The sequence below is a fragment of the Cyprinodon tularosa genome, unplaced genomic scaffold (assembly GCF_016077235.1).
Source record: "Cyprinodon tularosa strain WSP-4 unplaced genomic scaffold, ASM1607723v1 ctg253, whole genome shotgun sequence".
Taxonomy (NCBI): domain Eukaryota; kingdom Metazoa; phylum Chordata; class Actinopteri; order Cyprinodontiformes; family Cyprinodontidae; genus Cyprinodon; species Cyprinodon tularosa.
This window is the reverse complement of record NW_024038941.1, coordinates 743827-884894: the sequence shown is the minus strand read 5'-3', so window position 1 is coordinate 884894 and position 141068 is coordinate 743827. Positions and strand designations below refer to the sequence as shown.

Here is a 141068-nt window from a genome sequence, read left to right as displayed (position 1 = left end):
TAAGTATTGCAATTTTGTTTTACTTTACAGTTTAACCGGCATGGCCGTGTAATGCACCTGGCAATAAATAATAATAACAACAAGAACAAAGACTAATTTATGTTCTTCGTAACAAACATTTTTAAATTTTAAAACAACCTGCACAGTGTGCCCAAAAGAAGCAGAAACCACACAGACACACAGTAATTGTTAGTGGATGAAGGATGAAGCATTAAATATACAGCAGTTCACAAAATTTGTAAAATATGTCTCATTTGTTTCCACTCACTTATACGTTTAGAAAAAAAAAATAAAAAATTAAAATAAAAAACAGTTTATGATGATTTTATAGGCTAACTCTGAAGTTGAGACAAACCTGTCATAGTTTTGCGGACTCTCTTTGAACATAATGTTTAGTCTCTATTTTTCCCTTGGTTGGAAGCTAAAAAAAATGAAAATAAAAAAAAACAGGTGTCACCAGCTCGGGTTATAGCAGCTTTGTGCATTATTAGCACAATAATAACTGCAGGTGTAGTTATTCACAGCTCAGCTCAACCGGTAATCAAAATATTAACACCTTTATGAATGTATTCATTTCAGCTCTGCAGAACTCTCTGCCATCTCCCTTTCTTACAATCCGTTTTTTGCCTAATTGAGTCTGAATGTGGAGAGGACATGTATGTGCATGCTTATTGTGCATTTGGAGTCCTTTGATGTGCCGTCCTTTGTAATTTATGCCAAATCAAACAAGAAAGTAAAGAGGTTGCACAATGTCTCATTACAGCCCAGAAAACGGCTGCGTCATTGTTAGGCTAATAGAACAAAATGTTAATCCAGTTGAGGCTTAAATATCTGGGAGATTAATTAGGGATAAAACGATTTCCTCAGCGGGACAGACTACTGTGTAAACAATGAATTTTTGTGTCTCAGACCCCCAGATAAACAAAATGCTTACTTATCCCTGGCTGTTGAGATGCTCATTATTTGCGGTTAGTCACCATCTGAATAAATACATTTTACATGCAGCACACAGCCATGCTAAAGCAAACCCTGTCACACCTAAACAAAAGAGGCTGTAATCCAATAAGCCCAATGAAAGATTCAAAAACATTTTCTTTTATGTGCCTTTTTAAATAGGTTCTAATTAAAATTTCACGTTGCTGGGATTCTGGCTATGAATCCGTTATGACCAATGCCTTTGTGCAAGTTGCCTTCTTAATCCCTGGCTGCAAATACAAGCTCATTTGCAACTGGAATAAACTGAAACTAAATATAGCAGCTTTTAAAAACCGATATGACATTTTTCAGAGAGATGGGAGACTGTGCACTTTGATATTGGATCAAAACTGTTTTATTTGAAATGAAACCATTGTGCCATAGCTCGATATAAATAAAAGATGACTTTCTGAGCAGTTGTGGGAGCATTTACACAATATTTAAAACTTGGTAGAAATGAAAATAATAGTACGTAATAAATTTAGGGCTCACCAAGATTTGTCAGTTCGAGGAAATGGATAGAAAACGTGCCAACAATCAATGTCACATACTTTGTGAATATGGTCATTTCAATCATTAAATATGCAAATTTATGATTGCTTATTTAAAAAAAACTACTACTATCACCTTACATTTTGATGAGCTAGGAATATGTATGGGGGACCATCTCTACCATATTTAAAAATACAGAAATAAATGCTCAAATAAATAAGCATACAATTCAAGTTGCATACAAATCTCCATTTCTTTTTTTTCTTTTTCTTTTTTTATTCGCCTTTGTAATAATTACCTTATATATATATATATATAAAGCACATATATACACACACATATATACACATAGAGCCTTAAATGGCCAAGCTCCATCTCATATCAGAGATATGATTTTTTTCTTATGTTCCTTCTTTGCTCTCAATCTGCAGGTTTTCTAGTGGTTCCTTGAATTTCTAAAAGTAGAATGGGATTCAGATCTTAGATCTTTTATCAGGCTCCTATCCTGTGGAACCAGTTTTAATCCATGAGGCAGACACCCTGTCTACTTTTCAGGGTAGGCTTAAAACTTTCCTTTTTGATAAAGCTTATAGTTAGAGTGGCTCAGGTTATCCTGATGGACTGCTTCCTCCAGATTCTGAAAAACTACATTGTTGACATCTGTGTTCATGTGTGCAGCAAACTGAAACATATGTTCCGTCAGAGCGTCCAAACGAAAAATAAAGTCAATACTTATAACGTTAGCATGGTTTTCAAAAACAGTTGCTAAATGCCTCACCTCACTGACAACTTCAACGTGGGGATCCATCTTGGTTGTAACTGTGGCCGGTGGTGTTTAGACTTGACCGATGCAGTAAAATGCTAACCAACCAATGGGCAGAAGTTGACCCTCTAAGAAACAGCTCTTCCTCATTTGCATAATGAGGCAGAAATACATACAGAAATGCAAAAAACGACATGTAGAAATAAATGGCATAAAAGAATAGGACAAAAAAAAATACAAAGTATAAATAAGGCAAAAATATAACATGCACTTAAGGTAATGATTACATAGGTGAATAAATAAAGAACTTTTAAGAGATGTATACATTTATGTCTTGCTGTATAATTTAATTTCTACCAACATTTTTTGAATTTTTGGGGCAATTATTGTATGCTTAATTATTTATTGAGCATTTATTTATTTCTGTGTTTAATTTTAAATATAGTAGAGCTGGTCCTCCATAGAAAAAATGTCTACTTACACCTTGCTATTATGTGTCACAGAACCTCAGATTCTGCCCACATTGAGCTCATTGATTAAGAAATTTTAGTCTCGACCGAATATGTACTTTAGGTAATTCAACATTAAGCAGGTCAATTACACTTTTTTTTTTTTTTAACATTCTCCCTTCAGTTTGTTTCACTTGTATTTAGTCCAGAGTATAAACAAATTACCCTGGGTTAACAGACTCGTTCATTTGGCCTAACTCCCAAAGTTACAGACAAAAGCCATTCTAGTCAAGTGGAGAGCAAGTCTATTTTTGACAGATAACAGAGCAAATCATATAAACTGCTAAAGCTATATGCATCAGACAGGAAATCAGACATGAGTAAAACCAATATGTGCGGGACTGTCCAAAATAAACTGATCCAATACAGTGTACACACCCAGTTTAGTCTGCAGAATCCCAGTACTGTCAATGGACGACAGATTGGACACAAAGCACAATCAGTGTGAACTTAGAGTAAGAATGACTGTTTATTATAATCTAAAAAAATAGCAATCTCCATTTTTTAGACAATGTATTCATAAGAATGATGATCCCCCCCCCGGTGCTTTAAGCCAATCTTTGATTTAATAATAATAATAATAAATCCAATTTGTACCGCACTTTTCATTAAGAAAAAATCTCAAAGTGCTACACAGTGCAAATAAAATCAAAGATAAAAATCAACCATAAAAATCATGTGGTCATTAACAAAAATCTCAAAGTGCTACACAGTGCAAATAAAATCAAAGATAAAAATCAACATAAAAATCATGTGGAGGCAGAATAGGCTTGCTTAAATAAAAAAGTCTTCAAGCCTCTTTTAAAATCATTCAGTGGTTGTGGATAGGGGTGGGTATTGGCAAAGAAGTCACGATTCGATTCGAATCACGATTCACATGCCACGATGCGATTCTATCACGATGCATCACGATACTTGAAATATTGCGATGCATTGGGATATTTTCACTGAACACTGTAAGAAAAAGATACAGCCCTTACCAGTGGCTGACTGGCTGTGTATGATCTGGATAGTGTCTTCAATTGATACATAACTGAAAGCAACTGAATTCATACATAGCTGTATTTATTGAAATTACTTTTGGAGGTGTTGTCATGAAAACAAATACTGGACAGAAATATTACTATTACTGGCGTGGACACACTAACAAAAAGATCTTAGGATTCATCAAACTTAAAATAACAAAATGCGGATAATCAGTGCCATTTACATGGCCTCAGTGGTCTTTTAAACCAATTAAATGAAAACATTCAAATGTAAGACATTTCCCCTTTTGGAAATTACGTGCGTCATATCAATTTCGTTTTTACCTTCTTTGTTTTTAAAGCCAAAATGCATCCAAGCATCTGACTTGAAATGTGATGGAGCTGGGGGGGCGAATTTTCTCAGTCTCCTCCATATTTTGTTTACGAATGACTCTTCTCAGTATCCCAAGGCCGGACATGCTTGCAACACAAAGCAGCAGGCGTCAACACATCCGCAGCGACATCTGCTGGACTGGAAGTGGTATTCCACTTGGTTTGATTGATATGCGCCAACCATTAATGTATTTTATTTGTTCATTTTTTTTTTTGTTTATAATCGATTCTTGCCTTCAAGAATCGATTCAGTAGATCACAAAAATTAGAATCACGATGCATCGATTTGACGATTATTTTGCACACCCTTAGTTGTGGAGCTCTCAGATGATCTGGGAGAGAGTTCCAGAGACGGGGGGCAGCGACAGCGAAGGCCTGATCTCCCATGGAGCTTAATCTGGAGCGAGGAAGGTGAAGGAAGTTGCAGTCTTGTGATCGAAGAGATCTGGTGGATGAATGTGGAGTGAGAAGGTCCTTCAGATAATCCGGTGAGGATCCGTTTAAACACTGATGGGTGATGAGCGCGATTTTGTATTGAATTCTGCAGGTGATGGGAAGCCAGTGAAGGTCATGCAGAATAGGTGTAATATGGGCAAATTTGCGGGCCCTCAAGAGAATCCTGGCTGCGCTGTTTTGAATGTATTGGAGCTTCTGAAGATGTTTTTTATGGATTCCAACAAACAGAGAGTTGCAGTAGTCTAACCTGGAGGAGACAAATGCATGAACGAGAGTCTCAGCATCAGAAAAAGAAAGAAACGGACGAATTTTGGAGATATTACGAAGATGAAGGAAACAGATTTTAGACAGATGCTTAATGTGATTTTCAAAAGTAAGTTGAGAATCCATTCTAAGTCCAAGATTTGTAACTATGGTGGAAAAGGGGATGTCTTGTCCAGAAAAGAAAACAGTCGTCATAGTTGAAGATTGAACCTGGTGAGGTGTTCTGATCAGCATGGCCTCAGTTTTGGAGCAGTTTAACTGAGGGAAATTCTGAGTCATCCACTTCCTTATCTCCTCCAGGCAGGTAGTGAAAGAATTAAGTGAAGATGGTGATGATGCTCCAGTTCTAATATAAAGTTGTATATCGTCGGCGTAGCAGTGAAAGGAGATGTTATATCGATTTATGATTTGACCCAAAGGCAGCATGTAAAGGGAACACAGCAGGGGCCCTAATACTTTAAAGCTGCTGCTACTTTTAAATCAATTAATTTCACACTCTGCTTAGTAGGGTTGTCAAAAGTATCGATACTCAAAAAAGTATCGATACTGAAACGTTGTATCCGGATACAATACTCATTTTCAAAAGTATCGAGTACCAGTCGCACCTAAACAGTCATTCATCTAAAGTGCAGAATAGAGGAAAATGCACTTTCTGAACACTGTGTGATCGAATAATTCTGTGCACTTTTCAGTTTCAGACTTTTTTTGTAACAGTTGCAGCTGCTGAGAATTATTTTTGTTTCTTAACCGGTTTGGCTAGTGTCACTGTTATGTGTGCAAAGCATAGCCAAGGAAGGAACACTTAATTTTAATTTTGTAAGTTTTTTATCAAGCTTGCTAAATACTGTGCACAGAAAACAACCTCAAAATGTTGTTCTTATTGTTTATTGTATTTATTCATTTATTGTATTTTAATTATTAATCAAAATATTTCTGTTGAAATTTTATCCTTGTGGTATCGAAAATGATATCGAGTATCGAATATTTTCCTTAGTATCGGTATCGAGTTGAAAAGTTTAGTATCGTGACAACCCTACTGCTTAGTCTGCTGAAGAATAGCTGGTGTCTAGTCTTCATTTTGAATCAACAGCTTTGAATGCTTGTACCATACATGTCATTCTAAAACAGCCAGAAAGATTTACAGAGACAGTCTAACGAAAGCTTCGGCAGAAGCAAGGCCAGGTTGAGTTCCTCAGACACCTGCTGTCCAACACAACCAGAGCATGACAAATACATTGTTTCCTCAATAGATTCACAAAACCAATTCAATCTTTGCTGTCACTTTGGGGTAAAAAAAAGAACGATCTTACCAGAAACTCAGAGCCTTTCGGATCAAGTTCATTCAAGTGCATCTAGTTGTAAAAGTTGTCTTTCACCTTGCAGCTCTGGTGCATTCCATCTCAAACATAACCCGACACGCTCAGCAGCATGTTTACATCCCTGGAACTAACCATTTGGTGGTAGATTAAAATAAACAAGATTAAATCTTTAATAGACAGGAAAATAATTCATTGATTACATTTTAATCTTTACAAAAAAAAAATGAAAAAAATATTTGTTTCTCTGATCAATAAGAGCTGTGGATTAATTATTCTTTTTTCTCAGAACCAACCTGAACACTGAAGGACTGCTGCAGGGTGTGCACTGAGGAGGATTAGTTTGGAGTGACTTGAAAGAAACAGGAAATCTGTGGGAACTCAGGATGTCATTTTTGCAGGCCCTGGGAAAATACTCTCTCCGACAGCCAGGCAGACGACCTCTGAGCCAGCTCCAATGTCAGAGGATGAAGAGAGCACATCCAGAGAAACATTACTACACGGAAAAACAGGCCGATTTCAAACATGTATAAACAAAGGTGTTGATGAAATGGGTTCCATGACTGAATTCTAAAAACAATCTTCCCCCTCTGTTCAGTGATGGGTTTTCCCTTTTCATAAAGGTAGCTTCCCTGTCACCTCTTTCCAATTTAAAGGCCAGAACACACCAGTTGCGTACAACTTTTTAATCTCCGACCCAGTTTTTATCAATGTCAGACTGTGTGAGAAAGCCTCTGACTAGGCAGGGTGGGCAGATCTGCGTCGATTCCTCCCCCCCCCCCACTTCTGTCTCTGTGCTATACAGTTTTAAACAATTCCCCACATTTGCCTTGGACATAATATGAAACTTTTTTTTTTTTTTTTAAGCACCACTGCATTCTATAAAGCAAAGCCCCACTTAACGTGTCTGTGCAGCATCTCAAACCAGAACAGATAGAGAATGTTTCAATATCTATGCTAAAAATATACTGAGATTTACATCTACACAAAAGAAAAAAACAGCAAAAATGCTGTGGGATGGTTTATATCCTGACTGAGGCAGTGAGTGGGATTCTCAGAGATGGTTACAAAAAAAGTTAAACAATCCACTGGACTTTGTTTCCAAGTTTGAAGACATTTTGAAAAAAAAAAATTTGTAAAATTTGAATTGTGATTTTTCAAAAACCGTAAAAGATATCATAAAACTGACTTAAACCAAAATAGCTGAACATTTCAAGAACATTTTAAAAGTTGAATGGTGTTTCTAGCTGAAAGTATGCTGTAGTTAAAAGTTCAAACAGGCTGAATTTTAAGCAGAATTTTGCTGAATTCTGAGCATTCTACATGCATCTCAAGGAGGACCAAAAAACGCAGAAAATGCTGAATATTGCGAAAACTACAAAAAAAATCTCTTTACCAAAAGACATAGCAGAATTCTCCTGAATAAGCTGAACGTGTTGATACCAAAATTGTTGAAATCGGTTGCAAACTGCAGAACTAGTTAAAGGCAAAAAAAAAACAAAAACAAAAAAAAACTGTATGACCTAGGTTTAAATAAATAGTATCCTTTAATAATCAATATTAGGTTTAAATGTGAAACAGGGGTCAAATAAAACATTCTGAAAGAAATGGGGAAATTATTTTGGATTGAATTTTGTGTCAATGTATGTCTACTGTTTGTAATATTGTTGCTCTTTTCTTTTCAACAAATGGTAAGCCAGCAGTTTAAACGTATTTTCTGGTCTGTGGTCATAAACTTGCAAATTTTTCTGCTTTCATAGCCGAACCTAGCGCTGGTCTTAATGTCTGTTCTATCAACTGTAAACCCATTGTGAGTGTTACACCAGGTCCACTGCTAGATAAATAAGTATATAGGGAGAGAAACAGAATAAAACATTTCATATGCAGTTATAACCCTTGCTTCAGCAACACTAACCCTTAATAAACAAGTGAACATGAAAAATAAATGCAGAAGCAACAAAAATGTGAGACATGATCCCTATTCTGCCCGTTACATGTGTCCTAATTCAAAAAGGACTAGCTTGAAGGGCAGCATTAAGTCTGTTAATCTAAAATAATATGTAAAGGTTCTGTCAGGACTCCTGTTTTTGTGTTGTGTTTCTGTGTTTGTCTCCCTTCCTCCACCAGGAGGCGCCTGGTTCTGGTCCGCCTCCTCACACACCTGCTGATGGTTTCCTCCTTAAACGGAGTGTTCTTAAGCTGCTGACTGCAAATACTTTGACGCCAGAGTGTTTGCCAGTTTTGGGTACTCTAGCCAAGCAGAGTTTTTGCTGAGTCAAGCTGAGCTTTTTGTCAACCTGAGTTTAACTTTGTTTTTTGTCTTTGCCTCTCGGAAGGAAGTGATCCTGCAAACTGGATTCCTCAGACCTTCTCTCCCTAGAAGGATCAACTGAGCTGGGGTTCAAACAGGAGGTTTGGATCCACTTTCCCCAAGAGATCGTTTGAGCTTCTCACTGAGAAAGGGATTATTCTCCACTACGACCCGTTCAAGTGCCGCAGGAAATCTGAGTGGCAGTCAGCTTCTCCGTTCACCAACAATCAACCGCATTCTGGGTAAACCCTGTTCCGCCCTCCACCGAATCAGACAAACACTGGAACAACGGCACACAGACAGGAGACAAGGATTCAAAAACTTCTCTGGAAACGTGAGTCGGCAACCAAATCCTCTTCAAGTTCATGAGTCAAATTCTCCACTGAGCCTGAACTGACCGCTGTGTGTTCCCCTCACTTTACAGTTCCGGTTGAGCAGTGTTCTGAGCAACACTTCTCCCCCTGTTTAACTACTTCAATAAAACTCGTTAAACCTTTTCCCTGGTCTCTCTGTTCGGTTTTCGGCATTTTGGGTCAGACCTTTGTAACATCATGACAGGTTTCACTCTGAATATGATTGGTTTTGGTAAGCAGACTAATGAATTCTCAGGAAAGCAAAACTCGCTATGATCATACGGGCCAGTTTCCTCTGTAAAGTCAGACAAAACAAATAAAACATGTAAAAAAGATAAAATGCATTCTCAAATTAGAGGATGAGTCCTAGTTCTGCATTAAACACATTGTTGCATTTCCCTCATTGTACAGTTTTCCTGTTAGATCCCACATAAAAACTGCCCTCTTAGTTAATAGGGGTGTCCTGATTTTTCCCCAACCATAAAGACAGCCAGGTAAATTAAATGCCCTACCAAAGCCATTATAAAAATATTTTTTAAAAAGGAATCCATAAGTTTGTAATCGCTTGTGCCGTCTACAGTACATCAATGACAGATTAAACCCCACAACACTAGAATTTTTTTTTTTTTATGAAACTGCAGCGTCAAGTCTTTTCTATAATACAGAACATTTTTGAAAAATTTGAACAATTAATTTATCAGAAGCATGTTTTGATATTTATTATCACTTGCGAGCAACTACTGTAGAAAACCTCTTCCAATGATGAAGACCAATTTGACAATTTCAGGAAAGCATTGCTCAAATTTTACAAGTGTATTAAAAAACAAGAAAAAAAAAGTGATGAGTAACAACGTCATCATTTTTAACCGCGTCGATTTCAGCTCCCCCAATTAGCCTCTTCCCATCACCTTGATGTGATTAGCTTGCCATTTTCTACCTGCTCTGTTGCAAAGTGCGCTTCTCATAAATCTTCAACCAGCTGTGCTGTGAAAACATGTGCTTTGTCATCCACTAAGTGACGAGAAGGATGCAAAGCTAAAGTACAACCAGCCATAAATGAGCAGACATTTACTAATGCAGTATGAGCCTTTAGCAGTGGAACACTTTGCAGGCACACATGCCTTAAGGTGGTCAAAATATTAAAAAACTGAGTAGGAATGTCTTACATTTTTGTCAGCCTATTAATACATTTTCCTTTTATAATACACTAGTATAATCCAGTTAAGATTGTCTATAGCTGAATTATCTGCTTGGATACTTCGTCTATCTCAGAGCTGTGTTGAGGTTTGGTGAGCAATGATTCATGTCTGTTTCCTGGTCAGCATCTCTGATATTTGAAACTACTTAATGCCATGGATCGCAGTTAGAAGGCGTGACTGGAATATATGGTATTGACTTACTTCTAGTGAATAAAGAGGAGTAAACACTAAAAGGTCTAAAATAAAGACTGGAAAAAAACCTATTGACTTATCTTACAGCATCACTATATAAAATGCAATTAAATTGTGTAAATCACTAACAAGATGAGCGTTTCTGGAGTTTCCCTAGACTATAAGCATAAACATGACCACCAATATTGGTAGATGTACAGAAAATGTCATTTTTACTGTTCATATGTGCAAAATCCATTTTTGCTGTTAAATCTTTAGTTCTTATAACTGTGACCATAAGAAAAAGGACAACAGGGCAACATTTAGATTTTATAAGTTTGATAAGTAAATTTTTCTTTTTTAGTGTTGACAATGCTATTCTTTAAACTTGCTGACTTCATATATTATCCTTTGTGAGGGGGAAAATACATTTCATATACGACATCTCTGTTATAAAGGACATGAGATTTAGCTTTGCTTGTGAGACTCAATATTGTGTAATTCAAGAGGATGATGGCAACAAAAAAGCTAGATCACGTAATAGAAGTGTCAGGCCTTTGAGTGACTGATTTGGCAGTTGGCAGGCAGCACAATTTCTAAAACCCAAGAACACTTCAGCAAAATCATTGAAGTTGTTTTGGCCCTTGGCTCTGTTCCAGAGGGAGGCAAGGACAGGCAAAGAGCAGCCATCAGTTAAAGTGCAAAGAGGTCGCACTGCAAAAAATCTAAATCTAGATAAGTAATTTTTTCAGTGCATTTGTTTTTGAATTGAGGTGGTAAAAGAGACATTTTGCCAATGGAACAAGATGATTTACACTTAAAATATGAAAACACAATTGCATTTTCTTTTTTCAACCGCATATTATCTAATTATCTTATTTTAAGAGTGAAATTACTCATTCCATTGGCAAACTAGCTCATTTACCTACTCAAATTAAGGGTGAATACACTTAATTTAAGAAATTGTTAGTTATTTCTAGATAGTTTTTGCAGTGCAGTCCTCGTGGTAAAGTGCAAAAAGGTGATCTCAAAGTAAAAAAAAGGTATTTTTCCATCTGTTTGAGGTAAATCCGATTGTTTTTTCTTAAAGTGACCTTTTCACAGTAAGATCGTTGATTTTTGTTTAGCAAATATATTTGCTCTCTTAACTTACTGTTTTGGGGTTTGGTGGAGAGTATATCGAACAGGTTTAAGGGAGAATATTGACTAGAATGTCGAATGACACATTCTGATCAGTCTAGCTTTTCAAAGGGGCCGAATGTCTGTCTCATTAGCGGGAGCCAGATTCGTTAAAAAGTCCAAATGGTTATTTTAAAGTAAAACATTAGGATTAAAAAATACGTTTATCAACGTGAAAAAATTGGTCTAGGTGCCCAAACCAAAACTATTGTGAAATTTCGTTTGAGATTCTCAAACTGTTCCAAAATGCATCAAGTTAGTCCCCTTTTTACCGAATCTGGAAGTAAAATACATTTTCCACATTTTTAAAAAACACAGGATGGTGTTTTTTTTTGGATAGTGTTCCCATTAAAAAAAAAAAAAAAGACCAAAGACTACCGTTAAAATCAGCATAATGGATATGTCTGTGCATGGATATTTTTGATAACGGATAATTAGAAATATTGATCAAAGTAAGAAGAATGACTACTCTCCATTGCGTAAGCATGAAGAGTGTGAGCGGATCAATTTAATCATATAGTGAAGCATCAGGTCTAATTGTTTGATGAAGAAATTTCATTCAGCAGCAGATAACCGGGACTGCTTTTTTTAATCACCTCTTAGAAATTTAAAACATTAAAAACAAAATGAAAACAACAATAGATATACAAATTCTAGAGTACACATCCACACGTTTTTTTGTAATTTACATTCAAGCAATTAAATGGTCAAAAGAAAATAAAAATAAAAGACCTCCATCAAAAGGCAGACAAGCTTCTGAAAAATATAAAACCTTTGAGCTGGTTCAGTGAAGTTCAGCACACAAAGCCAGCATTTTCTAGTAGCCAACAGAGAAATAAGGGGGAAAAAATGTATGAGTGCAAACAGGCCAAGTAAAACGGTGTCCACTTCAGAAGCTGCCAGTATTGCTGGGAAAAAAAGATGAAAACCCATATGCCAGAAGTTAAGCACCCCTGTGCTTGGACAATAAGATCCATCCACAAATTCACTGCATCTAATTTTCTTTCCTTAGACACATACCCAGAAATACACACAGGCCCAGGCAGCGTCTATGAGCAGATACTGGCTGACAGGTTTGAATTCATGCAGGAAAATATGAGAGTCAACAATTGGCTCTTGTCAACAGTGATGAATCTCCTGAACCTAATATAATATCCATATGTATGCTACTGGGAAAATATGAATTGCTGAGATAAAATATTTGCTCATTTAGAATAATCTGCAGTTTAAATAATGTAAGTACTGCAATGATCCTCTGGAAAACAAAACAGAAAAACGATACACAGCGTTAATAAAAGCTGCAGACAGAGCCTATCCAGGCACTGGTGTTACATATGCAATCAAAAAATAGGATGTTTCTCAGATCTGTTTAATGTTTGCTTTAATTCAGATATAAAAAAAATAAATAAACATGTTAAAAAAGGCACAGTAAAAGTGTATACAAATAGGATTTGTAACAGGATAACAGGGAAGAATGAGGTGGTTCACCTTGTTAGCACCCTCTGAATACAGCAGTAGATCAAATTGCTCCCTTTTGGAGAGAGGCTTCATTAGCAATTACTCCCGAAGATCTGACCTAGGATCAGTTAGAGCCTGACTTTAACTTCCAAATGGTAAAAACTGACCTCAGCTGTGAAAAAAGGCGAGCTTTCTAGTAAGATCTTCACTGTAACTCGTGCAAAGCACCACTGTGCCTTTGTAGATGTTTGACGAGTCATCCTGAAAATATGAGAAAGTACTGCAGGACATTCATATTTAATAGCAAACGGCCTTTTGTGTAATGGCAAATATTTAGAGGCAACCAGTGTAACGTTCTGGCCACTAGGGGCGCTAGACCTGTAACTGCCTGTATTTTGCTTCTGCTAAAAATCCAAAATAATAAAGATATAGGACTGTATGCTGGGAGCAAAGTGTTAACTTACCAGCCTGATAATAAAGTTGAGTATCGGTTTTACATCCGGCTTCTTCCAGCCTACATCAACGAACAAACTCCTTTCAAAGATCGACTCTTTCATTACACACTATCGTTTTTAGCTTCTCTTTTTAGCCTCCTCAGAAGGTTTAAACTTTTTCTTGCCTCAGCCATAACACGTAGTCGAGCAGTCGGAAAAATAGAGCAGAAGCCTTAGCTCACTGACTATGGCTGTGTCCAAACGTAACCCTAACCATTATATAGGTCTATATATAGATGTTACGCCATTTTAAATGAGTTTCCAAACATCTAGTGTATAAAAAAACGAAGTGGGCTCGAAATTTCACACAATGCACATTGAAAAGTAGTCATCCATGGTCACTAGACGAGCAGATCTATCCCGGAATGTTTTGCGAGAGCTCTCCTTGCAATGCATTACGAAATTTGTTGTGACAGTGGCAACAAATAAAGGTGGCACCGCACCGAAGCCAATTTAGAATATTTATGTTAAGTTGATGGCAGCATGAGCAGAGACCGTGGGGGTGTGTATTGCGCATGCTTGCTGAGATCTCATCTTAGTGAGTTAAGACCACGTGTTTTCTAAACAAGCTGTTTAGTCGTCATGCCTAAATTGGCATTTCTCTACGTCTAATTCGTGGGTGAATTTTGTTGTGTTAAAAGCTCTAAATATCATTTCTGTTAAGCTTTGGTTTCACCAAAATATATTTAAGTTTAGGAAGTATTTTAAGTGCTTTTTACATTATTTTTATTGGTTAAATGTAGTGTTTGTTAATGTTAAGTGTACCTTTTCCTGGGTTATTAAGGGGAAATTTAAAAAGGTTGGTGATTAGAGATGAACGCCGTATCTGATATTTTACTGATGTAAAGGGTGATTGAGAGTATTGGGTCTAGAAAGATTTTATGCTCTTTGGTAAGGTGATAATTGCATTTCATGTCATGATTTAATAAGGCTTGAAAGATGATTTAAAAACCTATGCTGTACTTTCTTAAATTACAAAAAATCCTAGATTCATAGTTGAAAAGGATTTTACATTTTTGTTTTACATAGGTTAAAGATGATTACATGTACTACAAAGTGTTTTAAGTTAGACAAAAAAACTTGCATGTAAAACACTACGGTGGTAATGTGAGGGATGAAGAGAAAACAATTGCTATAGCTCTAAGAATTGATAAAGTTTATTTGGCTGAATGCAATAATAATATTGTGTGCAGGCTAGGTTTTTGGCTGGATCAAACTGGATCAGATTCCATGGATTCCCTCTGAAAGGAGATGGCGAACCTGTGCAGAACTGAACCTCTGTTGAACTCCATTCTTCTCACTGACGTGACCTTCCCAGTGGTAACAACATATACCGATAAACGAAGAAAAGGAAAAAACTGAAATTGCAACATACTTTCACTTGACTGATGACTAAAAAGGACAACTAAAATATATTGAGCTCAAAGGGAGAGGGGGTTTTGATTATTTTAATATATATATATATATATATATATATATATATATATATATATATATATATATATATATATATATATACATACATACACACTGGTTGTTATCCATATTGTTGTTGTACATGTTAAATTATATATTTTTTTATTCTTATCTTTTGCAAAATAACTGCATTTGCTCATTTCCTGCTTCCAGGGGCATCATTTTACACTCATTTTAACTTAAAGGCCTTCTGCAGTCATACTGCCATCCTACGCTCAAACTGAGGCATAAAGTCTGACTTAAAAAAGTAAACTTACAAGTAAACAAGGGTTTGAGAGATGAAGTCTCACAGATTGGAGTTCTTCGTCTGTCAACTAGTAGCACCCACATAAATTATTCTCTCAAGCTTAGAGAACAACCTTGTCAACCTTTGTCTTGTATTCAGAGTAAACCTGTAAAGCAATGTCCATGGAAAGAGAAAACCGTTTCTACTCCAACATTGCAGACAAAAAGGTCAATAGAAGTCAAATTTATTACACATATTGCCGTTACCACACCTTAATACAATCCAGAACAAGAATTTTCCGTCAAACAAAAAGCACCCAATGCATGCAAAAGAGTAAAGAATGAACACTTTCATTTCCTAATGAGGACAAACTTAACTGTCAACCAATAAAATCACCTCTTTGGAGGGTTGATAAAAAAAAAAAAAAATGTAATCAAAAACTGAATCCCATGCAGTACAACAACCCTTCACTGCAAAGCCGGTTGGGCTGTAAAGAAAAAAGCTATATAATATCTAATCCTCAGGACCAACATTTAGCTGAATTTTTGCCATCCTAAAAGTTAATGAGCAAACCCTCATCCTCTGAGACCAGAGGTGCCTGAGCTCATTTCTATCAGAACTGAATTCTTTTGTGATAATTAAACGCTTATGTCAAAAATATGCAAGTGCAATTAGTATTTTATGCCTTAAGTTGATTTTAAGGCCCCACTGGAATAAATTAAGAGTCACTGCACTGGTTTCATCAGGAAATAAAAATGACTAATGCTGTTGAAACAGATAATAGCAATAAGTAACACTAAAGACTTAAAGGTTACATAATAAAAAGGTTACTTACATAATAAGGTAACCTTTTTATTATGTATACTTTGCTTATAAAGAATTTAGATCGATCTAAAATGTATGATTATAAACAGTAATACTGATTCCTCACCCTGTGGTCTAAACACACTTAAAAAAAAAATCTAATCTGAGGCAGTGAGATGTACAAGACAGTTATTCTGCTTCACCAGTATGTAACTTTAATGCATTTCCTCCCCACATCTTAGTCTTAGCAAAGTCCTCTTTCAGTGAGATAAATGTTATTTTACCCTCAAAGAGACAACAGGACTTGAACAACATAAATTGTGGTCTGAAACACCGTTAGCCCAGACAAATTCATTTTCTCCTCAAATACGTATACTCAAGCATGCCCACACAATGCATCTTTTGATGCCATGCAGCAAACCTAAAATGGTATGAAGCATTTAAAAAAAGTTGATATAAGATGTGCCTTTAAAGAAAAAATAAAATAAACTTGATTATAAGAATATGTATTATAACCCAATAGTCATTGATTTCAAACAGCACATTGTATCTGCATTTATAAAGGCTTATGAACAGCTCTCAATGGTGCAGCAGAAAGATCTCCACACTGAATGTTGCAACCAGGACTGTACCGCTGTAGCTCCAGCTGCAGAAATGGAAAAACTCGCCATTGTTGCAAATAAATATCCCTGTTCATCATTCATTAGCCTCTCCATTTTTGCTCTGAGTTTCTGTTCCCTCTAGTTAAGTTAGAGTAGCTTGGTAGTTTGATTTATTCTCAAAATGTTCTTGTTTGGCAGGAGCCTGATGCAGAGACAGCTGCCACATCAAGCTAAACTTCCCTCATGTTGAACCACACCCACACTGCACAGTGGCTAATGCGAGTTCCACATTAATTTGAATGGTTTCCTTACAGCAGCCGCACAGCCTCCAATTTGAGCTCAGCATTACATCTGCTTACTTAAATTTCTGCTAGACTTATTTGCATGAAGGAGTCAAAATCCAGACCTTTGCAATGACAAGATGCATTTGTGAAAAAAGGGTTGTAAATGTGTTCACCCTTCCTGTACTCCAAACCTTCCACCCATAAACTAACCCATAACCAGCTGCAGCAGTGACTGCTGTTGCTTCATATCTGTGGTAAATAAACATGAGGGTTTCTCTGCATACTTCATCCTCGCTTTTAACAAATTCAGGTTAAATGTTACACTAAAGCAACACAAGACCAAAGGCTGCTACTGTACATCTTGAGGTTAATATCACGCCCCACAAACCTTTGACACATTTTCCCTCCTCCTCACAACCTCCGATTCATGTCAGCTGGTTTTCAAGTTATTTTCCTTCAGACATGGAAGTTAATATACTTATCGTATTCTACCAGTTAAAGACAGTTTTTAAATGATTGACAGCATTTAACAAGGTGCTGTAGCGCAAAGAACAACAAGAGAAACCAGTGGTGTCTAATAACCAATTTAAAGCTCCAAAACATTTTAATTGCTTTGTGTGTTTGCTGTCCTACCTTTCTGTAAACAGTCATGTTGGGGTAGTCATCATCTGGGTCTATGGTACTCATGGACCTCATTGACAGAAGTGGTCGAGCCGTTTTGATGACCTGGTTTGGTTCCTCTGAGCCTTCATCAGGCTCAGTGGTCTCCACAGAGCTTGGCAGCTGCTGCTCCTCTTCCTCCTCCTGCTGCTGTTCCTGCTGAGGTGCCTCAGCCATCACCAGTGTCTTTGTAGCCTTTAAGTTATCCTCTCTTCTTTATCAGTAACAGACTTCTTTCTTTATGTCCTCCTGTGGTATTTCCTCAGTGTCTGAAGGATGCTGCAGGGAGAGACACATTCATTGAATCTTATTGAATCTTAATTGTTTTTCTTTGGCTTCTGTCAGGAGGCACAGGATGAATGAGATGGACGAATCATAAATTCTACCAGTTCTCTGTTAAACCTTCTATTCAATCAATCAGATAGCTTGGTGCTCAAGATTTTTTTCTTCATCTTTAAGCCCATTCATTCCAAAACCATTATCAGCATATAGGATGCTACATCATCCCTCTGATATTGCCTAGACAAGAACATCAAACAAGCTTGACAAGTTTTACTTAGATAAGTTTTGAAAAAAGGGTCAGACATTTACTTTATTCTTACAATTTCTAGGATCATTTTAAATCTGCCAGGACAAATCTAGATGAGCTAAACCTAAACATTTGTCATTTTTTAAGCCTTACAAAATGCTTTAACTTCTCAGTAATTCATATTAATTTGACCCTGACTTTTTGTGTAAAGGCTTCACTAAATATTAATAAAGTCAGAAAATAGAGAAAATCTTTACTGCAGACTGCTCAGACTAGAAGTTATTGGTATTGTAAAGAGCTGGCTTCACAGTTTGAAATTTATGTAAAAAGGAGGAGCTTATTAAAGAAAACTATGGTTGCCTGCAAAAGTTTTCTAATTCAACTGTCACACCCAATCATCTTTTTTTGTTTGCAAATAATATTGTGTATTTTTAATCAAAGAAAGACCTCATGCCTGGACATACAGTATCACATGCACATAAGTAAACAAGGAACTAATGGAGACAAGTCAGTAACAACTAGCAAAAGTGCAAAAAGAAAAAAAGAAGTGTCCAATATTAAAAAAGCAAAAAATAAAAGCTAAATTGCCAAGAGGGATTAAATGAGAGTGGCACTCAGAATACAATATGAACGTTGGAGTTCAGTGAAGTGGGAGCAAAAGCCGTGGAAATTTTCATTTTGCTGACAACTTGATGGACTCACTCAGGCAGTGCCCACTCAGGCAAGGGTGTGTGCCAGCAGATGGCACACACCCTTGTAAACGTCTGCTGATAGGGCCCAGTGCAAAAAGTTCTGTTGGACTCAAAAAGGGGCGACAATATTAAGACAAAAAACTTGGCATATAATGTTTTGATGATAATTTTATGCTTTGGTCTTTTTCATGTTTTTTTTTTTTTTTTAAATCAGACTTCTCAACTACACAGCATCAAATTAAAATTAACAGGCTTTAATACCTATTAGATAAATATTCTGTGATTAGTGCCTTTGTTTTTTTATCCTGATTTTATTCATTGTTCAAAAATGTATAATGGGACCAAAGTTGTGGTTTTAACAGAATGTTAAAGTTTACCTATCTGGAGGTGAAATCAACGGATACAGCAGTCTCCTAAAATATTCCTCCTACTTTATGCATTGCATCACTACCATCACCAGATGCAAAGCAGGCATTCACCATGAGAATACCACCAGTCTTAATACAGGGATCTGTTTTCTAAGGATTCAACTGCATGCAGTTGATAGGATGTGCACGAGTAAACAAGAAACTGATGGAGACAAGAAAGTCAGTAACAACTAGCAATAGTGACACATACCATTTAAAGCTCATACTAAGCCTTGCTTGTAGAGATATTAAGTTTTGGTGACATTACTCATGCTATGACCCCCACTAATAGTGTAAGTTTTAAATCAAAGGAATGATTAATTCAGAACCCACATCAAATGGAGCATTTTAAATGTCCTTTTTAAACAGAAGTAAACAAGAGTGTGTGCCCAATTTCATGCAGAGCAACTTTGACCTCAGCGCTACACGACTTGTCACTGGCCTTGAACCGGACGGACATGCAGTAATTACAAGCTTCAAAGCCTGCCGGCCAAAGCAAAAATGAAATGCAACTTTGCTGAACCCTACAAGTTTTGAAGCACCAGTGTGTCGTTTTCAGGATTTTTATTGAAAAGAAACGAGAAGTTGAAACTTAAACTGACCTGCCATTTTATAAGAAACTAAAAAACGTTTAATGTTTGCCTCCAAACTATTCACATTATATACTTTAAAACCATTTGATGGACCAACTCCCAAGTCCACCTGTACCCTGACCTGTGTGCCTATAGGTAAGACCGGTAACCAGTTTATGCCTGCAACATCATATGATGCCCGGATGCCAAATTATTAATTTCACACTTCACTAAAAGATGTTAAGACATCAGAAGGCTTCTTAATTGTAAAGGGAATACAGAATTCTGATTGTCAATAATGTTTTGCAGACTCGCAGCTTAAGAAACACAAAGGAGCTGTAATAAGAGAATAAAGGCCCCACAAGAGAATGGTGTGCATGCAAGAAGGTTATTGTGAAAAGCAGGTTTTCAGTTTTCAGGTAAAATAAGTTTAGTTAAGACTTAACCAAAAGGGAAGGGAGAAAAACAGCTGGAGTTTGCATGCAACTTCAACACACATTTAAGTTCATGTCAGCTGATCAATGCTCTCTGCTAGCTGTTGGTTCCTCTGAAATTCTCAGAGACGATAAAAAGAAATCAATGTTTGGAAATAACTACAGAGAACCTTACATTGACTTCCAGTCATAATTTAACCCCTTTTATAGTCTAAACCTACCCATTACCAAAACAATGCTAGGCTAAACTAAACTTCATTAACACTATAGTACCTAACACCCTGCACCAGAAGAGACCTTTCCTTCATCAGTACCAGTAGACTGGTCCTCACAAATTAGCATGCTACAGGAAAATTGGCCTTAAACCGTCTCCACAAGGTAACAAATACACAGGCACATACACAGCAGGCAGCAAAGCTTCAGAGGGCTGCTTCCTATGAAAGGAAAAATATTGCCATTTGTTTGCAATTGCAAATTAGATGGGGGCTGAAATCATCTCTGAATTGATGGCCTCCAACCTGCTGTCATTATTCCAAACGTACCATTAGTTTGATAGATGTCAGAAAGCTGCAGCTCACCATGACACTCAAATACCTGCTCTGGATCCTGTTGATCAGGCTTAAATTTTGTTTGATCCATCCTGCTCCCAGGATTAGATGTTGGCTTGTTAAACGGTGATCAGGATCAGCAGACTGACTTCGATCCCTCAGTATGCATGCCAAGTAAATGTTCTAACTAAAAAACTCACGTACACCTTTATCAGTCGAATTTAAAGAGCCTTTTCTTTATCAGATTTGATTTAATCCACTTTCACCTTCTTTTTCTTGTTCTAGCCCAGAATCCTTTTTCCAGCTGCAGGGCATGTGAAATACTATTTTGTAAGTAGAGAAGGGTGCAAAGGGAAAAACTCTCTAGCCCTTAAAGGTGGTCGTAGAATGCAAAACTGAGTTTACATTGTCATAGATTAATGATACTGTAGTTCAGTGGGTGAAATGGGTGTACAACGAAGTTCAGACATTTCGAGACCTCCTTTTTTTGCAAATCTCACAATTCCAAACTTCCACCATAAAACAGGCGAATCCAAACGAAGCTCAAAGTTGACGTAAACTCGGGGATGATGCCTTATTTGGTTCTGGCCTGTACTTTTGTCACGTCCTGAAATTTACATACAGACCAGCCCACTGGTTCAATGGCCCAAGAAAATGAATAGAGGTAGATTTGGACACTAGTTTAGCTGTTCAGCCTACTGTTGGGTTAACTTCTACAAGAATTACAAAGCAGGCAGTTTCTCTATTGAAAATGAGCCAGAACCGGCGTATTTTGGTGGCGCAGTAGTTAGAACACACGGCCCATGCATGGGCGCATGCATCACCGCCTCTTTCAATCCCCTTTCCTGTCAGCCTACTGTCCATATAAACAAGCCACTAGTGCCGTAAAAAAAATAAAATAAAAATAAAAAATTAAAAAATAAAAAGAGCCAGAACAACAGGTGTAAATGCAGTGTTCCAGTCTGCACGGAAAAAGGGGACACTTTTTACCGTCTTCCCAAATATCCATAAACTCGACAGGCATGGATTATTTTGGTCTATCAGAAGATCCCTGCAAAGCTTGATGCTCAGCTGTTTATTTCTAAGCATTTTACCGAAGACAGCTTTCAAAATGTTGGACAGTTCAAAGCAGGAATTGCTAAACTGCTTTTACTGAAACGAGGGGCTATTCAGCCCGTAATGTCATCATAACCGCAAGCTGCAAGTATAATTTTGTCGCTAAGCTGTTGATAGCGGGGGGTGTATGAAGTGTTGACTGCTGGGCCGCTGACTGGACCTCAGCAGAGAGCCATGAGCCGCCCATCCTCAGCCGAGGGGGGGTGGTGGCCAGTGTCCAGGTTACCGTCAACAGGTCGGGTTCCGTCGCACTGTCCCTCGCTGGCTTCCTGCCCCCATCCGCCAGGGTTCTGGCACCAGCCTTGGAGCTGACAGCTCGGTTCAAGTGCCAGAGCTGCACAGTAATCGACCAACATCCCGGACGATTTTGAAATTCCCCTCAGACATTTTTTTTTTTTTTTTTTTTTGGTATGAAAAGAAGGACCTGTCCTGGGAAAAGAGGATATCTGGTCACCCTACCATATCAACAATTTTAATGTTTCAGTGAGTGAGTGCTTGTTGCTGTGATGCGTCAACAAGCTACGCTTCTTGTAAACCAATCAGCGCACAGCTCATCTAAATATTCATGATCATACCATAAAAAGGAAGAAATCCTGTCATTTCATTCTAGGGCTTTTAACCAGGCTTGCATTAGGGCTCATAGAACAGCATGTATGCCATTTTCAGCCCAACCAATGTTACACACAGAGACTTTAAGGACCAGCACCAAATACCCTATATCATTCTATGACCGCTTAAAAGGTTCTAGAATAGAAAATTCCTTTATCCCCAACAATTGGGGAAATCATGGCGTTAGAGCAGTAAAGGTTATAGTAGATGTGATCACACAATGTGGGCCTCAGAAAAAGTGTATAAAAAAGGACATAAGAAAATAAAACAAGGTAGTGTAATGTACAGTGTAGAATGGCTAATATCTGGAGTCCAATTCAGTTAAATTAAACAAAAAAAAAAAAATGAAGCAATGAAAATAAGCACTTCTTAAAAAGTAAAATTAGCTCTCCCTCCCAACCTTAGTGGATCCATGTTTAATTATTCCACACTTGGCACGACTCCCAGACAGAAGATGATAAAATAACTCAGTATGTAATTTTTACTGTTATGAGTAAATTTCACTTTTAAAGACTAAACATACCCAGTTGTTTTTGTCCTTGTTGCATACCAGTTATTTAGATTGTATGTTTAAACCTTGATATTAACTTTAAAAACCTGACAATGTTGATTTCTACATCCACAAGTGCTTTTAATCACTGTCCTTTCCTTGTTGCAGTAGTGTTGATTTTTTATAACAAAGGAGGATTTGAAGTCATATTTCAAGAATCCATATGCTAGACGGTGCTTAAAATACATAAAAGTACTTGATTTTATTGAGCTCATACAGCACCAAACCTATCATTTTAAAGCTACCTAAACCTAAAAAAAAAGAAAGTGTCACTTTAAATTTAGTGACATTTAAGACTGAAACAAAATATAGCTTGTACAACCTAAAATCCAGATTTCCATCTCCTTTTTCTAAGTCTCAGTTCAACTCTTTGACAAATTCCTCATCTTCTCAAAGAGCGCATGACATTTCCCCAGAACTTCATATCCACATCTGAAAAGAATAGATTTTGAAAATAAACTTTAAACTGCCAAAATTAGCAGTTTTGAGAAATGTTGGTTAAATCTTATATAAACTAGAAAAAGCTGTTTCGGAGAAACAGCAAGTGGGAATGCTTTTGCTGAATGAATAAAGCTGAAATTAACTGCAGAACATATGAAAATGTGATAGGAAGTCATCAGAAACTTCAAACTGCAGAAAACAATTGAATCATCTGAAGATTTTTGTAGGGTAGAATTATTTGGCACTAAAATGGCAGAAAGAAACTCATCTTAAAAGCTGCACAGCCAAACCATACATAATATCAAAAATGTCATTAATATGTGCACTAGAAGGGTCTTAATATAATGTCTATCAAGTTTCTAGAAAAATTTCTAAAGAAATTTTGAAGTGGGGCCACCTACTGCCCAGAAACATGTCAGGCATGTTATGAATTAGCAGCAAACAGAAAAGCTTAATTCCTGTCCAGAAAAAGAGCAAAATTAAGCCAAGGTTCACAGCATAGGCTGAACAATATAAAATTAGCTGAATCAGAAAAGAAATTACAAAGAAAAAATTTAATCTTATCTGGTTGAAGAAAATATGAGTAGCTCAAGGATGGGAAGTAAAATGTTGAGGAAGATGGTATTGAATAAGTATCAAAATTTTGAAATTGTGGAAATGTCAAGACTTGGCACAACAATTTGAAATGATTTAAAATGTGTTGGTTGATCAGCATAAAGAAAACAGTGTCATCCTTAGAGGATTGAAAATATACAAACCTATGTGCAAGACTGACCATGAGAAGCAGAGGAAGGACAGAGAGAGAAGCTTATAGAAAGAGAGTTAATACCACTTAAGGAGCTGAATTTATAAAAAAAAAAACTAACCTGCATGTTACGAGCCGCTGCAGTGATGAAAGCACCGTTGGCAGGCTTAGGCTGCATGTTATGAGGTTAGCAGATGCTGTATCTCAGTGTAAATCTTAGAACCTGGTTAAGAAATATGCTCTGAGGTCTGTGGTCAACAGGCCTTGGTAGTGTAATTTGAAGAAATTGGTTGAATTTGGGTCATAGCTACAAGCCACACGGCACAATGAATGAGTGTGTGTAAGGAAGAGGCTTTTATTTTGTAGAGTCCCTTTAGTCTTATTTTGAAAGTCTATCATGGATGTGTGTCAAGGGAAGGGTCATGCCCAGCAGTTATATAGAATCCATTTCTAAATATGAAATCACTGGTTTTCCATGTCATTGGGTGAATAGATGCGGTATTAGAGCGTAAATGGGAGACTTTTATTGTGAAATTCACTCCGGGGTATGTTTTGAAAAGGTCCCTAGAGTCTAATAGAAACAAACTGGTAGAGTTTGGGTCATAATGCTGATCCATTTGCATCAATTAATACGCGTGTATAATATAGAGGCTTTTATTTTGTAGGGTCACTGGAGTCTTATTTTGAAAGTCTAGCAGTAGTGTGTTGAGAAAAGGGTCAGACCCAGCAGTGATACTTGATGACTTTCCAATCATTAAATCATTCTTTCCCCTGTTATTAGGGCAGTAGATGAAGTGGCAATGGGAGGCTTTTATTTTGAAATTTGCTGTGGGGTGTGTTTTGAAAAACCCCTAGAGTCTCATTTTTAAAAAAGTGGTTGAGTTTGGGTCATAATGTTGAGCCATATGCTGGGAAAAAAATATGAGTTTAATGTAGGAGCTTTTATTTTGAAGGGTCCCCGGAGTCTTATTTTGAAAGTCTATCAGGGTTGCGTGTGAAGGGAAGGGTCATGGCCAGTAGTCATATTGTATCCACTTCCTAATGTTAAATCAGTGTTGTCTCCCTCCATTAGATTAAAATGTGCTGTTTAAAGTGGTGGAGGTAAAATCCTTTGAAGCACGGTTACCTTGACGACGTTAACGAGCCTGTCAGTGACAGAGAGACATGCGCATCACTTTCGTTCCTTAGTTCTCAGGCTTTTTTGAATGGGATTATCAGCTCCGAACAAACGAGTGCTGAAGACAAACCGTAAATGGTATCTAAAAAATTCTTTCAGTCTAAGCGACAGCTATCCTTTGTCTCCGATTGGGGTAACTTTCATGGATGTAGCTCATTCACAACCTTAATGGGAAGGAGGAATAAAAAGGTTTGAGAAATCCTGCTGGTCTCATTGAATAACATGCAGCACAACGGTAGAGCAGAACTCTCAAAAGCAAAACTTTCCCTCCGAACAAACGAGCGGTGAGCCAAAACCGTATTAGGTATTCAAAAAATTCTTTCACCGTGAGCGTCAGCCATCTTTGGACTACAACTGGTGTAACTTTCATATTTCTACAATATTTCGTCTAGGCGTGGTGACGATGTAAAAAAGTGTATAATTGTCAAAATCTTGATTTTGGGGTTCGGACAGATTTGTTACCCCCGAACAAACCTTTTTCCTAGCTAAACGATAAAAGATATCGACACACTTCCTTCAATGTGAGTGCTAGGAAGGTCTGAGGAACAACTTCCACAAGGCTCGTGTTGCTACGTCGAACGGTTCCCGAATGGGAGCGATACGAAAAAGTCTGTTTTTTTGAATTTTCATTTCGGATTTTCAGAGATCTCTCATTGGATTTCTATTGGGGAAGTGTGGACTTCTTCGTGGTCTGGGTTAAACTGTCGGAAAACCGTAAATGCCACACAGATGAGGGTTACATTTCCTGAATCCTGACAAAAATCCCTACGTTTTGATGTAAAATTTATCTAGATAGAGTAAAAAATGAGCGAGTGAGTTGAAGCTGTTCGGCATGAGTGAAATGTTTGAAAACGCTAGAGTGGCACACTCTAGCAGCTGAACATTCCGTCCATAGACTTCCATTATAAATTTGAAAATCTGTAAAAAATGTTTAAAAGTTTGAAGCTTCACTGAAGCAAAACTGTAAAAGTTAGCTGAAAGCCGAGTTAAACAGTAATAGCAGAAAGATACGGAAACATTTTAAAAGTTGAATGGTGTTTCTAGCTGAAAGTATGCTGAAGTAGTTAAAGGGCAAAGTAGCTGAAGATTTAGTGGAATTTTTGAAGTTTTACATGTATTTCAATGGGACAAAAAAAGTCTTAAAAAGCTAAATATTTAAAAAAGTATAATAGCTGAAGTTACCAAAAGATACAGCAGGATGGACCAGAAGAAGCTGAACGTTTTGATACCAAATTTGTTGAAATCGGATGAAGTATGGAGAACGAGTTAGAGACGGAAAAACGTACGGAAAGTATAATAATAACTAGAAAAAGCTGTTTCGCAGAAACAGCAAAGTGGGAATGCTTTTTTTGCTGAATGAAATAATACAAATCAGCGAAAGAAACTGCAAGAAGGAAAAGAAGCACAAATTAGCTGAGGAACATATGAAAATGTGAAAGGAAGTCATCAGAAACTTCAAACTGCAGAAAACAATTGAATCATCTGAAGATTTTGTAGGGTAGAATCATCTGGCAGTAAAATGGCAGAAACAGACTCATCTTAAAAGCTGCACAGCCAAACCATACATGATATCAAAAAATGTGTTCAATGTGGACACTAGAAGGGTCTAAATGTAATGTCTCCCAAGTTTCTAGAAAAAGTTCTCAAGAAATTTTGAAGGGGGGCCACCTACTTTCCAGAAACATGTCAGGCGTGTTATGAATTAGCAGCAAACAGAAAAGCTTAATTCCTGTCCAGAAAGAGCAAAATGAAGCCAAAGTTCACAACGTAGGCTGAAAAGTATTAAATTAGCTGTATCAGAAAAGATATTACAATGAAAAACTTTAATCTTATCTGCTTGAAGAAAAAAGTAGTAGCTGAAGGATGGGAAATAAAATGTTGAGGAAGATGGTATTGAATACGTATCAAAATTTTGAAATCATATGTGGAAATGTCAAGACTTGGCAAAACAATTTAAAATGATTCAAAATGTGTCGGTTGATCAGCATAAAGAAAACACTGTCATCATTTGAGGATTGAAAATCTACAAACCTATGTGCAAGACTGACCATTAGAAGCAGAGGAAGGACAGAGAGAGAAGCTTATAGAAAGAGAGCTAATACCACTTAAGGAGTTGAATTTATCAAAAAAACTAACCTGCATGTTACGAGCCGCTGTGGTGATGAAAGCACCGTTGGCAGGCTTAGGCTGCATGTTACAAGGTTAGCAGATGCTTTGTTACAGTGTAAATCTTAGAGCCTTATTAAGAAATGTGCACTGAGGTGTGTGGTCAACAGGCCTTGGTAGTGTAATTTGAAGAAATTGGTTGACTTTGGGTCATAGCTACGAGCCAAACGGCACAATGAATGAGTGTGCGTAAGGAAGAGGCTTTTATTTTGTAGGGTCCCTTTAGACTTATTTCAAAAGTCTATCATGAATGTGTGTCAAGGGAAGGGTCATGCCCAGCAGTGATATAGAATCCATTTCTAAATGTGAAATCTCTGGTTTTCCATGTTATTGGGTGAATAGATGCTGTATTAGAGCATAAATGGGAGACTTTTATTGGAAAAATTTTCTCTGGGGTATGTTTTGAAAAGGTCCCTAGAGTCTAATAGAATCAAGCTGGTAGAGTTTGGGTTATAATGCTGAGCCATTTGCATCAATTAATACACAAGTATAACATAGAGGCTTTTATTGTGTAGGGTCACTGGAGTCTTATTTTGAAAGTCTAGCAGGGTTGTGTGTTGAGAAAAGGGTCAGACCCAGCAATGATACTTGATGACTTTTCAATCCTTAAATCACTCTTTTCCCCTGTTATTAGGGCAGTAGATGAAGTGGCAATGGGAGGCTTTTATTTTGAAATTTGCTGTGGGGTGTGTTTTGAAACCCCCTAGAGTCAATTTTTAAAAAGTGGTTGAGTTTGGGTCATAATGTTTAGCCATATGCTGGGGAAAAAATATGAGTTTAATGTAGGGGCTTTTATTTTGTAGGGTCCCCGGAGTCTTATTTTGAAAGTCTATCAGGGTTGCGTGTGAAGGGAAGGGTCATGGCCAGTAGTCATATTGTATCCACTTCCAAATGTTAAATCAGTGTTGTCTCCCTCCATTAGATTAAAATGTGCTGTTTAAAGTGGTGGAGGTAAAATCCCTTTGAAGCTCGGTTACCTTGACAACGCTTAACGAGCCTGTCAGTGACAGAGAGACATGCGCTTCACTTTCGTTCCTTTCCTCTCAGGCTTTTTTGAATGGGAATATCAGCTCCGAACAAACGAGTGCTGAAGACAAACCGTAAATGGTATCTAAAAAATTCTTTCAGTCTAAGCGACAGCTATCCTTTGTCTCCAATTGGGGTAACTTTCATGGCTGTAGCTCATTCACAGCCTTAATGGGAAGGAGAAATATAAAGGTTTGTAAATCCTGCTGGTCTCATTAAATAACATGGAGTTCCATGGTAGAGCTGAGCTCTCAAAAGCAAAACTTCCCCTCCGAACAAACGAGCGGTGAGCCAAAACCGTAAAATATATTCTAAAATTTATTTCACCGTGGACGTCAGCCATCCTTCTTCTTCGACTGTGCCAACTTTCATGTTTCTACTAAAAACTATTTGGCCACGGTGACGATGTAAAAATGTGTTTTTTCTGAGTTTGATGATTTTTCTCAGAATCTACGTTTTCCTATGCCCGAACAAGTCAGCTAAACAGCTAAACCATAAATGATATTGAAGAAATTCCTTCAATGTGAGTGCTAGAAGGGTCTGAAGATGTTCTATACCAAGTTTCATGTTTGTACATCAAACAGTTTAGAAATGGGAGCGATACGAAAATATGTATCGTTTTGGATTTTGTCTGTGATTTTTGGAAAGTCTCTCATTGGATTTCTATTGGGGAAGTGTGCACTTCTTCGTGGTCTGGGCCAAACTGTCGGAAAACCGTAAATGCCACACAAATGAGGGTTACATTTCCTGAATCCTGACAAAAATGCCTACGTTTTGATGTATAATTTATTTCAATTGAGTGAAAAATGAGAGAGTGAGAACAATTTGTTCTAAAAAACCAGAACAGCTCAAAAGCTAGAGCACGCACTCTAGCAGTTGAAGAATTCCGTCCATAGACTTCCATTATAAATCTGAAAATCTTAAAATTTTCTTTTAAAGTTTGAAGCTTCACTGAAGCAAAACTGTATAAGTTAGCAAAAAAGCTGAGTTAAACAGTAATAGCAGAAAGATACGGAAACATTTTAAAAGTTGAATGGTGTTTCTAACTGAAAGTATGCTGTAGTAGTTAAAGGTTGAAGATGATAAAGTTTTAGCTGAATTTTGCTGAAATCTAAGAATTCTACATGCATTTCAATGGGACAAAAAAAACGCAGAAAAAGCAGAATATCGCGAAAACTACAAAAAATATCTTTACCAAAAGACATAGCACAATTCTCCTGAACAAGCTGAACGTTTTGATACCAAAATTGTTGAAATCGGTTGAAAACTGCGGGACTAGTTAGAGTCCGAAAAATTTAAAGTGAACAACAATAAGTGGGAATGCATAAGCATTCCCACTTGATAAAGCACATGTAGGCAGGCAGGTAAACAGACTACTGCTACCATGGCTGACAATACAGCCTTTGTTTTCATTATTTAATTCAGTCATAAAACATAAGAAAAACAAAGTTAGGTGTGTTAAAAGGCAGCCTTTAATCTATTTTTTTTATTTTTAAGCATACAAAGGACTATAGCTACATGCAATATTCATAGAAAAACATGCTTAGTGAAAAAGATGTTGACATCTGCATTAAAAACAAGCTAGATCATGAAAAAGCAAACAAAATAGGCCATTTGTCAAACTTATTCCATTTAATCACAATGAAATGTGAAATACTGTCAAATTTTCCATATTATGTTTTTCTTGAATGATTTGATTGAAAATCATGTCACAGGTGCTTTAATGCTAAATACGTTCTATGAAAATCATTTGAAAACCAACAACATTAAAGCTACTGTAGTTTAAAAAAAAACAATGTTGGTCTAAACACAAAACAAAGCTCGACACTAATTGGACATAATGAACTTAACACTGCACGCCTCTCTAAAACAAATAGCATACATTGATGTGACTTGCAGCTCCAGTTTTCTGGCTCAAGAGAACAAAGCAGTGTCAAACACAGAAAACTGCTACATTAATTTATCATGCACGTCTCAGATTATTAACCCGATGACATCGGATCCCCATCCGCAGCTGAACGTTTCTTCGCCCTCCCATTTTCGTCTCAACACATGCCGTGATGACAGTGAGAGGAAACCCAGGGAGATTTCCAGCTGTTTATAAAGTCTTTATCCTTATCCCTCAAGCCCCTTTGCAGTGCAGCACACTCACAGCTGGTGGTTTCTGCAGCACCTATATTCACCACCTCCCAGGCACGATTAAAGCTTAGCAATTCTAACACCATGTTGTTGCAAATCAAGGTAACCATTCATTAGAAAGGTGTTTGCCCCCTTCCTGATTTATTTATTGCATTCTTGTTACACTTTAGTATTTCACAACAAAGAAATCTAAATAACAGTCAGAGGACACACAATTGACAAAATGCCATTTTAGAAGAATGCTTTTTTTTTTATTAAAAAGGTGGACAAAAACTTAAATATAGCTTAGCTCTGCTTTATCCCACCTGGGTTCACTTTCTCTAGCCACATTCAGGCCTGTAGAACCTGCCTGATAAATGGAAGTACGCAAAAAGCTGGACATCACACTGAGATCCATAAAAAAAACATAGAAAATTTTATAAAAATTAAAGTAGCTGATATCCATCAGCCAGGAAACGTTTCTAAAGCTTTGGGAGTCCAGAGAACATGGAAGAGCAGTCATCTACAAATGCTGAAGACTTTGAAGAGTCTTGATCCTTCTCATTAGAAGGCAGCTGGCAAAGTTATCCCAAGAACACAGATCATCCAAGAGGTCACAGAGAAATGCAGGCCTCACATGCCTCATTGAAGATCAGTGTTTACACCTCCACTGTGACAAGACCACCGTTGGATCATAAAGAAATGTTGGAAACATATATTTTTGCACAAGACTGTTGGAAAAATAGCAATTTTTTGTTAAAATAAGTGCTTTTCTTCTTGAAATGACGAGGTAAGTGACACTTTGCCACTGGAACAACACAATTTAGATTTTTTTTTAAATAAAAAAGACAACTGCGTTGGCTTATTTCAATTGCATATTATCTAAATATCTTATTTTAAGCGTAAAAAATCTCATTCCATTGGTAAATCATCTTTTTTACCTATTCAAATTAAGCCTAAATACACTTCATTAGGGAAATGTTTAATTATTTCTAGGTCGTCTTTGCAGTGTTACCTTGTGAATGGCTGAAGAGGATCAAAATAAAGACTTGAGTGGCCTAGTCAAAGTCCTGATCTTAATCCAGAGCCATCTAATGACCTTAAACATAAAAAGGGTGTTTTTCCTTAATAACTGTCTTATGTTTATCAAATATGAGTGTATCCCCCCCCCCCCCTGAAGCTCTGGAAGGGACTCAAGGAAACTTATGGCAGTTCTTTCTGCTAAAAGGGAGGCCCAACCAGTTATTGGGTTTAAGGAAGGAGCAGAATAACTAAAGGCATAGTATTCAATTTTCCCATGTAGATTAAGAATTTCTTGTCTTCTTCAATAAAAACTGCATTTTGTTTTGATAAGAGTCGTCTTTGACTTGTTTGATGTTCTAAAACATTCAGGTGTGACAAATATGCAAAAATTGCAAAATAAGAATATATTTACCAACAAGAATCAGCATCCATCTTTATTTATAAGACTACATATTTTGCAAATATGAAAAAAATTACAAAATAATGTTAACTATTCAACTTTCAACATTGTTTGTTTGGGATATCAGAACAGTTGCATTTCAGCAACATACAGTATGAACGTGTAGGATCCAATAGGTCCAAATTCATTCAATGATACATGTTGAGCCACAAATAAAATTAGGAATTATTGCTTCAAAGATTTGTGAGCAAACAAAACTGCTAAATGTCAAAAACTGTAAGACCTGTTAGGAATAATTAAAAAATACTTAATTGATCCCAAAGAGAAATTAAATCTCTTAATCTCTTGTAAAAGCATGTTGGCAGTCTATAATGATCCATCACATCTACAAGTTTCTTAAACATAAACTGTTCAACTCCAGTTTTTAGAATTATATTTAATATTCCTAAATTATAAAGTAGTCATTTTTAACGATCCAGGAAAGCATCCTGATAAAACAGTGAGCCAGTCATCAGGTCATTAACTAGTAAGATTGCAAACAAAATGCCATGAAGTTTGTCATTAAAGTGGCCAAACACAAGAATCCTGCCAAACACAGCTCATAATAATTTTGCATCATTAAAAGAACAAACCAAGGACAGCAGAAGTAGAATTATACAACATTTTGTTAGAAAACAGACTCAATCTGAATGAATTCCCTTGTTACTCATCTTATTTCATTCTTAGGGCCAAAGTAATTCTCAAAGAGTTTTGCTTAAATTACAAGTGTTTGATCTTTTCAAATAAGCTAAATTTAATTACAAAAAAATATATGTTCAGTAAATCTGCATTCGGAGTCAAACGGTTTACTACATTCTAGGGCTGAAGCAATTAATCGAATTAATCCATTACTGAAATAATTGTTAATTTAGTAATCAATCATTAACTGTAAAATAGACATACATAAGCATTTTGCAGAGGTAGTGGTGGCCTAGTGGTTAGAGCATTGTGCTTGGGTCCTGGAGGTTTTGAGTTTAACTCCCTCAGACTGCCACTCTGGGTCCCTGAGCAAGACCCTTAACCCCACTCTGACAATGACAGCCCACCGCTCCCCAAGGGGATGAATTTAAAAACAGGGGTAAATTTCTCCAATGTGAGATCAATAAAGGCCAGTTAGTAACCAGGTCACAATATTTAAACACCGAACACTAGAACACCATTTTGCTCTGTTGCAGAACTCTGCTCTGCTGGTTGACTTTTGTTACCCCAGGTTTAGGCCATTTTAAAACTTCCTATGGGCAACGGTGCCAGCTGAAGGAGCTTTCCCTACAATCAGAGGGTTGTTGGTTCAAGCCCTGGGTCTGGTATCAGTTCTCTTGGGCAAGACACTTCAACTGCATCGTCTACTGATGTGGGTCAGGGGGTACGGCAGCCTCACTTCTCTCAGTCAGCCAAAGGGCAGCGGTTGCTACAATGTACCATCATGATTGTGAGTGCGAAAAAGTGCGATAGAAGTACAAGCCACTTACCATTTAAATAGCTGAAATTTGCTGTTATAATGCAACCAATCTAAGAATGAACAGATTCCTAATCAGTTCTGAGTTACATTCAGTATTTAAGGAAAGAAATACTGCATGTAACACACAAAGATCTTGCAATAATGTGTCAACATTGTGGGGATGAAATGTTTTCCAGTGGTGCATGGTGAGTTTATGGCAAAACTGAAGCATATAAAGACAATCTAAACTAAAGGCTTAGACAAAAACAGCATAGTTAGAGAAGCAGAATATGGATACCAGTTGAGGAGTTTTGCATTGATATTAAAAGTGGAATTTGTTTTCTTAATTTTTAATTTTTGTGTTTTGGAATTTTTTGTTGGGGGGGGAGGGGGACAACATTTTGTCTAAATTAGTGCTTTTAACGGATTGTTCTAGCAAATGCTATATTTTAGTTTGCATATTTCACATAATGATATGCAATAAGTAAGCTGACAATTTAAAAAACATTCAATTCAGAGAAACTGATTTCCATTCTTGAGGATGGAAATTGGAAAATTTGCTTGGCTGCACTAAATGAAAATAGTAACTAATTAGTAACTACCTCGTTATTAACTCCTAATCACATTGCCGCTATATTAGTGTTAGGTAATATGCTCAGCTTTATTGCTTGATCATTTCAAATATGAGAAACAAAAAATCTAATTTGGATTAGAAGAACTGTAAAATGAAAATAATTGCTCTGGTTTTCAATTTTAAACAAATCTTAAGTGTGTTGTTTTATTTCTAATCCCTCAGTCAAAACATGGTAGAATCACATTTTGTTCCCATTAATGCAACATCCTGGAGGTTGCCTCTGATTGGAATATTTTTGTTGAAATCAATTTTTTTTATGTGGCCATTCATACTACTGATTAAACGGAACTGCCAGCTCAGGACACAAAAGAGAACCTCAAGTGCAGAAGGGAAACATTGACGTCACCCATAATAATGGATGTAGAGGGTTCAATAAAGCTTCACTGGAAACAAGATAAACTACTGTTGATGCTGGAGTAATGGGAGCCAACAGTATCATGACCACATCATAAGTTGAAGGATGCCATAAGATTAAAAAAAAAAAAAAACAGTGCATAATTATTAAGATAACAGCCTCTAACGGAGCAGAGAGTGGTGATGCGGCAGCAGAGAGGTCTATAGATGTTTAGTGGGAGCCAGAGACGTGATGTTAAAGTGGGATAAAATGTATAATGACGGTTCAGATTGCAGACGCTTTGAAAACCACTGGATATACGTCTCATTTTGTTTCACATATGAAAGCGCAATAAAAAAGGCAAGTTAGATAAATTTAGCGAATATAGCTTAGGCTGTCCATTACACAAACGGGAACATATGAAAGTTTTAACGTCGATGTGTCACACAGAGCAAACAGGAGTCAATGTATTTTTGCAGATTTCCGTGAGCTGGTCTCTATGCTAAAAGACCAGGATGGGAAGCAGACTTTCTCTTACTCCCTACTTACTGCCAGGCCAGCACTATTCAGAGAGTGCTTAACAGCTACCGCTGACGTACTCCTGCTTCGGCTAAAGAGTCGGTATGGATTTGATGTTTTTCAGATTAAGCCAGAGTTTTATTAAGTAAGAAAGAGACTGGACAAAAATGGCACCCACTGGGATACAAAGGAAACATGAAGACCTGTCTATAATATTTCTAGTTTTACAAATAAAAAATAAAATCTTGTGTGGACTGAGGGAAAAAAAAAAAAGTTGTTTTATACAATTTACAGGAGTAAAACCAAAGTCCTGTATATTTATAGCCTGTATAGCACTCCCAGGATAGAAGTAAACCACATTTCCTTGCTTTGTACTTCGGACAGTGTAATGACAAAGTGGAATTCTAATATTATAAGATGGAAATCTACTGTTATTATTCAATAATTAATAATACATTTAATCTAAAATGTAGATGCATGATTGAAAATCCCGTCCCCGAACTTCTGCTTTTTTGTATTCTATTTTGTCAAAAATCAACTTCAGATTTTTTAAATGAAAGAGGCAAATTATATGCATCAACAACCTGCCATACTGTTACTTTTTTCCAGATCAATGAATAGTTCTTAACTTAATTTACATCATTAGAAGAAAAAGACAAGACAAAAAAAAAAAAAAAAAAAAAAAAAAAAACGTATCCTTGAGAGAGGCAGTTAGAGGGAAGAATGAATGGAAAGAATAAAACAACTGAGCAAATGAAGAAGGATGAAGCAGTGGAGGGATCGTAAGGTGAGGAGGGCCAAAGAACAGCCTAATGAAGAGAAATGGAGGGGGCAGACCTGAGGACATTTAATATATTCAAATCTACCTTCATAAGATCAAATTAAATAAAAAATACAAAAAGACACAAAGAGAAGAAAGGAGAAATGCTATTAAAGAACTCTGACAACTCAATTAAATGGCACCCCAGTCACCAAACAGGACACTTAGAAATGCTTTGCTGCTGCAATAAAATGAATACTTTCATAATATTATTAACAACACACACACACACATATATCCTTCTATCCTTGTGGGGACTTTCCATTGACTTCCAATCATTTCTAACCCATTTCTGCAGCCAAACCATGACCCTTACCCTAAATCTAACCATTATGGGTTCATAATCCCACCAATCCCTAAACCAGCCTCAACTCAATTCACACCTTAGTCCTAAACACCAAAGCCTGAAACAGTATTTGTACCCATGGGGACCAGACCCCTAGAGCACTCAGTCCCCACATGGGGACATTTCATTGACTTACATTCATTGTATACAACTTAACCCAGACCCATACCCCAAACCTAACCATTACCAACATACAGCCTACCTAACCTAAACTGAATACACCTTAGTCCTAAACTTAAGCTCAACTCAAAGAATAGAACTTTACCATATGGGGACCAATTGAATGTCCCCATATGTAGATGCAATTCCCCACAATAGGATCATTTACAAAACACTGCCTTCACATTGCAGGTTAAAATAAAAAAAACAAGTCAGTGCTTTCAGGGATGTATGATGGTTATATTTGAACAAAAATTCCTGTATGACAATAAATCTAATTTTTGTCCAGAAAAATTAACCTCAGATCAAACTATTTAAAACAACCAACTATTACTAAATGTAATGCATTTAAATACCATGTGCCATTAAAAATAAACATATTTTTATGTTAGATGTTCTCTTCTAACAGGACGATCCCCTCCCTGAAGGCACCGCAGCCAGAAGCCTCATCCATCCGCTCAGACAAACATATCCACACAAAAAAACTCTTCACATTTGTAGAGAAATTGATCAGAACATCTCAGAATCATCCACGGTGACTGAACTGAGCAGTTGAAGTTAAATAAAGCCACGATGATCAACATCACAGCGCAGAAATCCTCCAACATCCCGCTGTTTCCTACCGAGCGCATCTCTGTCAACATCGCACCACTTGGTTTTTTTTTTGTTTGTTTTTTTCTCCTGCCAATCTTCCTCACTCAAGCGCACATCAGTCTTTATTCCCCCCCTCCCTCTGAGCCCCTCCACCCCTGGTTCTCACCTCTCAGAGCCCGCTGATGTCCACCCTTTGCTGGGAGCTCTGGAGACATGGAGCGCATCAGCAGCGCCTGGAGAGAGAGGGAGAGGTAGAGGGAGGGAGAAGAAACAAGCTTTACACTCCCACCGACAGAAAACTGCTTTCATTTAACTGGGTTTTAGCACAACCTGCCTGAAAAAAAAGTTCAGTGTTAAAAAAAAAAAGTCAAAAAGAAAAAAAAAAAATACAAAGACCTTTTGGTAATCATGTTTGGGGCAATTTACTTAACGTGTCTGGAAAAAAAAAAAAAAAGTAATTCCTTCTTCCAAATGATATTACAAGGTCACAATATTTCATTATATACATATATACACACATACACACCACAGAGAGAAATATCAGCTGTGCTGCTGCCATCAACACCTTTGTTTATAGATGTTGGAGATCGCCCTGTTATTCAGTGCACTCCTGTTTCTCTGACCATGACTGGCTGGATGTGCTCTCTTCATCCCCTGACATGGGAGCTGGCTCGGAGCTCGTCTGCCTGGCTGTGTGTTTCCTGGATGGGGCCGCCTTTTACAGCTGCTTTCTGTATGTCTGCTTCTGTCTCCTTGAACCCCAGTCGGCCTCAGCAGATGGCCGCTCACACTGAACCTGGTTCTGCTGGAGGTTTCTTCCTGTTAAAAGGGAAGTTTCCTCTCCACTGTCGCTACAAGCATGCTTAGTGTGAGGGATTGCCTTCGAGTCAATGAGTCGAGTCAATCAAGTGGTTTTCCTTAGATAGAAAACTTTGAAACAATTTGACTGGATGATCTGGTTGAACTGTAAAGTGCCTTGAGATGACATGTGTTGTGAATTGGCGCTATATAAATAAACAGAATTGTGTATGTATATATGTGTGTTTATATATATATATATATATATATATATCTATTCAGTTTTAAAGGGATTTGAACCTTTAACAAGGTTTTATGATTTTTTTCTAATGATATAATATATTTATATTGTCCTTTTGGTTTCCATAAGCAAGTATTGTTTTGTCTGTTTTGTAATTGAAGGTATAAAGTAAGAGAATAACAAGTTATTTCAAAGCAAAGCTTTGTCTTTTTCACCAAGAAGCGGTGAGATATCCACATCCTTACAAAGACATTGCCAAGTTGATAAAAATTTTATCAAATAATCTAGAAATACCATGACTGACCTGAAAAAGAAATTTAAACACGGTGTCACAGAAAGTGCTGGAAGGACCCAAGCTGATGGCAGCAGATGAAAAGCAGCTCATCCTCCTGAAAACTCCCATTAAGAATAAGAAAAAGAAAGCTGCAAGGAAAATCTCAAAGGAATCCTAAATATTAAAAATGACAAATTGAGGAAATTATACAACAGAATCAAATGGCAGAGAGGCTGAGAAAATGCCCCCCACACAAATGAACAACAGCTGTGTTATAATTAGTAAATGGAGACCAGCTGTGGCAGTGCAGTATCAGAGAGGATGGTGTAGAGCAGGGTTTCAACCTAAAAAATACAAATAAATCAAAGGGTTTCAGAAAAAACATCAGAACATTAGAGTTGACCAACTAAATGAAGAGTAAAAAATAATTTAAAAAATAAATAAAATAAAAAATTTCAAAAATAGTATAGAAAACTAAGGATAGATTGGTGTTATAATTATGACTTCATCATTTTTTTCACCAGATTATAATTCAGTAATAGAATAAAAACAAAAAGGATAGAGAAAAATTATTTAAGGACAGCCTTTAGGGATTCTATAATAACACTAGATTGACACACACAAAAAAAAACTGTTCAAATGAGCAAAGAGTTCATGCATTTACTGAAGGTAAAATGGGTTTAGACATTTATTTGGAAACAAAACCAATGTGTGCAAAACAGAAACAAACAAAGCTTTTTCTAGATCCATTTTTACACTTTACAGGAAACTGCTGGAGGAGGACGGAGACAGTTAAAATGCAGGACATGAAATCTTTAGAGAGAATAGAAATATGTTTAAATCTAAACAGGGAAAAAGTATACAACAAATAAAATTTGGGTGCAAAAAAGAAAAAAAAGCCAACTGTAAAAACAGTAACCATGAAACATTGCTTTTTATTTTCTTAATAAATAAGCTGGTTTCATTTTTTTTTTACATTCTTCACAATATTATCAGTGTTTTATTTTCTATCCTGCATTGATGCTGGATCTGAAAAACATAAAATAGTCTTTGTGTAAAAAAGGAAATTGATTGTTTATTAACTTTATCTTTTTAGTCCTGCAGATCCAAAGCTGAAACACCAATCATGAAAAAATCCTAATCAAGTATTGCGATAACAGAAAATGCTGTACCCACTTTGATGTAGCATGCTTTAAGCCAATGTCCCTACATGTGTCGCAGCTGAAAAGTTTCCCAGCTGGACAGTAAAATAGTCATTTGTTCCTAAATGCTGGTGTGTGATTTGTTTCATTGAGATGAACCCTCTTGGTATGGCTGAATTTATTTCCTGTCAAGCAGCAGGCTTCGTCAGGGTCGCAGATGGTGCAGAGAGTTTTTATTATTGAAGCTTGATGTTGTCTGTTTCAACTCCAATGATTCAGGTACAACACATGCCTGATCAGACAGATAATATTTGCAGCTTGAAGTAAAAATACCCCTCACTCATAAATATCTAAATTTTACAAGAAACATAAAGTAAATTTAACATTTAGAACTCAGTTAAAAGGGAAATGGCAAATCTTCTAAGATGTGGAAATAGGCACTTATTATACATTTAATTTACTTTTTTTTTTCCACAATCCCATTTTGAGCTGTTGCCAAACAATGGATTTACTGTGACATGTAGCAAAAAGAGATTTAATAATGTTTCATCCCTTTTCATCATCAACAGGGTTTACCATTTTAACTATTGCATGCTTCCCTACCATATAATTTCACCACTACAAAAAAAGAGTGAAATGTATTTTCCTTTCTCTATACTACAGAGCTGTCAGTAGTGTAAAGAAGATATTTACAAAACATGGACACATTTTAAATTTGTGTCAATTGTGATAATAAAAACTAAACACATGATTTGTTTCAGTTTGCAGAGGATCAAACTAAAAGGTGTCTGTTTTTATAAAAGTCAACAGATCTTAGCTAAATATTCGGAAGGAACATGTCTTAAAATCAATGTATTAAATATTTGTTTCTTGTTTTTACTAGATTTCAACGCTGAGTTCAGTGCTGTTAAGCATAACATCCTAAATGGGCAGAACAGTACTAGTTCTAGTTCTGATATAATCCAAAAATTGGTAAAAATCTTCTTTGATCGTCCACAACTAATGGATATCATTTGGTCATCTTAAATTGGAGCATAAAACATGCAGAGTACAGTGATAGACCGCACCCTAAATGCACCAGGGAGCGTTATCACAGATCCTTCCTCACAGCAGCTGTAAGAATGTTCCCAACAACATCAATAAGTTGTTAGATTGATGCTCATTTTGCACAGTGTCTGTCTTAGTCAGTTAAAAAACATGCTGCACATTTTAACATCTCTGATGTTGCTGCTACATATCATTACTGTAAAATTGTCCACAGCTGTTTATTGATTATTTTCTCTACAGATACAGAGCATTTATATTGTAAAAACACTGTATAGTTCAGTACTTGTTCTGTTATTTTATACACTCTCTAAGGTCCACATTGTGTGACTATAAACTTTCACTGCTTTAACACCACAATTTCCCCATAGTGGGGCAATAAAGGGATTTTCTATTCTATTTATTCTTCAAGACGCCAGAATCGGGCCACTTGTGTTCAACATATACAGTATTTTTCTCTAAATGTGTCACATCTCAGTGTTTTCCCATTAAAATTTGTTTTTTTTTTTACAAAAATGTAAGATCCATATACGATCCTTCCAGCTCAAATTATGAAGAATCAAACCTGCAATAACTATGCCGATGACATATATTTTTATATTTCTGTGTCACTACTTTACAATAACCCTCTATGGTTGCAAAATGGGTCCGAAATAATCACTCAATATATTGGTCAAAATACCAACTGACCTACTTCAACAAAGACAGAAGCTATATATATTTTAGATCTATAAATACAGGATCAGAAAATCTGCTAGATGTAATGGGGTTAAAGACGAGCGAGTAAACCAAAGAACAAGACGTCATCAAAGGATCAGACTAAGCTACTAATAAATCAGCCTATAATAGAATCAAATCTTAACCTGACTAAAGGGTTTCCTTTTATAACACCACCTCAATAAACGGTTGCATACTTTTATTTTCAGTGACTAAACTATATTGTGACATTGTGTATAAATTACTGCTCGGAGTCCATGTTTAAAAAACAAAAAAAATGTAAAAGTTGATGGCCTATGCGGAATTGAACGACGTTGAGCCTGAATATATTTCAGTCACTGGTCACATGTGAACATCTGAGACCTACTAACTCAGCGTTTGAGAACTAAAGGTAGGGCAGGGTTTAGTTTCTAGAGTCCATTAAATACTGTGGAGAAAAAAAGCAAAAACTGATTAAATATTTCCTCTCTGTTATTTGATAATTTCTCTTTTTTTATTTTAGAATTTGATTTTTTTTATGTTTGTTTCCTGTTTTTTTTGCACCCATTTGTTTTTCAGTGTATAAATAGTGCTATGCAAACAAACCTTCCTTTCCTTAAAGGCTTGCAGCAGTTACCCTATTGTGATGTAATCATTTTTTCATCACAGAAACATGCATTTGTGATACAGTGAAGGCTGGAAAAGAATCTGCTGTTCTTTTCAAACCCTATTGTCTCAGTTTTCATAAACAGTTAGTAAGAAAGTATTATTTTAGATCTGCAGAAGGCAGATATTTGAATAGTTGAATAAGAGCAAAAATCAACAATTCAAATCAAAACCTTAATAAGTTCTGCACTGGCAGAGGGATGTCATTAAAAGGCAATATTGAAATATATTACAATGCATTTGAAACAGCAAGGCCTGATTGCACAACAATGCAAACTCTGACATTCTCAGGAACACCATCAGAGGGACAAAAGATCATTTAAGCTAATTTTCACACCATGAAGAAGGCTTTCTGTACAAGTAATGATCAGAGGGAGTGAAAGGTCAGTATTTTCAGCGGTTACAGAGTTCAGTATTGGGAACGAACGTTTGTTTCATTAAAAATTATGGTAAATGCTTCAAACATCAAAGACCATTACACCTCTTTCATTTATGGCTTTACAGATATTGGAGGGTGGTTACCTTCACTTGAGCAGCTATACTGAAAGTTTTAATTTAGTGTACTGAGGCGTAAAAACAAATGTTTTATAAAGAAGCTAAACATTAGATTTGTTTAAACAGAGTAGCTTTGCTTTACTAAGGAAGTTTGCTTTGCAGAAATTAAAACTGCTAACCCTTATACCAGCATGAATATATTTTCGATTTCTCTCAGCTTCTGCACTTAGGTGGTTTGCCATTTCTAATGCATAAATGAATACTACCAGCCTGTAAGCTTTAGCATGGTTGTTAAATGCAACAACGTCTCAAACATTCATTTTATTTTATTTTTCCATTCATCCCTCTGTTGGGTGCAATCTTCCCTAATTTCTCATCCTGAAAATGTGCAATGCTTACAGCTCAGCTTTTCTGCCGTTTTGAACCCTTAGCTGTGGTCGAGTGCTGAGGCACATCAAAGCAAATGATGCAATGATGGGCCGAGGGAAGAAACTGAGAGTTCATACAGCCTTGGGGGGGAGGACGGTTACTGTGTGAAACCCAGTCCCACAATGAGGATGTCAACAGACAGCCCATTTACTGTGATTCAGGCATGTTATTTTCTCAACCGGTGGTGCAGACTAAAAATATTTGCTGCCCTGATTCAATAAACCATTACTAGGACAGGGAGTGGGGGGTTCAGGGAGCTGAGGGCTTCAAGCAGCCAGCTGTTTCTTCTTTTTTGGGGGGGGATTTTTAATGTTCATGCTGATCTGTTCTGTGCAAGTGAAGGAAAAAAGGCTCAAAAATCAATACATGCACTTACCCGAATACTGTCGTCAAAAACAAAATTGATACTAATGGGACAATCTGCTGTGTTGGACGCATTCACACACAGACGCACACTGCATCCACTCCATGGATGGAAGCTATAAGATTCTCTCTGGACTGAATTATTGAACAGTAAACAGGAAGAGAAGTTCCCACTGGATTTATGAGAGTATAATTGTGTGTGTTTGCGAGTGATAAGTGGTGGTAACGTTAAAAATCTGCTAGAAGTATGTCCCATATCAGTTCATCTTCTATACCCAACATATTAACACGAGCAAATATCTAACAGCATTTTGGGGGCTGCTTGTGCAGAATATCATGCATCGACCATCCCTTTTTTGCAAGGTTTTCATACAGACTTTTTTCGTGTTTTGTCTGGTAGTAGACAAATAACGCAAGCTTTATAAGAATCTTTTGCAAAAATTAAGGAAAGAAATGTTGCATGCATTTAGACAAAAGGTCCACGGTAACTACATAGAAGTGCTATAGAAGTACAAGCTACTTACCATTTAAATAGCTGAAAATTTGCTGAAATTTTCTGGTGTTAAATTACCAGAACCATCATATGCATAAGAGGAAAACCACTTCTAAAAGAAAGCCATGGCAAGACCCTTTTAAATGCTCTTTAACCAAATAAGATCAAGAACACACCTGAACACATCCTGAGGATGAAACATGGTAGAGGCAGCATCATGTTGTGGGCATTCTTTTCGTAGCAGGAATAGATGGACTAATTGGGGGTAGATATTGTGATGCTTTGAGAGAATTACAGGATGACATAGGAAGTTACATACCAACAGTATATTACAGGTACACTTTGCTTTACTCCAGAAAATGGTTAATCTTTCAGCTTTCAAAGTGGATAAAATATTTTTCATTAATTTATTATAGATTTTCCCAATTATTGCTTTCTAATAAGAGATTGGTGTGACTGAAGGGATCCCAGGGCACAGCTTTGCTTGTAGAGACACCTGTCTGTACTGCAGGGTTAGTTCTGCAGGAGCAGCAGCCTGGAGTGACTGCATGCCCATTATTCCACATCAGAGCGCTGTCCTGATATTAGCCGACCGAATACTAAATAAAAAGTTGGCCAATCATTCTACCCTCTGCAAGCTGCTCTTCTTCCTTGCACAAATTCTTCTTTTTTCAAAAGAATAATTATACTTGTTTGTTTAAATAAGTAAGGAATTTTTTGTTAGAGATATAGGGAGCTTTTGGAAAATTAAAAGAAACATGACAACAAGCACAATTTGATTGTGCTAATCCTTCCACAGAAGGAGAACAGTAATGATCCAGCGATGGATGACCTTTTCCAAACTCATCATTAGTAGATCCCTTCTAACTGTGAACAGAACTATTTTAATCTGACCTGATACATAAAAAGTGCATAGATGGTTTAATATCTTCTTTAAATTTAGTTCCTATGCTCCAATTATCTGGAACAAACTTCCAGAAAACTGTAAAAGTGCGGAAAACCTGAGTTCCTTTAAATCATGACTAAAAACACATTTGTTTAGGATTGCCTTCGACTGTTCTAGTTAAACAGTTAAACTAAAACATCATTAGTTCAACTTTTTTTTTTCTTTAGTCCAACTGTTTTTAATGTTCTTTCTTGTTTCTGCATTTTTTATTTCCTGCTTGCTTTGATTCTGTTTTATTTTCCTATATTTTAATCATGTAAAGCACTTTGCATTGTCTTTGTACTGAATTGTGCTATACAAATAAATTTGCCTTGCCTTGCCTTAAAGAGCAGAGGTTTCTGAGTCAATCAAACATTTTTTCATATTTAACCCATCTAAAAAAAACTATAATGTGGGAAATATATAGTATCTATTGTTTTACCATCTTCCTTTGGACGTTCTGGATGTTTAGTGTACATGGAAATGAGGAAAAAATTGCATTCCACCCTAAAGCAGATGTTATAGGTGGTTTAGCGTGTTTTCAGTTTATTCTTTTTATCATAGAGGCAGTCATCAGCCTTGTAAATAGATTGGTAGGAAATCAAAGATGTGTCTGAGAGCATTATGCTGCAAGCCAAGACAGAATGGTGGCTGATGCGAGATGTGTAAACCCGCAAAGGAGCTGCTCACGTCTCGGATGACGCTGAAGCAAGGCTCTGCCATGGAAGAACGAAACATCTCGACTTTCTCTGGTCTCTGCTCTTGAGTGCTTGTTGAGACCCAAAGAGTTGCAGAGACATGAAGGCGTTTTATATGGGCTGCTGGAGTGTGTGGGATAAAAGCACTAAGGATCCATACGCAATACACGGGAAAGAAGAAAAGAGTCTGGAGGTATAGGTGCATTGTTCTGCTAAACAGGAAGGGTTCAGTTCTTTTTAGACAGAAAGCAGGAAGGAGCTGATATTAGTATTTTTTTTTTTTATTAAAGGTCGAAACAAAAAAAATTATGTGTAAATAGTGTATTACGGGATTTTTTTTTATTAACACAGTTTTTACATTTCTACAGTATGTTGCTACTACTTAGATGTACGAAAGAGGATTAGGCCACTGAAAAAAAAAGTTAGCTGATTTTTATGATTTTATTTCAGTTTAATATGGAAAAAAAGTCAGAATTCTGACTTTTTTTCTCAGAATTTTGACTTTAAACTCAGAATTCTGCCTTTTTTCTCAGAATTCTGGCTTTTTTCTCAGAATTCTGACTTCTTTCTCAGAAATCTCACTTTTTTCTCAGAATTCTGACTTTAATCTCAAAATTCTCACTTTTTTTCTCAGAATTCTGACTTTAATCTCAAAATTCTCACTTTTTTTCTCAGAATTCTGACCTAATTCTGACAATAAAAAAAGTCACAATTCCTAAAATAAAGTCAGAATTCTGAGAAAAAAGTCAGAATTCTGACTTTTTTCTCAGAATTCTGACTTTTCCCCCATACTACACTGAAATAAACTTTAAAAATCAGTTAACTTTTTTTTCCCAGTGGCCCTAATCCTCTTCTATGCATCATATTCCTGCTTCAAAGCAACATTTCAGAAAACTTTTGCTCTAAATTTTGTCCCCGCCACTCTACAATCATATCACAGGCTGCAATTTGCTTCCTGCAACCAAGCAAGGATGCTTTCAAACAGAAAGATGATTCAATTTTTGATTATAGCTGATATTTGCAACTATTGTCAAAAAAAAAAAAAAAAAAGCCCAACAGAATTTATACATGATCCAGCACAATTTAAATGAATCCTAATGCTTCCAGGACAATCTGGTCAGCTCATTATAATTAGATCTAGATACACATAAAGTCCAATTTGGTTCTATTTACTGTGTAGCAGCGCATTTATCTCTGCTGGTTAGTTAATCCTAATTTGTCTATCTTGTAGCAAATTGTTCAACATTTAATCAATAAATGTTTCAGGTTAAACGGATAAGCAACCTAATGAATAATGTAAACTATAAGAAGCTAAAAAAAAGGCTGGCTTTATATTAACTCTAACAGGCCTTTAAAAATTAAGTAGAATTATTCTGATTGCATCTGTTTGGGATAATTAAGCCTAAAACACTTTATAAACATGGTCCAGGTGATTTAAAATTCACTTTTTTCCACCTGTGAGGTGGATAAATCATTGCAACCTCCTTATTAAACACCTTCTCTGTATAAAGACCCAGCAGGAACTCAATCTCTGATGACAGAAACAACTTTGAGCATCACTGAAGATGGGCTGAGTGACGATCTCACACCCACCTGTTGGCTTTACTTTCACAACTGCAGCTCTTGTTTGCAAATCATCACTACAGTCACAAATTTGTCAGTAAAAGCTTTGGTTCAGAAGGTTGACGCAATTCATTGATGGCATACTGTGTTTGCAGGTGCAACTAGTTGCAATCAAGGCGGCCTGCCAAAACTATATCATCACTGCAATCATAAGAATTAAGGAAGCCTGGGAATGCAGAATGAAATCAGGCTTAATCGTGGTCTTTCTTTTTGCTTAGCCTTAATTTTCTGGTAAATAGAAGCAGTTCTGGACCTCTGTTTTTGCTTCCCCCGAGGAAAAAAGCAAACATGTTATTTTAGTATGATTGGATGTATATTTATTCCAGGCCAACAATCTCATCAAATATGATTTTCTTACAGAGAAGTGTGCAATCACACCCAAACTCCGGTCTGTACACCTGATTGTGCTTCTGTTTTGCTTGTGAGGTATGAGGCTCACAGATCTTCAAAGGGTAACAAAACTGGACTTAAATCATAAATATTTCTTCAACTTAGAAAAAAAGTATTTAATGTTACATTTGGAATTTCTATTAAATCTTTTGTCCGTTCTATGGTGCAGGTTTTATTTTCTTGGATCAGACTAAGTAGTCTAACCTGCAACATACAGTATTCACGCCTCTTGAACATTTTCACATTTTAAAACAATACTAGCAAAAAATTAAATGAAAATTATAATAGATGTATATCAAGTAAGCAGTTCTGTATTTCTATTTAAGTTGAAAATTGAGAATTTTACAAATTGCAGAAAACTGATTTAAACAAATTTATTTTTTTTAATATGCAAGTATAGTTTCCTTTCCTCCATTCAAGCAGGAGCTGCATACTGAGAGCAGGAAATTCAGGTGGAGCGATTGTTTCTTGCCGTGGGAGCAGCTAAAATCCAATCAGATGAATCAGTGAGAAGAACAGTGGGAGCCTGAGGCCTCCACAGGTCAGATCCAACTTCTTTCAGCCGCTCCTCCATGCAAGGTACATTCAGACAAGACCAGCACAGGAGAGAACCGATAAATCCACTCTTCCTTTCTGGCTGAATGAGCCGTTATCACCACATCAGGCACAAACAACAGGACGTCAAACTAATATGGCATTTATTTATTTCAGAAACTTTTAATACTTTGATCACTGCAAATGTCTTGGTCATACTTTTACATCTTACAAAGACAATGAATCTGGGATGTAAACAGTATATATATATTTTTTCAATCGTGTAAAACTTCTGGTCCCCTCTTCATGCTGTGGGAGCTGATCAGCATACAGCTAAGTTTGCTCTTGGAAGAGGAGCGAGCTGACAAAGCAGCGCCGCCTGCATCTCTGAGCATTAAGTATCCTCCCTCTCCTGCTGCAGTCACTGAACTCTCAAGCTGTGCGTGACAAGCATCCCGACGAAACATGCAACATCCCGTCTGTTCTTCCCTTTTGCCACCTGATCAGTGGTGCATTCAGGGTGAAAAAAAAAATAAGGGATTTTGCTGCACGGCAACATCTAGACAAAATTGCACTGGAAAGAAAAACAACCCTTCTTATATCCGAAACATGTGAACACTGTGCAAAGGATCTCCACAACAGATCTCACCAAATGGACCGAAAAAAAAAAACTAAACATAAAGAAAGCAAATGAGTAAAATAATTCAACATTCTCTCTCACACACAAAAAACCTTTACAGGTTTACATCATGTCATTCTTCATTAGAAAAACCAGGTACAGCAATGAAACGAATGATGCCACTGATTATTAAACATGGAGGTTTGAATAAAGATTAATCTTTGTAGATCAAGAATTTCCCATGGGCTTATTTCAATATCATATAAAACTGTTCAAATCAGAAGAAATGCTAATTATCTACTGGTATGATTATAGCTGTTAAAGATGGACAAGATTCTTAAAACAGAACCGATAGTGATGCTGCGAGTCCTCTCTCTATTGGTGTGTTGGTTATTAGAAAACATCTCTTATCTTTAAGCTCGCTCTGTTCTACATTCATGTTTCTCTAAATCTACGGTAAACACTGCAGGGTGGTCAACTCTATAACCATACATCTCTACTAAGAAAGTTCAGGCATTTTGAGATCGAATCTGGGTTGAAGAAATACAGCGACGGTACACACACTTGTGAAAATACCAGCTTTTAGTGGCACATTTAGGAACTACCCCATTAACATGTCATCCGTCTGTGTTCCTTAGCTGCAAAACACATTTTTAAGACGGAAACATATTTTCTTTAAATATGTGCACACTTTAAATATTCTTTTGATTCAGTTTCAGCTTTTAGTCTCGAGCACTATGCCTTAATTTAAAGTTATAAATGAGAATAAACACTGCTTTTATAATAGAAGTTTCCTTAAACTGGCTCATTTTTTTCATTGTTAAAGCCTTTATTTGTTTAAAGGTTAGAGAGGATCAAACTGTACCTGGTCATCTGTCAGATGGAAAAAAAAAATAGATTAAAAAGACACCTTTCCAATGAGTACAGGTCATGTACTATCAAATCACCCAGAATAGAAAGTATTGGGCGAAGCATCACTTTTCTTCACAGGGAAAATAAACCTTTGGTCAGTGTGTATTTATTCATAACTAGTCCTACTTTTCAGTTTTGACCCAAAACAGTCAAGATTCTGCTTTAAAGCTGAATAGTGAGATTTTTCGCAATCTGGTGGATTTAGGGATCAATTGTAATGCAGATAAGTCAAGATGAAGCTAATCCTGCTGAAAAAAATGACACATTTTGACTGAATATCAGCATCATGAATGTAAGGATATGCACTCTAATGGAACCATGGATGTGCCAGCCTTTTTCATTTACAGATTTGTTTGCTTTTAAATTTAAATCATATGGTTTTAGGTTTATCATGGTTTCCTAATGTTATGACACAAATCTACCGTTTTAACAAAGTAGGGTAAAATCAGGGTTCCATGATGACTCTCTTCATTTACCTTCTTTATGTTTATAGGCAGACTGTCCGCTAATATTTACTTCTAGGTTTGTGTGCCTGAATTTCTCCACCAATAAAAGGAATGTAAAGGCACACATATTCAAAAATGTGTGTGAAAACACCGTGTCTCACTTTACTGACCTGCCTCCTTGCCTCAGACACATTTAATGCCTCACGACAGCGAACTAAAATCCGTGTGAAGGGGGTTTTAACAAAAAGAAAACGGGGTGTTACAGTATCCAGATGAAGATCAAGAGGCTTTCCCTTTTATCTGCTCCCCTGATGCTGTTTCAAAGGCACGTCCCTGTTCTGCCTGCGAGTAATTGACCTAAAACAAGTGTACTGTAGGCACGGCTGGGTAGACTTATGGACATTCTCACTATGGCAACACGTTTCACATCCTTAGAAGATATACTCTTTACCATGTGCAAATGTACTTTCTGACAATATTTTGTCCCCTTGAACCTGAGGAAAACTGTAGACGTAATGCACAAATACAGACACATCTACACTAATTCTGCTCCTTTTTGTTTAAATAAAAATCTACCTCTGATTGTCTCTTACAGCTAGCTGCTTATTATTCTCATTCTATTTCTAAGAGTTTTTTTTTTTTTGACTCAAATCAAGAAGCATTGGGGGGAAAAATGAATTAAAGAAAAAAAATACAGGTGGTATGCAGCACATTTACAAATCATGACGTTTTCACTGGTCACCACTAGATGGCACTGTAAGCAACACAACAGCAGGCTTGGGCACCACGAATACAACAAAATGCAGAATAAAAAGCATATAGTCAGGCTTTAGGTAAAATTAGGAAAAGAAAGCCATTTAAATAATATAACTATTGAACATTAGTCTTTAAGAACTAAACACTAATATCAGTTGTACTGTACGAATAGAACAACTCATTTATTGGAATTATAATACAAGGAAATAAATTAACGTGGGATTAAAAAGACTCCCTTCATTCCAGCCAAAAAGTGTCCGTTATCTTAAAATCAGCCGGCTCTCCTCGTTCAGGCAGTGAGATGATGAGTCCTTGTTTTCCTTTTTCGTAGAGGAAGGTGATGAAGGCTCTTGTGCAGCTTTTCGTTCTTGCAAACATACAATATCCATATTAGGTGGGGGTTTTTCTCGACTCGAGGTTCTTTTCAGACAAACCCAGGAGTCCGGGCTTCTTCCTATTGCTTTTAAGACACGTAGAACTGAGATGGACCGATTAGCACTGGATCAGTCTTGGTTTTATGGCACTGCTTGCCAATGGCTTTTAATACACTCCTGTTTCAGGTGTTAGTGTGTATAAAAAAAGATCTGAATGAAGGGGGGGTAAAACGGAAGATAAACATGACTGAAGCTGGATGTCCAGACATTTTAGATGCAAAGAACAATAAACAGATTCAACCTTTAACATGCAGTTGAAACATCTCTTGAACTATGTTGTGGATTTAGATCTATGTGTATTTGTCTGCTGCTGCAGCAGATCTGTGACGCACGTCTGTGTGGCGTTTAAGTTGTCCTCTTTTAAGAAGGGGTGCCTGAGCGACTCCCTGCTGAGGCTTCTTTGATTTGGCACAAACAAGGTTTGCTTTTTCAGAGCAGGTGAAAGATGTTTTAAAAGAAGTGGGAGCAGGAAAATGAACAAATCGATGTGTAAAAGGCCAAACGTTGGTCTGAAAGGAGGAGAGCGCCACAAAGGAGACGGTTCTTCATTTCGATCCAGTGGAATAAGTGCGAAAGTCAACATCTTGAGAATGAGGAGGAGGAGATCTGTTTGGCCATTGAATGAAATAGGGGAAGGCAAACAAGTAGAAACGAGTTCCACAATTTCATCCTCCAAACATAACAGGAAAGTTCAAAGAAGTTGAGGGGATATCAGACCAATGGAAGAATGCAGAAGGGGTTTAGAGGTTCCCCATCTGCCTCTTCTAAACTGTGTACAGATGAGCTGTGAGTGCAGCAGCTCAGTTCATGTCAATGGTGTTGAAGACCCACTCTGTGAACTTCTTGAGCTTGGCAGCAGATGTCTGGGACTCCTCCTGAAGTCTCTGGTTGTCCTCCCAGAGCCTCTTGATCTGAGACTGAAGTCGCATTTTTTCTTCCCGCTCCTGCACAAAAAGAGAAAAGTCAGAGAATGAATCCAGTTCTCAGGGTAGAACTGCATGTAATTAAATAAAACAGAGTTCAAATTAGCTTGTTGTTAAACGAGCAAGCGGGTGGATGGAGGTCCCGGTACAATGCTATGCAGAAGTATTCATGCCTGTGGACTTCAGTCAAACTAGAACCACAGACCTTAATGTGAAGGAATATTGCCTAATAGATCAACAGGTATCATATTTCCGAAGTGGAAAGAGGAGGACACATGAATTTACTACAGTTTTTACACATCAAAAGCTGAACAATTGGTGCTTTTGTATTCTGATAGATTCAATACTTTGTAGAACTATTTGTACCCTCAGTTACAGCAGAAGCCTTTCAGGGTATGTCTGTACCAGCCTGACACGTCTACACAACTGACTCGTCTTTGGAAAGTAGGTCAGCCTCAGTCAAGTTGAATGGAGAATGTTTGAACATCTGAATGTCTTGATACACATTCTTAACTGAATTTAGCCCTGGACCTGGTCTAGGCCATTGCAAAAAATAAAGGCAAATTGATCTGAACAGTAATTTTTAAATGTGTGGTCGTCATGGGGTAAATCTCCATCTCTGTCTCGGCTTTTAAAACCTTTAACAGACTTTCTTTAAAAACTGCCCCAGGGGTTGACGTTTAGGATTTTTACCACTTGCCCTTTGGGCAAGTTGCTTTCACATTTCATTTGCCCAGCAACAATTTGTACTTGCCCAGTATAACATGCTTTTCAATCCTTCCTGCAGATTATTTTCAAACTAAACTTTGCTTTAAACTGTTGTGTGCTTGGAAAGCTTAAAAAAACTTGAGAGGTTAAAAACTTACACTACTACTAGTCACCAATTTAACATGTTTAGCTCTATAACATTTAAATGCACCACTCCAATGTCTAAGAGAAAAAAATTGAATGAACATTTTTTAATGTATGACCACTGTACAGAAGACTGCCATATGATAGAAATATTTACACTGTGCGCATATAATTATTATTTTCCTAATCCCTGACTGATCATTTTTAATCTAGCGTGTATTATAGTATAGATTAAATTCATCATCCAGCTGCTGCTCTGCAGAATTCTTTCCCCAAGAGTTGAATCCTGGCTTTGGCTCTATCACCATCTTTCCACCAGTTCTCCTCCGCTTCTGTGACGCCAATTCCCGGACAAAGATCACGCCATCTAGCGGAAAATCACGCGAGAATGTGTACAAAACAACAAAAATGGCGCCGGCAACTCTTGTGGGTATCCAGCAAATGTCAGTGATTTTAAAGTAATTTTGAGTGATAAATAATTGTTTTTTGTGATCATTGCACCTGCCCGGCAGGCAAATGCAATGAAATATGTACTCTCCCGACAATAAAAACTACTTGTCCCGGGAGATCGGGCAATGGTAAACATCGAGCCTTGTACTCTGTATTTCATCAACCCAGCCTGGCTTCTCTCTGCTTGATGAAGAAATTCATTGTCAGGTCATGAGGCTGCCACTACTACGTTTCACTATGGTTTAAGACAAAGTTCAGGGACAATTTTCCGCAAACTATTTAGTGTTTAGTTCAAAATATTTCAGTTAATCGATGACTTTAGAAAATAATCTCCCTTCGAATTGGTATAAAATAACTGCCTACTTTCTAAAGACCGGTAGGGTTTTTTGTGTTTATATAAAAATATCATCACAGAGAGTCACTGCTACACTGAAAAGCTTTGAGGACAGATTTTAATCAGTTTACATTGACAACACAAAAACCAACATGAGTAAATTTCATAGCTGATAGATTTTATAAATGAGAATGAAGTCTGTGACTCTTACACTGCCCATTATCAATGTACTAAAAATGAACATTTTATTGTTTATCAGATGTGTTGCGGTTAAAGTATAAACAAGTAATCACACAAGTAAAACTTGTTTATGTATGTAAAACATTTCCAAACTAACATTTCTAAAAAAAAATGTATTCCAGCAGATTTTTATTATATTCAGGAGAAATTATTGTAAAACACGTATTTCCAGTTAAAAGGTTCAGGTTCAGATAATCCTATACTGACTTTAGATTATCATAGATTGTGAGGTAATACCCTTCACTAGAAACAAATAACTAAATGAGGGGTTCAGTGTTTTGTGCGGTATCCGATACTGAAACAGTTTCAGAAAACCTTTTATATGACAATTCAAAGAATAAGATATAAAAATAAATCAAACTTAAAATTTGTGTCTTTTAAAGCTATTTTGATGCTCATCTTTTAGGTAACAGAAAAGAACAGACAACAAGTTCTAAGCACAAAATTGTTCTCCTATACCTGTATCTAAATTTATGTTTCTAGACCTGAAAATAAATCAAAATAAATAAAAATCCTCAAACGATTAAATAATACACCGTTGATAATCATTTTAGAAAAAGCAACAAATTAGGTTTAAATCAACCAGGTTTCTTAAAGAAGGTAAACCTATTAGAGCAGTAAGGCCCTTTAAAATAAAATAAAAAATATTTCCGGTGATGTAAAGCTTTATATGTTTATAGAAGCAGCATCAATAACTGTTTGGGTTGTTTTCTTAGCTGCCGAGCTAAACAATCATTTCAACCATGAACATAAAAAAGAATCTTAAATTACTATGAATACTGGAATGGTTTCTTCCATTACTGCAGACTGAGCTGAATACTGAATCACTAATATTACGATACTGCGTAAAAGCAATTTGGTTTTCTATTTTCCCTGAAATGGATCCAATCTTGTGTTTCTGATTCCAATCAATCAAGTTTAAACCCAAAATAAAAGTAAAACATGAAGAATTATTTCTGTGAAAATAAGTTACTGTTTGTGTCTTACCTTCTTCAGGTCCTCCTGGAGCATCTTCACCATGGCCTCCAGCTTGGTCACCTTCCTTTCCAGGCCTATGTGACCCTCACTATAGAAATACAAATAAATCCCAGTTAAAAAAAACAGATGAGACTTTCATGAAGCTCAGTTCATAATTTCACAGAAAACAGTCAGACAACCGATGTGGTGAAAACAGACTAAAAAAGGCTGCATGACTCGACCTGGATGAGGGTCGTGACAGTGGCGCAGGCTGCAGCTCGATGTGCTGAGGTATGGATGCTGCACTGCTTCGGTGGTTTGAATCCCCAAACACATAACTTCTCTGGACTGGAAGGAGAAAGGAAAAGTATGAGTTTTTTTTTTTAAAAGTAGATCAACAGAAGTCTGTGTGTTGATTTGCTTGAAGTGGTAGAACAAGTATTTGTATTTTACTGTAATGTGTGTTTCTCTCATTCTCGAAGGTACTGGCCACATCCACCAGGTGAGTCCACTCAAGAGGACTGTCTCTACCTGAAGATGGGAGGGGCATCAGTTCCTGAGGGAGGGGTCCCCGATGACGCTCCACCAAATCCACCAATGATGTGTCAGATGCTGAAAGATCCCCTGTTAATTCAAATTGTAAAGAGGAGTAAATTTAAAAACGGAATTTCACATCTTTAGACATTTTGCTTTTTTAATCAAAGGAGGGCAGAAATTACTGCTCTTATAATTTTGACTTTTTTTTTTTTGACATTTAAAACTTAAGTGAAAGAATTAAAATGAAACACACAAAGATAAATGCAATAAAAAGTCTTCCTTACCATGGAGTTTGACTCCTAGCTTATAGGAAGGCCGTCTGAGGGGCACTCCCCGAGTGGTGGGAGAGCGAGGAAGGGTGGAGCAGCTGAACAGGACATCCGTACTGAGGTTGGGCTCAGTGATGGAGTCGCTGAGGGAGGGCAGCCGCTGACCACGATAGATGCTCTCGTCTGACAGTGTGCGGTGCAGCGAGCGGCGGCGGCTGAGCGGCTGGCTGGGAGGGGACTTCTGGCCGTGCTGGGTCAGATTGAAGGGTAAAGGGTGAGGCTGGTGATGAGTTCATTAAAATCCTATTTTTGTTGCCTATCTGCTTGTGTTTGAAGATACCTTTTCCTTGTGTTTTCGTGGAGGGGGTGGAGTGTCGTGAGCAGGGTGTCTCTTCAGATCTTCCTCCACAGTAGATTTCGCGTGAGCCTGGGGGGAGTGCATGTCTCTAAGAGTCGGCCTTGCGGTTGGGCTTGGGGCCCCTTCTCCACTTTCCCCTGGAGATTTCCTAAAAGCAGAAACCCAAAGTAATTAAGAACAATCAGACAGTACATGCAAATCATGTGGGAGGAAGCACATATGCTCAGAAAAATCCATTCATGTAACATATTAAAGTTCCTGCTGTACATCTCTCAGCCACATGGAGGCGATCAAGCACCAGCTTTGTTGTTACTAATGGGAATATGTGATGGAATTTATATCTAATAAATAATGAGTCAATTGGAAAGTCTAAGGGTTATTTCGACAGTCCAACTGAAATAAAAAGGAATAGAACAAACCCAGACTGTAAATATAAAAACTCAAGAAATAAAAGAATGTGTTTATAATAAAAGGCTATTTTTAATGAAGATTTATTAAATGAAGCAGTAGAATCCAAAAACCAGATCTCAAACATGTACTAAAATGGTCAAACATAATTTTAACTATAAAGAAAAAGACAATAGAGTTGATTTAATATAATAGAAACATCTGTGAAGCATTTGGTAAAACAAAAATGATGCAAGTGGTAATCAATATACTGTTACATATGTGACTGTGTCACTTTCCATCTCTTGTCCTCATAATATACTTTATATCAAATGAAAAAAAAAGGCTCTATCAAACTCAACATGGCAGCAAAATCTAAACTGAAAGTTTAGTTGTGAAACTCCTGCGAATAATAATAAATAACCATTTATTTATTTTTTTCATGCCAGACCTTAATTATTCCACAAACAAATGTCTGGCAGAGGGAATCATGGCTGAAGTCTAATTATTAATCTGCCTACATCTATCTATATTTTACTCTGGAGGTTTTTCATAGCAGGTCTCCCATTGCTATTCTTGTTCATGCAGGCTTGAGGATTCTTTTGACTATTAAGGTGCTTTAAAACCAATGATAAAATTATTTCAGCACAGACCTGCATGTCCACCTTCAAAGATCTTATATAAAAACTTATTTGAGAAGATCCCCTTTATTAATATTTGTAAAACACCAACATGACTACTGTATCTTGAAGTTATTTCTATGTTTTTGTATTATTTAATCTGATAAATTTAACACTTAACCCTTAGCTTCCACCTTTTTATAGCTTGTGCACAAAGTGCAGCCCCAAATGGCCTGCAAGTCTGTTTTACAAAACTTGAGCTATACCCAAAAGTATAATTTTGAACATTAATAGAGCTTTATTTTGAATGTTCTATATCTTAGTTCTAATTCATAATTGATCTCTTCCAAGTTACTTAACTGGTTTGTTATGATGTGGAAAGCAACTAAGCCATATTTCAAATCTGTAGTAGTAAGCATCGTTAAACTGTGACCCATTTTTTATGCAAAAGGTTAAATTGGAACATCTGATCCTAATTGGGACCAAAATTGCCAAACTGGAATATTTTAATTTTATGACAAATTTGAGCATAAAAACCATTTCTAAAGGCAGTTTTACACAAATTCTCATTCAAGCCCTTTATTTTATTATATTTCAAATGTTCAGCTTCAGAGTTCTGACTATGCATTTCGTATGATAATTCCAGTTATTTCTCCTCTCCCTCCTTTGAAACATAAACAAACATAATCTTTTTAACTCACTCCTACACTTTATTGCAAAACTTATCTTATTTGTTAAAAAATATGTAAATCGAAGTTTGATTTGTCACTGAGTTGTTGAGTTCCAGCTGCGTAAAAACTACAATGATGCACCTTGGGACGGCGTTTCTTATGTTAGGGACATTTCTGACGAATTGTGGACTGAGAAAATACCTTATGCTTGATTTTAGGAGCAAGTGGATTGGTAAATAAGCCCATGTAATGTACATAATCAAAAATGGTGGACATTATGTTAGAAGGTACAGGAAAAAAAAGTGCTTTTATGCTGATATATTTTACCTTTTCATGGAAAAATAACTAGCTTTGGTGGATAATTACGACACCTGGTTTTATTTTATGGGGAATACAACTGGATATTACTTTTCTGTGGAGTGTTAAAAACAAAATGAGCCCTTTCATGCCAGGATAGAAGGTGTTTTGGAAAGCCAGAAGATAAAAATAAGATAAGAAGTTGTAATTTAATGACAAATTAGTGGTTATCTGTAGAGTATAGTTAGCTTAAGGTTCAGTTGGTCGTTTTCTTTAGGATCGCTTGGTTATAAAGACGTTAGATGTGAAACAAAATGTGACATCAAAATGACCCGGGGCTGGGGTTAATGTTTTCACCAGAGTTTCTGACTAGATTGGAGATTTAACATTCATAGTTTCTTCTAAATTGTCTTTGGTGAAAGTATCTATTATAAAACCAAATACCGTAGACAGCTACAGTAATTTCTGCTTCACTGCGCAGGTCATTTTTAAACAAACCAGAAAGCAGTCTGTTTAGCTTCAGCTTAAGGCTGTAGAAGGTGATGACTTGAAGAAGGAAATCATATGTTAATATAGAAAAAACTGAGCAAAAATGTTCAAACATGTTTTTGTGCAACATATGAACAAAAATTTGATGAAATGTTGAGATTTTCTGTCCATCATTTGCTCATCCTTACTTTCGTGTGTCTCCAAAGTCCACAGAGTTGATGGTGGAGCCTGGTTTCCTCCAGCCAATCAGGTATTTGGACTGAGCTCCCTGACGGGGGTAGAAGCTCTTGGGCCCGGGTGAGATTGAAGACTGAGATGAAGGGGAGGTGGCTGAAGGCGATGACTCCTCCCTGGGAGAACTGTGGCCAGAGTGCCTGAAAAGAAACAAAGACTGATGATATATTTTTCTCTTAAAATTCTCACTATGTGTAGAAAACCAGAAGTAAATAGTTCCCCTTTCCATAAAGTCAAATCTACCATCTATGAATATCAATAGCAGTAATAAATCCTTAAAAAGTAGAAAACCTTCCAAACTTTTTTTTTTTTATTTCCTTCAGTTATGTGCAACGGGCCACCTTGAAATACTCAATTCTTTGAAGTGGAGAAAATCATCTATAGTTTTAAAATAAAAATTGAATATGAAGGTGAATCTTTTATAATCAACCCATTTCGATAAATATTAATCTTCCTCCTTTATAACAAACATAATCAGGAAAACAAGGTCGAACTTTGAGTAAATTCTTCTCAGTTAAATGAACGGCTGTTCTGTTCTTCTGTAAACAGCTTTATGACGAGCAAGGAGCACTGCAGGCAGGTCAGGAGTAAATAACTCCAAGTTCTTCTTCCTGTCTGTGTCTATAAATAAATACTAATATTCAATATCAATTTGTCTACAGCGTTCAAGTTGAACACACAAAAACAGAAAGGGAGGAAAGAAAATGGCAGAAAAAGTAATAATCAAATAAAACCAGAGTAAGAAAAGAAGCAAAAAGTGAAAGAAAGGGCAGAAAAAATAAGAGAAAACTGTAGATATGGAAGGTTAAACAGCAAGTAAGGAAAGGAGAGGATGCAAAGAGGTAGGAAACAAGGAAGGCGGAAAGAAAGGAAGAAAAATACAAAAGGAAGAACTCTGTGGAAAGGATAAGGAAAAAGCAAAACAGAGTCACACCAAAGGGTAAAATGAAGGAACAGTAAGAGGAAAGATGTAGACAGTAGGATTAGAAATTAGGTATTTATACAGATTATTAAAATTTTGACAGTAAAATCCTCACAATTTCATACTGTGCTATAACCCTGTATCAAAGGCCCCATTCAGAGCAAAGCAGGAGCTGCAGTGGTTGTGAAAAGCTCAGCCTCGAAAGGAGCTGGACACTAACATCAGACACATGTTTAAAAAATAGAAATTTACCATGTGTCCCTTTTCCTCCACTTCACAAGCATGGTTAGTTTATTTAGTTGATGATATGTAATTATGAGAAAAAGAAAACTTGTAGAAGTAGTTTTACTGCACCATACTTCTCACTTTTCCTCTTGTGAAGTATTGCTGCACCTTTTTGAGTAACATCTCTAACTACTCTGTCCACTGAGTAACTTTATCTGTTCACAGATCAGGTTAACATGCAGAAAAAAATAAAAATATATAGTCAGCTGAAGTACAATTCTCTCTGCAGGTATTGGTTTGATAAATTTTATGTTGGTGAAATGAGTATCTGAAAAAGTATTTCTTCAGTATGATTTTGTTATTTTGTAATAATTAATTTGTATTTAATGTCTTTTAGTCTTTAAAATATCAGAACTTCATCATATTCTCAGTCTGACCACAGCATTCCTAAACATTAAATTATGCAAATCATGCAACAACTACTCAGTGCCTCATTAGCTTCTTTACAAAATACATTTTTTACTAAAGTAATTTCTTGTATGACTACTTTCTAAAATGTTGAAGTAGTGCCTCTCTTAAATGGCTGTGAATTGATGTAACCTAATCAAATATAAACAGGTGCATTGTGTATTTATCATTTGGAATACAATATAATACAATCAGTCTAACAACAGCACAAATGATGCTCAGGTCACTCATTCGCTTGATTGGCTATAATGAACCTGCTCCATCAGGAAGAAACACAAACTCTGTTATGAAAAGTAGGACATGTGTTCCACATTTCCTGAGGCCTAATGTGGAAAGATAAGAAGGAATTAAATTTGCTCTTTATCCTCGGTTTGAAGAAAAGTCTTGCTGAGAAGGAAGCTGTCTGGTACAGTATGTGATCTTCTTGGCTGAAGAAATTTTGGCACAAGTAATGAGAACAGGAATGACACTGCAGTGGCGAGACACGTGTTGAGACAAGATATGATATAAAGGAGTCAAATCCCCCCCCCCAAAAAAAATAAGCTCAACTTCGTAAAAAGAAGAGATAAAACTTTGATTCAATTTCACACATTTATGAAACTACTGTTGCTTTTCAATATACTTTGACTAATCTACGTGTTTGTTTAGGCTGATTGTAAGCAGATAGTTAAATGATGGCACAATTATAAAGCAATAAAACAGTAAATAAATACATTAAAGAGTAAAAACAGGTCAACAATTTCTTCATTGATTTTATAACTTTAAGCAGTTTGTGTTTTACCATCTGCTTTAGATTCTTACCTCTGGCTGGATCATGTGTCTGCCAGCAAATCCAGAACCACAACCTTCCATGAATTATTGTTCAGTTCAAAGAAAGCTGGGGTGTATTTCACATGTAATTCAACCAAACACTGAATTCCTTTTCCAGGTTATAGGATTTATTTTTTTCCAGCTACTTTAAAGATCCCATTCTCAGGTCTTGATTATTAAAGAGGGGTCAGTTTAAAACAGCATGAATGGAAATCTCAGGAATGCGAGTCCTCTGCCAAACAAAAAACGATTGAGCTAGTTGTGTTGATATAAGAGGAGGTTCAGAACAGCCTCATCTGTGTAGGGGATGCAGGATCCAGATGGATTGCCATGTTGTGTCCAATAAAACATGGAGAAACATATAGATGAAAAAAATCTTTGGATTTACAGCAAACGACAGCACTTTGCTGCTAAAATGGTCTACTATTAGAGGTCTGCCATAGAACACAAATTACGCACAGGCCTCCTAAAAAATACAATCCATTAAAAAAAACAATCATACACAGAATATAATTTTCTATTTTTCTGAAATGCAAATTTACATTTAATTGCACAAACTGACCTTGAATGTGATCCACCGTCACCCAGGCTGAAAGTACTGCTGTCCCTAACCAGAAGATGGGTCGGTGGGCTTCGACCCACCGATTCATGGCTTCTTTCTGCTGGAGGACCTGGAGACTCAGCAGCAGCAGGTGACCTCTCCAGCATCCTTCGACCCCCCTCAGTCGGACTGTGCCACGGAGACGAAGAGCGTTCCCTGCTTTCTCTGCTCCCACTGGGGGCCAGCAGGGAGGCAGTGCTGCCATGGTGGGAATGGGGATGGGAATGATGGGAGGCTCCGTAAGAGCCAGTGTCGATTCCACTGTCGGCTGAGGCACCCTGGAGGTAGCCTCCTCCTCCCAGGCCGTTTGGTTCCGGCTCCCCCTGGTCGCCGCTGGACCCTCCTCCTGTTCCCAGGTCATACCATTTGTCACTGTCACTGTGGCCACCACTGGAAGCGGTGCTGGACAGAGTGTTACTGCTGGAGTGACCAGAGTAAGGGCCATCTGACTGCCAGGACAAAAAATAAATAACAGAATTTTAATTTCTTTTATATAAAAAATACATATAACCAGAAAGAAAAACATTTCACAAAATGTTTTAATTCTGACCTGGCTACCCTTCTTTGGTGAGAGGTGGATGACTTGTTCCTGCCTCTGGATACGAGGAGCTCCAGAGTAGCTCTGGCCTGACTTGGAAGCTGGGGCCTCTGCAAGAATGTCAAACAAAGCAGCGGTTGGTGACACACATGGACGGGCCCTGCAGCACAGAACGGCTGCTGACAATTCAATGCATCGTTATGCGTCAAAACCTCACAGCACTCACTCCATTTTCATTTTGCCTTCCCATCATCTATTAACAAAATCCCAGATCAGTTGTCATTAAAAGTGATGCAGATAAAAAAAAAATGTCCCCCTGCTGGCTCTGCCTGGTCTGAGAGAGATGTGCAGCATGACAGAGTCCTGAAGTAAACCCTGGCATAAATGGGACTATTGTGTAATTGTCTATCTGTTATGCAATGAGAAATAGAGAGCAGGCAGTTAATGAGCACAGCAGCATGAGATGAAGAGAGAGCTAGTGGTGGAAAAGTAACATCTGTTGGGATGAAACTAAACCATAGTTTCCATCTCATTTAGAATATTTATTACTTAGTGGTGTTGCACTGGAGTCCACAGGGCTCGCTGCACTAATTAGAGCTGGGTGCACATGTGTAAACCGGATTGTTTGACTTCTTGTGGATTTACATTTAATGTGCTGCAAATCCCGGCTGCTTTCCACATATTCTAGCTAACCCAGATAAAGTTAACTCTTTGATACCACCTGTAATTTTAATAAAAATGCTCAGCTTAATTATTCATGTAATCAACATAAATTAAAGAGATAAGTGTACTTTCTCTTTAACCACGTTCAAAATTTTTAACGTTTCTCCCTGTTATAATCACTGACATCTAGCTATTTTATGTGGATTGCATTTTAACAGACAAACTTAAGGTGGCATCTAACCCTAAATCTGAAACTTAAACACAAAAAAAGTGAAAAAACGAAAACCTAAAGAACTGTATAGGTCTTTAAATAGCCTTTTTTTGTAGTTTGGATTATCAATTACTGTGGCAGTGCATATCAATAATATTTTGTCAATATGCCAGGATTAGGCAGAGGGCTATTTTTCATCTGCATCCCAACACAGACTGTAAAAGCCACCCAATAAAACCTAAAACTACCTACTTAGACTAACAACAAAACAATTACAGTACAGTGAGCTAAAATGTATAGAAACACACAGACCAAGTACTAGGTTAACAACGTACATTCGACCAATTCTTTGTGGATCTAGCAGCATTGAAATCACATGCACTGCCACCATATCTATTTGCTATCATGTTTGATCCTTTAATAAATGGGTTTTTTTTTGTTAAAAATTAGACCATTGTAATATTTTTAATCATTGTGTCGTTTTTATTGTCTAAACAGAGAAAAAGCAATATAAGTACATAGAGGCCTCAAAAAAATCCAGCAGCCCATATTGGAGATCGGTTAGGCTCATCTCAAAATAAACATGATGAGTTGTCCATTATCAGAAATGAATAGATCAATCAAAAGTGTAAACCGTCTGTCATGCAGCAAAGGACAGTTGCTTCTGATAACAGACACCGCAGAGGGCTTTATGGTTCATGTACGGTCAGGCATTTTAGTTTTTTCTCTGAAAACCCAAAACCAAAAAAGGAAATTACTTCAGTTATCCCGTTTTTTTTTCATTTCCAAATCAAAACAGAGCCGATTTGTCTTTCCTGTCCCCAGTGTTGAGACATGAAAATAGAGAAACACTTAATGAAAACTGCCCACTTTGGATTTTGTCTATTCCTTCTGGCATTTTGTTGAAAGTTGAAGACAGGTTCTGGTAAGCTGGTAAATATTTAATACTAAAATCCATAATAAGCCTGAGGAAAAAGGTCACTGAGGCATAAACTTGTCAAGTGAATAAAAAAGGGGAACTTTTCAGGTAACGGCGCGATACTTTATTATTAAAACATGGAAACGCCCCTATAAAGGAGGGGCTTGCATCTGTTCAGATTTGCAGCGTGGCAAATTGCGAAAAGAGGAAAATGAAAATATAATTTATATTAAGTGTGTATATAAAATAAATAAAGCCTTAGAAGGGGCCAATTTATGAGGACATGAGTGAGGAGTTGATGCGGTGGGAAAGAAAGAGGTGGGCATGAAGAAGGTGGGCATGAAGAAGGTAAATAAACTCTTTTTATTTCTCTAAAGATTAAACTGGAAATGCTTAGTCACAATACTATCATTTTAACATTCAACAAATAGTAAAGAATAAATTTCTAAAATAAATTAAAAAGGCAGCTTCACAAATTGATGTTTAATAGGAGCTGAAAAGAAATGTGCTCAACACTTTTCAGATTTTTAGGCTAAAAGATAATTTGTAAAACACGTAACTGGGGGTGAAACAATTAATTGGATTAATCATGATTAATCAACTAATTTAGTAATCGATTAATTGTTACCTGGAGTATAGAGACTGTAAAATATAACTTTAGCTGACAGAGCGACCCACTTAGAGGTAGTCCAGTAAACTAGCCCCACCTGCCAGCGGCCAAAATCATTTTAGTCCGCGAGTGGTCTAGCCTCGATCAATGTCCCAGGCCCTAGAACTGGCTGGCCAATCACATCGCAGAGATGTGTTTTGGATTTCTGGATGCAAAGCGGGTGGGGTTTCTAGGGCATGACGATAAAGCTGTGTGACGCTGGAGAAAGCACAACAAGGAAGGTAGCAACAACTATTGAAAAGTTCTGGTTTGACTCAGTTTTGGAAGGATTAGAGTTGAGGTTTTTGTTGAAAAGTGAGCAGGAAGAGGCTCTACGCTTATTCATTTTTAAGAAGGACATATTCGCCGTTTTACCAACAGGCTGTTTGTTTACACTCCTCCATCAGCTTTCTGTCGCATTTACTACGTCACAGTCAGTTGCGCTCATTGGTCAGACCGTTGGCCAATAAGCATAGACATGGTTTGAAAAACAACGGGTTGTTCTCATCAACAATCTTGCAATGTCTCATTCATCGTGGCCAGACTAAATTACAGATTTAATCTCACATTTAGTCTGGTTCAGCAGGAGGATTAGGGCAACTGAAAAAAAAAAAGTTAACAGATTTTTCAAATTTTATTTCAGTTTAATATGGGAAAAAAAATTTCACAGAATTCTGACTTTAATCTCAGAATTCTGACAGCTAACAAACATGTTAGCATCAAGCCATAGCCATGTCTTTTTTAGAGACTAGCTCTCTTGTTTTAATGACCTTCTGCTCCTCCATTAATGAGGGGACCCCTCAGGCACGTAAAAAGTTGCCCAATTCTGTCATTTTCCACCAATGTGTCACTGGCCACCTCAAACAACTCACATCTTTGTCAGTGAAGCTGAGTGCTCCACCATCTCTTCCTTCATGTAATTCTGAGAAAAAAGTTTCTGAGATTAAAGTCAGAATTCTGAGACCAGAATGTTAAACTGAAATAAAATGTATAAATCAGTTAACTTTTTTTTTTTTTCCCAGTGGCCCTAATCCTCTTCCATATTAACTATATCAAAAATGTAAAAAAAAAAAAAAATATATATATATATATATGTATATATATATATATATATATATAGATATATATATATATATAGATATATATATATATATATATGAACATTTTGCATTTAAGATTTTTTTTGACTGTTCATATGCTCCTCAAGTAGAAAAGTTTCAGTTTTACCTGGTTTAATTTCAAAAGAAGTCTTTTTTAAAGAATCTTTGGCTATCCCATTATTTATTTAAAAAAATGGACAGATTATAATTGGTTGGCAACGTAAAGGTTAGTTGCAGCCCTATATGTAACCCTTTTCTTCCACCTTCCAACTATGCTGTACTTTTTGTTGATCTGCCATGCAGAAAGATAAACATGCATTGATTTTCAGGGTTTTATTTTATCTTCAAAGGATATCTATATTTTTATTAGACACTGGACAATATAATCAGGAGATAAAAAGAATCTCCAACAGCAAAACCAGTGCACTTTGTATGACTTCTTATATTTCTGGATAGAGGCTGGCCACGCTAACCTTGCTGAAAACTAGAGGGTCAGGAGGTAAAAATGGGAGGCAAAGGAAAAGACAGAAGTCCAAACCAAACCACAACAGAAAAAGCTTTTTGAGGGCTGGAATCTTGGCTGACTTCAGCTAAACTTCCCCAGTACGATCCATTCCTCCCTAACCAGTCCTGACATAAAGGCTACAAACAACCCCAAAATGACAGACCGTGGCCTACAGCTGTGATTGTGGTGGTCGGCAGCAGGTTGAGGACATGGCACAAACTAAATTTGGTTGACAATCAAAGCAACATTTTGCTTGGAATCTGAGGAAGAAAATCTGATTTTGTGACTCTCAAAAAATATAAAGCAATAAAGAAGTAGACGACATTATTCTTACAGAATCAAAGGGAATGAAAAAATTAAAAGATGAATGAGAGGAAAACTGGAGAACCAACGGAAAATGAGGAACAGACAGGAAGGAGGGAAGGAAGGAAAGGCACACAATGACGTTGTGTTGACAAAAGAGACAGACGTGTCTTCCGTTTCTCCTATGCCTTTAATAAGCCTCAGAATAGAAAGGAAAGTGAGAATCCATTCATGCTAACTTACAATTGAACTAAAAAAACTTTTCCACCTTTTTGTTTGAATAGACATTAAGACGTCTGTGAAGCCCATATAATTCCCAGCTTGCAGGGGGAGAGGGGGAGAAATAACAAGGCCAATGAGTGTTGAGTAAGGCTGCTGTCAGAGTTACATCTTACGCAAGCACTATTCACATTCTTCACCTGATACCTGTCATCTCAAAGGTTTTAAAGCAGATAAATTTAGAAGATTTCTTTCATTTCCTGTCTCCCCCTTCATTGCATACATAACCTGCACCCACTCTTTGCATGTTTAAAATCACCATTTGCATACATTTGCATTCAGACATATATCACAGCAGTGTGGCTCATGAGGCAGGACTCTGCACATTTGAGATGGTTTCTCTAATTTACCTGTTGACCCCCGTTCACCTCCACCCTCCTCCATTCTTGACCAGTTGGGAGTGGATTTCCCGCTGGAGCCCCCCTCTCCAGCCACCTCTCTTCTCTCTGATGACATAGGAGAATGTCGGCTGCTTGCAAACCTATCGGCACAAAAAAAGATTACTTGAGAAAATACTTTTTTAACATATTATAAATGATCAAAAAGTAGGGCAAGAAAAAAACAGTAACACATAACCTGCCTCTGGGTTTTAGTGGGTGGAAGTGAAGTGAGAGCACCTTACTCTGAAATATCACAGCTGTCTAACAAATACACTGTATTTTCAATCAAATTATACTGCAATTATATTTTTTGGGACTGAAATATCTAAGTCTATATATTCCATATCCACCACATGTGAAAACTAATGATTGCTTCGTTGCTTTTATACCATTAAGATGAACACAGGATGAATAATGATGACAAAGTTAGTGCCTCAGGGCAAGTTTAAAGTTTATAGAATATATCTGTGTGGAGATTGAATATGAAACATTAGAGACATTACTGTTCAGGCATGGACTTCTGCCTCCAGTGAGCAGAGCTTCCAGAAGCATCACTAGAACATGACAGGTTGCTGGGAGAGCTGCGGTTGTGAGGAGAACAACCTAAAGCCAAGGAGGAAGCCAGGCTGTAGCTCTCACTTCCAGGAGACATCCTGGAAAACAACCAAGCATTACAAAACAATATAAATGCATCATTGGAGGGGAAAATATATATACATTTCCAGCCATTTTTAGTATCCATCTACATTTTCAATCCACGTTTAGAAAGCTAAACAGCTCTGACCTCTTGGGGTCCAGAGGTCGACCATCGCTGCTGACACTGCGTGGAATGGCAGCGCCTCTCTCTAACCTCTCAGCGGAAAGGGTCTTTCCCACCGAGCTGCCCAGGCTGACGGCTCGGTTGGGTGTGTGCGGCTGTGGTGAAGCAGTCAGGGATTGCTGAGGGCTGCTGGATGTCCTCTGCCACTTGTTATTGTTGCTGCGGAATGGGAACTTGTACTCGAAGGAGCCGCTGTCTGTGCTGCTGCCTTTGTATTCAGACACCGGCACTCGATAGAGCTCTGAGCAACCCCTAAAAAAACAGGACAAATTGAGTTAAAATGTTCTTCTCTATTGACATAGTTTTGGGATTTGGGACTGTTAAACGATGCATATAAAAGGTCGTATTTGTTATATTTCCTCGGAGCCTCAGTTTTTTTTTCCGATTTGCATATAAAAGTGATTTGACTGCACTCAAAAGCTGGAGCTATAACAGTGGATTGATTTTATTAGTTAATTAGAAAAGGTCTTCAGACATGAAGTGGAAACTATCCTGAAACAAATTCAATTAGGTTGGAAAAGCATTTATTTTTGATCAATCAGATTTAAATTACTGACCTCAGAGACCATCTTTCACTCTAAAAATTTACATCCTAGAATCAGACCTTTGATGGGGATGCAACTGTACAGCAGTAAGTCTGTCTGCATGTTTCCCTCTTACCTGCGTGGAGTTGCATCATCATGTGGTGGGATGATGACAACACGAACTGTCACAGAATTTCTGAGCAGGTCAATCATCTGCTCGTGGGTCAGAGTTGCAACAGCGACTTTGCAGATTTCGACCAATCGGCTGCCCTGACGGAGTCCCGCCTGCCAGGCGTATCCATATGGCTCCACCTGCGAACAAAAAAGTTTCACTGTATTGCCCTAAAACTAAAAACTTGCAATCAGAGGTGCAGAAATGAACACTACCACCTCTTAATTAGTTTTACGATTTGCTTAACTAGTTTACATAATTTATGAAAAGGAACACGGATACGATCTAAATACAATGATTGGCTTTTTTTGGTTAAGCTGGAGAAACTCTGAAGAACTGAAAATGGTTTTAAAGAATCAAAAAAGACTTAATTATGTCTTTTGTAAAAACAACTGGTATCTGAGACCCATATAAAATGCTGTTGAAAAGTATGTGACTGTCAGCATCACTCCTTGTGAGCCACGAGGCTGCAAACTCCACCACAAATGTTCAAACAAGAGTAGGCTGGGATAGTTGGACGGCCCACAAAACTCTCTTCTAGGACTGTGCACAAACCTGGAGATTCTCTTGCTGTCTTAATGTTTATCATTTTTCAGCATCGGGAGACCTGCTCCCGTCATTTTTAAACCAAAGCGCTAAGTTTCCAAAGGAGAGCATTTTTTTCCTACTAATTACAATATGCAAGCAGCCAAATTCTAAATGACTTATATCAAGGTGGGATAACTGAAAACTGCAGCTGTATGTAAAGAGAGCAGTGATGAAAAACAGATGACAGGTTGTCATTGCACTATATTGACCTCTCCAGAATTGGCAGAATAATTGATATTTTGATTGAGCTGATACTAAGAATATTACTCTAAGGCTCCTTTGCATAAAACACAAATTAAAACTGATCCAGTGACATATCCCTAAATTGTCCTGTACCTACAGAGACATTTGGCCCCTCCCATCTCTGAAGTTGCTGACCTAAACCATTGGAAGCTGCTGGAAGCTTAACCTCTGCTAACATGTCTAGTGCAGCCAAAACTCTTCTTATAAGATAGATGAAGAGGAACAAAAAAAAATGAAAACGCTCTAACTGATGCTATTACTCTTAGGTTTGAGAGCCATTTTAAAAAGTAATGAAAGCTCGTTTATCTGCAAAAGCCTATTAGTAAATGTCCCAGATGACAAAAATGTAACATTATCTTTTTAATATTAGCTAAAGAAACAATCAAAGCCAATTGACACTGATCTGTTGGTCTAAGCATGTCACGTGAAACCTGCTCTGTTTTACTACAATACAATAAACCCAAGAAAACATCATTAAGGCAACATCTCATTCCCCTACTAAACAGGAAGACTACACAATAAACCAGTGTGGCATCCTCCATTACTCCTCAGTTTAGTTGTAAAGCTATTGTGTGCTAACATTGCTAATAATAACATGGGTTATGGTGGAGCCAGGCTGAGGCAACTAGAACAGAAAATAGTGGGAATATTATATTCTGAAAAAGTACCAGAAAGGTAAAAAGGTCATCGGGCTACGTCGGGCTGAATATATCTGCATGGGCCAGATCCTGGTTTACAACCTAAATGTCCATTAATTTTAATAGAAAAAACTGATAATCATCTTCAATTAAATTATTGATGTTTATTGTGTTTAGCACAATGATCAGGCCTACTTATTTACACTTTTCTAAATAAGAGGATAAGAGATTTTTACTGCTTTACATGGCAATAAAGAGTTCAAATAAAATAGCTATTTTCAAAACACATTTGTACATGGATAATAATATGATAAAATACAAACACTTTTTTTGCGAAATTACTCACAATTACATCATGACCAAATGTGCAATGATCCTTACAGTTTTAAAAAAGATAAAACATTTATGATGGAGAAAAAATACCTCTGCCACAATCCCTTCATAGTTAACGTGGAAGCCAAGCTGCCCCAAACCATTTCGGCGAAGCGTCATCTCTGTTGTCTCACAGCCTTTAGTAAGAAACTGGACAAACAGATAGAGAGAGAAACATCCATTAATCAACAGGGTAAATCTAATTTACTTAACCTAAGATAATTAAAACTTTAGGGATTGTCACTTTAATTGGCTCTGTAAATATGGTTCTACTGAAGTTTAAGGAATTTTTAGACAATATAAGTAAGCCGTTAGAGAGTTTAGGGAAAAAAGCATGAGGTCCCATTGAAAATACAGCTTTCTAAATTAATCTGCAGTGAACAGATGTGCATGAAGGAGAGAGCACTCTATCAGTGAAACTTGACTCTGTGTGAACACAAAGATGTGTTAACAAGAGGGAAACTTTCTTGAACTTCTATTTTATCCAGTGACTCCTATTATTCAGGTGAAGATGGAAGAGTGCGTAGAGGCAACTGTGCTTCATCTCACTAGACCTGGAAATGGGAAGGCTGAAAAAAGAAACTCCACCAATAAGCACACAATGGATCAGTAAACGTATGTCTAACTCCATTGTTGGCATTCCTATGTAAAATGTATGTAAAGAAGAAAAAAAATAAAACAATGCTAGCCTAATTTATTTACATCACACAGTAAAAATGAATAAGAAAAGCACATGTGCATGTAAACATGCATGCACTTATGCATTAAAGGCAGAAGGCAAATTAAGGATTTTAGGCTCTACTGATTATATAAGAAAAAACATTTTTCCTGACCAGTTTCCATGGAAACAGCTAAGAAGGAATAAGCATCACTTCACTGTATGTGTAGGTGTATGAGCCATTAGCAGAATGTTGTCCAGAGGTGTTTCTTAAACTCCCCTCAATAAACTGAGACCTATGAAGAAACAACAGGCTAGCAGGCGAAAGAAACAAAAAATGTTTCATTCTGAAAGACTGACCACCACCAGTAAAATGAGAGCCTGTGAATAGGTCAGGGAAGTACCAAAAACATATTTCTTTTATTTGGTGTTTGATCCAATACTGCATCATTAGTTTCCTCTTTCTCAGATTTTTCAAATGCAAATTCAAAAGGTATTTCTGAGCAGAACTGAATTAAACATGCAAACATTTTATAATGTATAAAATGTACTGCTATGTGCATATTATTTATACATATACACACATATACACACATATATATATATATATATATATATATATATATATATATATATATATATATATATATATATATATATATATATATATATATATATATATATATATATATATTATTATTTTATTTTATTTTTTACCTCAAGACGTTTGATCACTTCTTTGAAATCCTCTGTATTATTGCCGATGCTCCTCAGAGACACACATTCTCCCCGCTCATAGAAAATCTTTAAGGAAGCGGGACTGCTGAGTGTCCAGCCAATCACATCCTTAGTAGCACAGTTGAACACCACAGCTTTGGCCTCCTGGTCCAACAGAATCAGAAAGTCATTGGAAATAGCCAAGAGGGCCTCGATTTCTCCTCCGTTTCCGTGATCTTCAGCATAAACTGGCCAGGTCACCGCCCCGAGGCTGCGCAGCTCTGCTCCTTCATATGGCTGGGTCTTCTCCTTCTTTTTATGAGCCAAAGAAATGAAAGGAAACTTTCCTGATGGATCAATGGGGGTGCTGGTGGTGTGGCGTTCTGCCAGGTCCCGCAGGTACTCCTGGCGCGTTCGGGTGGCCATGGCCCGAAATTTATGAGATTTGTGGGCAGCGTTCTCAGCATTAATCACTTTGGCCAGCAGGAACTCCCTGAACACAGATGACTTGGGAAAGGTCACGCCCTCTGGGATAGGTGGGCCGAACGAGGGCATATCTTTGGAACGGGTGACTGCCACACTGAAAGAGAAAAAACTAATAAGTCTAACAGGAATAGAAAGAAAGACCCAAAAACAGAATCCATATTTAAATCTGTACTTTCACCTGGTCTAGATTAGGAAATTAGTGGCCAAAAAATGTATTTATTGATTTGTTACAGAACAATCTAACAGTAAATCCCCATCTAAAACTGGAACTATTTATGAATAGATAGCTTAACCTCACAAGCTTTAGGATGTTTTCTTACCAAGCAGAGAAATGCATAGAGGTTTTTCAAAAGTTATATTTTGAACATTTCTTCTTCTAATTTAAACATTACTTTTCCAGACAACTTTTTTTTTCCCCCTCAAGATCTTTTTTTGACTCTTAACTGTTTTGTGCTTCTCTAAATAGATTGGGTTTTTTTTTGTCAGTCAAACATACATTCTGTTTATGAAAACTCTTTAAAAAAAGCAGAAGCTTAAATGTTTTGATATCCTTAACCAGAGAGGGAATCTCTGGCCCATTCTTAACCATGATCTAAGAAAGTTTTAGAGGTTAAAAGGAGCAGCAGGGTTTACCTTATTCTTGAATGGGTGCATCAAATTATAGATTTATTTTGGTCAATACTGCAAAAACCAACAGTTGTGTTGTAATTAAATTAAAATCTAAAAGACAAAAGGCCCTTTTTAATGGAAAGTTTTCTTTTTTGATAAATAGGAACTGGGACTCATATCTACATCTAACAAAAAATAAAGTTTGAATTATAAAAAATCCTGGAGATAAACAGTTTTCTACACTTCTATCTATAATGTATCCTGAATTAAAAACGCAGTAGAGTGGTGCTCTGGGTCACATGACCCGTTCAGGGATGGATCCTACCCTCTCAAGTTACACAGGCATTTTTTTGTGATGAGCAGCCTGCATGGAACATACTTACCTAAAAAAAAGAATCAAAAAATCCATCTTAAATAACTTAACCCTTTGGTCAAAGGTTCCACAGCGTTTCTTTAAATTAAACCTATCTAATCTACCTCCAATAAATTATACTTTTTTTTTTATAACACCTTTGAATACTGGAGTATTGTCAAATGTCGCTGTTTATTTAATGTTATATTGTGATAATCTCAACCTCATACTATGCCTGTTACATATTAAAGTGTGTATGTAGTGTATTGTGCCTTGTTTTTCCTTAAGTAAGACCCTAGGGACTTTTCAGGCAGTCTGCCCTTTCTGGCATGTCAGGAATTCAACTGAAAAACCATGAACAGATTGGAAAAAAAAAATAGGATGCACCATGACTGCTTTTCCAAGCATGTTGCCAAATGTGACTCCTGGGTGGAAAAAAAAAAAGGAAAATGTATCTGAGAAAAAGTGAATAAAAGGCTGACAGAATGGGGAAACAATGCAAACAGGTGGGGGAATGAGAAACAATAAAACACTACAAAGCTGGCCTGGGAAGCTTATATTCCTACATGGTTCAACTTTTCTAGAACTCGATCACAAAAACCTATCACAGGTGATAATTGCAAGGTGACAATAGAAGCACTGGAAGTCGGAGCAACCATCCCACACAACTCCCCGCTGACAAGCATCCGCACATGTTGACACTCGGATTAATCTCACTGCCTAATAAGCAATACCTCTATCCCCCACATATTTCTAAACATACCTTAGAGACCCCCTGTCTTCAACAGAAACGTGTGGTGTTCAATTATGCTTGCCTTCAAAATGTTGACAACTTATTTCCCACATTTCCTTCTTTGTGAGAGACTGATATAAAAAGAGGAAACATTTTTCCTTGGCCAAAATAGCCTTCCAGGATGAACAAGAATTGATTTTAAACAAATTCAAACAGGGGAAAAAGATAGCATGTCAAAGGTTAGCTCACATTCCCATCAAGGTAAAAGTAGTTCAAGTCTACTCAAAAAGATTATGCAGAAAAGCAAGAAAACCAGCAGCCATTACATAGCCATCACTGCACATTGAAATAAAAACAAAAATACAAAAAAAAGAAAAAAATGTGAAATGGAAAGGGAAAGTGAGCTTTTATAGCTGTGATGTTTACTGTTTACTACATATAGGAAACATAAATCATTAGGTCATGTCCACATTCATTTCACAAAATCACAAAAATGGTTGAATCCCAGTTGTGGCAGGAAGGCATGGTGTTAGGAATGCTGGAGTCTCTGTGATGGAAATAGCCTACAGGACATGCACATCCTTGGTAGTCCAGCCCATCAATTCCCTGTCTATGTTCGATGTTTCACAGGAAGCTACAGTGATCAATGATCCTAAGGTAGGACCACTGATAAATGTTGAAAGCATAAGTTGGCCCCTGTGACCCAACATAATTCCAAACTAGTTAATTAGAACATATCGGTGACGCCCCAACATAGGGCGTTAAAACAGTTACAAGTATAATTGAGGATTTTCACGAATCTTAGACGCGTCATCTCCACTTCATAAAAATATGCACATGCATAACCCTATACCGGAGAGAGAATGGCTGTTAAATGCATACGAGAGTGTGCACAAGCCCATTTCTCCTTGTGCACGCTCTGTTTAAAAGCTGCTGTTTGCATTGCACATACAGGCTTACTTTCCAAATTTTTCCACTATGTCAGACTCAGAGTGGCAATGGGGATGAGCCTTACCTAAACGTATCACCAGAATGATTGACAATTAGGAGGACCACTTATTTTGATGATCCACCCTAAAAAAAGAACACACTCCACTAATTAAAAAAAACTCATGTCGATTATGATGTTATACCAAGACTTTAGATTTAGATTAGATTCAACTTTATTGTCATTGCACAGGTACGGGTACAAGGCAATGAAATGCAGTTTAGGTCTAACCAGAAGTGCAATAGCAGCAAGTGCAGGATAAATAATGTTAGCAATGTTCCCATACACAGAATTAGTAACAATCTAAAAGATTTTTGACAACTCCTACACAAGAAATCGACAGTAATGCAGCTATATATGCTTGCAGCTCTTTAAATGAGTAATGAATCATAGGGTATTTCAGAGAGGAGAGCTGAAGTGGGTTCACAAGCAGTCAGAGTAAAAAGAATGAGACCTTTCAATCCTATTCTCTTCCATCACTACAGATGCTGCTAAATGCATTATACTGAAGCTCTGAAAGCACTTGGCTGATCTCAAACACCTGTGAGTAAGTTGAGTCACGGCCTATGACTCATGCAGGACAGAGCCTGTGATGGTGATATACAGTTAGGGGAAGAAAAGCAAAGAATAAGACCGCATACAGAGAGATGAACTAAAGGTGAGGCTGAGGATGGCGAGGAGGAGAGGAATACAATACAATTGGAAATGCCAGACAATGAGGCTTCTTGGGCATCTTCGTGGAAGGAAGTTGAACAAAGGGAATTGAAGAGTTAATTCCTGTGGTTTGAGTGATTTGTGGGCTTATAAATATCCAGAGTGTGGGCAGTCTGCTCTTCCAGAAGCCACAAACAGCTGCCCACCAAGCCAGGCCAAGAAAAAGAAAAGCAGAAAGAAAAAGTCAATACTTCACGCTGTGGGAAGTTTAGAGGTGGACCAGTGTTTAGTGTTTTAAATGTGGGGAAAGGTGCATGAAGTTTATCACGTTTCAGTCTTTATGGGACAATGGAACAAAACAAAAGCCTTTTAAGGTTAGATTGCTTTACCTGAGAAAAGAGGAAAACTGATTTAAGAGCAGACCCATCAAGAACATTTTTCATATTCACTAACTATTGACTTTTATGTCATCACATATGAGGTTATGTTATATCCTATTCCCATTTCATATGATCTGGACAGCCTTTTTGGATGAGTTTAAGATCTGCTTTGTTTTGATTCAACCCCTGAAATGTAAACCTCATGTTTTTAATTAAACTGTATTTATTGTATCATATCTTAGTCAATGTGAATTTTGAATTGCGGAGACAATGATTCATGTTTGGTGAAACATGTTATCGTGTATGCATCGAATCTAGTTCTTTCACATTTATGAATCACAGACGGAAGACAAAAGGATTTGTTCGACATCCACTGTGCCACAGGGCTTATTGCTCACGTGTGTTTATTTGTTGATGCTTTGTATTCAAGTAGCCACATGGGGGAAGATTAAGGCTTCACACAACTTGCTCACACAGCAATTAAAAGCAGCAATGATTGGAGTCAAATGGAGTGTGACCAAAAAGAACAAAACTAGATAAGAGTGAGGTAAATAAACTGAATAACATTTCTTTTGATGTTGAACACTAAAGCTAAGGCTAGGTGTACTGATTACAAAACTTTTGTTAAGGAGAAAGTCTGGTTTTGTGCATTTTCTAAATATTACACATAAAAAAAAAAGTTTTTTTTTTTTTTTTTTTTACCTAAAGAGAAGATTTTCTACACTCATAGATTCATAATAGTTTGCTGTTTTAAAGTACAAAACTCTGGGCAAGATTGCAATAGTATCATTCTTTCAGCCCTCATGAAATATGGTTAATAAGAAACAACAATCAAAATAAAATAAATCCCCCAAAAAATGTTTTATTTATCAATATTTTTGTTGTGTATTTTTATTTTTGCACTAGTTGCTTTTTTATTTTAGGTAATATGACAGAAATAGGATGAACAAATGACCATAGGTCTGGACTCGCACCCAAGGAGGACTAAATCTGGTTAGTGCACCCTACCCATGCACCCCCGCTATGCCCTATATGAACTATTTGAAGTTTTTTCTCATAATAATTTGACTCCTCCATGACCAGATTTGGGAATGTTTGCAGTTGCTTTGAGTATGTTCATCATGCAAGCCTTTTTTTCCCCTAATGGAACTCATTTCAGGTTCTTTTGAGAACTCTTTAAATCCCTTATCAGACACAAACACTAATAAAATCTCTCTCAACGCCACAGATGGCTCTTTTAGTCCTACCATGAGGTGCATTTTTACCTCAACATTACAAAATACATCACTAAAATAATATCAGATGTTCAAACTGGAGAAATCTTTTTTATTTACACCTAAATAGAGACCAATGTATTAGTCATCAGAAATAATTTTCTCATTAGAATTTACCAAAATTCTAATTATATCACTTGAGTCTTTCAGCTTTGTTAAAAGCTATAATTAACCCACATGTAAAATTTGGTAATTCAAATAAAAAAAGGTTTTTAGGATTGCCTTCGACTGTTCTAGTTAAACATCATTAGTTCAACTTTTTTATTTTCTTTAGTCCAACTATTTTTAATATTCTTTTTTGTTTCTGCATTTTTTATCTTATTTTTTTTTTTTTTCTTAGTTGCTTTGATTCTGTTTTATTTTCCTATATTTTAATCATGTAAAGCACTTTGCATTGTCTTTGTACTGAATTGTGCTATACAAATACATTTGCCTTGCCTTGCCAGGTTTAAAAAGCACTCTTTTTGTTTTTGACACATGACTATATCTTTAAAAAATAGAGCTAAAATGCTATAAAGTAAAAATGAGTAAAGGAAGAGAAAGAAGGCAGTATCTAGATTTACAGTACACCGTGTTTCTGAAGCTCACCTGTAGGAGCTGTTTTCAGAGCAGGGGTTATGAGCCCGCACAATCACAAATACGTGCTGGAAGTGAGAGCGAATGTTTTTAGGAGTGAAGGGAAGCGCTCCAGGTTCCTGGAACACGATTGTTACGATGTCATTCCCTATGTGCCGCTTCCGCAGCAGCTGCACAAGGTCGATGAGGAAAAAAAAAATAGATTAGAAATTAAAACTTAAGAGACCTCTCAAAGACAGCAAGCTCTTTATAGTTGCATTCCAGTAAAATAGTACAATCAGCTACTTAATCCTTTATTTATACAGGATGTCACAGGATCAGGGAATACTCTTAAAAATCAACATCATTGTGTGGAAGCTGTTACGCTTCCTGTTACTCCTTTCCATGAACGCCTTTTATACCTGTTGCTTATTGTTGGGTGTGTAGGGAAGCATTGTTGACACGTGGAACATGATCTCATAATCCTTGTAGGTGGTATACAAGGAGTGGGAGCCTGTTGAATCCGCTGTGGACAGACCAGAGTAGGTTCATTTCTCAAGGACATCAAAATAATAAATTAACATATTTTAAAATATTCAGCACAAAGACAAAAAAAAATTAAAAAATCAACAAAAAAATGCTTTGATTTTAACACTTACAGCATTTACAAGTTACAACCCAACATTCCTAAGACTTCCACATTCACATTTAAATCAGCTGGTGATCAGATTTGTGATCAAAAGCTATGGACTATTCTTTAACAGTCCACAAATAGTTAAAAGAAAATAAGGCTTTTTTTTTTTTGTCTTTTTAAGTTTTATCAGCAAATCTCACAGAGAAACAGCAAATTTACACAGATGGCACACAGGACTTGTCTTGCATACTTAGAAACGTTGGAGCAACACTATGAACCTGGAATATTCCAGGGAATTAAGTTGTGGTTTTAAAAAGACTCAGAATGAAACAACATTTGGCCGTGAAAGTAATCGGCTATGAAAATCTTGTTAAAAACAAAAAAATTAAAAAGTGGTAAGATGAGCAAATAAAAAAGTTTAAAGCACAACCCCCTGAAGGTAGATTGTTTACCTTGATGCTAACGTCCCATTTACCATTTTAGATTTCTACATTTTATTAAAAAAATTATTATGTCTCTGTCTACCAAAGAGCAGCATTAAATGCCTGTATCAACACTCATTTTATTGCTTAGCAGCTAAAAATAAAGGTTAGATTTTTGTCATAATCACAAAAATACATACTCTTGGTGTCCAGCTGAGCTCGATACTTGTTGAAACCTTTGAGCCTAACTCTCTCGCCCAAAAGATGGAGGAACTCTTCCAGCGCAGGACCGGCTGCTTCATTATTGTACATCTCCTCCTCGCTGCTCTGGCCTGCCATGCAGTACATCACCCCCACCTTCCGCTGGAAACTCAGCTGCACAGAGAACACAATGAAAAAGACGAATCCGCAAAATTACCTTGTAGAAGTTAAGACAAAGTCCCATTATTGACATTTCAGGCAGAACTTGTGTTGGCATTTCAGGAACAACATTAAGTTGTTCTGTTGTGATTGTGGTGCCATTCCCCCCCCAGAAATTACGTTGACATTTTAAGAGATTTTCAACATCTGATGATTGCTCCAGGGAGCGACCATCATGATCATGGAGGAGCCTGTTTTTTGCTTTGAGGTTCAAATGTTATTCTGAACCTCAAAGCACAAAAGTTATTAAAAAAAGCTAAGCATAAAAAGTAATTTTAGAGAGTAAATTCCTCATAACAGGTTATGAATATGAAAATGATAATGCTAAAAAGGGCCTCCTCAATATGGGGGGGTTCACCTACAGTACAAACAACTGATGAAATATAAAAAATATTTATTTCCTTGATAAACCACCTTGTATTTAATTGGTCGACAAAGTTCTGGCAGTGAGTAAACAGAACCCTCGACACTTTCTCGCACCCACAGCATCAATGATCAATGTGTACACTGGAAAAATAGAAATCTAGATAAGTAATTTTTTTCTTCAAATAGGTGCATTTTTTATTGGATTGAGGAGGTAAAAAGAGACATTTTGCCAATGGAACAAGACAACTTACGCTTAAAATAAGAAAACACTGTTACATTGTCTTATTTCAATTGCATATTATCTAAATATCTTATTTTAAGAGTAAAAATACTCATTCTATTGGCAAACTATCTAATTAACCTGCTCAAATTAAGGGTAAATACACCTCAGGAAATTTTATCTTGTTTCTAGATCGTTTTTCCAGTGTAAACAGACTTGCAGAAATTATCGTACCACACACTGGAAAAACGATCTAGAAATATGTAAAAATGTCTTAAATTATGTGTATTTACCCTTAATTTGAGTGGGTAAATATGATGGTTTGCCAAAGGAATTAGTATTTTTACTCTTAAAATAAGATATTTAGATAAGATGTACTTGAAATAGGACAATGCAGTTGTTTTTTCTTATTTTAAATGTAAATTGTTTTGTTGTATTGGCAAAATGTCTCTTTTACCTTCTCAATTCAAGAAAAAAACTGCACTTATTTTAAGAAAAAGTGACTTATCTAGATTTCGATTTTTTTCCGGTGCAGTAGCATAATCCTCACACTAAAAAACAATTCTATCTTTATTCTGTAAAAGCAACAAGGATTTAATCCCAGCATCATTACAAAACAATAGCTACATTTATTTATCTTAAAATTCTGGAGAAAAAAAAAGAAGTTAATAACCACTTAATGGCGTTCTCATATAAATATCGAAGTAAGATGGAGGCGTTTAGGCTCTATGTTGACCTATATTTATATTGCCATCTCATATGATAACCATTTAAAGGAGAGAAAATGTATCTGTTGAAATTTCAGTTAGAAAATGGCAGAAAAAGTGACACCTGTACTAACCAAGTGTCCACAAATACCATTAGAAGCCATCCATGTGTCATCTAGTCATTTGGAAGCATGACAGGTAAAATAGAGAAACATTTTCTGTTTCACAACCCCTAAAAAAAATGTAATAAAAATAAACTCTAGCTTGCCAAATGCTGCTGATAGTGGAACTTTTAAACACACCTGGTATTTCTCCAAGTAGGTGGGCATCCAAGGGGAACTTTTGTTTGTCATATATTTATTATTTCATCATTATTTCATCATTCAATACCTCGGGCAATGTTATAGCATTGGGTTAGCAACTCTATCATGCTAAAAATTGTGCTGTGGTATGTTCCAATTATGGGTTTCAACCAGAGACTTGAGATATGGCATTTTATCAAGATATTCTGTGGCATTTATTATGAAAATCATAACACTGACAATAAAAAAGTACCAATGTCTTTGGAGTTGTATGGTTTAACAGTTTGTAACTTTAGACACAAATACTCCTCTTAAAACAAGACTTCTGTTTAAATAGGCTTTCTTGCTGCTCTATTTACATAAAGAAGGGGGATTTCTGATCCACATGAGCTGCCTTCATTAAATCATATATTTAAAAATTTACACATTGCTGAGGTCTCAGTTTTCTCATCAAATTATATTTTAGCCAATAAAGGTTAATGAAGGCTATTTTAAATATATTTTTCAGTAAAAACTTACAAATGTCTCTAATCTTTATTTAAAGTAATGAATACTACAGCTTTCAAAAGAGCCTTGTTTTATTATTATATAGCATAAAGTGTTACATTTCCATACCAATAAACCCTCCATTTTTAGTAAACCGTTGCAACATTCAAAAAACACTTTCAAGATGTAAAATTAAGAAAATTAATGGCCTTCAATGTAATCCAGGAATTAACTCTCTGAATTTGTTCATTGTGTCTTCTCACCCCCTGCTCATCTAGCTTCATCAGCTGATCCGTGACCTTAGGCGTGTTGAGTGCCAGACGCAGGCAGTGAACATTGAGCTCAGGGACCAGATATTCCAGCACTTCTTTGAGAGGCAGACCTCGGGCAAGACCATGCTTTGCTGTCGATGGCACAGCGTCCTCAAGAATGGAACCACGCAGGGTGTTAAGCTGTAGACAATAAGAACATATGTGAGAGGGGTTGTGCTTTTTTTTTTAACTCCAGATAAATGTGTTCTGAAGATAAAGAGAGGTATAATGGTTGTCTAGCTAAAGAAAAAAGGGGAACAGTGTGCAGATTTCAAATCCAAATCTCTAAAGCTTCAGGGTCAGACAGACACAGGGAGGACTTCCATAAATAAATGAGGAAGACTGCAGAGTCCAAGGCTGGAATATCTAGGATGAAGAAATAAAGAGTGCTGGCAGTCTCCATCTACAGGCACTTAAGGCTGTCTTTGTTTTATGTTTGGTAGTGCCTGTGGTGGTGTAAACACAGTTTAAAATCAAGTGAAGAGGAGAAATGCTCTTAAAAAGAGCGATGGACAGTAGTAAAGGACAGTAGCCCTTGATGAACAAAATGGTCTCAAAGCCAAAACATCCCACTCACTCCCACACGTGTACTTTTAAAGAAAATAAAAACTACAAATCATTTTTAAAAATATTACGTATGATAGAGGGATGCACAGTAATAATCAAGATAAGAAAAAAAACATCACGATTGGTTATTTGTCATCCTAAGGGATCGCCAGGCCAGTAACTCATGTTATGCTTTAATGCAGGAACTATGCTTTAACTTTGATACTTTCATATTTCTGGTCTAAATTCAACCTTTTAAGTCATTCAGAGATGAAAGCTGACAAAGACTCTGAGTGGGCGTTCAGCGCAGCGAATGAGCACATGGATTTTTAGCACTAGTGATTTAGAGAAGACTCACTCCCTAAAAAAATGGCTGATTGGGAACACAAAGACTAAACTGGAGGAAATGCATCAAAACATGAGATAAAACATTCAATGATTTGATGTGGTGGTAAAGCAGAAGCACCAGAATCTGGAGCTGACAACCATGAGGCTTTTACATCGAACCCCTGCTGGGTGAAGATCCTGTGTGTTAACTCCTACACATTCTGAACTCATAATAGCTTCTCTGTAACATCCTTCTGAACAGAATGTACTAAATATTGACACATTTAGAAGACACATTCATGAACATTTATACAATAGCTGCAGCTAAAAATATAGCAAATCTAGATAAACGGAAAGCTAAGATAAAAACAAACACTAATAAAGAGACAAATCCAGCAGAAAACACACCACACAGAAATTTATTTTTGAATACACTCTGTTGTACAAAATGATAATGAAGTCTGTCTAAGACTAAGAAGAGTTTTTTTATAGTTTAATGTTATTTTACCTCACTCGTTCTAAAGATGACCCTGTAGTTATACTGCTGGCCGTGATCCTTGTGCTCCTCCAGCTTCTCTCTCCTCAGACTCACCGCCACTGGGCCCAAGTTCTCATCTACCCCCAGATAGTTCCAGTGCTCTAAGGTTTAAATTGAGAATACAATTGAGATTGGATTAAGATGACCACAAGGAATAAAAGGGTCTCTGTAATAGAAAACAACTGAAAGAGCAAGGCAGATTATGACAGTTCAAACAGTACAGCAGCATAGAAGAGAAAGTTGCATGCTCTTAGGATTCTTTAAAGTTGAAAAATCAGAAGTCATACGGTGGCATCATTAAGTTTACATATATTTACCACAGATTTTTTAAGCATGAATGGTAGACATCACAGAAACATGTCTGTTTCCTGTCACTGTCAAATATCCAAGTAGCTCAGTTATTCCAGAAGCTCAATGCTGTATCCTTTTATACGTATTGCTTTGTCTATATTTCTAAAAGTTTCATTAAATCAAAAACAACCCCTTCTTCTCAGCAGGAACACCTCCCATTCTGTTGTGATACTAAACCTACTTCATTGTGAACAAGGACACTATGTGGTGTTCCAAAAACCTCCAGTTTATCACAAGCTTCAGCTTAGATGGATCTGGGGTTGTAGCTGAACAGATGCAGTTCTATAGCCTTAACTTAAATGTCGGATCCTTTAGTGCAGCTGTGAACAATGAATCAAATTCTAACCCTTCGTGACAAAAGCAGCAAGTTTTCCAGCTGGTTTTCCAAACGCTTTAACAGCAGAAATCATTTTTTTACCAGTTCAGTTCCAACTCAAAACGGCAGCTTTTCTCCAGGCTTGACAAAAGTTCGAGTGTTAAAACAACATATGTATGTGAAAAACAGAAACTGCTAAAAAAACGAGTGTTCAATAACTAATAACTAAAGAAGCAGCACTAATAGGAAGCAGCTGTTTATAGACTAGTATTTATAGATTTATCAGAGATATAATAGGGTTCCAAATGAACCCTGACTGTAGAAGACCTTAGACCTAAAAGGACAGGTAAAAAAATAAACTTAACTTAAATCAAAACTAACTTTTTACCCAATTGTGCATGCAGACTAAGAACACCATTTAATGGCAGTCAGAGCTCCCCTTAAAGATGAAACCTAACTAAGCTAAAAGTTTTTAGCCAACAATACAGATATGACACCTACCAGATCAGTCATATCTTTGGTTCTCTGATGTAGGATTTAATCTAGGGGGTGAATATGGCCTTGTGCTTACAAGTAACTCCATTACTTCTCCATTCGTTGGTCCAAAGTGGTCTGCTATCAGTTCGGATTTTGCAACTATACATTGTTGCCAGAGTAAGCATTCATCACTTAAGTCATTTTAGATAAATCTGGACACTTAATTTCTGAGAAAGATCCTCTTTAATACCTTAATGGTGACCTGTGATTTACATAAAAAGTTTGCATGACCCCTAATTTAAATGCAAATTATTATTCCACCTCTGAAAAAGCCTTAAAAAAAATCACAATTAAAGAAGAAGAAAAAAAATTACAAAGTTATCTGTCCAATTCTCTTACCTCTAAGATAGAAATACTTTCTGTAATAATAGGCACCAAGGTCAACGTGTTCCATTATGTATCTTTTGGACCTGTCAGCATGGTGACTTTGCCCATCTTTAGCAGCCTCCAACACCGCCACTCCTGCATTAGTGAAATGGGTAGTCAGAGTGGCTTCCAGGGGTCCTTCTTCTGTGCTACCAGAGGAACTGCTGGAGCTCCCTCCACTACCAATGCTGCCCTGCTGTAAGTTAGATCAAAGAGAGGTGAAGCAACCAATCAATGACACCCAAACAAATTTCTTCAGCAAGTCATAAATATGAATCTGATAATTAATGAATACAAATTTGTTTTCCTGGAAGCATCTTACCTGTTTAGCAGGTGAAATGTTCCTCTCACCCTCTCCCCCAATTTCATTTCTAAAACAAGGGCAGCTAAGAACCAAATCATTGCTCTTATCATCTCCAGGGTCCATTGCAGGGTTGGTACCATGCCCTCCAGTACCCTCCTTGCTCAGCTCTTCCTGTGAGCCACAAGGGGAGCCGAAGTTTCCGCTCTGGTTGGAGGAAAGAGAGGATGTGGCTGAAGCAGCGGCGGCGGCCGAGGCACCAGTAGTGGTGTTCTTGCGTTTAGAGCCACACTGACGGTTTTGGATTGCCTCATTGAGGTCGAAAAGTAGAGACTGGACGTCAAAATGGGCAAAGCCTTTTTGGCACACCCATGGTTTAGGAGGTGGACCACTTTCATCACCTTTCCCCCCGTCTTCAGCATCTGAACCGGCCCTCGATGTGTCACCATCCACCTTTACACTGCGCAGCTTGCGGAATATAGACTCTCCACCTGTTTCTGACTTTGACCTTCTCTTTAAATGCTTCTCCCGCTCCTTCAGTCGACTGGCAGGACTGCCTCGTGCTGGACCATCAGGCAGGTCCAGGGCAGCCTGTTTAATGGGGGCCACAGTTAGGAGTTCTGACAGTCTTTCTGGAGCTGGGCTTCTCTGATCGGGGGCCTCAGTGGACTGGTATCCCTTCAGCATGTCGAAGAAACTCTCTCCTGAGACACCGTGCTTGTCTATTGAAGAGGTGCTGCCATATTCACGGTGCATGGGTGTCCATCCAGAGAAAGACCAGCCCTCATTTCCCTCTCCGTCCAGCTCACTGATTGTTATATCACTGTTACTACGCTGGCGAATGCGTCTCATCCCTTTACGAGGGGACCCCAGATAACCATCAGGTGACAGGAAGCGATTGTCCTTTCCTTTGCTGTGCATCTTGTTCTTGAGTGTATTCTGGATGTTGCGTAGCATTGATGAGTCTTGTGGGCTTATCAGGTGTCCTAACTTAGCAGAGAGATTGCTGTGGGCTGCGACAGCTGACACATTTCCTCCTCCTCCCCTTTCTCCACCACCTGATCCACCACTTCCACCTCCTCCCCCTCCTCCTCCTCCAAGGATCCTTTCTCTGTCTCCACTTCCTGAACCCGAAGAGCTAGTGGTGTTTGTAGAACTAGGCGAGTCCGTCTCCACCGTGATGTGCCAAACACCTCCCCCTCCTCCATCTTTTCTTGGGGGCCAGTCAGCCACACGAGCTCTAACCCCCATCTTGGGGACACCAGGGTTGGTGCCAGCTGATGAAGCAGAGGAGATGTGGGCACTTTCGCTTCGAGGTGGCGGTGCCCCTCCATTGGGTAGTCTGAGGCGGCGAGTATAGAACTCATCAGTAGCCGGCACCGATCCCCCAACTGAGCGCTCTGTCTGAGAGCGCTTCAGACTAGTCATGACGAAGAATGGGGAAGGGTGTGGGGAGGGGAGATGGGAGGGAAAGGTAAAGGTAGGATGCGAATGGGGTTAGATTTGGGTCAACATGACGCCCACTGAGTAAAGAGCAGAGGAAGATTCACATCTGGTTCTGAAGAAAGAGAAAAACAGTCAAAAGAAGGAAAAAGCCAATTAATGGGGACGCAGGAGACTTCAAAATTGATCATTTTTCATTAAAAAAACAATAAAGCAGAAGAATAAAAAAAAATATTTGAACATAAAAAATATTGCAGAAGGTCTCACTATGAGCTGTTCAACAATTTCCAACTATAGACAAAAAAAAAGCCTGATCGTGTAACACCAATTTCAAAAGGCAACATTTTATTATAAAAAACATTTCTTTTAAGATTAGGATTTTGTACCTTATCAAAACCACAGGGATAAATAAATGTAATGAGTTGACACTTTTATGTCTGTAGTCTTTAAAAAGCCATCTGCACTCTGTTCATGTGAGATGAGAAGTCAGCTTGCATTGACTGTAAAACTGGAACCCAGCGACTGAGAACAGTGGGACAGACAGCCTATAGGAAAAAGAAAAAAAAAACAAACAAAAAAACAGTCAAACTCAAGGTAATACAACTATTTCATACAGGAATATCAAATCAGATTACAACAAGAAAACAAAATATTTCATTGTAAAATGCTTTTTATATTAACCTGCTGAAAAGTGGCAAATTCAGGTTTTATTAGATAGCTTTTTTTTGTTTTGATTTTTTCCGGATCTAGTAATTCCTTAAGCAGATGCATTGATTCTTTTTTCATTTAACCAAATTGTGATGTGCATCACTGTGAGAACAAGACTTTTAACTATGCAAGCATCAGGTTAGTAGCACCATCTTTTCTAATCTCCATGATACACACGAAACATAAAACAAATAGAATGTCCTCATTAACCTCTTACACCCTAAGGGGGTATAAATAAATTTCTGCCTGAAAAAAACACACAAAAGTAAATAACTTATAGCCTCAAAGCTATTAGATTTAAGAAGAAACTTTTGGTGCCTCTGTAAAGGTAAGATGTCATAGAATGGTTTTCTGGTGTCAGCACCATTGTAGCTTTGACCCTGCCTGAAATATTAGGGACAAAATACAAAATATTTTGCATTTTTTGAACCTCGCCAAAATTTTCTTTGAAATAAACATTGCAAAACACTACCAAAATATTATTTATAGCACAAAAAAGTAGTACAGACTTTCAAATCTAAATGTTGTGTAAAAATATACCAAATTTGGACTCAATCAGATGAATCATATTTATTTTAGAATGGTATTAGTGAGAAATTTCTTAGGCGGAGAGGCCATTTTGGCACATTTATCCATAAATGTCACCAAACTGTGCCAAATATGTTTTTTACATTAATACTGGGGGTTTGGTAAAATTACGAGGTCATGTAGCAGCTGGACCCGCCGGTGGGTCCGTAGGGTTCAAGGGGTTAATGAATGTTAGAAATCAGGAGAATCAAATAAAGAGTATGTTGATGGTCAACAAGGTAAAAAGGTGTGCAGCTCATTAAGCCAGTCAAAACAATATGACATGTTTTTTCCTCCTGCAGACATGCAGCTGGGCTGCAACTTCAGGGTGCCAGACTGTTCGCTTTCCAACTGGTTAGTCCATAATGCTAGAACACATCTTTTCAGTCACCATGGAGATAAGCGGTTCTTGCAGAGTCCATATTTCTTAGTCCTGTGTTTAAAAGCAAGTGTGTGCGTGGAAGGAAAAAAAATAATAGAAGCTACTGATTCCCTTCCTTACTAGAGAACTCATAACGTGGTTGTCAGAACTTAGAGTTGGGTCTAAAATGCACAAATGATTCATAGAATATTTTATGATCTTCCACCTCCCATGAAGGTGAAATACTGCCCAAAAAATAACCAGGTTAAGTAAATATACTCTAAAAAAGAACTTAAGAACAGTAATCAAGTAAATTTACTTTGTTATATTTCACCACCTTTCCACACATAAGCGTGTTTCTGATGTCTTCAGGGCAACAGAACCAAACAAACAAACTCATCCAGTCTGGGGGCAAGGCAGGCTTTTAGCTAGCAATGCATAAAGGGAATATACTTTGTGTGCCCTTAACTAAAACTATTAGAAGTTATGCGCCCTGTTTTAAAGTCTTAGGGAAGCGGCTGATTCAACCGTTGCATTTCTGAATTCTCCTGAGTGGTGCACGACTTTACACGTGAACAAATTGAATGTGATTGGTCGTTTATCAAGGGGGGGGATTGTTTTGACGGAAGATTCGCAAACAAGTTTGGTTGGGGCCGGTATCTTGGAAGCATCTTGCTAACCAGTTAGCAACTTAGTGGTAGTAGGTTCCCAATGGGAAAGTCCATTGGGACCAAGTAGCACTTCGAAACGACACTGTCAAGGAACGCTATGGACAGCGGAAACATGCAAGAGGAGGAGAGTTTTGGGTCGGAGGTCATAGATGAGTCTTCTCCGTCATACATTTTTTATTTACAGGAGGAAAGCGGGGACGAAGTTGTTGTGGAAGAGGTCGCAGAGGGCGGCAGAAGCTTCGTTAGGTGTAGAAAGCTTACAGCTCTAAATGTTTGAGCCCTTGCTTCGCAACGCTGCGGGTTTCTGTTAGCTCTACGCCTGCCGAAGACACAGACATCCATCTCTGTGAACATTGTCACGTAACTCAATTGTAAAGTAAATGATTCTTATTTGTTATTTCAACCATTGCGTATATTAGCTGCGATATATGAATCAAGATGCTATGACCGAAAAAATGTGGTTGTCAGATGATCGTTGATATATGGTTGGCCGAATTTAGGTGTACAAACTGACATATAACTAACTGGCCTGCATAAAATAACAACAACAAAAAAACCAACAAAAAACACAGATTTTAAGACAGAATTTTTTTTTAATATAGATATTTTCTAAATTTTGGGACAATATAGTCTGATAAAGAGATATAAATGTTTAAGCCAGAATAATTTGACATTCAAATATGACTTCCCTACAACTTTAAGGATGTACCGCTTTGGTACGCCTCAATGTTTCCTCAGAATATGGTGGAATATCTAACCTCCCAACTTTATTTGTGGGGACAAGCAAGCTGTGCAGTTTGCAAGCAGGTAAGTTTGAAACTTTGAAAAGTTTAAAAAAACTCATCAAATGTCTTTGATGAGTATTTGGTATCTTGGAGGGTTTTTTTTTTCCTTTAGCTCATCGGGACAATACGGTCTGTGGAACGGGGGGAAAAAACAACACCTAATATAAATGACAACTGCGGAGGGGGAGCGATCGGTACTGAATCCATAGCAAATAAACAGATACCGCAATTATTTCATGGTTCTTCAAGAAATTGGAATCCTTATTTCCAAAAGTGGGTTTATTTTGCCGTTTGGACATTTACAACTAGTTTAACTTCCCTTCGGCGCAACGCACTTGCTTGTGTAACACATCAGCTTAGACTTACAAAATGTACTAAGATAGATAAAAATGTGACAATCAAGTTTCACAATTAGTTTGAGTGCCAGCTGTATTCTTAACAGAGTAGATACAAAGAAATAAAAGCAGACCTGGAACTTTCCTCTGTTGGTTTGCAGATTGTGTTGGAGTATTTGTAGACTGTTTTTAGTTTGTCATTTTTTAACTTGTTGTATATGTAACAAGTTTCACCTTTAGGAGTAAGTTTAAGTAACACTTTCTGATCATTTGAATTTACCTATGAAACATAATATTGTGCCTTAAACTCGTCTAATGTCTTTCATATAAAATTTCTACCTCTAATCAAGCACGCATACCTTCCATAATCAGGAATAAAACCGTAGGACATAAAGACAAACATTTAGCTGCATTCCACCTCATAATAAAGGAATAGCGTTTCAGAGAATCTAAATTTCAAAATTTTCCAGGGTAAGATACCAGTAGACCCTCATGACAATGCTTGCGCCTGTTAGCCTGATAAACCAGACTAAGTGTGAGATTAAATGTGTAATTTAGTCTGGCAACTGATTGTGACATAGTAAGCGTGACAGAAAGCTGGTGGGGGAGTGTAAAGAAACAGACTGTCGGTAAAACGACGAATACATCCTTCTGAGAAATTAATGAGCGTAGAGCCTCTTCCTGTTCACCAAAAATTCAAAAAAATGGCCAACCAGTTCTAGGGCCTGGGGCATTGATTGAGGCTAGACCACTCGCAGGCAAAAATGATTTTGGCCGCTAGTGGGTGGGGCTAGTTTAATAGGCTACGTGCATGTGGCTATGCCGCGCTAAGCCTAAAGATGTGATGCACCAAGGGTTACACCCTATAAAATAGTCCTAGCTAAAAGCCTGGGGGCAGGTTTAATTTTTTTTCTGTTGGGATCAGTTACCCAACTAAAAAGTTTGTTGTACAGCCTGTTGGATACATATTCATCCTAATGGGGCCCGGTTCGAGTGGAACTGACCAACAAAGGGACGTTGTAACATAAAATGTTGCTCATTAGGAATTATGTTTTGTTTTGTTTTTTAGCTTTTAACTGTAGCCTGTCATGGAATTAACTTACATTTTTTATAAATCTCATAGTAAATGTTTGATCAATATTCTCTCCAGCAGGGGTTACCAACATAGTGCCCGCAGGCTCAAAGGGGAACTCAAGGACCACACAGGATGCCCAGGATGTCTTCTGAAAACAGCACAACTCAACAGTGGGCTAAGTATTAAATTTTATTTTATTCTGTTACTCTTCCTTTTTTTTTTTATTACACCTGCATTTATAGATATACAAAATATTAGAAATTAACAGAAACATTAAAAATATCATGCATGATGTTTAGGTGAAAGCCAACTCCTCTGCCCCCTACTTTACAGTATCTAAATAGAGTATGATATTTTACTGCTAGTCACACTAATCAGACTAAATGTATGCAAAAAGCTGATTCCATTTTTATTTCCCTTTTTTTTATGGTAAACATCACTTTTATAGCAAGAGCTTTTCAAGTGTCATCACATTAATTTGGCTCCTTTACTAAAAAAATTAATAAATAAATAAAATAAATGATATTTTCAGCTAATCGCAGCTGCCTCCAACCAAAAAATTTAGTTATCAGAATTGGTGAAATTGTGTGTTCAATATTGTAAGTAAAATTAGCCATTTAAGAAACTAAAATAAAGTACAGATGGAAAGGACTCATTCATTCCTATGAAAATGTAACATGCGGCTTAAGAAAGCCTTGAATGGACATTAAATATTTGCTCTAGATACATTCTTATATACAGTTCAATAGCATAAAAAGAAGAAACCGCAGTAAAAAAAGAAAAGTCTGGCCTGAAATAAATCACAAATAATATCAAGAAAAAAGTAAATAAGCTTTTAATTTACTGAATGTTGTTGCTTTCTCTTTCTGCTGCTGACCTTGCACATGTCAAGTCTGAATACAAGTTCCGAGGCTGAGTAATTCAATCAAAGAACCTTTGGCTGCTCTGCCGCTCTGAAACCAACTACTCAGAGGCTCTTATTTACCGGTTTAAAAAAAGGAAAGCTGAACTCCTAAATGTCGATCTAGCTATAATTTTAAAAGTGTACACTGGAAAAGAGGAAACACTCAAGGTGGTATGACAGAATTTGTCCTTTCCATTTTTAGAACTGCCGATAGCCAAAATATATATTTTTTTATTTCCTACGAAGGCATCTCAAATTATGAAGTTAATTACAGTATCCAAGCTTGGTAATACTACTTTTTGTAAAGGCAATCATCTTTTCTGCAGACTAAACCATTTCCACTGAGGGGATAATGAAAAAATCAACTGAATAAAAAGATGGCCTTCATCAAATCCTTTACTTCCACTTCAACCGTCTTCTTTGGGCAGTATGTAGAAGCAGAAACTTAACTACAGCCACAGAGGAGGTGGTTAGATAAGCTCATCAGGTGATACAGTTGGAACGGTTCTGCCACCCCATGCATGAAGCTCTTGCAGAACTTTAGAGCTCCTTCAACAAAACTTTTGCATCCCAACTGTAAAAATGAGTGGTATAATAGGTTCTTCCTTCCTAGCATCATCACTCTAAACAAACTAAACAAATAAGCTGTTTATACTGCTACTATTATTATTTTAATTCTCTTGAAATTTATATTTTTTTTATTTGTATGCACTAATATCCAGAGAGGACATGTTTTAAACCTCTATCTGGAGCAAAAAATGGTTATGCATTTCATTTATTGCTATTATAATTTTCTTAACAAGCCCATTGTATTATTTTTTTTTCTTAAGATGTACATTTTCACTCCCTGTACAGTGTCTTGCCATTCGTTCTTTCCTTTTTACCTGTGTGAATGAGCATGTATCAATTTTGCCTGTCATGTTTGCTAGCGGTACACCTGAATATCCCACGTTTGGGATAATGAAGCATGCTTCTTTTCTTCTATTATATCACATTAACAGGATAGAAGAAGTTTGTAATTAAAAGACTAAACTGGGGTGCAGCGCCTCTGTTACATACAATGCAATCAGTTTTAGTTTTTCTTTTAGATTACGAGGCCTCGCCTCATGAGTGGCAAGCTTAAATATAACAACCTAAAGGACTCTTCTAAGTGATTATAATTACACTCAGTTTGAAACATATTCCTTTATTATTATTTAAAGGTTAGGATATTTTTTTTCTTCAAAAACAGCAAGGAGCTAAAAAAATTTTAAGTGTTTATAAACATTCATTAACAGAGTAGGGCTTCAAGGACAATGCTGCATCCTGCTGTTTATTTTGCTACCAATCCATCGCTGCAGCGTAAATCCCAGACATGTTCATCACAGGGCAACACAGACATAAAAGCAGGACAAACAATCACATATGCATACAACCACATCTACCTAAGGGCAATTTAGAGCAACCAACTTAGCTAAAAGTCTGGTTAGTCATCGTGCTGCATAGACATGAATCTATAGCCAACATCTTGCTTTGAATAGCTGCAAATTTTAGTTCTCAAACAGTTTTTTGATATTGATGGGTGGGGGTGTTGAATAAGGTAATAGGTGTATCAGAGCACATATCTAAATGAAACAGATGAAAAATAAGGGGGGGAAAAAACACAACACTGAAATGAGCATAATTAGAAGTCAAGAAACAGCAGTGCTAATATCTAATTAGAGCCAATGATGTATCTGAACTCAAATAGTTATAATAATACCCACCCCCCCTCCCCTCCCCAATTGGGTAGTACTTCTAATGGGGGTTGGAGGAAAAGATGAAACAAGAAAGAAACATGAGGTAAGTAAAGTGAGTGGATAGAGGAGAATACAATGTTTAAGAAGAGGAGGTTTGGGAATTGAAACAAACAAGCCAGGCATTGCTTCCCATTGCAGCCGCTGAGGGCCAATTACACTGACAGACACTCAGTAACCTTTAGCAATGCCTGAATAAGGTCGATTTATGAGGTAAATATGCAGCTCACTGCTGCAGAGGATGTCTATTACTGTAAAATGTCAACAGAATAACTTGCATGCTTTTCCCAGAAAAACAGAAGTTGGAGAATATGAAAAAAAAGTACACTGAAACACAGAAAGGTTGTGCAGAGGCAATCTAGCATGCATTTAATACTTCAGATGACAAAACCTACTGAATTGTAATAAGTTAAATAAAAAGGACATCGAACGTACGAAAAACATGGAACCATTACCAAAAGACGTGATGTCAAAGTTTCTATAGAGAACATGCAGCTGAAAATGGCAATAAAAACATCATCATCTCATGCTCAGCATATGGGTATACCAACCGACAAGGAAGGTAGGTCGGCATTTTATTTTATCACTTCCCTAAAAATCCAGTAAGCTGAGTAAGAGGGTGGTTGCCATGAAGAGACAGCTGGCAACCGACTATAACTAGCAGAATTTGCAGCTATCACTTCTTAAATGGTTAATGTTTTTGCTAAAATCAGGGTAAAGATGTGGAAATTGCCTTTCAAACTAGTCAATAGGGCTGGAACGGTTTACAAAATCCACGGTTCGGTTCGTTTCACGGTTTCTGGTCACGATTTTCGGTTCGGTTCGATACATGTTGATTGTTACACCGAAATCCCATTAAAATTTATGGAATTAATGAAAAAATCCCCCCAAAAATAATGGATTGTAATTATTTTAAAAGATCCACGGAAACCCTGGATCATTTCCGTATGTTTTGCTGCTTTGAATTTAATCATCTCGCGCATGCTCTCTACCATCTCCAAGGGACTCATAGAGGAGTGGACGGAGGGAGCCAAAGTGGGGGCTGTAGGCTTTGCTTTGAGCAGCCGGTCTGGTGCGCAGCGGGACGGAGCGCTGACGGAATATGAGGGTTTTCGGGGTTAGCATGACATGTTGGTCATGTTGCTGTTAGCGTAAACAAAACGTGTTGCACAATGCTCGCACACTGTTGCACTTTTATCCACAACTTTCTTTCCGTCGTCATCGTAGGTCACTCTAAATGCAAAGCGCTCCCATACAGCAGACCTATAAAGTGCTGCTGGCGCGTCTTCCAACTCCTGTTCTTTCCCACTCGCCATTCCGACACAATTCTCCACAACAACTGATTTTTTTTCCCTGCTACACCCGGCTACGCTGCTTCGCTTCTTCTTCTTCTTGTTTACTACTGGTGGTTGGCTTTGGTCGCAGTACCGCCACCTTCTGCTCTGGAGTGTAAACGCTTCGCTTATGAGAAAAAGGAGCAGCGCATGAACCGAACGAAACACACGCGAACCGAACCGAGACAGTGGAACCGAACGATTCTGACGGTTTTCATAAATCATCCCATCCCTACTAGTCAAAAACAATTGGAGAGTTTAATCTTTTAAAAAGTATGAAGGGTCCCCCCCCCCCCCCCAGTGTATTATAAGCCTGCCAGGATAAGCGATAAATTAAGGAGCACATCAATACAGCAGTTTTGATATTTTGAGGCATCAAAACTGCTGCAGTCCATTTTTGCCTCCTGCTAGCGCACTGTTAACTGTGATTGCTTAAAGAGCTTCTCTCATTATCGAACACGAATTATGAGACCAAAGTGAGTGATTGACAAGTTATCACTATGTAGAGGTGTGTTCTGGAGCAAAGAGCTGCAAAGGACACATTTCTAGTGTTCTGAACAAAAGCAAGAACAAAGCAAGCTGGACGAGTGCAAAGTGAAACCCATGGTGGAGGCGATGCTAAATGTAAAAAAATTTAAAAATCTGCTTTTTTTGTCAATTCACATCACTTAAACCGATCAAGGAGCGTATGACGTTGAGACGCAGGATGAAGAAGCACAGCAGGGAAGCACAGAAGTTTCGGATAGCGGTCAGAGGAGAATACCACGGTTAGTGACTTTGAACTAGCCGTAGCCTCTGGACTTCCCAAACTGGGTGCATCTCTGGTGAACCTGAGGGACAACAGCGCCATTGTTTGGATTTCCACATTAAATACAGCACCTAGACTTCACTCAATAAAATCTGGGTTTGCCCCATTAAGTGGAAACTGACATGCAAATAAAAGCTCCCCCTATTTGATGAAGTGTTGTTACCATTGGGCATGCAACGATGTCAAGTGCAAAAAGCTCCCTGGAATCATGTTTGGTGTGAACACATCATTAGACTCACCTCTAAACACAGAGCGGGAAAAGCATTCCACAATTGGCAGCTAGCATAGCAGCCAGGAGAGCAACTGCAGATTTTTCAGCAGAAAATGGTAAAGCAAAGACGTAGATTATAGATCTGAAATGTCTGAAGGTTGGATTGAAATGTTCCTTTTTTATTGAATCAATGGCTATGTCTGAACGTCTACCCTAACCCCTAAATCCCTATATAGAGCGGAGACTATATAGTGAACTCATTTAACTGACTGTGTGGACAGGTAATCACTACTTTTTTCTCCCCGTTGGTCACTTAACCTCCTCCCCGCACAGTGCATGGATCATCTTTGCTATTCACTACCTGACAGCTTACCAACCATGGAGGATCACTACTTTTCAACATTGAGGGAAATTTCGAGTCCACTACTTTTTTATCCACTAGGCGTAACCACTATATAGTGCCCTATATAGTATCTAGGTATGGAACGGTTTATGAAAACCAGTCGAACCGTTCGGTTCGATTCGCTTGTATTGCATTTGGTTCATGCGCTGCTTTTTCTCATAGGCGAAGCATGTACACTCTAGAGCAAAAGGTGGCGGTACTGCGACCAAAGTCAACCACCAGTAGTAAACAAGAAGAAGAAGTGAAGCAGCATAGCCGGGTGTAGCAGAACAAATTCAGTTGTTTTGGAGAATTGTGTGAGTATGGCGAGTTATGCTAACAGCAACACGACCAACATGTCAGCGTAGAGATTTTCCTAACAATCAACATATACCAAACCCAAAACAGTGACCACGAAACCGTGAACCGAACTGTGGATTTTGTGAACAGTTCCACCCCTAATAGTATCTAATGTTTAGATGATGGACTAAACAATGACCTGAAACTTGTTCCAAGCTTGCTTCTTTTATTTTTATTTTTACCTAAGCCTACTTCGAACCTCTCCACAGCTGTATCCCACACCTATGTGATGTCATTCCTTTTTCATTTTGCCATTTGTTAAAAAAAAAAAAAAAAACATTACGATTATGAGAAAAAAGCTGTCTTTATACAGAGCAAATACTACACACGGGTACTTATAGGCATTTAATAACAATATGACTTCTGGAAATTGTACAGGATTTTAAATAAGGGTAAAATAATACAAATAGCTGAAAAGAAAAAGCATACAGGACTTTTCATCTTTTTACTTCAAAACAATGTTGTAAAATCTCCCCCTTGCTGCTTTGGTCTAAGTTTTGTTGTGAATCAGAACAGGTGTGCCAGTGCCCACCACTGTATAACTGTCTCTGCTCCAGCGGACAGTGAGTCATGCACACCTGAAAATTACAGAGCAGATGACTTGACTGACAGAAGCTGAAAGAGTCGCTCACAAAAAGGCTTATGAAAAGAAAAAAAGAGAGAAAACAGGCTATATGTATGCATGGATACATGTTGCTATCCTCTAAAATGTTTGAGAAAACAAACCAATATCAGAAATCTCTGGCTTACTCAGCCCGTATGCAAAATCGCCACCTATTAATCTCTGAATAAGGCACTAAATGACAGTACTATAGGCCTTCCATTTAGGAGAGAGAGAGAGAAAATGAAAATTTATGCCGGTTGTTGTTGCTAAACCGTTGACAATTATACACCCGTTTCTCCAGTCAGACATTACCACACGGACCGGTGAGTCAAGTCAAGTCACATCACGTTTGCATCAATGCTGACAAAACATGTTATGTTACGTCTCAATGTTTTTCACAAGTTCATAAAAAAATGTTCCCTCACACTACAAGCAAACTCCTCTTAGAGTATTCTGTTGTGCTGTTACAATGTATCTGGTTATAGGCATGACTTTATAGGCAAACCTTTAATAAGAAGGTATTAAAGCCACTACACACCTAGGAGGAAAAAAAAGGATGATCTAAAACATGATTCAGACCATCAGTGAATCCTGGGATATGTTTTGTTCTATGTCTCATACAACAATAACAAAAGGGACTCATTTAATAGCAAATGTTGCATCTCATTACTAGTCATCTTTCCCAGCAATTGCAACATGGTTCTCAGGTTCCAATTGGTTACAGAGCCGACGATAGAGACATAGACAGTTAAGGGGCATTGCAGGCTAACAAAAGAAGCCAAACGACCCCCATTCCAAAGGAAAATGCTTCCAGGATGGGAAGCTAAACGTCTTCAAACTTGGAAACAAAATCTAGTGGATTGTTTTTTTAACTTTTTTAGAGTTCCAATTTGAACTCCAAAAAAGTAGGAGTCAGTGCACAAGAAGAAGCATCAAATGTCATTTTCAAGTTTAAAATTTAGCATTTTCAAGTTTTTTTTTTTTTCTAAAAAAGAACTACTAGTCAAACAGGTTAGGATAAAAGTATGGAAACATTTTTCCCTGCAGGTAGTTCACAGTATAAGTTGAAGCCACATGAAACAATAAGTACTAGTACAGCATGTATTGGGTTAATTTTGTTTTACTCTTCAAGACAATAATCATGAGAAAGAAACCAGTTATCATAACAAAGGAGCAACTTTTGCTCCCAAACAGAATGGAAATGGTTACAGCACCCTATTTAATATTCTTCATTTGGTTAAAGTGTGATGAGTCTGCCTTGTTATTTTAAATTCAAAAGTCATTTAAAAGACATGCAAGTTTTGTTTCTGAGAGCGTAAAGGAGTAAATGTTATTGCAGAACAAAGGAAAAAATATATATTTCAATTTAAAAAGCAATGATCATAACTTATTTTCTTTGAAAATTGACTTGTTGCAGGTCATTCAGTTTCAGGTTTCAGCTCTAATCTCTGCAATGTGAAATTAAACTTGTGTGGAAAAAATATTTATTTATTTTTTTTTGCTTTATTCCTTCTGCAGACTTTGACTGTGGGATGCGGTCCCCATTAATGCTCAGGGAGATTTGAAGTTTCGGTGCTCTAAAGTCTGCTCATGTCTTTTTCTCTTAAAAGTGAAATTGTTAATATTGTTTTCCATATTATTTCCTGAACTGCAGCTATTAAAAATAAGTTAAGGAAATAGTGGAAGGAGATATAAAGCACATATAGATGTAAATAAAGAAGAGTTTCTTCCTAAATATATTCTGCAACCAATTTAAACTCCCAACTTTTGCTACCATTGCAGTACTTTTTGTGCATTTAAAAAGCAGCTTGCAGTGAACCGGGGTAGGCTCTACTTGGCAGAGAAGCCATTAGTCCATATGTCCACTCTGTATCACACCTCTATTTTAGTGACCGCTTTTAACCGTCTCAGAAAACAGATGTTTGTGAAGCTCTGACTCACAAATATGCAACATCTCATTTCCATTTGCGAGTCCCTTTTCAAAAGCCCAATTACTATTGAATGTTTTTTATTGTTTCTTGTGTTTCTTGTAAATCTCTGCCTTGTATTTTTCAAATTTCAGCATATATGCATTACTGTTTGAGGTATAAATGAAACCTGAGCTGGACTGATTCGAAAGGGATTCTCCTTTAATGAAGTTATCAAAATATTCTATTAAAGAGCAAACCTCTAAACCTCCAGAGATGGCATATTAGTACTAAACAAACATATTTCAACTATGGAAATACAATTTAGCACTTTTTGACAGATGAAATTACAAATTTGAAGCTTCTTACATCAGTTCTCCCCAGCTGAGGTCACATCCGAGGCTAAGCCAATAAAAGCTAGGGAACAAATGCTATGCAGTAATCCTTTTCTAACTTGAGGAGAGCGCAAAAAGCAGGATTTAAAAAAAATATGCAGTGAATTGTCAAAATGCTGGTAAAGACTTAGTTCTCCAGGTCATAGTTATCACAAAAAAGTTTTTAAAAAATGAACCGCTGGACTTTGTTTTCCAAGTTTGAGGATGTTTCACTTCCCATCCAGAAAGCTTTTTCCAATTCAAAATGTCTGAAATTAGAGTTGAGTTCCTCTTAGCCAGAAGAAGAAAAATTTGTTATGGTTTCATAATGAGACAGAAAAGTTTTGATTCTGTCTGTCATGAAAGAGATTTTGAAAGGCTGGCAACCTTTTGAAGAGTTAAGGTAAGAGAACAAACTCTCTAGAGTTTGCTTTTGTATTAAAATGCCCTGAACTTAAATTTGTAATGAATAGGAAATGTATGACTTCAACCGAACTGAATACATATTGATAATACATGCACAACATTCACGTTGCATGGTCAATTAAATGTTTTGTTCCTGTCAACTCCCCTTTGGACACCAAAGTGAAGCAGTGTAAACTTTAGTCCAGCTCCCACGCAACTGGGGTTTGCTCGGCAGACAGATTAAAGTAATGCCACATAACCAGCAGTACTTTATTTGGGTGACAGTTTCTGGGAGGCTGGGTGTTGTCTTTTAATCTGCTGTTTATTTTATGATGTCAGTGGCAAAAGAAGAGCAAAGGAAAATCACTGACTTTTAAAACCAGCAATTTCAGACCAGAATACTGTGAAACCCTGAACCCCTATGTTGTGCTGTGTTTATGCTATTCCAACAGGTCATATTAAGTTAATATCTAATCAAAGTTAGAAACATAAACATTTGTGCACCAAGCACAAAACTGTTCAGAAAGAAGAATCTAGGCTGCAGGAGAAATAATGAATCAGATCTATACAGCCAGTTGTCCCTGTGACAAGCTGATCAATTATTTATGTAAGCAAAGACATTTTAGAAGAGAGAGAAAAGCATTGCTTCAGGAGAAGTACATCGATTTCCCTCCTCAGGGTTGTATTTTTTATGAGCCAAAACAGTCCTAACTTTGTTACCTCACAACGCTAGTGCTTTTTACTCTTTGAGATCTGCAAATTTGTCACTCCTTCATTACCACAGTTCATACAGAAATGAGAAAAGCTGGTCAAATAAGTGCACAGTTTTGAGAATGGTTTCACTGATCAAATTATCAAATTATTTTTAACTTCAAATGTTACATAATGTAGTTTAAAGATGTCATTATATTAGTTGTCTCAGGACTTAGCATGAGTTCTTCCAATACCCAGTAGTTGATAAATCAGTTACCCTTTATGACATAAGGATTGTGTGCCATTTTTTCCATGTTGAGTTGTTGGTTGTGCTGTGCTGCTGCTAGGGGCAAAATAATCTTAATTCAATGTCAAGTTTAGTCTTCAATTCATTATCAGATTACTTGTGCCACCCCTCTTCACGGCTTTGCTGAACATAGCAGACAATCTGATTTTTCACATATGCTTCATGTTTACCTTCATGATTTATCTACAATTCAAGGACATTTTCACACCCTCATGCTAGCCGAATTCTTTCTTCATGTCCTTTTTTTGATATTTCCATTTCATTTTGAGGTGTCAGCAAATGGTCTCTTTGTGTCCGTTTAAGTCCCACCACGTAATACGTATTGGTCTATCCTTTGAGGTGAAACACAGCCTAACACAAGAAGAAGTTCTAACATAAAACTGGTATTGGTTTGGAGCTTTGGGTGTCTCTCAGTTTGTTTAATGCTAGTATCTTGGCCCAAACCAGGAACACTAATGTAGTTTTCAGTAAAAGCTGAGTACTTAGTCATAAATTATCTATTCAATATAATTTCTGGGTGCATTAGGCTTTTTTTATTTTATTTTTTTTTATACTACAGTATAGTTCAGCTACATAGCAATTAGTAAACTGAGTCACTATCTGCTCTGGTCTCATTGTGGGCAACAAAATACCTCCTCCAACATCATGAGTGAGCCTGTATTTATTGGTGCTCCATGTGCAGGAGGTTTTAGTCACAGTGTATGTCTAAAAAATCTCATCTAAAATCTCAGTCTGTTTCAGTATCTCTTGGTCTGCAGTTGTTCTCTCCGAAATATTCTAAGACAATGAGTGATTTTAGTTTGTTTGCTTTTTTGACTTGAACACATCCTGATGCCTTAACCACTCACAAACCAGACAGGTTGAAGCAAAAAAGAAACTCTCAAAAGAAAAGAGTATTTCTAATATCTTTCAGCCCAATTTATAATACAGATTAAAGCGTTGAAGACACAATATTGCCATTTTCTAGTATTTCTTGTAGACCAAAACATCAACACAGATGATAAATGTAATAATTTCAAGGGCACACACATAAAATTTTCTTTAATCCAAAAAATGCTTCCATTCAGAAGACTCTCAGTTACTGATGGAGAAAACGGGTGTGAGAAGCTCAGGGTTGGAACAGTGGTTTTGTTATAGACTGCTGCTGAAGTTTTTGCAGATTAAGATGCAGCTCTGCTTTCCCATTGGGTCGTAGCTTTAGCACCCATAAGGACTGTGCCAGCTTATTTAAGTTCCCCAAGGATCCTGAGCTGCTTTCAATTTGGGTGAAGCAGGTCAGAAGGGATCAGGAGCAGTTGGAGCACCCCACAGCATCTCTTCTGTAATTGGAAAATTTGAGAAGGATGTGCATTTTATTTTCTTACCCCATTGAAAGACTTGCTTGATTTTTTAGTGTAAAACTAGTGTGAGCAGCTGCTAGCAGCCGTGTTTACTGCTGAATGGTTATGACCTGTAAGATGTGATCCTTCCATATTCCTCAGCATCACTACCCTCTCTGTTTCCATCTACCTCAATTATAGAATGCTGAGAGCTAGATCTAAATGTTCTCCTCTGACATCAGCACACTGAAATGGGTTTTTACTAGCTATAAATCAGACTGCTGCTGTAGTGCAACTAGATATATGATATTTGGGTTACAAATAAAAATGTTTGATTCCTAATAGCTCAGAACCACCTGGCATGTCCCGCTGCATGATTTTTAGGGGTGTAAATAGGGCTGGGCGATATAGAAAAAAAGCTTATCGATAAAAAAAAAATGCATATTGATCGATATCGATAATTATTGAAAAGATTTGAAACCATATTTTATGCGCAGCTCTGCCTGGACTTTTTATAATTTTGCTAAATGATTTAATTTTAATAAAAAACACAAACACAGACTTAATTAAATATTTATTTAACCAACTTTTTTAACCATAACAGAATTGTTTTAAAGAAAAATAACTTAAGAGACCTGGGTTATGTTATTAAATACTGACAAAGAATAAACTAAAGTGACCAGAAAAGTGACCAAAATAAATATAACAAATAAATAAATGCCCCCCCACCGCCACCGCCCCCGTTTCCTGCTTTAACCTGAGTTATTACTTTGAAGTTTCTGGCCCCTCAGCATTTTCTCTCAATTGTTAGAACTACGTGGGAAACTGCCCAGAACTGAAAATATATATATATTTTCCCGAAGATTCCTCGGAGGAGAGCCGCGCCGGGGCCTCGTACTCCTGCGGATGTGAGCGGCTGAGATGATAAAAAAAAAAAAAAAGTTGGTTGTGTTATCAGACTTCGTTTTCACTGGTTCCCTACACATTTTCCAGATGACTGTGGTTTGTTTTTGGTCCGACTTGCCATGACCGAAATACTGCCAGACTGCCGAACTACAAAAACCCTTCTTTGGAACAGTTTCCTCCGCCTCTCCTTGCTGCGACATCTTCATGTGCTCTGTGTTGTGGTTTGAGAGGGCGGCGCTTTGTGACGGTGTGCCTGGGTCTGCGATTGTGATTGGTTGGGAGGAAGCAGCGACTAGCATAAACCTACATGCTAGGCTACAATGAGAAGGAAGGAAAACTGCGTTTCTTTATCGAACTTTTATCGACCCTCTTTTTTTCTATTGCGCCACACGTCTATCGATCGATATATATCGTTATTGAATTATCGCCCAGCCCTAGGTGTAAATAATAATCGTTTTATATCGATGCATCGATCCAACAGCCGACGATCTGATGCATCGATACGTACGCAAGAGAATCAATTCATGTTTTTTTTCCTCCGGTCTATTTTTATCCATTTTGCTCCTGGACGAAATTCTCCCTCCCGTGCTGCGGTGGCGCTAAACCTATTTTGCCCTCCTACCGCGCTTCCTGGTTATACTCTTACAGCAGTGTGTTGCAGTAAGTTTGACACAGACATTTTTGATTTATGCTCAATATTGAAGCGTGGTCTGTGCTACATACTGTGGGTCTAGATACGGCCGAGGTGGTGAGGAAGTGGGGGTGAGTTTAGTCTGATGACGGAGCGACATGAGGGCCAAAAAGAGCAGAGATCCAGGTGGAAAAAGGGTCCCAGCGTTCTCGCGCACCTCGCTCTTCTAGCTTGTCAAACTTCACGAGAAGTTTTCCGCAATACCAGTCATAAAAACAAAACAAACCGGCCTCCTGTCTGCGGCACTGTTTGCGGTCAGCTACAATTTGGGAGAGGAGCAGCGGAGCGTCTGTGGAGGGGGCGGGGACGTCTGGAGCCGAGGTATTGAATTGCACTCATTGCACTGATATTGTGCAGTATTTTTTGATGCAAGGCCTTTCAGAATCTATAACGCAGTGGTATTATTATTTTTTAGTGAATGAGGTTTTAATAGGAATAGGTGGAATGCAACTTTTCTACTTCTGTTATTTGCTGTTGTTTCTCAAAAAAAAAATGCATAACAATATTACAGCCTTCATTGATTTATTTCAAATTTTAAACATTGTCTAGCCTGTAAGGTGTTAAAAAAATAAATGAACCACTTAATCGAATCGAATCGTAGTGCATTCTTGAGTATCGAAAATAATTGAATCGTTGGGTCAGGAAATCGATACTTCGAAAGGAAAGCGATACGATCGAATCGCCATGATGGATGTGATTTACACCCTTAATGATTTTAAAGCAAAATTACATTAAGTCAATACCAGCCCATCATCAACACTTTTTTTAACCGATTTGTTTTGCAACTACCAATTTTCTGTGAAAATCTTTTCTGTTTGAAAGCATGTCTGTAAATGTAAAAGTTACTTATGAAATAAAATAAAGTTTTATGCTGCATTTTGATCTTTTTTTCCACCTAATTCATTCATAACTAAGCAAGCGTCACTAAAATGGTCAAATAGACAAATGGCAAAATGGTGTTCTCAGGCACCAGCACTGAAGCCACCTGATCATCTTCAAAAGCTGCCTCCGCACCATCCCTAAGAACCCTCTAATCTGTGCCAATCAGATAAAGCTAAACAACCATTTGTTATGAATTGGACAGAAGTGAACGCCCCCACCTCATTTCAACAACTGCCGTAGACTTCAGCAAATAGCTGGAGATGTAGCAAAAGCAGGCGCAGCAGTCACAGTGACAGAAATAGCAGAGTGGTGAATAACAGAGAAAAAGAACTGTGGTGTAATTAACATGGTGGCTGGGGGCTGATGCACTGCAGAGAGAGAAAGGAAAGGAAAAGAAGAGGTTTCTTTAAACATAAAAAAAGAGAAGTAAAAGAAACGCAAAAAGAGTAAATACAACCTCTTTTTAGAAGAGAGAAAATAATTTTGGAAAGTGATATAACTAAATAGGTTAAAGTAAAACTTGTTGACTATCAGTTGCAACAATTATACTGAAGAAGGGTGAATTGTCGACTTTATACTGGACAATCTAAACACATATATAAGTGTAAACACATGAATGCATGTTTACATACAAATGCTGTACTTTAGAAATAAGACAACAGACACAAAGACCCAGAAATACAGACATTTACTTGCATTCCACAGGAAAAAAATGCCTCAGCTCCTCAATTATGTTATGCAAAGCTATTTTATGGGGCTAATGTCAAGAAGATGATTTCTCTCATTTTGATTCTAATGATCACTTAGCAGGTTTGCTTTAACTGAAGAGAGAACTCCAATGATTATACCATTTAAGAGAGCTGCAGATTTCCAAAATGGCGCAGCAATGCGTGGGCAACAGTGAGCCGCAACAGCGCTGCAGTAAGAGCAGAGGGAGAAGAATCGAGAGTGATAGAAGATCAGGCTTTGGTGTAAGAAGGAGAAGAAACGGACACCTACAGCTGATGAAACCCCAAATAACTTTGCAATCTCAAGACAAGCATATGATTATTGCATCTTACATCCAGCAGTGACTTTAAACACAGAAAGAGTATAGAAAGCAGTAACCTGAAAACAATTTAACGTTAGACATTTTTGTAATGCTAGGTACATTACAAATTAATAAATTGAGCTTTCAGTGATTAAAGGGACTCTAAAGTTCAATTTTAGCAGTAATTACATCTTAAACGCATCTTTGCTACATAAAAGTGATTTCCAAAAATATTCATACCCCTTTAATTGTGCACATGTGGCAACCAAAAAATGTTAAGAGATTTTGTTAGCATTTTAATTAAACCAAAATTAGTTGGTTAGCTATTCATTTCCAATGTAGAGATCAAGATATTTTAAAATCTCTTCTTAACGTCATGGCATGAGGTGCAACCAGATTAGACAGAGATGGTCTATCGATTAGATTTAGATTTGAAGTGGGACTAGGCCAACATAGCATGCATGTGGTTTGATCTAAATCACTTCATTTCACCTCTGACTGTGTGTTCTGCTAAAAAGGGAACTCCCATCTTGCCTCCTGTCTTCTGAACTCTATCAGATTTTTCTTTAGGAATGTGATTAGCTTCCTCTGTTTTTCCACTAATTCCCTTGTTGATGCTTGTAAAAAAAAAAAAAAAAGTCTCCACACAGCATGATAGCATAGTGCCATCACCATGTTTCATCACTGGTAATCTGAAAGAGACATTTCTTATTTATATTTGAATTGTCTCAAATGTTTGAGGTTTTATTTTTCAATCATGTCGTTCTTCATATCATTACACTTAATATTTGTGAAGTGCATGATTAATGTTAAGCCTGCGGATAGATTCTCCTTCCTAAGCTTTAGATCCATGTGGCTCCTTCAGTGTTACCCATCGGCCTCTTGGCTTCTTCTCTGACTAAAGCTCTCTTTCCCCAGCCTGCCATTCCAGGTAGCCAGTTCTGTATGTGCTACATTGTGCAGCTGTGCCATACACTGCCTATTTGAAAATGATTGATTGAACAGGACCTACAAAACATCCTTTAATCAGTAGCACTCCAAACCGCTTTTCTAAAAAACATTTTAACGTGTATCTATTAGAGATGTCCCGATCCAGGTTTTTGCACTTCCGATCCGATACCGATATTGTTTTTGGACTTCCGATCCGATAACGATACTGGCCGATACCAGCCTATCCGAGCATGTATTTAAGTTTAAGTTAAAGTATTTAGCCTTCGTTGTAAGACTCATGTTGAAAAGGGTTTTAGTACTCTTGATAACATCTAGCCAGCTGAATTAGGTGAGATTGAATAAAACACCATGATTGGTAACAACAAACTTACCTGTTGATTAACAGATAAACACAAACTGGACAAAATTATGAATAGCAATCTAATATTGCACAGTGAACAGTAAAACCGTAAACAGTTGAAGGTGCATGTATTACTGTAAGTTTTAATAAAAATGCAAAACAGACAAGAGTGGAACATAGTCTATTAACTTAGAATCAGGACTCTACTCTTGAAAAAAAGACACTGCTTAAAAAAAAAAAAATCAGTGCAAATAATAGTGAACTATTACACAAAAATGCCTTATACTCCCCAATCTCCTCCACTAATAATCCCACACGGCTGACATTTTCCCGCTATCTTCCAATTCACCTGTTTTAACGGTTAGGCCGGGAGACAGACCCAAAAAGACCTGTGGGTGTGTTGAAGGTGTTCTGGACCGGATTCGGGGAACACTGGCGCAAAATAGTGGAATGGATCGTTTCAATCGGTGAAACTGGAAAATACGGACCGGATTTAAAAAAAAAAAACTGGATCGGCATTTTTACATGCCTTGCCGATACGCATTTTTTTGCCAATATCGGCGTCCGATTCGATACGTGGATCGGATTGGGACAAGCCTAGTATCTATATGTGTCTTTGTCAATTCTGTAGGCTGCATTAGAGCAATCGGTAGTTGAAGCGCTGCTTTCAGAAGGACCTCTGGTTGCCTCTGATTGAAGGCCGTTTTCTTGAATGGATTGACCCAGATGACTGAGAATTTGCACGAACCCAGTAATATATTAAGATATTGCTCTCTCACCCAATAAATCATGTTCCATTTGTGTTTGCAAATGAAACCAATAAAATACATCAAATTTTACACTCATCAAAAAGCTAAAGGAGTGTATGTACTACACTCTGTTTCTTTAGTTAATCCCAAAAATAATATCACTAAATGTGTTTAATGCCAGGCAAGAAAAAACAAAAAAGAAAAATAAAGAGGTTACCAAGGAGAAAGCATAAAGTGACATAAATTGTGTACCCAGCATGTACTTTTGCCAAGGAAGTTGTCCTGCATTCCAACAGAAACACATCTAAGCCACTTCCTGCTTCCCCTGAGGAAGTCACAAGCCGGACAGGGCACCAGTGAGCAAGTCAGACTCAAAGACTCGTCTGTGTGAATCTGACTTTCCAAGACCAATACAGTAATCTGCCTAAGTGTAAAGGCATCTTAGCGCTACTCTTCTGTTTTCATCGCACATCCTGTTTATACTCAGACAAAGGTCTGTTTTATGCTAACTTTACCTTTTTTTTAAACTATAATTTCCACACTGAATGCTGTTGTTACTTTATTAAAAGGTCCATAAAAGGAAGCATTTGCATTTGATAGCTATTACAATAAAGTTGTTATTTACCTATAAAGAACTGATGCTTTCATTTGTTTCACAGAATTATTGCAAAGAGAGATACACTATTTACGTAAAGGTCTGTCTATATTGCACTTATGTATACATAGTGTTCAAAATGTTCTACAAAGGTTAATCAAAGACCAACTGATTCATTACAATCCTGTATACTAATCACTTGTCTCATTTATCTCAGATAAATAGAGTTATTAAGCATACAAGTCAGCAGGTATTGTCAAAATGTTTGGACAAGAAGTCAAACCTCAAACAAAAAGCATTCAATTTTTTTTCAAAGCATTCTCCCTCGGTTGACCACAGTCATTATCCATAAACTGGCAGAGGCAGAGAGAGTCCTGTGTACGATCTCATCCACACTGATGCACTAATTTGTTGGAAAACTGCCAGACAGCTCTGACCCAAGGTTACACTGATACTGCTGTCAACCCCTATACACAGTCGAATAAATTGAATCATTTGCACTGGGACTGCCGCTGACAGGTAGGCAAACATTTTTTGCCCAATTACAGAAAGAAAGGGATGAAGCTGGATAAAGCAAACCACTCAACTGAACCTAATGAGGACGTGGTATGATTGCTACGGGACTCCACTGTGCCCACAACATAGCTATTCGATTGGTACAGAGTGGCCAGAATTAAGTAGCAGGAGAGTGACAGAGATATATAGAGAGGGAGAGAGATAATGGAAGTGAGAAGGATTGATTCCTCACTCCATGTGAGAGCATGTGGGAGGATATGAGATGCTGCAACCAAAAGTGCGAAATTGACAGATGGGCAGAAGTAAGTTAGTAGTCATTCAATCAAGTCGGCCATGTTCTACTCTTTATTTAAATCATCTAACCGTTTATCAAACAGTTAAACTGTGTGATCGAATATGTAGCCTCTAATTAGTTAATCTGCAGGCAAGCAGGTCCTTAACATTACCTTATAAATAATTATAAATAGAAGCAATCAATGTTGGATTAATCTGCTTATTAGATGTGCACCGAAATATGGGTTGCATCATTTCTAATTTCATAGAATTCCTAAAAAATATAATAATAATTATAATAATTTAAAAATATTATGCATATTTTTAATTAACTGTTCTTTTACAGTAGCTTGCAACAGTAAAAAGTTCTATTTCTAGAGTAGAGAAAGGTGTAAAAAATATATACCGTACATATTTATCAAAACACAGCCAAGGATGCAGCTGACAGCAGATGAAGTTGCATCAGTGCACACAGGTATAATGCAATGGCTACTAAAGAAGAAAATTAGAGAAAACAAAGTCTTGAATTTGAAAAAAAAAAAAAAATGATTAAGATACATTTTCCTGATGCATACAGAAATTAATGCATTCCCCCAACCAAACATGATCATATGGTGTGGTCATTATACTGTTAGATAAAATGCCTAACTTAATGGCAAAGAAACATCCACAATGGTGTAAAGGATGTGCTCCTGTGTGAGGTCTACATTCTCCCGCACAAAGCAGTTGACTTGGGATTTAAAATCCTTTCAACTGCAGTCTGAAAGCCATTGAATGAAAATAGTGTCTACAACAGCATAGACAATTTAATTTTAGCAAAAAATCAGAATTGATCACCAGGACCTGCAGTTTGAACATTGCTTAGGGGTTTGTGGTCTGCCTGCCGTTTGATATTTGACATTTTGCCTGTCTTGCAAACAATCAATGTGGACACAGCAGTGCTAATCAGCTTGCTTCACCATGTCATAGGGTTTACCACAAATTGAAACATTTCGCCACATTTGACTGGGTTAATCTTAAAAGTCCAAAGAAAAGATGATTTGTTAAAATGTAAAGAAAAAGCAGAGCTGTATTGCAGCTCTATCAAAATAAAAGTCAGCAGCCCACATCATGAGCAACCTCGGAAAGATGCTCTTAAAAAAAAAAAAAAAACTGAATTATAATACATACAGAAAATAATGGGAACTATGATTAAAGAAGATGAATTGCAGGTCCATAACAAGGCAAGCCCAGTAAAAGGTTTTTCTCAAACAGATTTTCATGAAGCTTGCAAAAGCTATTTTTTTATTCTATTCAGAGGAAAATATAAAGCAACACTCACAACAAAAGTCAACTTACTGCCTCAAAAAAGAAGAGTGTCCAGAGGCTTTCCTGTTCCTGTTGTCTGTTTAAATGACCTTGGCTCACCTCGATTTTACTGTGCTCTATGGCATATTGAAATACAAAAAGTGTTGGAATCCCTGGGTCCAGCAGATTTTGTCCAGTACCCTCAACTAAACTGCTCCAGAAGCTACAGCTGGATGTCCACTTGCAATGATACTACCGTCTGTTTAGGACCCAGTTTTAGGAGCTGCTGATACAGGGTTTCCAATGCGCTTAGTCACCCAACATCAGTTCCTGATTATCTAACGTAATGTGAATTGATGTAAAAATTTATGTTTTTTTTTTAAACTTTCTTTGCTCCTTCATTGCATCCACAGTGCCTGCTCACCATTCAGCTTCACTCTGATTGCCCAGTTTCAGCCTTGACATTGCTGATTGTTACTTCGCTGCTGGACAGACCTTGGTTAATCACTCCCTTACTAGCCACATTTGCATTCAGTGTGCATGCACCTTAAGACACTGCTGCTCAGCTGGGTTGTCATGCAAAGCATTAATCTCTTTGTTTTGGAGAATCTTTCCAGTCAGATATAAAAGCTTATTTCCTGATAAATTTTTCAGCCATATTATGTCACTAATATGGGCTAAGAACATAATACTTTGCAGTATCAACAGAAACTATAGAATGCAAGACTCAGAAAGAGTCAGGTAGGAGTCAGACCGTTTTTCTTCTTGTTGTAGTTCCCAAAATATTGTTTTTCTAAACTGGCAGATACATAATTCAAACTGTTGAACCATTAAAACACAAACTGAAAGAAGATAGTGGAAGATAGTGCCAGGGTGACAGTGGCGTCGGATGTAGAAGTTTGCCCTGAAATCGAAGGATTGACGGTTCAAGCCCCAGCTCCGACTTTCATTGTCGTTGTGTCCTTGGGCAAGACACTTCACCTGCATTGTCTACTGATGGTGGATAGAGGGCCCGGTGGCGGCAGTGAGCCCCCAGGGCAGCTATGGCTACAATGTAGCTTGCCACCATCAGTGTGTGAGTGTGTGTGAATGGGTGAATGACTGAATGTAGTGTCAAGTCTCCTGAGTTGATAAAATAACATTTAGTTCGCCATCACAAAGTGCAAACACCTGGCCCACACACCGGCTCGTTTCGGATGACTTGGAAGCAATAGACATCCACTTCCCCACAGCGTCTCGAAACACTCACGACTCACAGGTAATTTAGCAACCCGATAGGACGCGGAAACCCACTTGACAATGTGACGTCATTCAAACTCACACAAGGATGCTGTACAACCTATGTAACCGATCTAATGAGAATACCATCAATATTAAAGGAAATACCACGAGATTTGGGACGTGGGAACCAACAGAGCAGCAGTACAGAAGAACACAGATTGGGAGAGAGAAGAAACAACTGACACAGAAATTTAGGACTTGAGTTACACTTAGGTTCTCTGGCATTTGCATGCTATGTATCTTCTATAAGTTTATTGTAGAGAATACGATCTCTTCATCATCTGCTGGGGTAACAGCATCAGAGCAAACAGCTTAAAGAAGCTCAACAATCTGATTTAAAAAAAAAAGTCTAGCTCTTCTCTAGGAACTCCTCTAGAATCTCTGGAAATGACTTCACAAAGAAGAATTCTTCATAAAGTGAAGAACATTATGGATAACAGTAAGCATCTTCTTCATTAGATTGTGAAACAACAGTGTCTCCAGTCAGAGGCTTCTCCAGATCAGGTGCAAGACAGACAGCTACGGAAAATCTTTCCTGCCTAAAGGTATCAAAACCTACAACAAGTTATTGAAAGGAAAAGCGTATGGGTTACTACAACATTTCCCTTGCCATTAACAAGAATTTTTTAAACTAAATTTGACTTGCATGGTTTTATAGCCAATTGAATTCGGATCAAGGGGATCTGTACATTTTAGTCCAAGCAAATAAAATGTGGTGAGACAAATCGATGAGCAACAGGACACAGCTGTAGCTAGCCTTTATGTGCACCCTTTCTCTGCATTTTTTTTTTTTTTGCATTTCTATATACATCTTTTTATTCAAGAAGGGATTTGTTTTTTTATTTACCAACGTAATTTAGTTAATCTAACCGTATCTATTATATAGAGCCCTCATTGAAGTGCAGCATGAGAAGGTTCTGGTATTTTTCTCAAAGTTATCCATTGATGTCTCCAAACAGTCCCTCCAAAATAATACATGGACATACTCAGATAAACATACAGTAGATGTAACATTCTCGTTTCTCCAGCTGTTATTTTGCTCTTTAATATATAGATGCTACTGACCTAAAAAAAAAATGTAACAAAAAAAACCAGTTTTATTGAGTTATTTAGATTCCAGCCAGCTGCCACTTTCCCAGCCTTTATTTTTCACAACACGTTTGAGGGTAGAATAAACAAATCTTATTTTCGCTTACCTGAGGCTACTTTTAGTAAATCTGAAAGTAAAGGGCAAAAACTGGACGGTGTCCACTGCAAAGTGTACAGAACTTAATGTTTACTCCAAAGGGCTCAAAAAGAGCATGTATTTCAATGTCTAGTCCAATTCAGTTCATTTATATAGCAACATTTCATAACACATTTCGTCTAAAGACACTTTACAGAGACAATAATCAAACAATCTGGAATTTTAAACCATTTTAATATCAAAGAGATGATTTAACAGATTTATCAATTCAATTTGATAAAAAAAATTAGCCAAGTATAAAATTCTAAGGATTTATATAAATGCAGCTGTAGTTTGGACATTGCTTATAGAAATCCAATTAACTTTCAAAGTTTTTAAAATATTATGAGCCTCATCTTCATAGATGACAAATAACAGGGACGCACAATATTTCTTTTGAGGATATGTAATGCGGTTGATCTAACATTTGCTGCACAAATGTTATGACGAGCAAACCCGTTTGGCTCCACCCTATTGAAATGAGCAGATTGCATGTGCTATTGGCAGTTTGACTGGGGGAATAAAAGAAATACGAGATGCAAAGCCATGTAGTCGGAGGGAATAATGATAATTACTTAAAAAACTATAATACTTAATATTTATGGTTTATCTCAAATAGACAGCCTATCTCAAAGTGTTACAAACAAAAGTAAACGAAAACTAAAATAATAAAAAAGGACATTTAAATTTTATAAAAATACAAAATCAAAAAAAGATGCCAAAATATTTGAGTTAATTTTTTGGATTTTGTTTTTATCGTATAAAGAATTTTCTATCGTCCCGCTTCATTCACGTGTGTCAGTCTGCATAGATGTTTTTGTTTTTTAATATTATTCTACTGTTATTGCACCAATGCCTCCCTTGTGACCGCAGCTATTTTACGTGTCAGTTTGCACCCGACTTTCAGAGTTACTAAAAAAATCCACTAAAGAACTGCAGTTCCAGTTAAGGTTCAGATATCTAAAAATGTAGTTTTGCATGTGGTAAATGTTTACATTTGCATCCTTCAACCATGAATTTGTGCAGTTTGGTCAATAGAATATGAACTAAATATTAATGCAGGCATAAACACAAAAAAAGTTTGCACACACAGTGGGCGTAAAACCCTGTTTGCACCCGTTTTAAGAAGTACAAACCGTCTAAAGATCAATCCCTACATCTTAAGATTCTATATGGTTGCATGAAACAGCTAAATTGTTCCCACTAGAGATGTCCCGATCCAGGTTTTTGCACTTCCGATCCGATCCCGATATTGTTTTTGGACTTCCGATCCGATACCGATACTGGCCGATACCAGCCTATCCGAGCATGTATTTAAGTTTAAGTTAAAGTATTTAGCCTTAGTTGTAAGACTCATGTTGAAAAGGGTTTTAGTACTCTTGATAACATCTAGCCAGCTAAATTAGGTGAAATTGAATAAAACACAATGATTGGTAACAACAAGCTTACCTGTTTATTAAGAGATAAACACAAACTGGACAAAATTATGAATAGCAATCTGAAATTGCACAGTGAACAGTAAAACCGTAAACAGTTAAAGGTGCAAGTATTACTGTAAGTTTTAATAAAAATGCAAAACAGGGAAACACTGGCGCAAAAGTGGAATGGATCGTTTCAATCGGCGAAACTGGAAAATACGAACCGGATTTTTTTTTAAAAACTGGATCGGTAGTCTGGATCGGCATTTTACATGCTTTGCCGATACGCATTTTTTTGCCAATATCGGCGTGCCGATCCGATACGTGGATCGGATCGGGACAAGCCTAGTTCCCACTGTCTATTAGTTTCATCGTTATGCAAGTATAGGCCACCCTCCCAATTCTATTATCATCATCTTCTCCCCAGTGCTTTTATTAACCCTTCTTAGAGTTTTATTTTTTATTTTTTCCCTCGTTTGTGCCCTTGTATACATGTGTGAAGATAGCAGTTTTTGTATCTGTGTGTGTCAGTCTGTGTGGGAGGTGAACAGCATTGCTGGTTGGAGGAGGGGGGGGGGGGGGGGGGGGGGGGGGGAGCGAGTGAAAAAAGCAATAGAAATACAGAGGGAGACAGAACCAAAGAATTTACTGGAACAAAACATGCTGTTTCAAACTCATAGATAAGAGCCGCCTACTCACTAGTTTCACTTCAAAGCAGATTAGTCTGCATTTCTGTTTTACATGATATACTGTATCGCCCCTGGTATTCAGTTATTACTATTAGTTTTATCGTATTATCAATCTCAGCCCCCTATGGAGCTACACACCAATGAACACACTTATCTAAAACTTCTCAAAACAATTCACCTTCAGCAAGGTAACTTGTCACAGAAAATGCAATAACTGCATTTGTAAGATATTTAAAGTCAGGCAATGCAATGTGCTCTCCCTGCTAATGCAAAAAGAAAAGAAGGTTTTAAATTAAATACCTATTTGAAGATATGCTTGCAAAACATAAAAGTGTCCTGTCTAACAAAATTTAGGGGGAAAAAAATGTCTTGAACTTTCTCACTGGTTCGTAATTACAAGCAATTGGGGGGGAAACTCTTAATGTGGGTTTTATATCACAGAGACGAAAAATAAAACTTAGCATAAAACGGAACAAATGACAAAAATAAATTTACACAGTAATACGCACTAGGGCTGAAACAATCGGTTTAACTGCGATAGATCAATTATTGAAATAATCACCAACTAATTTAGGAATCGATTAATCACTAAATTAAGAATAGGGACTGTAAAACATGTCTTTAGTTGACAGAACCCACTCAAAGCAGTAATTATATAAAAATTGTAATATATAAACATCTTACATTTCAGATAAAAAAAACAAAAAAAAACATTTTTGTCAGTCAATGTGCTCTACCCAGAGCTCCAAAAGTGGAAAAGTTTCAGTTTCACCTGGTTTAATTTCATAAAAAATTTTCTTTAAGAAACCTTTGGCTATCCGATTACTAAACGATTTATCAGATAAATAATCAACGGATTAATCGATTTGCAATATAATTGTTAGTTGCAGCTCTAATACACAAACACCAAAATTAAAGGTATTGGAGGATTTTAAGACCCGCCCTCTCCAATTAAAACAAGAAAATGTGCGTGCAAGAGCATGCAAGAGGCCTTTTCTCCTCGTGCCTGCTCTGTTTAAAATGTGCTGTTCTCATAGCTCATACAAGCTTACTGTGTCCACATACAGCTGGGACTATATAGTAGACTTTATAGCAAACTTAGTTTACTGACCATTTGGACAGGAGATCACTGCTTTTTGCTTCGTTGGTCATGCAACTCCTTCTCCTCGATGGCGTGCGCTATGTTTGTTATTAGTCACCACTGTCTGGTCGTGATAGCCTATCGCGACAGCAGGCAGTTGTGATAGCAAATCTCAGAATACTTTGCAAGGAGAGTTCTCTGCGCAAAGTATTGTAAGGTATATCTGCCTATTCTGAGGTCGTTCTTTTTTCAGGTGTTTCTTTTCTTCTCACCACACAACACATATGCGGCTGAAAGTGCACATATGCAGAAAAAGATAGCTAACTGGGCGAGCATGTAGGACGGCCTTGCATAAAAATATCACCAGAATGATTGACAATTAGGAGGACCAGTTATTTAGATGATCCACCTGGAAATAAAAGATTGTCCTCTATACCTTTAAGTTAGGAAAACAAGTCTTTAGAAAATCTGAACTCCTGGTTAGTATGACAGTGGTTACAATCATCCAGGTCAGGACAAATGTAACCACTGCAAAAAAAAGTTAATAAATGGGAACTTAGAAAACGTAGATTATAAAAGAGAAAAAATAACATGTTTCAAAAAGTCCCCTAATAATGCAAGTATTGTGCAAATGAATGAAGTTATAACACACTTTCTTTCTCAACTTTCTTGTCTTGCTGTTTACCAGATTGAAAGATTTATAGATTTTCTAGTTAAAAAAACACTTTGGATTTACTCATTGGATGGGGAACTATAGTTGATACATCTGCTGCATGATATCTAGGATGTGATTTCTATCCCCAAGAAAATAAATGTAATTTATCCTGATCTAATCTAAGTTAGATAAGGATGGGGATTGTTGCCCTGCAGAACTTACTAGACAAAAAAAAAAAAAAAAAGTCATATAGTGGAAAGAAAAAATTATTTTGCTTGAGAAACTATTTCTTGAGAAAAAAAAAAGCTGTTGCAGACTCAAGCAACCAAAATACCTGATTTTACTTTGGGGGGTTTTCTGTTCTTCTTTTTTTACATTTAAATATGCTTAGTGTGAGGGATTGTATTTGAGTCAATGAGTCAATGCAATCAACTGGTTTTTCTTAGATAGAAAACTTTGTATCAATTTGACTGTATGATCTGGTTGAACTGTAAAGTGCCTTGAGATGACATGTGTTGTGAATTTGGCGCTATATAAATAAACTGAATTGAATTGAAATATGGCGTTCTAATGTCACATCGTTTACCTGCTCTTGGTAACCTGCGACTCAAGAGTGAAAGCAAACTGTTTCAGAATTAATCAAACCTTACCGAGACCTGCCACTCTAACCAAATCCAAAGGTTCTATGTGACGCTGGAGAGTTTTAAATCAACTGATCTTGCCAAAGCACACAAGAAAGAAATAGTACTTCCGTACAACACACATCTGCAGACTGTGATGCATCATGACCCAAAGATGCACATCTGAAAGCAATGTCTCTGATTACTTGGACTAATGTCTAAAATCCTGAAAGTCAAATGGATGGACTCTGGCATGCAAACTCTGAGAGTAGAACTTTTTAGGCAATCATTTTTATCTTGGTATAAGTTACATTAACTAAGTTAATACTCAGTTTTGTCAAGTTCATTATGTTAGTTAAATGTATCAGTAGGTGTTTGCTTTTCCCATTCCAAAGTGCATCTGGTCAGATCAGCCAGGATTTAAGACCCAATGGTCAGTTAATTTGGTATGACCAGTTAGTTTGAAGGAGTGTTAAGACAAATTATCTTTTTTTTTCTGGCCTTTTTTAAAGGGCCTGTACTCATCGTTTTGGCTTGTTGCTTTGGGATAAAAAAGAAGCTCACTCTTTTAGGTGGGAAATTTACGAAAGAGTATTAAGGCCAGGCTAGAGATTTTTGTATTTTTTTATTTTAAGAATAAAGTCGTAATATAAGTCATAAAATTAAGAGAATGAAATCGCAACAAGAATAGCCATAGCATTACAAGATTTAAGTCGTAAAATTACGAGAATAAAGTCGTGACATTACGAGAGTAAAGTAATAAAATTACAAGAATAATGTCGTAACATTACAAGAATAAAGACATAAAATTACAAGAATAAAGTCATACAATTCAGAGAATAAAGTCGTAACATTACAAGAATAAAGACATTAATTTACGAGAATAAAGTCATAAAATAATGAGAATAAAGTCGTAAAATAATGAGAATAAAGTCGTAAAATAATGAGAATAAAGTCATAAAATTACCAGAATTAAGTCATAAAATTACCATAATAAAGTCGTAAAATTACGACAATAAAGTCATAACATTACGAGAGCAAAGTCGTAACATTACGAAAGCAAAGTTGTATTTTATAACATCTCTTGATGTTAAAAATGAGGAATTTAGAGCATCATGTGAACTTATAGTTTGGCATCAGTTTTAGCACACAAGCATCAAATTGCACAGTTTGTCAAAGCTGACTAACGTTGCTGTCTGGTGATGATAGTCGGCCGTCATATGCTGGTCGGAGCTTGAAGCTTTCTTTCTAAAACGGGTTGTGGTATGACAACTTCCTTCTCGTTGTTTTCAACTTTATTCTCATACTGTTACAACTTTACTCTCGTAATATTACAATTTTATTCTCGAAAAAAAAAAAAAAAATCTCTAGCCTGGCCCTAATACTCCATAGTAGAAATTAATACCGTAGTCATGCTTAACTGGCTCGCTCCCTCAAAGGGTCAACAGTTAATGGAAATGTGACAACAGAAAGCCGTTGAGAGACCGTTTGAGTATTTGTCTTGCCACTACTGAAATGAGTGACATTGAAAACAAATAAGTACTTTGTTGCAGTTTGAAGATGTTTGGAACAACCAAGCCGATTGTCTTCACTGCAAAATAAAAAATAACTTTACCCCTCAGGGGGAGACACAGTTTTTCCCTGCTGTTGGCATTTTTATCTTTGATGGATTTACTGCTTCTGAAACAAGTTGCTGAAATTGTCTTTATCTGACGTTGTGACTTTTTTCCTTTAAGCAGCAGTAAGTGGTTATTTTTCTTGGTAAATAAAGGTGACTGGACAGGCAACCCATGCCTGTTTTGAAGTGAATCCCTGGTTAGCTAAGCATCTAGAATACATTCTGTGAGGAGAGCTACATTGGTTTAAAAACTGCTGAAGTACAGCAAAGTTGTTCAGAGGAAAAAAAAACATCAACTCTACTGGTTTCAAGGTTTAAGTCCACCTTTTTCATCTTAACACCTCAGAGAAAATGATTGAAACTATTCCCTAAGAGAGCTTTTATTTAGTATTCATACTGGTATTTGGATTCATAGAGTACTAAATGTTAGAACTTGTATTCATACTTGAATTTGGAAAAACTAGTATTTGTGCAACCCTAATCTGTACAACAGTGCCAAATTTAAATCTCCCTAACGCTATGAGTGCATTTTCAGAAATATAAGAAAAACAGTTTACTGAGAAATCAGGAAAAAAATCAGCAGCTTTAGCCACATTTCCAAGAGAATTTGAAGAACCAGTTTCAATATTAATTCCAAACAAACTAATCATTAGGATACACTCTACATCTTCGTATATATTTTTTTAAGGTTTAACAAATAGCCCTCCTTTATGATGAGCTCTAAAAGCACCCAGGGAAATGACAGTGCTAATTTTAATAGCCTCCCTCAATATGGTAATAATCCCAGTTCAAGGACCATCACAGACACTAACAAGACCTTAAAAATCATCAGGTCTATAATGAAGCACAGGCTTTAATTGACTTAGTCTAATTAATTGCATGCAATAGAGTGGTTACAGAAGTGACCTACAAGCATAATAATCAGCGTCATTGCCACCACTTATAAATGGATGTCAAAAAATGGGTGACAAGTAAAATCCTAAAACAAATGGTACAGTTCAGTAAAGTGTGCAGCATGACAGCTCAAATCAATCCTCTGGCACTTACTTTCAGGCATACGCATACACACCGACGCACACATATTTAATTTCCTCTTCACTCTGGCTGGATTTCCTGGAGGACCGAGGCAGCAGAAGCTGCCAACTTTACACGCTGCAGAAACACTTGTCATGAGTTCCATCTGTGTGGTGGTGTGAATCCACTCGATGTGACTTTAAATGTAATTAGTGCTCAAAACTCTAGTTTCCCTTTGATATAAATGATTTAGTTACAGTAGTGTCACAACAATATGGTTTTACAAGCATAATGTAAAAATTTGTAACTTTCATTTTATCCTGTGACGATTTTAATAACAGTATTCTAACATTTTATTTAAAAGATTGCATTAGTGAGTTTAAATCTTTAAAATCAAAGTAATGTGCAAAAGGTTTTGAGTTTAATTACAATAATCAAATCTGTCCATAATTAACTCAAACCTCTTTTGAGAAAACGAGATGTGTGACATTTAAGCACCAATCTGTAAGTCCAACAGACTCAGTAATGGATACAAATCTATCTTTGCATTGATTTTATCATTTATGCATATTAGATTGGTGCAACTTTTTTTCCCCATTGGCTTTAAATAAAGTCTAGAACATGTTTTATTTTGTGTATATATTAATTGTAGCACATCGTGTCTGAGATTAAGTCTTTTTCTTTTTTGCAAATGCAGTGTTAAGAAAATGGAGGCTTATAATAGTAAGAACACATATATTAAATAGTTTGAAACAGCACCCATCCATTTTTAGCATATTCAGAATTATTTAGTATAATATATTATATTTCATTAAGAGTCTAAATTAAACCGCCTGCATACAGTTAAGATGTGTGCTGCTATTTTACAGTGATGTAGAGAGTGTGATGGAGAGAGACTGATTTGTAATGAGAAAGCACAAGGCTGCTCATTCAGATGTGTTTTTGTGACTCATTCAGATACCAACAAAGTAATTCTGCAGAGGTGGCATCCAATTAGTGCCGTCTGCGATAAGCCTTATCAGAATAACGGATACATTTTATTTTATGGTCAGTTAAATAATTTTCTACATGTCAGGTTGCATCTTTTATTGTTAATCTTGGAGGTTTTTATTTCCTGTTGCAGTCATTTTATTATGTAGGGGGAATTGCTTAAAGGCAGGGTCAGCATTTAATGTATTAAAAAATGTTCTGAAAACGATAAAAGTTTTGATTTAACTTAATTCAGGGACAATAAAATAAAGTAATAAATCCCCCTTGGTATATTGCCATCCTAATCATTAACTTTATGGCTCTTTCTACAGGTTTTGATCATAAACTAATCATCTTCTTTATCTCTACATTCAAACTATTAGGAAACGCTGCTGACCTGAACCTCGTTTCATTCCTGCAGTTTGGCATTCAGCCTAATGAGGCTTGCTAATAGTCCTTTCATGTCTATCTGAGAGGAAACAACCTTTGTGAACTGGAGCAGATGTGTATGTTTGCAAATGCAATATACACCATCTACATATACAATATGAAGTTTATTGGTTGATAAACTTAGCATACCAAAAACCTGAGCAAATATACTTCAGAAATATGCAACTAATCATGATGCTTCTTGCTCCTTTATTATCCTCTTTCCTTTTATCTATAGTTTCTCCTTGGATTAGTATATTTTTGGTGTTTTTTTTTGTTTTGTTTTGTTTTTTTTAGTGCTGTCAATCGATTAAATTTTTTAATCGCGATTAATCGCATCAATGCCTGAGTTAACTCGCGATTAATCGCATTTTAATCGCACATTTTTTTCCTGATTGAAAATCATTTAAATACTCTCGATGACATACAAAAAAATACATACAGGCTAGGTTTGTGCCAATGTTCTTTTTTTAAAATGAAAACAGGTCACAGATACTGATTTATGCCATAGAAACATATGGCAAGAAGATGGGGAGGCATGTAGCAAAAAATAACAAATATGTAGGCAAAAAAAAGGCCCTGAAAACAGGCTGATGTAAAAGACAGTCTTTACAGTTAATACAGTCTTTTGAACAAAGACAAGCATTTTACCCTACCGCTATAAAATGCAGTAGAGTTAACATTAGATGTTAATTAACCAAGGTAATAATGAACAATTTTCAATCAATACATCAAAATCAATAGACCGACATTACTAGATGAAGGTAGTCTATGCTCTAGAAAGTTACTTTTCAGCCTCTTAACAAAAATGAGAACACACACACACCCATCCACCCACACACAGACACACCCACCCACACACACACACACGCGATACTGACCTGTTGCGTACACAGACGGCAAGAGGGCTGCTACGAGATTCCATTTCACCTCAGTAATCAGTTTTCTCAGCGTATTTCAGGTTGCTACTAGTTACCAGACACTCAACTTGTTTGTTGGTGGTGGGGCTTAAATAAAAGGCACTAGCGTCACCCAGTGTATGAGCGTCTTTTTCCCTTGAGGAGCTCCGCTCTAGAAGCCTATGAGAAATGCATAGACTGGGGGAAAATAGCCCCGCCTTCCCGCAGGCTGCAGCGGGATGTACTTGGAAAAATTGTACCATAAAACCACATAGCGTTAATCTCACGTTAAAAAAATTATCGCCGTTAAAATGGCCTCGCGTTAACGCGTTAATAACGCGATAATTTTGACAGCACTAGTTTTTTTGTCTATTTCTTTACTTAATGTTTAATGTGCACAGCTTAAACCTTAGTAGGAAGAGATGCATTTATTTATTTTTTGACAAGCAGGTAAATATTACCCAACACCAGAGATGTGGACTCCAGTCACAATATTTTGCAATTATTTCCAGAAATGCAAAAAAAAGAAAACAACTGCCAAGTAAAAGCTGCTCTAACACAAATGTGGAGGAATAAGAACTAAATCCCCTGTCACACCTTGACGATTTTGACCAGTCTGTGCCTGACATACAAAAATCTGGCAAAAACGCTGGCATACGCTGAATAAGTTATGGGTATGTTTTGTATAAGTTATGAGCACGCTGAAGTACGCTGAAACAGGCTGACACACGTCGACATATGGTGAGTACGTATGGCATGCTCTGGCAGTTATTTAATTGTTGACATACGTCAAGTGTAATTAACTTATAAAAATGCAATGAAATTTGTACTCTCCTAAAAATAAAAACGACTTGCCCCGGGAGATCGGGCAATGGTTAACATCGAGCCCTGTAAAGGAAATTAAAGTTTAACAAAACGTACATGTTTTATTAATATTTTCGCAGTTTTCATTGTTTTATATAGGCTGATGTCTGGAGCTAGTGTTAGCTTAGCTTGGATAGTTCATTCCTTTTTTTTTTAAATGGAAGCATTTTAAAAGCTTCAAGTTTCTTTAAGTACATGGGTTATTGGTAACTTATGGATTTTTTTTCATGATCAGTAACATTTAAGTGAGGGGAAAAAAGAAAACAAACCTATAAGAGGGCAGATATTTATCACCCCATCACAGTACTGTACTAGATGTTTTAGAAATATAATCCCACGAAAGAGTAAAACACACAACTACAATTTTGTTTGTAAAACCAACATGTCCTACCAAGACAATCATGATTTAGGATTTTTTTTTAAGAGACAGCTTGACTCCTATCATGTATTTTTTGGATTCCTATAGAGCCTTGGCTTATACAAAAGGCCATAAAGCAAAACAATGTCCAGATGTCTGGCAGGATGCACAAGAAAGCAGAAGAGAATTAAAATAGTTTTCCTCTTAGTTTACGACTGATATTCATGGACCCATCTATTGCTGCAGACAGACAAAACAACCCATGAGAAGGTCAAAATGTACTATGCAGAGAAAGGGAGAAATATTTTTCTTCTATTGGTTTAAAAGATTTATTTCACAAACAATGAAAACCTGTTTTAATGGTTGAATATTAACTGATGTTATGTAATGTTGATATTTACTGATTATCTTCATACATGGAGACAGATGAGTCCCTAAATGTTTTCTAATTAGTACTTCCTGTTGTAGGATAATCATAAAGAAAGATAATGCATACTATAGATCAAGACGTCCAGCTTTTAACATCTCTGTAAGAGAAACCATTCAACAAGAATTAGGCTCATTTAAAAATATGCACGTTCAGAATTACCTTTGCAGCCCATTAAATAACACACAATGCTTGCTATCTGTGCCATTGGATTCTAACTTTCTTTCCAAATAGGAACTATTAAAGCCAAATGAAATAATCATCTTTCTAGAGATTCCCATGTTAACCACTTAGCCTTTTTTCAACTCAAATGCTCAGCTGTCAATGTTTTACAAATGCCAAGACAGTAAAAGTTCCAGAACACTGGTATAAAATCAACACCTTTTATTAAATGACCTATAAAAATACCAAGCTCAAAATCCCATAGCGAAAGGGTAAACCACATTACAGAAACAACTCGACAAACAGGGAGGAAAGCATCACTACAAAGAGGGAAGAAACAGTGGAAAGCCCAATGAAGGTTTATGAGGGACTCAGAGTCCATGGAGAAACTCGCAGTGCATCAAACTCTCTGCAGATCCCTTTTCAAAGGCATTTCAAGACAGCAGGAGCAATTTTGCTTCCCTGCAACCTATTCTTACTTTCAGCCCATTTTCGGCCTGAATTCATTGTTTTAGGCACAGCTCTCCATCTCAGCTAAGTCTCAGCTGTCTGCTCCTCACATTCCTCAGTCATAAGTCTCAGTTTTCTTCTCTCACATTCTGCACAGTCCTTTGGAAAGCAGGAACACAGGCTGGCAGAGTGACTGTATCAAATCAGTTTGTTGGTTAAGCCTTCTCAAAATGGAGCCTGGATAAGACATGTTTAACTACAGGTGCTGTTAAAAAAATAAATAAATCAGTCCAACTTTTGGTTTCCCTAGCATTCACTTAGGATTAACAGGCCACTAATATTTTAGGTTCTTCATTTGGCAGGATCAGTCAAACAAATTCCAGACAAGCTTTAAATCTCAGGTTGAAATGCATTTGTTGCCACTGAAACTGTCCTGTTTAGAAACTATGACAGAATAATACGATATTTAATAATGTGAGAAATGTGAATTGGTACTCATGTCAATGAATACTTCAAAAGAAATACGACTAATACTAATAAAAATAACTGTGTGTGTTCCAGAGGTCTGGGAATCATCAGAGGAAGATTGAGAAAATGTGGCAAAAAAGAAAAGCATGACCAAGTAGCAGATCATCTGCTATGACTGTAAATCACACTGAGGCTGAAATCTACAAGCAGAAGGGAGAGAGGACAATGAGAAACAGAAAGGAGGAACCAGTGTCAGAGATTTTTTTAGATTGTAGCTGCATTCAAATCCACTGTTTTAAATGTAAAGGGTTCAACTCAAACCCCTGTGTCTGTTCATAGGAAAGCTGTGTGTCATCAATGTAGTTTTAATCAATTGATTGATTTGACCATAAACACCTTAGAACTGGTCTGACATTGGAAATGTCTAATCAAGATTTTTCCTTGTATGGATAGAAACAGTTTTAGCTTTCTTCTTGAAAATCCTACAGATAATTCAGCAAAATGCTAGAAAAAGTAAACAAATTTCGACTCATTAAATAAAATATAAAATAAAATAAAATATTTACACCAAAAAAGTGACCAAACTAATCTGTGTACATAGCTGATCTGATATATCTGTCTTTAAAATAAAAAAAGTAATGTTCTGCACAGTTTAACTCCACGTTAACAGTGGTGCAGAGCAGGTCACACAGAACAAAACAGGAAGTGAAAACCAAATTAATGGGGAATATCCAGTTTCACAGCCTGTAATTACGTTTTTAAACCATGCAAATAGGCTGAGGCTTTAAAAAAAAAAAACTTAGCAAACCTGCCGACATGTCTATCAAATTCAATTGAGGTGCCATGTTTGGCACCTAAGACTATGTCAGCAGTGATGAAAAATTACTTGTGGATAATAAAATAAATAAGTGAGCTAAACAGGCTTAACATTATCACAAGATATTTCATTTATCAAAGAAACACTTCCAGGCGGACACCAATTTGGGATGGGAGAAAATGTAAATGCTAAAAAAAAGTATGACTAAGCCCCAACCTGAGTTCAAAAGTTCATCTGAAAATCCTTTTCCCTGCTCACCACTTTCCTGATCTCACCTCTAAGATGTATGTGCAGTTTCCATCGAGGAGGCAAATGGCACGAATATCAAAGGCTCGAGTTGTCGGTGAAATCACTTCTATGTGCCAAGCGAAAGCTCATGAAAGCTGATTTCCATAAGCTAACTGCACCTGATGTAGACATTTCAAAGTATTATCATTTAGTCATTGTGATCAAAGCTTCACCATAAAAAAACAGCTTTTTGGTACATCTGTCCTAGCACAGTTTAAGTGAAAACCTCAACTGCTGTTTTGAGAGTCAGCTGGTCTGTAGGGAGCCTGTTGGGATCCAACTGTGTAGTAAAATCTTGATAGTGAAAGCTATAAATCACAGTTCACCAACATATCAAGCCTCAGAGCTAATAAAACCAGGGAACAGAAGAACCTTACAAGAACAACAAAAACAACTTGCAGCTTTCCATTTTCCTTTCTTTATAGCAGCTCACACTGTCAACCACAGAAGTCAAAGCGGTAGCTATGGCTTCTCTAAGTTGTAATCAAGACTCTTGCTTTTTGTCATCCTCTGAAATGAGGTCTCTACTGTGATTTTGTTTAGAACAGTCATCTAATAAGATACTTACTTTTAAAAGGTACTAAAGTTTTTTTTATCATTATTATAACAATTGTGATGCATAAAACACATTCTGCAATACTTTATCGGACATACTGCAATGTTGCAAGTTTAGCAATTATTCTTTTACTGAACTATATCAGGGAAATATAAAATCACATGTTTGTTAATACTGCAGTCACTATATTATTGACCACATTAGACTGTTTCCTTATCAATATGTCAGCATTACACAATGAGTTTTTTAGCATCTCCCTTCAAATATAGATCAAGTGTTAACACAGGGGCACTAAAGGTTCAGCCAACACAGTAAAAAATATTGAATTAAAAAGCAGAATTGACATGCATGAAGATTAAATTCTGTGTGACCTGCACACAAGGATAATTTGATGACCACAATGAAAGCAGCTCTTAAAGAATCAAAAAATATCTTTCGTTTAGTAGCAACAAAAATTCCAACTTCATAAAAACTCTAGCACTTTTTTTTTTTTTGGCAAATGCAATAAACTGCCCACGATATTCTTATCCCCAATTGCACCATAAGTATAGGAGTCAACATAAAAATGAGCATCTGACAGGGTAAAGTGTAAGAATTATACCATTTTACAATCTACAAACAAACAGTATTTAACAAAGCCGAGAAGAAAATGCATGTAGCCCAAGGTAAATGAGAGAGAGGCATATGAGAGGAATGTGTGTGCAAACGCTTTTAAACCCGACATCTGAAAACACAATCCCTATACTTACAGCAATTAGCACAGTCTCTTGTTCTCTCACTCGCTGCTCTTTGTCTGGTGCTTTCAAATCGTTTGGAGTGTCAGAACAATGCAGTGCTCTGTAGCATCATTACAGGCCGAGACAAAAACAAAGCCTGACAACTATTACACGACTACAGTTTGAGTTAACTCAACAATTTAAAAGGGGAGAGGTGATAAAGGTATATAAAAGCAAGCAAATGTGATCAAAGTCTAATAAAAAGAAAATGGCCGTTTGTTTGGCAGTGTTTTTCTACGTTCTTCAAATGCTGTTTGTTTTATGTGTAAGAAATATTCAATAAATTTCATTAAAGAAATTTAAAAAAACCTAACAATATCTTAATTCATTGTTTTAGAACTATAGAAAACTGGTTATTTTCATCTAAATTAAATATTAGAATTGTATTTTTCTTCCCAAATCGGTGAATGCGCCCCCACTTCAACTCAACCAGTTTGCAGTGACCACACTCTTTAGTGTAGAAGTTGCGAGAAGTGTATGAAGACCTAAGATTGAGCTTGTCAACTTTAGTGTAGTGTTCAAAAAATAAAGTCAAAAAGTAAGGAAAGGTAAGGAGACAATTTCAAGGACATAGCAGATGTTAATGATTTGGCAATATCTGACATGCCGTAATTTTCAGACTATTAGCCGCACCTGAATATAAGCCGCAGAAGCTAAATTGCATGATTTGTACATATACAAGCCGCACCGGACTATAAGCTGCAGGTTTTTTATGTTTAACACAAACTGTCTTGCGCTCGCAATGTCCGTCTTTCTCGCTGTCGTTCTGTCTCGTACCACTCGCGGTAGAAGTCTGCTTCCAGAGGACCTCCGCATTCCCACGCGCGCGGCTACCGTACTTGTGTGTTGAAGCAAACGTGACGTCAACATGGTGGATGGTAAAATCCATAGATTTAGGTATTACCCTAGTGGCCGTTAGCTGTAAAAGTCCATAGATAAGCCGCATTGTTATATAAGGCGCAATGTCGAAAAAAGAAAATGGGGAATAAGTCGCGGCTTATAGTCCGAAAATTATGGTACATGTGGTTGACAAAATACAGGGAGAAAAAAATATCTGTAAATATGCAGTCAGTCATTTCAAAAAGTTGAATACCTGCATTTACAATTACAACTTTTTTCTTTTTTTATGCTTTTTTGTAATATATACACTCTTTTTATATTGTCTGTTGTATTGTTATCCTTAATGGCATTCTGCTTTAACTCTTTGTACTCTATATAAGCTACTGGAAACAGAATTTCCCATGAGGAGTAATCCCGAGGGATAAATAAAGTTGAGTCTAAATCTAACTCTTTTTATATCAGTAGTTGCTCTATAAACTAATAGCATTGCATGCTTAAATAATTAGGTCTATCCAGCAAAATGCTATCCAAATCATCTGAGCACAAGATGTTGAGGAAGACTGACATGTGCACGCTTAATGGTCGTGAGAAAGAGTATGGAGGGCTTCCAGGATAAATGCCACTTCTAAAGGACGAGAGGGCAGCGGGATTAATGCTGCAGATACCAAGCCCCCATGACACTTTGACAGATGTGTTGGCGTGCACCTCCCTAAGTGAAAGCCTATTTGAATAGGAGGGTTACTGCTATGGTTTCTGAGCAGTACCCTCAGCCCCAGAGCTCAACCCCAAAGAAAGGGTCATGCTGTTGCTTGACTACCAGCTTTTCCAGGCAAAATACAACAATTAACAACAAGGGCTAGATATTCTAGGGCCTCACCTTTCCCACCCTGCCCACACAATCACAGGGGGTGTAACTCTCTCGGAATCAAACTTTCCTTTTTATTTTTTAATCTTTATTATTTTTAAGGTAAAGAGTGAAGTTTGCAGACAAAAAAGAAAGATGAATGGAAAACAATGATGATTTCAGCTAGGATAATGTTAATGGAAGCAAAAAAGTTTAAACCAATCATACATATAAAGAGCTCTCTAAGTTTTATGTTGAATCCAATATTTTTAGATTTAGTTACAACAGGGCAGAATAGCACTCTGTCCAGCATAATTGAATGATACCAATGTGGGAAAAGATCAGGTGTATTAGCTTTAACATATATAAGCTGTCCTATTTTCTAAAATAGTTTGGAAAAGGGATTTCTTTTTGTTGCATTTCTCTACTTTCAATAGAGCTGTGGACACAGGAATGTGCAGCAGGAGAATACCTCTTGTTATGTTAAAGAAGAAAGGAAAAGAGGAAAACAGCTTCTAATTACTGTTGTTAGAATCCTGCATTATCATTAAACCCCAAGGTTCCTGACAACAAAACAACTGTGCCGCCATAGCAACAGAGTGCTGGAGGAGCAATGTCTGTACAGCTGTTTCATGCTTTGCCCATTTTGCTGACTACATGTGATCTGTCTGGTTGATGTAAATCCCTTCGCTGACCTATACCCTAATCTAGATCATATTCTGATGAGCACAGGTGGACACATCAGTCAGCCTGGCTAGCACTCCTTCACCCATGGGCTAAACAACGCAACGCAGCTGGGTTCATCTGATATTATGTAACCCAGCACCACCCCCGCAGGCCTTGTTCACACCATCTCTCTCCTCCTACTCCACCTCCCTCTTGTGAACCATTGGCTATTTGAAAGGATAGGAGCATTGAGAGACAGGTGTTTTCAAACAGCTAAAACTAGAGGGGAGGTATGTAGAAAAAAACACTTCAAACTGAAGCTTGAACATAAAGAGGACACTCTAAAAATCATGATCTGGAAAGTTCCTTATCATTTAGCACAATTAAAGATGATTAGGTTCTTATTAGGTGGCATAAATCTACACACCACAGATGAGTGCATTAAATGGTTGTATCCGAAAGAATTTCTAACACCGATTCTGCCGTTTTTCTAAAAAGTATTTTGTTACCAAGCAATAGTACCCAAAAGTGGAATAGCACCAGTTGCCTGGCAACATTTCCTTATTGAATCTCATATCAGGAAGCAATAGTGCTTGGAGCTCCAACCCTCTCGATACTTTTCTCATCTCCGGTACATGCTGTGATGTCCAGCTACAATAATCCTATTCCACTCATTTAAGAGCCTATAATAGCTTTAACAGTGATGTCTCCAAAGTATCAGTATGATACCTTAGACAGGCTCAGACTTAATATGTTAAGATTTAGTATGCTAGCTCCTTCAGTCCATTTCTATATTAAAGGAAAACAACTATTCTTTGCACCTTGCCCTACAGGAGCGAAAACTACAAAACACAGCCGACATGAATTGCATGCAAGCGGGTACATTCATCCTTATGTTGCTTCAAAGGCGGCTTTTTATCATCAAGTGCATGCAGAGGTGTTAAAGGGCTTCTGATAGTCACTTTATTAAAAACCACCCAGTGGGACGTCAATGAATAAGCTTTCTTTTTCACAAAAGTCTGCTGCCATTAGAAAGTACCACAGGGGCAAGGGAACTCTCCTCTGATGAGCCTGTTAATGAAAACCATCAACATCCACAAACCTCTCGTCAAGCATTTCTCTCCACAGCTGATGAGCCCCGATAGAGGCATTAGCTGGGAGCCTTCAGAAGGCACTGAAATGGATCAAAGCGCTGTGAGGTAAATCTACTCCAATGACCGTTTGCGGCGTCGACAGCACAGAGCAGCCCACTCAGTCTGGGTGATTAAGTAACATACCAAGATCAACTGATGATGACAGGGAGAGATCTATAGGAGGCAGGTGCAGCAGGGAAAACAGCTTTTTTGAAGACAATGCTTGTAAATAGTTGTGATGAAAAAACACAATCATGACAAAATAAAGAGGGAAAAAAACTGGAGGAAATTTATCGGCCCCTGTCATTGACTTTCGAGTACAATTTAAACTGCATAATGATTTCAAAAACTGCAAAATATTTACCAATAATAGTAAAGGACTTCCTGTCAAAACTCTAAAATGTTATATTTGTTGATGCATTAGCTTAAGAGTGCATGTTCCTGCCATTCAGCACTCAACTCATTAATGCAACAAAAAGCAAAATGAGCGCAGCTTATAATAAGCTAATCCTGAAATTGAATAAACTTGCATCTTATTAGAGACTAAAAATATTATGAAACTACTTATCTGTGTACTCAATGTGGGATTTGTTGTAAAAAAAAAAGAAATAGAATGCTTCCATATATTACTGCCGTATTTATAACATGATGTGAATTGAGTGGTAGTAGGTGTTACAGCAACAACTTATGGTTGTTTTTATTAACCAGATATAAAGTGGCTGCTGTGAAAATCAAAGGGAAACAAAACTCTGAGCCAAAATGAGCATTGCTCACCTAATTTACTTCAAATTTAGCTGTGGGCTTCCTGGAATCTCCTGCAATTCAAAAAGGCTGCCCTTTGATTTTGTCGATATTAATGTGAGTATCAACAAACTTGCTGCTTTCGGGTATCAGTTTTTACAATCCAAGCAGAAGTTCCTTCTGTTACCCACTCAAAGGTCACCAAAGTTAGGACAGCAGGAACAAAGCTCAGTGGAGGTTGTTTCTCTGCTGCAGCATGCCTCAGTCTTTGAAGCCTAACACTTCCTACCCTGCTTGTTGAAATAATTATTAACTAGTTCAGCTCTGAGTAAATATTTTAAGAATTTTTCCAAACTGGGAAGTAAATATGCAACTCTGTGATGGAGAACAGAGACATTCAGATATGACCTAGAATAAGGAGAGGGGTGGGAAGTAGGGCATACAGATCTCATCCTTTTTCAACATGCTGAGCTTGAACAAAGATGAAAAAAAACAAAACAAAAAACGATGAGGTCATCTCTATTGTGTACACACAAAACTGTCACACATTCATCTGTGTGTGAAAATAGACCTGTAGCTTGGCTATCTATGAGATAAAATGGATCTTGTCAAGCAATGATACCAAAAGACCAAAAATCTGCACTTTCAAAAAGCCCTGAAATCTGAAACTAAAATGCAGCTTCTGAGGACATTTCCTAAAAAGCCAAAATGCCCTCTTTCTTGAAAAGAATGCAAAAGGCTTGCAGCAAGCATAATATATTAAACAGTAAACATGACCAATAGTAGTGATCTGTTTCTTATTGTAGTTTTTGTTTTCATCACCTGCAAGCAGGATGTTGTAAACCTCTCCAAGCTTGATAACATTATTCTCCAAATTTTTCCAAATGTAGTTTACTCAGTAGCTGAAAGTACAATCCTAGTTGAAGTTTTTATACACTTGGAGAAGGGCTTTACACAGATAAATTTTCAATTGTTTTAAAATCAAACAAAACTACCAAACTATTTCCATGTGAAATGCGTCATATTCTTAATATAACGCATAGGAGCATTTCTAACTGACAGATGCTAAATAATAACCCGCTGACACCCCGAAACATTTGCAATAGCGGGCTATAACTGACCCTCGAGCAGGGCCATTATTAACTGCACCAAAAGCTTGGAAGTGACATACAAGTGCACCAAGGAAAGTATTAACATACCTTCCCATCATACCGAATGCTGCAGCTAGTCATCCTGTGCCAATAAAATGCAGCTATGCTGCAGCCTGTTCTCCCGCACTTGAATTCCTAGATGGGTTGGGAATTTTAAAAAGTGAATTCCCTTTGCATCCCTGTGGTTTATTTTTTGTGATGGTATACAAGGCCATTCCGATTATAGAGTCCCATGCATGTTCAGAGGATATAATCTTATCTTACGCTTGGTACGCGTATTCACACGTCTTGATCGGATCATTTATTTACGGTCCATATGAACAGAGATTTAAAAATTTTCACCTATAAACATAGCTATTGAATTGCTTTTTCGTATTTCAGGGGCTGGTTTAATTTGTATAACGAGATAAATTTCAGTCACAAAGGATCATTATATTATAACCATTTATCATTATATAAAGAATAAGAAAAAATTCCATTGTTTCATTGAACTCCAAGCAAAGCATGAGTTAGAGGATTTTGTTTTGGGTGCAAAAAACTATTACTTTACGTTTTAATCTGATATTTTCTTTATAAAAAGAACATTCAAATTGAAACTTTTACTTCATCTTTTTCTTTTTTTTTCCCCAAATTGGAGCTAAATGGTCATGAACATTTTAACCAAAATAAAAACAATGTTTGCTCATTCACAAAGAGAGATCACGAGGGGGAAATTACTGATAAAGACGGGCATATTGGCTGATAATAGTACCGGTAATAGTTTGCTAAGTGAGGCTGGGAATTGGAATGCTATAGAAGGAGCCATGGATCTGCAAAGCAGGAAGAATGGTAAGAGTTCAGCCAAAAGTTTTTGCAGCCCTCGGTAAATCAAAAGAGATTTATGTGTTTTGCGAAAAATGGCACAAAATACAGTAGAATCCCATTGGAAAGGGAAAAAAAACCAAGCCAGATGTGTCTAATTATCAGATTCACTTCACATTCTTATCAAAAAAAAAAAAAGGAAAAGATGCCTTCAATTTGCATGCTGTTTAATTTTTCAGCAGGCATTATAAAACTAATACTTACTGCAAGATTTGATCAACTGCACACACTCACTTTTCCAACAGATAAATCCTGACCAAGGATGTCACTAAGGATGGCTGGGAATCTAGATAATCACTTAGTTATTTAGGGATGTGATAACTTCCTGAGATTACAGGAGAAGACTGAAACTATATGCTTACTATAGTAATTAAATGAGGTCAGAAGACTACCCATAAAAGTTTACATCAAAGCTTCACTCGGGTGGCAAACATCTGCCAGGAGCAGAGAAATCTTGTTTTGACAATTAAAGCAACAACCCACGCTCCTGTGTAAAATCTTTGATCCAGATTCTTAAAGCTCCCCCAAGTGACATTAACAGAAACCTTAACTAGCCACAAGATTATCCGTTTGGTTTGCTTAGAATCAGTGAGGCAGGAAGAACAGCCAAGGAGGAGAACTCAGAGGTACATCTGAAAGTAATGATGATGCCTATTACTGTGTAAACAATTGTCTTAAATGTGGGATAAAGCCAAAAACTCGAATGCTTAAAACATCCACTGCATTTTCTGCCTGTTTTTTTTTTGGTTCCCCACTTAAATATTGCAGTATTTCACACAAAGTACCTCACAAGAGCCGGGGACAATTTAAGTGATGCTTTTCCCCTTTCAGTCACATTGATGTCCCAGCCAGCTGCCGTACAGCTCCTCGCCCCCTCTGCCACTCAGTCAACACGGTACTGAATCAGCCGCAACATTATCTGGGTGTAGCTCTTCATATTTTGACCTTAAATGCCAAGTTTGATATCATCTTTGGGTCCTTAGACAAAGCTACAAAATGATCAAAGACAAAAAACAAGTCACTAAATCCAGCAGCACAAGTGTGACTAAACTATATTTCCCAGAACTAAGAGCACTTTCATCAGTTTATGTTCATTGGGAGGGTTAACTTTAACAGCACGTGTCTGTGAGGACCAAAAAGGTTAAAGTGGACACTCTTTAAAAATTAAACACACTACGAAGGCTAACTTTAGAAGCAGCTGCTCATATTTCTCCTCCTCTAATCATCAATATATAAACCTGTAAAGTGGCCTGATGACGCACACAGAAAACCACCTTGTAAAGCAAAGAGATGTAAGCAAGAAATGTAAGCTGGAAAATATCACTTTTGTTAAATAGGAAATTCATACAAACATCTGAAATTTGTAGCATTTTTGAAGAAAGCCTTCTGAGATTGTGGTCATGGTATTTTACGTGGATATTATATAATGATACAGATAAAACTGTAAACAAGTGTCATATGCTCAAATCTAAAAAGCAGGCTATATTCAAAGCTAAATTCAAGAGACTGCTCTGATTGAGCACAAAGATCAAACCACACACATTCATAAAAATATTCACAGGAGGACAGAAAAGCAGTAATGGTTCAATTTATGTTCCAAAATAATTGGTTACTTATGATAGGTTTGGCTAAGAGAAGATAATTGGATTTCTTCGACTTAAAAAAGCAGGAAATACTTGCTAATAAACTGCTGAAGTCTTAACTTTGAGAAGATTTTCCTGCTGACTAAACAGTCTACAACTGAGACTTCATACTGACAGAGATGCCACTATCAGACGTTTACATTTCAGTTTTCTTTCTGAAAACTATACCAATTAATTTGTGTAAAAAAATAATAAAATAGCCAGTGGATTCCATACTGAAGGGGATCATTTTGTTCTCGATACAAACAATGCATGAATTACTGTACAACACCGACTCATATTTGGATCAAAGCACGGATTTCACACCTTAACTTGATCAAACCACTTAAAAGAACATTTTTAGGTCTTATACATTCAATAATCAGGGTAAAAAAAAGGCTGAATAATTGGTGCCATTACTAATACTATTCTATGGCTATTATTACCAATGCTCTTGTCTCATAAGCCTGTTATTTTGTGCTGTTATATAAGGTGTAAAATAACAAACTTGTTTATAAATAAACACATTTGACTTAGAAAAAGAAAGATAAATACAAATTTTGAATTTACATTAAATACAAAATGTATGGCAATGAGAAAGTCGTAGCATAGTTAATGATTTGAGGATCGATTTTATATAAATATCTGTTATTTGGACAACTTTTACACTAATTATTTATTGGCACTCAAATTTAAAGTAAAATAATGGATGGTCTCCATTCTCTAGCTAGCATGCTGCACAAGTTGAAGCAGCAGCAAAAAGATATGATTTGTTATACTCTGCAATCAAGGCAAGTCGGTCATTAAATGAAGCCTTGAAGAAAAAAAAAAACGGCGTTTTAAACATCACATCATATAGATTCCTAGATCAACCATTGCAGCTTTACTTAATCAATATTTGATACAAGTCAAGTCAGGTTAATCACAGAAAAAAAATATGGGAAAAAGCTGAAGCTTTAGAGTTTAAAGCTTAAATTTTGTTTAATACTTACTTTTATACATCAGTTTTCATGTTAACTAGATAAAAAGTACCATCAGAGAGAGTGATACAAAATATTTCTGTTGATGAGCCCCATCTGCAATAGTGCCGGTATGTAAAACGAAGCACTAATGATTCCCAGCCTCTCTATAGAGACATTAGCAATTAGCAAGCCTAACTGGGTGAGAATAGCACTTCTTTCACAAATACCAGCACATGCAGCCAACAGTAGCAACATCCTTTTAGTCATAACCCACGACAGAAATTTGAAGCCCTCTCTGCTTGGAAACAGATGGCAAGACAGTTGGTAGGAATTTCAACCATGTTCCCTAGCTTGCTAGAAGTTAAGATTAACAGTTCTTGTGCTCAGCTGCGTTGTTCCAGTGTCGTAACCAAGTCAGAGAGGAGTTACAAAGAGGGATTGGAGGAGCCCAAGAAAACAATTTGTGTCAGAAAATAATTCAAATGCATAAATAAACCCTACTTTACAAGACATTAAATACACTGTGGACCATTTCACATTTTCACTATATTTTCAGTAGGGCTTAATTATTATGTATGACAAAACAGACCTCAGTTACTAAGATGAGCCCATAAAATACAACTGCCTATTTAAAAACAATAGAGAAATCTTTGCCACCCGATTTATCTAGACTTGAAAAACAGCCCAATTCCAATCTTTGTTTATGTTTTATTAGATTTTAGTATGACATTTCTGTTAATGGTCAACCATCCAGTCTCCCTAGTCAAATCTAAATATTTAAGCACTTTTTTTTTTTTGCCATACAAATAGTCAGTTTATTATATTCTGTCAGGTCTCCCCATCTGTGCAGTATGTTCCCTCCGTTTACTTCTGCATGGATTAGCCAGTGCAGTTATTGTTTCATGAGGTTCTTTGTTTTTCTTTATCTATCCCAACTGAAAAAAGGCAGCTGTTTTCTACTCCATCGCTTCTATGCACTGTAATCCACTTTTTTAAATTCACATTATAATTGTGATAGAGGAGTCATTTCATGTTTACGCAATAAAAAACATGGGGAAAAAAAGAACGAGGTCCAACACCAGAGACCTTCCTTTCATAAGCTCTTATCTTAGGTGAATTGGATACAAGTAAAAGCTTACCCTTGAACCCAGTTTCCCTTTCTCTAACGGCAATGAGAGACCCTGTCAAAGCCTCGACAGGGCTTCAGTGCTCATCCTCAGCAAAACACTATGGATCAAAGTGATATGCAATTTCACATATCAGAGAAAGCACTGCAAGGGTTGTTTGCTACAAGAAAATGAAATGCAGGCTAGCGCTTCAAAAGGGCACATAGATGCAGCGATTCCAGCAAAGCTACATCCATGTCTTTATCTAAAGGCTTTCTTTGTTTACTATTTGAAACGGTGAACACCCAGTGAGGAATTTGGATTATGACCAATGCAGCATGCGTAACATAACAGTCAGTTAGCATGTTGTGTTAGTGTAGCTCTAATTCTAATACATAGCCTCAATGAGGGTGGATGATAATATATTTCAATTTCATTTTTTTTTCATAGTTATGCAGCTTAGGCCAATGCAAGTTTATTTATTTAGCAGCTTTTAGAGTTAGGAAATTTCAATCCCTTGTCGATAAATGAAAACACACAATAAAAAGTACATTGCAAGACAATAATAAATAAAGTTAGAATATAATCTTAAACTAATTATCTTTACATAGCACAGTAAAAGGCCACACTAAACATATTTAAAGACAGTTTATATATCACCCTCACAGTTTTTTTAGTTTATATGCAACTAAATTCAGCAAACTGTTTTATAAAAACAGACATCAATTTCCTTTCTTTCTAAAGTTAATTAACATTGCTTAATACCTTTCATCAGCAACAACAGAGGTGTAACAATACGTCAAATCTTACAGAAATTGGAATAAGATGATTATTTCCTCCAGACCAGCTCTGATCAGAAATTAAAGACCTTCCACCGCCCCAGTATGACAAGTATTAACCTGCCTTTATGAGTTTTATATCAAAACGTCCGACTAAAGTTACGGTTGATGGATAAATTCAAATAATATGCTTTTCTTTTTGCTTGAAACTAAATCCAAGACTGTTTTATTTTTTTTTCTTGAATGTTATATTCATTGAAAAAGAAAAGGGAAAGATTGGAAATTGGTACTGGCAATTAAAACCATGACCAGGGCATCTCCAAACAAAACCTTTACTTTTCTCCATATTTCTCTGGTAAAGACTTATTTTTTCAGACATTCTTATTCACCCTAAAGATCAGTGAAGTCCGTCCAAATAGACTGATGAACAAGTTCTTAAAACTGGGGGAAAAAAGGGGTCAAATGAGGTGAGAGTTGTGGGTAGAAATGAGAATGTCAGAGTCCTGGCATCCCATACTAGGAAGAAAGTGAGACTTGGAGAAAGAAAAAAAGACTCCGGCAGAGATTGAAAAAGGGAGGGAGGGATCGTAGGTGGTACAGATGGAGGAAAGAGCAACAGAACTAAAACAGTAACTGCGTGGGAGGTCATAAACAGGTGAAACCCCATCACCAGCCACTGTTAGTGATGCATTGCATGTGCTGGGATTCAAAAGGTCCTTTCTTTCCTGAGGAACTATTTCTAAGACTCTCCAAGAACACAGTCATATAACCTCTTCCAAAAGGAAACCATTTTTGAAACAAAGCTGAAAAATAACCAATGTTCTGAGAGATTAAAGGAAAATTCTCATCTGTGCTCACAATGCATCTAGCCCAAAATCCTCTGAAGAAACTTTTCACCCTAGGTGAGCCATATAACCAAAGAACAAGAATACAATTTCAGTTATTCTACATGATCAGCTCTACAAATAATCTTCCAGCTCTCCATCAAAAGCTCCGATATTTCCCCCTTTTCTGTTTTCCCACATCCTTCATTATTCACCGGCTCCATGTGTGACAGAACATGCGCGCCTCCACCTACACAGGCAATTTCAGCAGCCTACTTAATACTGTAAATGCGACACAGCCTGCGGATCGGCTCAGCCTTGGCATTCAAGCTGAGCTCACATTAGATGTTTAATAGCTAATATATAAAAGTTTGTGGATCCGATCCAGAAAATTCAAGGGTAAAAAAAAAAAAAAAAAGCTCAGTAACAATTTAAATGCATTCCTGGAGAAATAAGTGCTTGGATATCACAGCAATTGTGCTATAAGTGGAAAATTTCCATTTATGTCTTTTTTTGACATGCTCATTTAGGAGTTGTCAAAAGAGGGAAGCAGATTGCCTCTAGTGTGCATGCTGGACCCCTGAAGGGCTGGAGCTGGTAGCCCCAAGAAGACTCCACAGGTGGACAGGGCAATAATAACAAAAGAAAGAGCGACTATAGGGGGGGGTCCATTTACAATTAACATTCCTCCCAGGATGCCTTCAAGGCAGAGAGAAAGGTCTGAGACTAGAGAAGGTTTATTTATTATTAAACTTCAAAGCTATTATCTATAAAACAGCTCATTTCTATCAAATCACTTGATGAGAAAAACATCTGCTGTATCACTTTTCAAATCTGTCTACCCAGACCGCCATTTTGATTAATGATATAGCTCTTGACAGTGCAAACTCCATGCAAACTCCCCGACGGTAGTTTTTCTTTGCAAATGACAGATTATGCCTGATTAATTACACGTTCCTTTAAGGAAGCTCCAAAAAAAAAAAAAGTCTGCAGGACTTCACATTGGCAGCTTTATGCAAAGAGTGCAGTGGAATGTAACCCCCACATGAGCTCAGGTTTAAATTCCCTTTCGGTAGCATGAGAGCCTCGATAGCACCTTTGCACAAGCATTGCTCTGACTAGGACTCAAAGTCCCCCCCAAAAAAGGGGGTCGATCAGCGAGACAGAGACAGACAGGAAACCCGCGACAGCAGGGCAGCAGTTTGCTGCAGTCACGGAATGACTAAAACAAACAATTATCATTATCTTTGATTTCCTGTCTACTGATTCCAACGGTGGATCGTTATCTTATGTGTTAGGGCATAATGAATGGGACAGAAAGCTACGCAAAAAAAAAAAAAAAAAAAAAGCTTCATCCTATCTCATAACTGACAAATCATTTGAGAAACGCTGCTAATTAATTTGGACGTTAGCCATTATGAACGAGCAGAGCGACAGACTTACCTGGCCGTTAGCTAAACTTTTTGGTTGAGTTTTTTTCTTCTAAATGTCACCTTAGCTTGACAGATTAATCGATTGGAAATACAAAGAAATACTGACAAGAAGCTTTCCTCAGCGTTTGCTTCTCCTGTGTGTCACTGCGAACACTGAAAGAGGCGTGAATGTACTTACCTTTATTCATTTCCACCTTGTCTGCCTCCTCGCGAAGAAAGAACAAAAAAAAAAACGCCTCTCTCGCTGGTCAATTGAGGAATTAAATGAAGAGTGTCTGCAATGTGTGATAAGCAGAAACCCTTATTGAAGTCTGCACTTATTTATCAAGCGCTCCGTGCGTTTCACCAACCGCCTCTCGGTGTGTTCAAATCAGAAGTTCATCCAAAGTTGCAGCGGTTCGCTCCGCCTTGCAACGGCGATTAGGTCACTGCCTCTCCCCCGTTGCAGTCTCGCGAGATATCAGCGTTTTCAAATAGAAGGCGTTACGTGTTCTCGCGATAGAGCTATGAATGGATGATAAAGTACAAACGTGATGGGATAGAGGGAGGCCGTTGCTCTAGCAACAGATTCGGATGTAGCTCTCAGGCGACGTGCGGTTTCTGTGGTAGATTTGAGGACTGATAAG

The 141068-nt window shown here is 37.2% G+C and overlaps 1 protein-coding gene across 2 annotated transcripts; it reads right to left on the bottom strand.

Moving 5' to 3' along the window:
- Positions 1-50194: 50194 nt before the first annotated feature.
- On the bottom strand, positions 50195-140845 carry sipa1l1 (signal-induced proliferation-associated 1 like 1). 2 transcript variants are annotated; one of them, XM_038288377.1, is made up of 24 exons: positions 140621-140845; positions 86698-86856; positions 84890-86426; positions 84541-84763; positions 82968-83098; positions 81539-81727; positions 78975-79149; positions 78141-78244; positions 77752-77909; positions 71688-72267; positions 70364-70462; positions 68436-68611; positions 67740-68027; positions 67459-67608; positions 66926-67056; positions 61959-62056; positions 61370-61857; positions 58337-58522; positions 55667-55832; positions 55342-55576; positions 55052-55144; positions 54763-54868; positions 54551-54629; positions 50195-51708 (listed from the first exon to the last, which is right to left on the bottom strand). In XM_038288377.1, the coding sequence occupies exons 3-24, from the start codon at positions 86294-86296 to the stop codon at positions 51565-51567; spliced, it is 5406 nt and encodes a 1801-aa protein (XP_038144305.1). In that variant the 5' UTR covers positions 86297-86426; positions 86698-86856; positions 140621-140845; the 3' UTR covers positions 50195-51564. The 2 variants fall into 2 exon arrangements, with proteins under 2 accessions (XP_038144305.1, XP_038144304.1); XM_038288376.1 differs by having other exon boundaries at positions 54974-55144; positions 140621-140844.
- Positions 140846-141068: the final 223 nt, after the last annotated feature.

Bases quoted from the DNA above. Each gene is read 5' to 3' on its own strand.
- sipa1l1 (XM_038288376.1), bottom strand. From the start codon at position 86,296: ATGACTAGTCTGAAGCGCTCTCAGACAGAGCGCTCAGTTGGGGGATCG. The intron at 68,612-70,363 runs GTATTTTTTCTC...TTTTGTTCGCAG, and splicing joins ATGAAGGGATTGTGGCAGAG to GTGGAGCCATATGGATACGC. The intron at 67,609-67,739 runs GTCAGAGCTGTT...GTTGTTTTCCAG, and splicing joins CGACCTCTGGACCCCAAGAG to GATGTCTCCTGGAAGTGAGA.